Here is a 144,179-nt window from a genome sequence, read left to right as displayed (position 1 = left end):
TTTGCAACAGCGAACGTGGTGTGGGCGTGGGCCAAATAAGAGAGAGCGCTGCTCGGGTGGCGATTGTTTGGTAAGTTTTTTTTTTTTCAAATAAAAAATGGTGGGCTGCAATGCCGCTGCACAGAAGTACACCACATTTGGCATGTGATGTTTTTGAAGCACACCACATTTGGCATGCGCGCGCATACATGTTAACGGAATTGGCAAGAAGAAAGCAAAACATTTTTTTTTTTAAATCATTTTAATTATTTTGCCCTCACTTTAGATCTTCTAAACAATGCAGTGCCGCCGCACGGAAGTACACCACATTTGGCATGTTATGTTGTTTTTGAAGTACACCACATTTGGCATGTGTGTGCATACATGTTGATAAAGGAATTGGCAAGAAGAAAGCGGAACATTTTTTTTTAAAAAAAATCATCTTGAATTATTTTGCCCTCACTTTAGATCTTCTAAACAAAGTCTAGATTTTGAGAGAGAGAGAGAGAGAGAGAGAGAGAGAGAGAAATTAAAAAAGAAAAAACAAGACAAGCAGAATATGAAGAAGTAGAGTATTTTAACGTCGTAGGAAACTATCCAAGAGACCTTGAGGAGAGCTGAACTCAAGACCTCTTGTTCAAGAAGAAGAGGAAAATGGTAGAGAAATAGAATGAGAGAGAGATGAATAAAAATTCAAGATAACAACCTTTTTAAAAAAAGAGAGATAAACATGGCCCCGGATTGGAGAAAACATGGAAACTTGATTTAGGTAAGGAGTGGAGCCAGTTTCAACACCTTGTGTAATGCCACAGCCATTTGAGATGTAAGCATAGTCTTCGAAACCAAAGCATAGGTGATTGCATCTTTTTTCCCATGTAGGCATCTTGCGTAATGGCCCATCCCTTCAAGATGTAAGCATAGCCTTCAAGACCAAAGCATAGGTAATTTGATCTGCAGAGACACCCTCATTTCGCATCCCTTGAAAACAAAGCAGAGCTTTGTGGCCTTGCCCCGTTGTTGGGGTCAATGCATTGCACTCCTTCATTGTCTCTCTTGCTTGCTATTTCTCTTTGTCTCTCTTGCTTGCTATTTCTCTTACTGCTTTGCTCACTTGCATCACCATGTCTGTCAAGAGTCTTTGACTCATAATATCGACGTGAAGTATTTTGCCCATATAAGTGTTTTGCGTAGTGTCACATGCCTTTCAAATGCAAGCCTAGGTAATTGCATCTATAGAGAATTCCTTGCTTCACATGCTTTGAAAATAGCCCAGAGCTTACTGGCCCTACCACTGTTGGATATATCCCGCAGTTAAAACATTACAAGAGAGGGCATTTCGAACAGGCAGCTCCTCAAGAACTTTTTATGTTTTGTGAAGTAGGAAGATATTTGGCATACATGTTGACCAAATATGATCGTGAATTTCATGTCTTCAAAACAAAAGTGTAGGTAATTTCATCTACGTTAGTAACAATATCATTGCGAACTATTTTGTCCATATCGAAATCTTGAGTGATGCGACATGCCTTGAAGATGGAAGCGTAAGTGATTGCATTTTTAGAGATGCCATCACTTTGCATCCTCTAAAATCAGTCCAGGGCTTGCATATCCCGCAGTCATAACACTCTAAGAGAGGGCATCTTGGAGAGGTAGTTCCTCAAACACTTTTTGTGCTTCTTAGCCTTGCCCCTATTCAGCATATATATATGTATATATATATACATATATATATATATATATCTTATAATCAATGGAGTCCAAGAGACACCATGCTAAAAAGGCATCTCCTCAAGCATTTTTTGTGCTTTTTGAAGTACACCGCATTTGGCATACATGTCAACCAAGGCATTGGCAAGAACGACATCTTCTTTCAAGAGCCTTTGACTAATAATATTGAATTATTTTTCCCATATAAGTGTCTTGCATAGTGCCACATGCCTTTCAAATGCAAGGGTAGGTAATTGTATATGGAGAGAAGCTCATAGCTTCGTGGCCCTATCCTTATTGTCTTGCCTTGCACAAACACACCATTTCCAAGAAAATTTCTTGAGAGTCGTTAAACGAAGGTATGCCTTCTTCTTCCGCTGTCATCTAGAAAGCCATGTAATGTAACACCCATGTGTGATAATATGTCGAATCAATGTATAGGAGAGGGGTGTTATGTAGTTTTGATAGAATCTATAAGAAATTTAAAATGAATCCTTAATAAAAGAAAAACATCATGAATCTTTTTTTTTTCTTTTGTTTATCAAATTGCGAAGAAGAAACATTAAAACAAAAAGTTCTTTCAGTGATAGAAAATCCTTTCAATACATTAAGAACTTCAGCTGCTTTAGTCAATGAACCATATGATTCCAATGAGGTTATCTTATCAACCCCTCCAAGGCATGCTAAAGTAAGAGATGCAAAGCAACTTGCATGCTCAAGGAACCAAATCGAAGGTGCAAACTACTTCATAGATTGAGTTAGGGATATAAAGATGATATTTTTGACAATTTAAGAAGAATTTTTTTTTTCTGTTATAGACATTAATAGCCCTTTCAATTCTTCCCTAGGTATTGTTGTTGAAGGGCCACACAATTCCAATGAGGTCATCATCATGCCAATGCTTCCCAAGCATAATACTATCAGGAATGTAAAGCAACTTGCACGCTCTAAGAGTCAAGATCAAACTAAAGATTCTTCAAAATGTTTAAGGATGATTGAAGACGACTTTGTTTTCCACGTTGAAAACCAATTGCAATGCAAAGGTTATTTGGAGGATATTCAACAATAAGGCCAAGGATCTCATGTTAGCAATGATGAAAGTCTTTGAGAGGCTAGGAGATAATTTCATCTTTGAAGGACATGAAGAAAGATATTATTCGATTGGGAGAAAATCAACGTGACCTTTTTTCTTTGATGCAAGAATTTCAAAACAAGTCTATCGAACACTTCTCTATGTGTTCCATAGAGCATAATCAGGATGTTGTGGCATTAAAGGAGCAAGTTACTACTCTAGAGAGTGATCTTAGAGCTTTGAGGATGGCCGTTAATCGATTAAATGCCATAGAAAAGAGGCTAAGTCATTTGGCTATGCCAAAGCCTTTACCGAACTAGAGAAAAATAACCCTTCATGGTTTCTCTTTTATGGACAATCTATCCATATGGTCTAGGTGATTCTCATATGACAAATTTAAACTTTCTATGCTTTATTGCCACTAAATTAAAATAAATTTTTGTTTATACTCGCTTTGTCTATCAATTTAGTAATTAATGTGAAGTTGAACCTAGCTGGTTCTCAATCTCATCTCATGTTATTATGAGCTTCTTAATCGATCTCATCTCAACTTTGAGCTTTGAAGTGTTCCTACCACTAATTGGAGTCAATTTTCACATTGTCACATCTCTTGCTTATTCCTTAAAAAATTTGCATTTTCTCTTTGACTTGCATCTTCTCTTATTCATTTGCTTTTAGTTAATGTTGGGCTTTATGTATGAGTTGCACCTGCTCTTTCTCCTTTGCTTGCACTTAATATTGGATGCTCTCACTTTTACCTGCTCTTTAATGTATATTTCTAGGTTGTTGTGGTATCAAGATTGTCCCCTCTTAGGTTTCTTACATGGAAAATTTTGGATTCACCATTTTGTGGGTATATTATATTCATTAAATCAAAAGAATCACTACAAGAGGCTCTTCATATTAGCGACGCTCCAAAAAAAAATTCCCGGCGTTGCTATGAGCGTCGCAAATTTCTTTGTAAATTTGCGACGCTCATAGCGACGCCGCCTGGGGTAAAAAAATAACCGAGCGCGCCCAAAAACTCAGATCTCAGATCTGAGTTTTTCGGCGCCCTCAAGCAAAGAGCAGGTAACGCTCTCCCTCACTCTCTCTCTCTCTCTTTTTCTTCTCCACACACACACACACACACACGAGGAGAGGAAGGAGAGCCAGGTATGCTCCTTCCCTCTCCTCATTCTCATGTTCCCTTCCCCTCTTTCTCTCTCCCTCTCTCTTTCTCTCACACACACACATACACACACACACATAGTGTTTTTGAGAGAGAGAGAGAGAGAGAGAGAGAGAGAGAGAGTACAAACAAAAACAAAAACGCACACACACATACATAAAGAAAGAATTCACACACACATTGAGAGAGAAAAAGAGAGAGAGAGCATGCATAAATAAAAAACGCACGCATTGAGAGAGGAAAAGAGAGAGAGAACATGCATAAACAAAAAACGCACACATTGAGAGAGGAAAAGAGAGAGAAAACATGCATACGATCCAAAAAAACGCACACACATTGAAAGAGAAAGAGAGAGAAACTAATTTAACGTCGTAGGAAACTAATTAAAATTAAAAGACCTAAAGATCTAGCCGACGAGGAGTTGAACTCAAGACCTATTATTCAAGAGGGAAATGGCATAATCAATCTATCATACTTGGCATGGGTGATAGAAAGGTTATACCATTTATCTCTTTTTATTGGCACACACATCCACACACGCGCACACACACACAAGAAGAAGAGAGTTATAACGTCGTAGGAAACTATCTTAAAAGACGTTAAAGATTAGGTTATATGTAGACTTACATTAAATTAGATTTAGGTTTATTTTTAACTAGATTTACGTTTATTTAAGCTAGATTTAGATTTACGTTATATTAGATTAGATTTAGGTCTCCATAGACTGCGATGCCTGCATGAAGCGGGTGAAGAAAGCCCTCAATGGAATATAGGCTATTGCTGCCTTCACTCATGGTGGGCTCCGTCGATCCAAAAGTACTGGTGAAATGTCTTCAGAAGATAGGGAAGAAGGTGGATCTTCAGGGCGGCAAGAGTCACTACATCCCCGACACAATGACCATCTAGACAACCTCTAGTCATTAGACTTACGTTAAATTAGATTTAGCTTTATTTTTAGTTAGATTTACGTTTATTTAGATTTACGCTTATTTACGTTAGATCGAGTCCACGCAAGAATTACTTACGGTTTAGGGTTTAGAGTTAGACGAACAGTGAAAAGATCTACTGTGAAAAGATGTTAAGATGAAGTGAAGTGCTACAGCTAGAGAAGAGGCAAAGGGGTTTTGTCCACTACATGCAGTATCATGTAGACGTGGGTGTGTAGATTTCTTGTACCCACAAATATAGGTATTGACCAATAAAGACGAGATTATAACCCGGTGGTTCTGATCTCCGTGCACCTCTAGACCGAGGTGTGCTGGGATTGGACATGACTAGAGAATGTGAGGTAAAGAGAGAGAGAGAGAGAGAGAGAGAGAGAGAGAGAGAGAGAGATAAGACGAAGAATGCCAATAGAATATTAAATTTGTTGTCCAGGTTATAAGTTTTTTATCCTCATTATGAGTAGCGACGAGGATGTGGGACCGTCCAACCGAAACACCTATCTCTCAATGAGGGTCTTCTGTCCTTGTAATCAATGCAAGCATGCTGTGCGACGGACAAGACGTGTTTCTTTGCAGCACGTTCGCGAATTTGGGGAGTTCGATCCATCTATTATAGATCGAGTTGTTGCCAATTATAACTCGTCGGACTCTGACGCTGGCCAACAAGCAGCAATCTTGCAACCCAATAGACGTGTTCGCAGGCGCTTTGGTCAAGCAGCATATGTGAGGCCACAAGATGTAGCCTCTGACAGCTCGGGGGATGATCATGCAGAGAACATTCCCAACGAGGCAATGTTTGAGCCCGAGATTGATGAAATGATCGAGACGATCATGGATTCAGAAAGGCTTATCTATGATGATATGAAAAGTGAAGCCGATACGCCATTGTATAATGGAGCACGTATGTCTAGATTGAAAGCACTCCTGGTTCTTCTCACCATGCAGGCAAAGTTTGGATGGAGTGACACTAGCGTCACAGCGCTTTTCAGGTGATCTATTACAATTAGTTTACTTTAATAGAACTCTAAATGTATAATGATCTGATAGATTTTTACACGACTGTATCATATTTTTATGTTGTGTAGATTGCTGAAAGAGCACATACTACCAGCTGACAATGTGATGCCAGATTCCCGAGATGAAGCAAGAAAGATTTTGCGAAACTTGGGGATGGATTACAATTCTATCCACTCTTGTCCTAATGACTGCATTCTTTTCAGAGGGGAATACATAGACATGGAGAAGTGTCCGAAATGTGATTCCGAAAGATATCGAGTAGATCTCCACGGGACAAAAATTCCACAAAAGGTTTTGCGACATTTTCCTCTGCTTCCTCGCATCAAGCATTTCTTCGAATGTAAGTCCATGGCCGCCCTAGCATCATGGCATGAGGAGAATAAATCTTCGGATGGTGTGCTACGAATTCCTGCAGATTGCGTAGCGTGGAAACATATAGATGGAACATGGTCGGATTTTGCCAGGGAAGCTCGAAATTTGCGCTTAGGCCTGGCTATGGATGGCGTAAATCCATTTGGTCAAAGATCAACATCTTACAGTGTATGGCCCGTTGTCATCGTCAACTACAACATTCCCCCGTGGTTGACTACGAAGAAGGGGCACCTATGGCTAAGCTTGATTGTGCCAGGGCGATATAAAGTGGGGAATATGGATGTGTATCTTCGTCCACTATTGGAAGAGCTACAACAATTGTGGATTGGCATAGAGGTGGTGGATATGAGCCGACACACAGGACGACGGAATGCTTTGATCAGAGGCATTCTAATGTGGACCATGCATGACTATCCCGGGCTAACAGAATGCTCAGGTGATCTATTGACACTCCTCACTCAGACACTGTAAATCTTATTTTTTCCCATAGTTGATCTATTATCATGTGTATACATGCAGGGCTTCAAACAAGTGGATACAGAGCATGTGTCACATGTGGACCTAGACTGAATGCATGTAGGGCACCCTCACTGAAGAAGCAAATCTACGAAGGTCATCAAGCGTATCTTCCAGAGAATCATGTGTTACGCGACGGCTTTTTGGGAAGAGAGCCACCAAGGATGTCTACACAAGCATGGTTAGAGCAGAAGGAGATGTGCGATGACGGATTGCCTCCAGGGATGAAGAGACTATCTCTATGGTACGAGTTACCATACTGGCCCCGACTCATGATCAATCACTTGCTCGATCCAATGCACATATTCAAGAATGTGGGTAATCTACTATGGGACCATTTGACCGGCAAGAAAGATACTTTGGGAGCCAGAGTTGACCTTAGAAATGTGGATCGTATGGAGCAATATTGGCCGCAAACAGCGTCTGATGGATCGATAAAACTCCTGTGGTGGCGGAACTCACTTACTTCGGCACGCTGCAAGAGATTTTGAGGATCGATTACAGAGGATTTTTTGTCGACTTGTTCGACGTGCAATGGTTCAAGATAATCATGGAGGGTCGCAACGCTACTGTGCGTAGAGGAGATTCTGGTTTTCTTGAGATGGATTCTACTAAGAAATGGACTGACCTAAGAGACACTTTCGTACTACCCGAGCATTGTGAACAAGTAAGTATGTAAATAGTTAACATCCCCCTTTTACAAGTTATGTGCTTGAAAGCTCTCATGTAAGTTATGTGGTTCTGGCAGGTAATATTTCATCCTACAAAGTCTACATCAAACTGGTGGTACGTCATAGAGGTAGCCCCTCGTAGTGCAAGGACGTATGAAGGCTACCATGTGCCAATCACAACGACATCAATGGAGGAGATCAGAGAAGATGCTCAATCAGAAGCCGCTGCGGTGGTGCCAGACGAGCATCAAGATGCTACTACTCTATATGGGGTGCATGCAGAGGAGCTACAAAATGAAACAGAGGATATGTGTTTAAACGGAGAGCTCTATATAGATATAGGAAGTTATGCTGAGTTATGCGAGGATGAGAGAGAGATCTCTTAAAGTCACAAATATTGTATTTGAACAATTTTGCTCCGTGTTGTAAAAGCTCTGGCTCTCTAAGTACCTTCCATGGTGTATAACGCTCTTTTCTACTCGCGCTCACATCTTTTGATTAAAAATTCTGAGTTTTTGACTTGCCTCTTCTATCACTCGATTCATTGCGTCATTGTATTTATATGCGTCATTACGTCATTGTATTTAATGGTCTTTGCGTCATTGTCTACTCTATTCATTCAATATTAAGTTTAAATATTCGTGTGTTTAATGCAGGTATGGATGATGAGGAGTTTCTTTCTTCTTTGTCACCGCAGCAGAGACAGTGGTACGTGGAGCGTCATCGCTCTGGCGCATCATCGCGCGTTCCTACTCCATCCGCATCTCCCTCTCTTTCGGAGCATTCGGCGCGCTCTGAAGCTTCGGCGTCGACGAGACGAGCTTCACACTCGTCTAGACACCGGCGCTCTAGTGGTGGCGGTGGTGGTTGTTGTGGGGATTCCGCCACCGATGCCTCCACACCGCCTCGTGTTCGACGAGGCTCTTTACCCTCCCCTTCTTTGCCCGCCCCCACACCAGCCACAACATCGCCATCTACGCCAGGTTTTTCACGGCTGACTGTTCCTAAAAGCTACACACCTCTACCTACTCCGCCAAGAGCCACCCCACTCGACACTCCTCGCTTCGGGGCCCAGACGCCGGTGGAGACACCTGACGTCCGTACCCCCATCGACACGCCGCTAGAGACCCCTGCCGGGACACCCAGGTTCACGCGTCACCGGCCAGAGGGCTTGCCTTACTCCGTCGACATCAACGACGGCATCATCATGGATGATGACGGCAAGAAGGTGATTTCGCGCATGCGTGGTCTTTGCTCTCAGCTGTTTAGACACTACATACTAAACAAATGGAGTGAAGTACCAAGTGATTTAAAAAACAGAGTCATCAGCATACTTCATGATGAGTTTCCCGTTCCAACACGGGATCAGCGCTTCAATGAAGACCTGATGAAGATTCGAATGCGCGAATACTGCAAACACAAGCGTTCCGAAGTGCAAAAAGTAATCAAGAATGGGTGGAACAGGTCAGATTGGCTGGCCAAAGAAGATTGGAAGAATGCGAAGAAAGCAACGCGTGAGAATCCCGACAAGTGGAAGCAACAAAAGGATGCAGCCAGAGCGCGAGTAGAGGCAGGGAGCTCGCACCACTTGGGGAGCGGTGGATGGGCATCATTTGAGGCCGATTTTGTAAGTGTTTTCACATTGCTCTTTATGCATGTTCGATAGTTTAGGGTTTATGAGTTTTTTAGTTCTAACATAATGAAATCTTTGTATGTTTTGACAGTGGTCGATGACAGGACGTGATCCCACACCGTACGAGCGCGAGTACGCAGGCAGGAAGGGCTTAAACGCCCTGATGGACATTCTCAGTTCTCGCGGCGGTATGGTTAGTATTAGGGTTTACTCTTTTTTATTTTTTGTATTGTTTTATAAATGTCGTTATATGTTTATACTGACTGAAAGCTGTCTTATTGTCTTTTTTTGCAGAATCCGACAGATACGTCGCTTGGACGCGATGAGACGTCTGACTAGACGACGTCAGTTTAGCCGTAGCTAGATAGCATTAGTTTAGGGTTTCTCATAGCTTATGTATCATGAGACGGATTTTATACGTCTTTTTGAACCATGTATATTATTACATTTGTCACCGCAGTTCCTTTTGCCAATCAATTCTTTATGCCTATGATGTTGTACAATTGTCATTATTATATTTGCCAATCAATTCATTTTGCTTATGATGTGTACAATTGTCAATTTTGCAAACAATGCGTCTTGTGGGTGACTATTTTGGGTCTATTATCTACCTTTGCACTTTTTTAAAAAAGTGAATCAAGTACAATATGGTTGATGGGTGGCAGGGCATTCAATGCCTTGCCACCAAAAAAAAATTCTCTCGAACGTCGCTATAAGCGTCGTTATTTATGGCTCTGTAGCGTCGCTATGAGCGTCGCTATAGTCTTCTGTGTAAACGTCGCTATAGGCGTCGCTATATGCGTCGCTATATAGCGACGTTTATAGCGACGCATATAGCGACGCTCTCGTAGCGACGCTCGTAGCGACGGTTTTAGCGACGCCGGGGGTTATAAAAACCCAGTGTATTTCCGTCGCTAACAGCGTCACAAGAGCACACAACCTCTTGTAGTGAATTTTTATATATCACTCAACTCACTCCCAACCAAATCAATGCACAATGACATCAACAATCATTGCCATATCCTTTGATCAAGGTAGAGCTATTATAGGTCAAGGAAATATTACACAAAGATACGCAGATAGAAGGCATAGAGGATGTCCACCCCAAGTGGAGAAAGAGCTGGCTGAACAAGAACCTACGATATCTGATTCTGTTCACAAGAGCACCTACCACACTTCATAAAGACCCAACCTTTCCATGTCCCGTCCCAAGGGTAAGGACATGGCAAGCACATGAAGCACTAAATAATAAGCGGCCTACATGGCTGAACTATCCACGATTGCCAGCTCCAATAGGGGGAACACCGACAAAGAAATACATGGTGAAAATCCTAACGGGCGCCATGCCATTCTTCAAGAGACTTCATGACTTCTCATGTGCTTTTCTATACAAGATCTGTTGAATTTTGCTCACATGTATTGAAGCTTTTCACGAGCCAGAGCAAGCAGGATCACCATGGATGTCATTCCTTGAAGATAATAAGGTTCTCTACTACGACTTAAGTGGCCAACCTTCTGAAGAATCCCTTTATGGCTTCTGTGTCTGATGCATGTTTTTGCCATCTAGCAATATGTTGACATTTGAGGAAGCATTTTATACAGGTTTCTTCACTTGGCGAATGAAGATATTTGGGCTAGTCACTAAGCAACCTAACATCCAGATTTGTTGACTATTCAACCATTGAGCTTAAAAACAGAGTCACCATGCAATTCTTGCCGGTTCCTGACAAAGAGAGAAGACTCAGATATGAAAAAGCCTTACACGCACTTAAAGATCTCCTCGCCAGCCGTCAACCCAAAGACTACTTCAGCCCATGAAGTTGTGTCAAGGGACGACACAGTCAAGGTGGGGGGAATGTTAGCAGAAGCTAACTCGTATACCATTTTTCGGAGCTTTTATTATAAAAACACTTATTATTTTGATAAATCGAGAATATTGTAATTCCTACTTTCTAAATAAACATTGTAATTGATGAGCCAGGGCTACAAGCTTCTAGATTGTATCAACTTGTATTTAATTAGAGCTCCCAGATTATTAGTTTTGATCACCAAAAACCTTGGCTAAGGTATAAAAGCAAATTTTTGTAAGTTTTTTGACAAGTTTTGGAAAATAGAAACATAGCGTGAGCTAACGACGCTCACTTCTCTCCTTCTTCCGTTTCCTACTCTCTCCCCGGTTGTCACATTGCAGTCCTATTTGTTGCATTGCAATCGCAGGGAAGAGCTCTACGCATTGATGTAAGCATTTCATGGTAATCTGTAGCTTTTGGCGTTGCCAACCCGCGGCTTAATCTTATCAATAAGTAGGAACTTAAGCTTTAAAATAAAAAAATAAGTATAGGCGGGGTATTGGGGCATCATTGCTAAGCATTTAGATGCATTTTGGGCCGAAAACGATTAGGTAAAAAACTCACTCTGCTGTTAATAATCGTGATTTTGCACTTGACCAAAAGTGAGATTCGAGACCATAAGCGTGTGCTTAGGTCTTATAAACAATGTCTTAGAAGTATCGTAACGTTTGGATGTCGTTTGATGCTGCAATGGATATGATTTGTTTGCTGATGACCGAAAGTGAGATTTGAGACCATAAGCATGTGTGCTTAGGTCTTATAAACAATGTCTTAGAAGTATCGTAACGTTTGATGTCGTTTGATGCTGCAACGGATATAATTTGTTTGCCGATGAGCGATTAGCTTTAGTGATTTCTATCATTTGAGTGTAGCTTGAGTTAGATGCGAGTTGTTTGTTGTTTTCCAAGAGATTAACAACCTCTTGTAGTCTCTATGCACTAGTTGAGTCAGCTTTATCCCATGGATTGACAATTAAATTCGTGGTTCTCGCTACTCTACAATAAGATAGGAATGAGGTTAGACACCCGTCCCACATTAATGAAAAGTTTATTCTCCCTCGCAGCTTGAAAAAGTACCTAGAGGTGTTGCCTATGCTCCTCCACCAAAATATTTGGAGTAAATGATAATATCGTCAAAGAACACTCCAGTAAACTTGCACGGTAGGTCTAAAGATTTTTTCCAATAGGCGATTGAACATGGTTGGATCATTTTTCAAACCAAAGGCATGACAAGATATTCATAAAGACCGAACGTTTTGCGAAACATGGTTTTTATGATATCTTCATTCACTATCCTTATTTGATGCTAGCCAGTTTTAAGGTCAATCCTACTAAAGTAGGTAGGCCAAGCCTTGTGGCTTATCAAATAGATCTTCTACCCACGGTACAGGAAATCTATTTTTGATAGTGATACAATTTAGTGCTCTATAGTCCACACACATGCGGTATGTGCCATCTTTCTTTTGCACTAAAAGGACTGGTGAGAAAAAGAGAGAGGATCTAGTCTTCACCATCTCCTTATCTACCAGCTCATGCACTTGCCTCATAATCTCCTCTTATTGAGCTTGAGAAACTCTATAAGGAGGTTTATTAGGTGGTGAGCTCCCAGGTAGAAGCTCTATCCTATGGTCATCATCCCCTTATTTTGGAGGTAACTCCATAGGGATGTCATCGATAAATACATCTTGGAATCTATTTTAAAAATTAGACAATCTAATTCTTCTTGATTCCTACCACTTTGTTTTGTTAAAACATTAGCATCATTTAGAGACTCTTTGATAAAAATCATATACAAGAAAATCGAGCTTTTCATTGAATTATGAAAAGCAAGTGAATTTATAAGTGATATAGTTCTATTGGACTCATAAGCATCTATATGCATGCTCTTTTCCCTATAGGTGAAGTAGATTCTCCTTTCAGGGAAGTTCATGTTGGCAGCCATGCGGTTGAACCATGGTGCCCCTAGGATAATATCCTTATGTTGGAGAGGAGAGATGAAAAAGTCTTCTTTGTCGATGTAGCTTTGGACATGAAGCCTCAACTTCCAATCAAGGGAGTAATGGAGGCTTGTTGTTCCTTGAAATCCCTATCAATAGCTATAATATCTCCCATCTTGAAAGCTTGTATGCCCAGCTTTGTGGCCAACTCCATTGATATGAAGTTGTGAGTAGAGCTAGGATAAAATAGGATGAAGGCATCATGCTCCCTCACCTTCCCCCAAGCATATGAAAGGGATGATCCTTTGTAATGAGCATCCTCTTTTAGGGTTTTGCGGGCATTTCTTTTGGGGCAAGAACGATAGCCATGTCCTTGCTCCCCACTTAAATCATTTGTGATCTTTGCAAAAAGGCTCTAGCTAGAGTTTGTTTTTACCTTTGTAAACTCCTTTCTCCTTGGTCTTGTTGTTGTTGTTGGAATCTCCTTGGGAAAAACTTTGAGCATTTTTCTTTCCCTTTGCATCATTTCAATCTTTATTTTCCATGGGCTGTGCATTCCATTTAGCCCCTTGTTAAAAATTGATACGAGATACAACCATAGTGTGGTGGATGACTTCGGTGATAGAACTAGGCCATTGGGAGTTGACATACTTAGCCATTTCTTCAAGTAATCCCACACATAATTTTTTCTTTTCCTTGGTGGTCTATCTTCTAAAAGACTATAGCTTTGAAATGTAAATCTCAAAACTTGTCTACATATTTGTGGATAGACTCGTTGGGAGTAACTTCAAACTCCTCCATTTGGTGAGAAATTTATCTTTGGCGTCACTTGCAAGGAATCGTTTTATGATGGAAACTCATATAGTTTTTCATGTCTTTGTAGCTTTGCCATTGCCATGAAGACTAGACCACCGTTGACAAGGAGATTTTTGAAAGTGCATAGCTACATGATGTAGCTTGGAGAATTCAGTGAACCCCTCGTCTCCAAAGGTAGGATCAAATTGTTGGATGAAGGCCAATACTTTGGCAGTAGCACCAAAGGTGCCATCATAGGTGAGAAAAGAGATACTCTTTCCTCCCTCTTTGAACTTCTTAAGTTTGTGGGACCTTAGCAGGATAAGATTTGCAATGTTCTCTCCTCTTGTATTCTCTAGGAGAATAGCCATTTGCTTTTGTCAGAAGAGGAGGAAGGTGATGAAGCAGGAGAAGAGGGTGACCTCTTTCTTGCCTTTTTTATCCTTTGTTTCCTCTCTTCCCTTTTAGAGTGACAATGAGAAGGACTACACAATGATCTTTTCCTCTTGGGAGGATTTGGGGATCATCAAGACTGCCATCTCCATGGAGCCACATCTTCAGAGGAATTCAAAGATTCACTTATTTCTCGTTCATTGGATTCCGCCTCTTCTCTTATCAGAGAGAGTCTTCTTTTGGAAGGATCAACAAAAGGCTTCCTAAGATCTCTCTCTTCTTGGAGAGGTAGGAAAATCCCATATGCATGAAGTTGTTGGGTAAATTTTGCTTGCAAGGCAGGGTTGCCCATAGCTTGTTGCAACCTAGTAACAAGATAATTCACAAACATTGGGACACCATCAATAGCACCTTCATGTGCAAAATCAAAGTTGTCAATATTCATTCTACTCTCTTTATTATTGTCAACCATGCTAACTAAACTTATGTACATGCTACTTTGTGATTTGGTACGCTCAAAAACCTTAGTTGCTACTCTTCTTTACCTTTGAAAATTAGCTCTCAAGAAGCCACACCCGTGGTTTAGAGACTGTTGATTGCAAAGAGTAGTGGACAGGGTTTAGCATTGCTCGGTTGATTATGGTTTTTGTTGAGCTTGCTAATTGATCAATAATGGTTAGCCAAAGGCAATCCCCGAGAGACTCCATTTTTAAGTCTAGATCTCCCAACAGTGTACATCAAAATACGTTCTTTTCAACCAAGATAATAGATCCCTTCTCTCTTGGAATGAACATGACCAACCTTTCATGAAAAACTGAAAGACCTCTCTTCTTAAGCAAGAAAAGAGAAACCAAGTTCTCTGATACCACATAATTTTAATAAGCTATCTATGCATAGGTAAAATGGTGGGATAAATATCCATCGTCAATCTTTCTCATATGGGAACCCCACCTTTTGCTTTATTAGCTTGGCATGAACAATACTTTTCAAGAGAGAGAATTAGAAAACTTGACAACAGTTGAGGACTGACTTTATGTGGATCTGGTCCCCCCTCCAAAAGGATTTTGTATTATAGTTTCTCCCATAAAGAGAGACTTGGTACAATACAAGTTTTGTGTTCCTTGAGACCTTGATGGTGCAATGAAGATAGAGAGCTTCATGCACCACAGTTATGCCCATAACTTAATCTAATGGAAGCATTAACTTGTCCTTGGCCTCAATCCCAAGACCTCAAACACCTTCAAAGGTGCAGAGAGCTAGCAGGGAATGAGGGTGGGTGTTAGAAGCAAGCTAACTCGGATAACATTTTTAGGAGCTTTTATTGTAAAAACATCTTATTATTTTGATAAATTGAGAATATTGTAACTCCTAATTTCCAGATAAAAAGTGTAATTGATGAGCCAGGGCTACAAGCTTCCAGATTGTATCAACCTATCTTTAATTCGAGCTCCCAGATTATTAGTTTTGACCACAGAAACCTTGGCTAAGGTTTATAAGCCCCTCAACAGAAATAAAATCCTACTAGTCTCTAAAGTGGTCAAAAGTCAAGTAATGTTATGGTGCCTATCTGTGAGGCATAATTTTATTGAAAGTTCTAGCATTGGCCCATGAGTAGGAAAGTTGATATACAAAAAAAAAGGGAGCTTTTATCAAACTCTGATTCAAGGCAGATGGTTCTCACCGATAAATAAATTGTGGAAACTACACTGGCCTTAGGCAAAGTGGAAGGTAGTAATAGGTTGTAAGGTCCTTTTCTTAGCCCTTACTCTTGATGACATATCTAAGCCGTCAACTTTTCAAATACGATCGAGTAAAAATTGAACTATAGTCATGCACCCTAGTTACCCTCAAGACGCTTTTGGTTTTAACCATGGGAACGTGGATATAACCAATGCAAAGCTATCCACGAGACACTTTTGGTTTTCACCATGGGCACGTGGATATAACCAATGCATGGGATATTAGTTTTATTTCAAGAAAAAAAAATTGCATAAGAAAACAAAGAAAGAATAAGGGTAAGGTGAAAAATTAACTTGTTGAAAAGTAGCTTGTTAAAAAAGTCACTTGTTGAAAAATAGCTTGTTGAATAAGCCACTTGTTGAAAAAGACACTTATTGAAAAGTAGCTTGATAAAAAAGTAGCCACTTGTTGAAAATAAATAGCTTCTTGCATAAGTAGCTTGTTGAAGAAGCTTTGAAAAGGCAAAAAGGATATCACGATATGCAAAAGTAACTTATCACGATAAGTTAAGGGCCTTATCAAATTAAGCTTAAAAGGAGGCTATCCCTACTTAAACACTTTACTTCTCTACCGATTTTGAAAGTGCAAGCATGATAGTGAGCTATAAAAGCCAAATCTAATCCTCCTTCACACACACCTCTACACACCCCTCTCTCCTCAAGAGAAACCATAATCATAATCCAAATTACCACTACACTCTTCACCTTCTCTCTCTTACCCTACAAGCTTTCCATAGCTTGAATTTTCTTAACACCTCTCTATTCCCATAGCCAAATCGGTGGTTTTCAAGCAAAGTGAAACAGAAAAGAACCAGCTATGTCAATACACTTTGCCGTTACTCTTCCAAAGCAAGGAGAAGACCCTACTATATACACATTAAGGTGAAGTTATCTTGTTATTTCTCATTCTTGAAAGAGATTTACTTCCATGCTTACTTAAATTCCATAAAGTCATCCCCTCTTTTCCCTCTTACCAAATGGAAAGTTATGAAACCATAAGTCTCTTCTAGCAACATAATTGATCCTCTCCACGATAGTAAAGGTAATCCTAAATCCTTTCTTAAAGAAGAATTGTTAATCATTCATACACTATTACACGCATATTTTACGATACACCAACATGTCCACTCTTAGGAACTTCGTAATTTTTACACTACCATGCATAAAAGGGTTTCACTCTTGCATAAGCACTCAAAGGAAGTTTTTGATCAATTGCCTAAGTTTGCAAGTTGGTGAATTTCGAAGTTTTATGTGTACCACGCAAAGACACACCAAGAAAAACTCATTATAGAAATCATATGCATTGTTCATTTCAAGTTTGACTACTTTCAAGTTTGTTTTGCAAATTCGAAGGGGGAAGTAAGGGGATAGCTTCACGGATGTCGCGATTGTGTTGCTTGAACATAAAGCTCCCATCGCTTCCATGGAGATGCCCCATGGATGGCAATGATAAAAAGGGTACACTAAGAAAAACCCATTATAGAAATCATATGCATTGTTCATTTCAAGTTTGACTACTTTCAAGTTTGTTTTGCAAATTCCAAGGAGGAAGTAAGGGGATATCTTCACGGATGTCGCGTTCGTATTGCTTGAATATAAAACTCTCATCACTTCCATGGAGATTTCCCATGGATGGCAATGATAAAAAGGGACCAAAATGGGATTTATCAAAGTCGGGGTTAACTCGAAACTTATGTTGAGACAAAACCTTAAACTCCCAAGAGATTTGTTGTTTTTTTAAAGATCTTATTTTGAGTAGAAAATTAGAAAGAAGTAGGAATTAAGGGATTATAACTCAAGGAGCTTAATCTAAATTTAAACTAAGATTAAAAACTTTTCCAAGAAGATTGACATGGATAGCTCTAGCATAACATAGATATTTAAGTGTGAACTTGTCTTCGTGTTTGGAAAAAAAGGTCGGCACAGGTGTTTACCTGTGGGATATAACAATGGATGGTCCTTTTTTGGCCAAGACTGATAACCTTTGGTCTATGTTTTGAGCTCGCATTCATTCACTGCCCAAGAAATGGGATTGAATGGGAGTGTGTCCCGACCGGGTGATAGGAATCCACGGATGCGTCTGGAAATCGGTCTAGTCTAGGTAGACCTGATGCCGACGGGAAAAGAAGGAAGGAAAAAGGATCCATGTAGGGATCATGATAAGGGAGGAGGATGTGATTTAATCAAAGAACTCTTCAAATAGTTTGGTAAAAAAGGAACTTGGAAAGGCTAGGAATCTAAATGGGCTATTCCGCAATTATCCTCATTAGCCGGACCCTTGCTCTTCTTCTCGAGATTATTGATTTAAAAGAAATCTAAAGTAGATTATCTTTGAAGCCTTTCCCACTCAAGATAAAGAAAAATAAGAATCAGAATCTGTGTAAAGGCGCCACCTCCACACGTGGCAGAGGAGACAGGATACCCGAGTTCTGGGACGAGGATAAGGGTATGCCTGGAGGAGTATATGTGATTGCTCGAAAGATAACTAGATAATTTTACTAATATTAAAGGAAAAAGGAAGTTAAAATTTTCTATAAATGAAAAAGGTGGGAATGACCTGATAAATGCACATTTGCAAGGGTATGCAATAGTTTGCATGCTGCTTTCAAATGCTTTAAATATATTCTTGGTTCGATATGATTGGAATGTTGATTTCTAGTATCATAGTATTACCTTGGTAAGGTGCATTTATCAAACGGTTTGGTGGGTGGGTGGATTTTAGAGGGTTAATTGTTGGCCGAAAAGTTGAACCCAATTTCATGTTGTCCTAGAAATAAAGTCAAGAGCGGGGGAAAGGGATTCCGATCTATGGAGCGGAAAAAAAATTTGGGATCAAGGGATTTGCGTAGATTATAAATACACTCACCTTAGGGGAACTCATTGACGGTTGTGCTCGGTCATAATCAAGAAAAAAGCATCAGTGACCTTGAATCAAGGGTGAATTAGAGAACTCCCACTGGATGACTGAGTTTAAAGTTAGTATGATGACTTCGATTGGAAAATTGGACTAGTAAGAAAATGTGCTTAGGGGCTAAGGGATCCATATGAGAGAAAGTGAATGTTATCACCCCCTTGAGTTGGCATCGAAGAGCAGGAGGAATCATGTCTTGGTGTCGGTCTCAAGCGGGAGGGATGTTGGAGATCACGATGTATCCATTTGGAGATGGTACAGTCGGTGGTCCCCGGGCATGGCCCTCACAAGTGGTATCAGAGTGTGGTTTCTATCCTTGGATAGATAAAGGTCTTTATTGACTGTTGCAAAAAAGAGTGAGATAATAAAAAATAACTTCTCAAATTACATAAAATCTTTCAGATGACGTGGACCTCTCAAGAAGAGGAAGTACTCAAAATTGTCCAAAAGCAAATGGAAGAAGCAACTATGGAACAAAAGGAGGCCATGTTGGAACACTTTGTTCACCTCCTCTTTCCTGTAAAGGGACAATCGGAGCTCAACAAATGTGGAAGATCCAATGCAACATAATTGAAGTAACTCTTTGGGGCCATGAACACCTTCTAAATAATCTTTGCCTAGCCATGATGAGGGAGAAATTGGGACTAGGTCACAATTGCTATTTTATTATTTGTTCTCATGCCATAGAATATGAAAGAAATCTTCTTCTATTAATAACCAATCTCCCTCATGATAAGATGTTTATCTACCCACGACAAAGAACAACACTTACTGGACCATTTACACATAACCCTTGGAAACAAGTTGGTGAGGCTATATGTGCTTGCAAGTCACTGTCTTCTCGAGTACACAGACTTGTACTTTCTGTGACTTGTAACCTTAGGGCTTTAAAGTCCGTATTGTGACAAAGCAAGAGATGGAAGAACTTGATGTCTAGAAATTACTAAAGAAGTGCAAGCCTATATCAGTAAGTATTTCCCTGAGATGTAGAAAGTTTTTGGCATAATAGAAAAAAAGAAGTTCTGAAAGAGAGAAAAATAACAAAGAGTTTACCTTTTTGAAAGGTCTATCTTTAAAAAGAATTTAACTAGTCTTGTATATCTGAAAGGTTTTTCAACTCGATTGCTAAGAGAAAGAATATTTCTTGGTCACAACCATAAAAATATGCCACGTAGACTCACAAGAAGTCACGCTGCTCAGAATTTACCAATAGTTAGTGCTTCATATCATATACCATTCGATTCACAAATGCCACCAACACCCCAAGTTACCCCTATGCCACGTCCCAACCAAATGTCGCTTGCTGCAACCCTTGTAAAGGATTTTGGGCGTGACAAGGACCTCAAGGCCCTTCTCAAATCTGTGCAACCGCATCCATTTTTAGGCACGGGCAAGTGAAGCACCTCAAGCATGGAGCCAGTCAAGCAGCTCAAGCATCTTAATCAAGCACCTCAAGCATGTCAAGCACCTCAAGCACGACAAGCACCTCAAGCAGGACAAGCACCTCGAGCTTAGGCCGGGTTCCCACCTCAAGCTCAGCCCTAGCTTGCCTAAGGTCAAAGGACTTTTACACACATTATTGGAGGTCTTCAATGAATCTAACCCTAAGGTCTTATGCTCCATTGGTTAGCCTTGCTCTTTGATAGACCATCTCTCATTTGGGCCCCTTGACCATTGGCCCCGTGTTGAGATAGATCTATAAGCACATGTCTATATCTTAACCCTTGTTCCCATGTATTCTCCCACATTAAGTGATCAGTTTAATATGAGAAAATCATTTGGGTTGGATAGATATTAATTTTTATGACATTACCTCTCTCTTGAAATCATAGTCGTCCTTGACTATGAGGTAGAGATGGTAAAGTCTCACCCTTTAGTCCATTGGTCTTAGCGGGTAGAGGATCCATTTTTACCCTACGACATCATTCCAGAGTGGATGACTAATCCACTTGGTGCTTGAGAGACATTGTCTGCCGCAAGCATGTGTGATCTTTTTAGTCCATATCATACTTCCAAAGTAGAGTGACAAGGTCTACTTGGTGTTTGGGAGACGTAGTTACCACAAACATGATCCTAAGTATGCATACTTTAAAATTTGTGCACAAAACATAAAAAGAGAGTCTTATAAGACAAAAACATTGATCATTTAAAATGCATTTCTTTTACATTTTCTTACTCTTTTGTGTCATTGTAAGAATCATTAACAAGGTTCATATTATCCTTAAGCCATGTTCTTTGCATGCATTTAGCATCTTTGAAAGGATAATTAAATAAGATACTGTCCTTAATCTTACCATTTCTTAATACCTTATCTTCTTGTTGAAGGATGAACTTGGGTTGGAGCTCCTCTGCTTCATCCTCGATCTGTGGCGGGTCTTCATTTGTGTGTAATTTGCCTTAGATGAGCCTTGGGAAAGTTTAGTAAGACCCAACCTTTTTTTTTTTTAAAGGATAAGGCTCTTTTGTGCCTAACGACAAGAGCCTCTTTTGCCTAGCTAATAAATGGATATAGCCTGTTTAATCTTGTAAAAAGATTCTTTTTGATCTCGGCTATACTCTTGTGCAATGAAGATCTTCCCAGGTATCTTAAGCTACAAGGGACTTTCGGATCTTCCATCTTTAGCCTTGAAAGGTAGTTTCTCCTTAGAAGTATGTTCACGTTATTAGAGACATATTGTTGTTAAGATAAGTACTTCTCTCATTTTGAGCATTGATCTACTTCGAATCATAGACTTTTAGTAGATCAATGGTTATTAGTTTTGTATCTTTTGGCCATCCATTGGAATAGTAGGCCGACATAAGAGGGTTACTCTAGTTCTGATAGAGATTCTATCAAAAATTAATGGTCATGGTAGGATTTCTATCCAACACTATTAGATGTTGGCAAGCCATGGTCCTTTTTTCATACTTCATCTTTTGGTATACCATACATTTTGAAACATTCTCTTGTATGTTATTGTTTCTCGGTAAGCCAATACAAGTATGCTTCTACTTCTAGCAGAGCAAATTCGAATTCCTCTTTGCCCCGCATATGGAAGGAGCATGGGAAGCAAGGAAGATATAGCCTATTGAGGTATGGAAGATAACCATCCTTTTACGTGAGTGGTTCTTTTTCTTCCATTTGTAAGGCTATTATCATATCCCTAAAGCCTGGGTTAGAAGCATATTTAACTATCATAAAACATAGCTCATTGTAAGTTGCTATTGATATCCTATCTACCCTTGGCCATTGGGAAAGTGTATCGGCTACATGATTGTGCTTGCCAGCAATGTGAGCAAAGTAGAATTTAAGTTGCAAAAATAAATTTTCCTACCTCATTTGATTGTCCGAGAGCTTAGTTTGCATCATGAATGGAGTCTGCAAGAAGTACTTCTATGTGTCTAGAGCATTTAAAACAGCTCATAGGTCCTTTTGTATATGACCAACATTCGCTCATTGGAGTTGAGTCTTTGAATTTCGTATTCTATGGTATTCCCTTCTTGAAGCAAAGTTTTGCTCAAAGGCAATCATCCAGGCATTACATTGGACCTCAAATAGCTTTGAGAGATCCCATAAGTTGAGAAATAAGTTTCTCTTTAAACTTTTTAGAAGTATTTTTCTCTCTTTGCGGTCCATGTATACTTAACGTTCTTTTTTGTTAAGTCATGTATTGGACCTGCTATAAGCATGGATTTTTCCTATGAAGCATCTTTAGTATGCACTCATACCTTTAGAGCTTTGCAACTCATGTAGATTCCTTGGATTAGGCCATCTTTTATTACCTCTACTTTTGTGGATCCATAGAAATACCACCTTTAGAGATAATGTGACCTAATTATTGAATCTCTCTTGAAACTTACCAGTCCATGTTATTGCCTTTTTGAACTCCTCTTGTGGAGCTTGTAAAGCTCAATAAGGAGGCTTATTAGGCAATGAGCTTCATGGTAAAAGCTCCATTGTATGGCCATTGTCCCCTCATTAATTGTGGAGATAGCTCACGGGGGTATCATCATTAAAAACATTTTGGAATCCATTTAGGAATTTAGACAATTCTAATTCCTCTTGATTCCCGTTTTTTTTTTTAATTTATTTAATAATATTGTTATTGGTTGAAACATTAAATTCATTTATAGACTTTCTAACAGAAATCATATATATGAAAATATAAATTTTCATTAACTTGTGAAAGCATGCATATTTACAAGGGATAGGATACTACCCGACTCATAAACATGTATGTACATATCTTCTAGCATAGGAAAAACAAAAGCCTTTTTCTATAAGCATCCTCTTTTGGAGTTTCCAACATAGAAACTCAAGGTGGCTTGTTGCGTGCATTTCTTTGGGGACAAGCACGATAGACATGCCCTTGTTGTCCACACTTGTAGCATTTGTTATCCTTACGATAACACTCTAGCTCTATTGCAGAGAGTTTATTCTTACCTTTATAGACTCCTTTCTCCTTAACTTTGTTATCAGTGTTGCTAGAGTTGCCTTTGGAGGAAGTTTGAGCATTAGTCCTCCCTCTAGGCTCATTTTGATCCTTCACTTCCATGGGTTTAGAGTTTTTCTTAACCCCTTGTTGGGAATCGATTTTAGAGGCGACCATAGTATGGTGTATGACCGCTGATATGGTATTAGGCCTTTGTGAGTTAATATACTCGGCCTTCTCTTCAGAAATACCCGCACATAATTGTTGCTCTTGCTCTCCAAAGTCTATCTTTTTGTAGATAGTGGCTTTGAGAAATAAATCCCAAAACTTATCTACATACTTTTGGATAGACTCGTAGGGAGAGAGTTTCAAGTTTTGCCATTCTGTGAGGACATTTTCTTGAGCGTTGATAGCCAGAAACTGTTTTATGATGGAGGCTCTTAAAGCCTTCCATGTCTTTGGAGCTTTTCTTTGGGCTTGTAGGCTATCCCACCATTGTCGAGCGGAACTTTGGTAATGCATAGATACTTGACGCAGTTTAGAGGACTCTATGAAGCCCTCATCACCAAAGGCCTCATCAAGCTGTTGGATGAAGGCCAAGACCTTGTCCATAGCACCAAAGGTGCCAGCATAGGCAAGGAAAGTGGTGTTCTTCCCTCCCTCTTTGAACTTCTTTAGCTTCTTGGACCTTCTCCATACCGGATAGAACTTGCGATGGCCTTTCCTCTTGGGCTCTTTGAGAGAAGAGCCGCTACCTTCATTGGAATATGAGGAAGTTGATGAAGATGGAGAAGAGGGTGACCTCTTTCTCTCCTTTTCCTTTATTTGGTACCTCTCTTCCCTTTTGTGATAACAAGGAGGAGGACTTTGCAGTGATCTTTCCCTCTTGGGGAAAGTTGGAGATCGTTGAGGCTGCTGTCTTCTTGGAGCCATATCTTTGGAAGTATTGGAAGACTCACTTCCTTCTCCTCCTCTTGGTGAAGGCTCTAAAGTAGAGACTTTATCTTTCTTCTTGGATGGAGGTAAGCCCGCTAGTAAACATTTAAGCGCTTCGTATGGGTTCTCCTCTTCTCTCGCCATAGAGAGCCCTCTCTTGGAAATCTCATGAAGAGACTTCTCAGGTGCTCTCTCTTTTGGGGGAGTTTGGAGAATCCCATAACTATGAAGTTGTTGGAAAACTTCACCTTGTAGGAATGGGTTTTCCATAGCTTGTTGCAGCTTAGAAACAAGACATTTGATAAACATGGGAGCATCATCATTAGCACTTTCATGTGCAAAATCAAAGTTATCAATGTTCATTCTACTCTCTTGATTATTGTCAGCCATGTTAACAGAATTTATGTATGTACTTAGTGTATGCTTTGGCAATTCAAAACCTTAGTTGCCACTCCTCTTAGCCTTTGAAAATCGGCTCTTAAGTATCTACACCCACAGCTCAAAGTGGTTAATTATAGAGAGTAGAGGAGTAGGTCTAACATAGCAGAATTGCCAAGGGCTAGCTCCTTTTGGACTTCTTATGGCTCAATAATGGTAAAGCCGTAGGCAAGTCTAAAAAGACTCCATTATTAAGTCCAAAGCTCCCGAGGTGTGCAGCATCCCCCACATAGTGGGCTTAACAAAACCGATATTAGATCCCAGTTCCACTTACCCTATTATAATTAACAACATCAACCATTTATAGGCTACTTAAGGACCCCTCTTCTTAAGCAAGAAAAGAGAAACCAAATGCTCTGATACCAATGTAATGGGAATGGCCTATGAACTTAGAGAATAGCGGAATTTAGAGTGAGCAATTTTGAGAGCATAGAGGGTGAACTTAATTGGTAGTAGCAACTCTATCATAACACTTAATTAACTAAGCATGAACAATACTTTTACAAGAGAGAGAGTGTAGAGAATATGACAACAGTTAAGGACCGGATTTATGTGGAGCCGGTCCCCCCTCCAAAAGGCATTTGTATTATAGATTCTCTCATTAAGAGAGACTTGGTACAATACAATCTTTGTGTTCCTTGAGATCTCCTTGGCAATATGGAGATGGAAGGTTCACACACCAAGATTTTGCATAATTTCAACAATCAATCTTAGCTTGAAAACAATCAAGAACTTGTGAACATCATTAATCTTTGTGTTCCCTAAATCATTTGAGTGCATGAAGATGTATACTTTTATGCATCAACTTGTGCTTAAAGCAATAATTAATCTACCTTGCAATACAATTAATCTACTTGCATTAAGTAATTAATCTACTTGCAATAAACCATTATCGTTCTTGCAATAAGCATAACATGCACTTGTAGAAAGCATTAACTATCCCAAGCCTCAATCCCAAGACCTCAAACACCTTCAAAGGTGGAGAGAGCTAGCAGGGAATGAGGGTAGGGAAGAGGAAGAAGAAACATTTCATAGGAGAAAGAATTAGTTCCTCACTTATCATACTCTTGTTGCTAGCATACATAATAGCATAGTAATGGAGAAGAAGAAGATGGCAAGCTTAAGCATTGAAGCATAGCTCTTGGTTGGATTTGCATTCCATAGCCAAGAGAGTTGGTGTAGGCTCTCTACTTCTCAAGGAGCTTCGAGAAGGAGATGGAGCTCTTGCACTTTGCATAGCACCCCATGAGAGTGTTTGTGAGTGTGTGTGGGTGAGTATACCCCCTAAGCAACCCCCTAGCTTGCTTGGGTCGACCCCCCCTTGTAGCTCATGCTTGAAGCTCATTGGACCCCTCCAAGCCTAGCCAATCACAAGCAGGAGCCATTACAAGCAACAGGGGTAGCCTTGGGATAAGTGTCTCCCTTTCCCCTTTGAGAGAGAGGACTTGATAAATGCAAAATCAATTAATTAAATATCCTAAATTATCATTGGACCCCTTGGGTGGCCAACCAATAGGCTTAAGGCACACCATGAGGGCAACATGAGGAGGAACTTGACAAGTGTCCTTGCTGCCTCTTCAAGCTAGGGTTTCCCTTGTGTGTGTGTGTGTGTGTTCTCTCTCATCCCCCCCCCCCTTGTAGGCTCGCCCCCCTCCTTGTAGGGATCGTTTTGACTTTGGATGAGCAAGCCCCTTAGTCATCAAGCATGACAAAGCACTTGAACTAGGGGGTGTTCCCACAAGCATCTCAGGCAAGCATCTCAAGGCACCTCAAGCACCTTAATCATGTAGCAAGTGAAGCACCTCAAGCATGGAGCCAGTCAAGCAGCTCAAGCATCTTAATCAAGCACCTCAAGCATGTCAAGCACCTCAAGCACGACAAGCACCTCAAGCAGGACAAGCACCTCGAGCTTAGGCCGGGTTCCCACCTCAAGCTCAGCCCTAGCTTGCCTAAGGTCAAAGGACTTTTACACACATTATTGGAGGTCTTCAATGAAGCTAACCCTAAGGTCTTATGCTCCATTGGTTAGCCTTGCTCTTTGATAGACCATCTCTCATTTGGGCCCCTTGACCATTGGTCCCGTGTTGAGATAGATCTATAAGCACATGTCTATATCTTAACCCTTGTTCCCGTGTATTCTCCCACATTAAGTGATCAGTTTAATATGAGAAAATCATTTGGGTTGGATAGATATTAATTTTTATGACAAAAGGACTGTCAATTTATGTTATAAGACTCAATAAACCAAAGACTGAATCAGAAGAATCAGAGCCTGAATGGCTAAAATATCAAGATATTTTTCAAGAGGAGTTGACAAATCTTCCACCACCTAGGGAATTAGTGCACGAGATTGAGCTCATTCCTAGTGCCCAAACAATAGCAAGGTTTGGGCATTATGAGTTCATCGTCATGCCTTTTGGCCTAACTAATGCCCCTATCACATTTAATCGTCTCATGACTGACCTCTTCAGGATAGAGTTAGATGATCTTGTTCTAGTCTTCTTTGATGACATCCTTATATATTCAAAGACTAGAGAAGATCACAAACGACATGTACGCCATGTCTTAGAGATTCTCATAAAAGCCCAGCTCTACGCCAAGCGGAGCAAATGCTCTTTCTTTGTGGAGAAGATTTCCTATTTGGGATACATAGTTTCAAAGGATGGTCTTTCTCCCACTGACCCACCTAAGGTGGAACCTGTAGTTCAGTGGCCTATTCCAAAGAATGTTTCAAAAGTACGGGGATTCCTTGGCCTCACAAGATGGTGTAGAGTATTTATCAAAACTATGCACTCATCATAGGTCCTCTCACTGAACTCACATAGGTCCGACTAGAGAGATAGACTCTTCAACAAATTAAAGGAGATCTTGGCCAGTGAACCTATTCTCAAACTTCTAGATTTTTGAAAAACCTTTGAGGTGATATTGGATGTTGCATACAAGGTGTAGGTGGAATCCTACAGCAAGAAGGCCATCCCATAGCCTATGAATCACAACAACTCGGGATTCATGAGAAGAATTATCCCACCCATGACCTTGAACTACTAGCTGTGGTTCATGCTCTCAAAAAGTGGAGACACTATCTTCTAGGTCAGATGTTTGAGCTTGTTACTGACCACAAAAGTCTCAAGTGGATTTTCACCCAGCCATATCTCAATATGCGACAAAGGCAATGGGTTGAATTCCTAAAAGAGTTCACTTTTGAGATCAAATTTATACCAGGCAAGTAAAATCAAGCTGTAGATGCTCTGAGGTGATGAGTAGTCGCCCTTGCCATTACGCTAGTCCATTCAACTCTACCCGAGGAAGTACAAAACGCCCTCCAAACTGATGAGAAATTTTATCCATTGATCCAAGAAATCCAAGCTCAAGTTCAGAAAAGATATCTGGAAGACTACTCTATTCAAGATGGACTCTTATTCTTCAGGAATCGATTGTGCATACCTACATGCTTAAGGATGCAAATGCTAGAGGAAGCTCATGAAACTCTACTTGCAACTCACCCAGGTTATCACAAAATGTTTGCTTCTCTTAAACAAAATTTCTATTGGCTTAAGATGAAAAAAGATACCTTAGAGTATGTTAAGAAGTGTTTGGTATGCCAAAAGGTGAAGGCTGAAAGAGTTAAGATTCCTAGGAAGCTACAACCATTGGATAAACCTGCAATGAAGTGGGAGTGCATCCATATGGATTTTGTAACAGGGTTACCCAAGACTGTTGGAAATTTTGATTCAATTTTTGTGATGGTGGATAAAGTCACCAAAGTAGCTCACCTTGTCCCAGTCAAAACCACTACCTCTGCAGTAGATATTGCTCAAATTTTTGGCTTCTTTTGATTTTCTTTATGTCACACTTGTTTGTAAACCACTAGAATACTTTAAGCAAGCTATTAGTTTTTTGAGATCCTCCACCATTTGTAATGTTCTTGAAAAACTTAATTCTTGCTTTGTATTGGTACTTGTCCATACCTTGAGTAGAAAAGATTCCATATTTATTTATAAACTGAAGAGTGATTGTAGCTAAATGCTACAAAAAAGAGAATTCAGTTAACCTTCATGAACCTTCTCTCATGTAATAGGTTCCCAACAATAACATTTGCAATGACTATCACATAAATATTGTGATGCATCTTTCATATTTCCTTGTGAATAGTCTGACTAAATTAAGGACTTAAGGTAAACACAAACAAAGACTTTAGCACCCAAAGATACCAACTCACAAAACAAGTACACCAGCTTGAATAATAAAGTAATCTTAACTCACTTCTTTGATTCTTCTATTGTAGCCTCCACCTCCTCGCTTGAGACTCTTAATGTTCTTCAATTGCATTGGTCTCTTCTTAGTCCCAAGCTTTCTCTTCTTTCTCTTGACTTTATTCAATAATGATTATAGGTTCTTTATCTTCTCCTTGATTTCTTGAAGCTGATGGTTAAGACCATCCTTGAATAGTTTTAGCATAAGATTTTCTATCTTAAGAATGTCCCTCTCTACCTACAAGGTTTAATGTATAGTCGGATAGCTACTTTATGCCATCTCCTACAAACCTCAATAATGAAGAGTAGTTGAAGAATGGTGGGGTGCTTTTGGTGATGGGGTCTATGGGATACAATATGCCATCTTTTTGAAAGTCAATGTGCTTCTTTCTATCTAATCTCATTGCTTTGATGAAAAAAACAGAAGTTTTGGAAACCCTCTTTCTTTTTGAAAAGGGAATATTCATCTTCCAACTCAATATGGAGATGATAGATACTTCTTCCAGCAAGATTCATGGCTGCAACACCAAGATCAAAGTTTGGATATGGTGAAGAGGAAGGTGCTTGACATAACTAAGCAGGGAAAATTTGATGCTTTGGGAGGGAGATTTTTTGGGAAAGGGATACATTTCCAAGAGATTTGAAAGCGGCACATCTCGTGCAAATGATTAAAAGATAGAGGTATTTTTTCAATTTTTTGAATTTGAAATTTAAGTCTACATTTTCAAAAATGAAAAGTATTTTCTCTCTACCATTTCTTATGAGGAAAATAATGACCTGAAACTTCCTCTCATAAATTTACACCTCTTTTGCTATATTGAATTGTAGAGCAACAATTAATGACAAAAATTGACTAAAATGTAGCGTCAACATCAACTTATCAAAATGACAATTTCAGTTTTGTCATCTCGTTCTTCAATATCATGTCTATGTAGGAATTGGATCACAAGAAAGAACACAACTTTTGTTTTTTAATTTGGAGAGACAATATAACAAATTTTAATTTATCAGATAGATTGAAATCATGCTTCACACACAATTGAGTATTTCCATGTGGCCAAATAGTAACAAAACCCAAGAAGCATACAACATACGTCAAAGTTCACATAACAATGTTTCCCTTGGGTGTTGAGCTATGATAAGTGAGATAATAAAAGAGCACACTTAAGTAGTAAATAACTTTTCCAAATCAAGAGACAAAAATGTTTATAATCCAAGAGACAATATGCAAGATACCTCTCGTGGAACAAATGTATGCAAAACAAATGTATGCAAGACTGAGAGCATGCTATTCCAAGCAATCTTCAACAAGAATAAACTACAAGAGATAAAGGCTAACAAAAATTGAATATTGTCATCACTTTCATAGTCGCAAGAAACATGACTTTTGCTGTTGATATCTTCATCGGAAGAACATTTGGAATCCACAGTGGCCTCATTTTATGAATATATTTCTATGGAAGGTAATATGGGGGGCCTTGCCGATAGGCATCAAGATTCATGTATGAGGTATCCGATGCTCATGATATAGATTGGATAGCGAAGACCTCACCCACTTTTTCATGGAATTCATGGCAATTAGAGGTCTAGCAAGGAATGTTTGCAAATGGATACAAAGAACATGGAAGATAGGGTTCTTCAAGAAGGATCTATGCCTTGGTGGGAAATAGTTTCAAAGTTTTGCACTTCTAATATGTACTCAAATTGTCAGATATTGTTTCTTTCGTAACATCTAGAAGGCCAAGAACTACGTGTCTTTGATAGTGAACTCTCTGTGGCTAGCTTCTCAAAGAGTACACAAGAAAGTAAGGAGTATATTTATGTGGTAGGTAAAAGGAATGACTCGGATGATTGGCTTAGGGCGACCGTCACCATCTAGTAAAGACTTGCTAGATAAAGGATTGGACTTTGGGTAATAGTGCGCTTCTAGGTACTGTTAACTATGTTTTGATGCAACCTTTTGTCCCTCAAGGCTCGGATTGAGCTTGAGGCTGATTTGTATATTTCTTGTGACATTATAATATTATAATCACTCACAATTTTGAGTTTCACAAAACAAAAAGATGAAGCATAATAGGATAATTGGCCAACCCCTCGGCATTAGGAAAAATATGATTAATTAATGGCAAGCCAATAGGGAGAGCGGGGTGTTAACACTTGAAAAAAGGTAGAATTCCTTGCCCTACCGCCATGGCTAAGGATGGTATTGGTGCTATGCTTTTGCAAAAGGGAAACCTTTCCATTCACAATTTTTAAAAAAATAATCAAAAGAAACTTAAAAAGAAAACAAGGTGGGGAGGCACTAAGGCCTGCTAAGTTAAGGGGTGATAAATGAGAATAAATTTAAATAAGTGCCTACAATCATAATAAAACAATCTATTAAAATGAAATTTTTACGAAAGGACCCTTTATCAATATCTCATATCATGGGATCAAACTCCTATGAATATATTATTTATTCATTTATTCTTTTTAGACATGCCAGAAAGTAAATTAACTTTGGACCTTTGGAGAATAGCACTTAAAAGGCTATGATCTCTTGGTGAATAGAAGTTTGGAAACCTTCCTCACCTACAAGCCGAATGTCTAGTCATGGTGTGATTGTAGGTCTAGCAATGGAGAAATCTTGTGGTAGCAATGGTGACACTAAATAGATAGATAGATATCCCCTATGTTTGCCCCCTTGCTATTGGTTCGGCTCTCTACCCATCTGTGGGCAGCTTCGCTTGCTTTGTCCTTTTGTCTGTGTGTGGGTGAGTTCCCTCCCTCGTCAATGCCCACCTCCTCATCAACCTTTTGCTCGCCTCATCCCCTCCCCTCAGCGTGCGCGTATTGTCCCTAGTTGGTCAAACTCACTGTCTTCCACCATAAGCACACCAATTATAGCTATAATAAGCGTTTCTTGTCTACGCCTATTATCCTTATAATGTACACAAGTTAAGTTTTATCTTTGATGTAATTTTATCTTCAACGTATTTTATCTTTAGCGTGTACTCCTATCTTGAGTGCTCCTTTTTGCTTGTATCCCCTCTAATAGGGTTTGTTCTCCCGGGCTTCTTCGCCCCCCCTCCCCCCTTTAGTGCTTGGAGTTTTGTTCCAGCACAGTGTTAAAAATGGAATCTGAGGCCCTTCCTATGGAAGAGAGAATCATCATGTTTTGCAAATTTTCATAGCTAGAAAAATGTTAGCAACTGATGGAGCAACTCTGATGGATGAAGGGGAAGTGATGACTTCGTGTCCTTTAAACAACGGCACGATAAAGGATGAGTCTCCCACAAGGGGTTCGGGCCAATCAATTAATAATTCTCTCTTGGAGGACAAGGTGCTTTTGGTGAAAGAAAAAGGAAACGAGCAAGCCCAAACTTCTTAATAATTCAACTTCAAGGTGAAGACCCTCACGGAGGGTGTGCCCAAGGGGCCGATTTATACAAATGTGAACAAGGGATCCATGGTTTTTGCTCCTCTTAGACCAAGCGTCTCGTTTGCAAGCATTTTGAAGAGTCTGAATCACAAAGACTACACTAAAGTCACAGGTGTTGAGGCATCAAGGGAGGGAGGCTAGGAAAAACTGAAGAATGTTAAAGCTTGGCTCTTGAGGAAGAAGTAAACAATCAGTTAGAATGCATCCCAACTAGTAACAAAAGAACTTTCTCCCAAGTTGAATGCACTAGGCTTCTCAAAGAAGGGCTGGGAGATCGAGCCTATAGTGTTGTAAAGAAGTCTCTATCGCAACAAGTGGAGGTTGTAGAGTCTATCATTCTCGTGATTCCGCCAACACTCATTAAAAAGGAGCTATCCATGCAAGCTAAGCTTACGCTCATGTTTGGCTTCATCCTCATGCCACAATGACTCCACCCTAAATAAAATGTCTATTCCCCATGAACGTCTATTCCCCAAAGCCAATCTTGTTTCCTTCTAGGCTCTAGCAACTTGAAGCCTACATGTAACCCAATACTTGAGGTAGTAAATGAGTATAATTCTTAGGCGAGCAATTTTTGGTAAGTGCTTTTTTGGAATCTATCAAGCAGAGTCCCAAAAGATTCTTCCTCTCTCGCAACCTTCGATGTGAGATTTTAACAAGATCTATACTATTGTTGGTTTTTCATCCTCGTTCTCTCTCTCTTTGTGTGTGTGTGTGTGTGTGTGTGTGTGTGTGTGTGTGTGTGTGTGTAGCTATATTCAAAGAATCCTAAGTGACTTCACTTCCAAAACTATGCGCATCATGTCCTCTGTCTACTTTTCAACTAAAATAAAACATTCAAGATTACACATCTTTGGGTAACTTACATTCAAACCAATAACTATTTAGCAGCAATGGTAACTTACATTCAAACCAATAATTATTTAGCGTCATGGATGCACTTAACACTAATGACAAAACAAAGAGAGATCCCTTGCAAAATTATAGTATATCTAGAAGAACAAGTAAAAATTTTGAATGTTCCATTGCATAAAAAATAAATACATGTGACATAAACAATACATCATGGGTGAGGTGGTTGATAGAAGGATGGTGGAGGGCCATATGCTCTTGCGAGAAACAAGATTTTTTCTCGAGAAAAATAGGGGTCGTGCCAATGAGGGTTGTGAGAAGAAGCTATATCTATGGCTGAGAAATCTCTAGCATATGGAATAGGGGAAGCCCAAAAGTAGTAGGAGATACACCAAATGTAGGAGGAACTGCTCTATATGGCAGAGGGTATGAACGGACGTAATTTTTTGGCGACCATTTTTTGGTGAGCGCTTTTTTAGAATCCAACGAGCAGATTCTAAAAAGATTATTTCTCCCTTCTCAACTTTACTCTCTCTCTCTCTCTCTCTCTCTCTCTCTCTCTCTCTCTCTCTCTCTCTCTCTCTCTCTCTCAGGTATGTGTGTGCTTTGATGACGATTGTACCTGTGTTAAAAAAAAGTGGTAAATGGTTCTATCACTATACCACCCAAGCTTCTTCTTCTCCATCATCATTTACCTCTCTCTCTCTCTCTCTCTCTCTCTCTCTCTCTCTCTCTCATACATGTGACTTGTCTTCTCAAATGTTGTGCTATATGTTGGGCAACAAGAATTACCACCAACAAGATAAGTGTCCTTCTATTTTGTCACACTTGTGAGCACTCATATACATGCAGAAAATCAATTTCAATGGTTCACACTCCATAATAATGAAATTCCATTTTGAACAACATTTAAAGACTGCAATAATAACACCACATACTGTTATTAAAAGGGTTTAAAGTACACAACTAAAAACAACAACTATAATAAGATAGATATGGAGAAAAAACAATACAATATGCTAATATGCTATCAAGGTCTTATTTCTCCAACATTAGCGCGAGGAAAGGTGAGATCTAGTTGTTGTTATTGTCGTTGTTGGCTCCATTAACTATTCCTTGCACAACAATGTATGCCATCCACACTTATACCCAAGCCTCCACATGTCATTTGAAGGATGCACCGTACTCCTGTGGGGTGCGAAAACCATGCTCCCCCCAAATCATACTTGCATTGTTGGCTAGTGCGGCAACTTGATCTATATCTCCTTCGGTTGGATGTGCATTGAAACGAAGGCTTTGCTTGGCGTTGAATACAGAGCTTGTGGCCTCGTTGATTGCACAAAGAGAGTTCGTGTAGTTGTGTGAACTTTGTGCTATGCATACTGCATTCATAGCATATACACTATTGAGAATATAATTGGCGTGCACATTGTTGATGGGGTCAATTGCAACATGGGGAGGGGGTTGACCATGCTGATTGAATTTTCCACAATTTCCCCTAGGCATGGTAAATATGTGAATGAGAGAAAACACAAGGAATAACTTTAGAAAATAGATACTTAATTAGCGTGACTTGCGCATGAATGAATGAATGAAACTAGTGTTCTTCTGGCTATTTATAAAAAAACCGCAAGCATCTTTACTTTAAAGGTCATTCACACCGTGTCCTTCGCAATATTTTCACTTAAAATATTACGAACAAAAAAAAATCATTGTAAGATTAACCACCATCGATTGACTTGTCTTCAAAAGTTAAACATAGTCACAAGAAAAAAACATAGAGCAAACACATATCAGATTTAGCAAAATTAAAACATAGTATAACCAACCAGTAAGTTCAGGTGTGCCATTACATAGAAATAAGGTAATATGGAGTAATCAAAACAAGTTGGGATTTAGGTTCCCGATGGTTGTAAATCCTGTGGGGGTTGCACTAGTGGGACTGGGGTTGCGCTATTGGGACGTGTGCAGGTGAGGGTCCCATGGGCAGTGTGGGAAATAGTGGTCGATAGAGCAATTGACAATAGCTTGGCCAACTAGGAACCATAGCTGAAGGTCTTCTCAAAGGAGAAGCAGATGGAACAACCGACTCTTGGCAATGTCGTGAAGGAGACGGGGGTGGCTGTGATTGTGCTCTACATGATACCTCGCCCACATGATGAGTCGATCCTAGACCAATAGGAAGCCGTTGTTGTGGTTGAATACGTGCCAAAAGCAGTTTTTTGTCCCGATCAATGTTGATGTAATGTCATTGTAGATGATCCCACTCCATTGCCAAGCCACCACAACCTGCAAGACTATCTAAAATTGCATCCCCAACCTTTGTGAAGGTACCCAACAACCATCTATTTACAAAAGCACAGACATTAGCAGGCATTTCAATGGCACATTGGCGAACTAGTTCAATGGCAAAAAACGAGCATAAAAGTGCCCTCCTAGACTTATCGAGCAAAGAACTTACTCTTCTCCACTCCATGCCAAAATGGTGCTCTAAGGGTATCTAGCATCCATGGAAAATCCCATAGTGGCTCTCGAATCATGTCACAATCAAACTCAAACCCATCGTTGTCAGCTGCCACATCTCTTGCTTGGCGATCGTATAGTGGAATCACTCGAAGGCCTTCAATTTTACGTGTGAGCATGACCAGCAATAAGGTCGGGACCTGCAATATGGATACTGTTTAAACAAAAAACACACCAATATCTACCAGTCATGAAGTTTGTTGAGAAATGGTTGAGAACTTACTAGATCCGTGAAGTCATCTACCACAACGTATGTGTGAGACACCATATGAAGAAAAATAGTGCAAAGATGGAAAACATCGTGCAACCTGGCGTCCTCGATGATGAGTGCCAAGTGGTCTGTCCAGCATTCCATGACTATTGTGCCATCCGATAATAAAAATTTTGCAACCAAGGTGGCAACGAGCTCAACAAAGAATGCATTCCATTGGGATATGACAACAATGCCAAAATCAAATTTGCAATGTGTGGGAAGGTCTACCCAAGCTGCTAATCAGGCTCCATTTTTTTGAAGTGTGAGAGAGACACAATCAGATGTTGGATCACTCAAAGGCTCCTGTAATACATAAATGCCATGCAAAAGAAGATTGAGAGAGTGCTGCCCAAATTCAAAGTGGATACCAAAGTTTCATAAACTCACTCATAAGAAATCTTTGGGTCCATGATAGCCTTCTGTAGATGGCATACATCAACAAGTACTATGAGATGTATTGGGACTACTCGAACACTTGAAATTTTTGCCATTTGCACGTCAAAGTGAGCCGAAAGTGTGTCAAATGCAAAATTTAATGAAATGTTAGGTATCACAGTTTTGTTGTTGTCAAAACAGGCATTTTTTTGTGGTGGCATTTCTTACCTAGTGGAAATAAGTCAAGTGGTTCGGGTGACCAGAAATTGGGTGGATGCCCTTGATTTGTCCGATAGCAATGGATATGGCTCGCTTGGGACCCCAAGATCTTGAAGCTAGGGAAGGACTAGATCTCCATGACTCCAAGTGACGTTCAGAATCACCTTACTCATAATCTGACCCACCACCTTCATGCTTGCTCCTTTCACTTTGAAACTCCTTCGAGAACTCTAAAAAATCACTGATGACTGGTCATTCTCTATTCTTACCTTGTTTAGGTCTGTCCACTGCAATTTTTGGGCTTTGACGTCCCTTGGTTGTGCTAAGGAAAATGGTATCGGTGGGAGGCTGATTGATGGTGAAACTTTCGCTTTTGCCCTTACTCTTAACCTTCTTGTGCAATGCTACAATTCCAGAAAACAAGTGAGGACACTATAGCCAACTAATCACATTAATTGAACAAGAAAAAAATTACTTATCATTGTATGCTTCACCTTTGTCTTCGGGATATTCACCATCCGCATAGTCCAAAAACCATGGACAATCTCTCCAAGTTTCCTTACCATGGAGCTTCTCTATCCAATTGTCAGGATAGATACCACTCTCCTCTCTCTTAAACTCCATCCATGCATCACTAGGATGCTCAGGGTATGGCTTACGAAGACCTATTTTAAGGGCGCCCAACCACCATCTACAAAAAACAAGAGGAATAACTCCATCATTCATAACACACAATTTTAATATTGTATAATTCAATACCTGTATAGCATGCATCAGCCAATACAAGAAAAATGTGGCTCCCCCCTTGAATTGTGGGTAGCTCGTATGGTTTGCTTCCATCGCACAAAAGCCTTGCCAATGTGCTTTTGTTGAAAAGCCTACAATGCATCACTAAGAGACATGCCACAATCATGTGCAACACGTGCATGTAGCTATTTTAATGTGGAGTTCTTAGCTCCATCTTTTTTGCCACATTCAATACACCCCCGCACATTAAGTATTAGTAATATGGAAATACTAGATAAGACCTTAAACTCTAGTGTTAGTATGCTCACCTTTGAAGCTGCCACCAATATACGTGCATTCTTAACCATTGTGAGAAGGTCTTCTTCTGCATCAGAATAGATGCCTTCACTAATGACACGTCACCCTTGGTCAATATATCAATCAGGCAATATTTTTTGCAATTTATCATTGGATAACATTCTAAATAAATTATGGAGAACAAACAACACTCTCAAAAGCAGACAGTACTTACTTTGAACGACTAATCCGTGCCCGTGCAACCTTGTAGACTCTGAAGGAGATCATTTTGCAACCCTTCTCTCCCTAGACCACAAAAGAGATGCATTTTTGAAAAAAAAATTGTTCCATTTTTGGGATTGGCTATGATTACTGTCTCTAGTCCCTTTTGCACAAAAAAATTCTCGGTCTCTTTCACAGCCAACCTTGTAATCATTTTTGTGCATGTGGTACTCTCTAATCCCCTTCACTGGTAAATTTTGTGTTTTTAGCCGATACATTGCATCAAATTCTTCTTACAATAAAAATCACCAAATCAAACTCATTTCCAAAAAAAAAAACCATGTGCTTACCTAATGATGTGTATTATAAATTCACAATTACCTTCCTTAGTAGTTACGCTAGCAAAGACATAGGTAGTCTAAGACATTTAAATGGTTCATTGTCGTCCCACAAAGTGCCCTATAAGCTTTTGCCCTATCTTCTTCATTGAATTTGTCCAATAAGGACTATGGGTCCGCAAGTGCTAGTTTTTGCATCATAGATATGTCTTGAGCAATGGTGTGAGGCACATGGACTCGCGTCACCCTAATTTCAAATGAAACAATACATTATCAAGTGCACCAATTGAAGTGTGAAGAAACTTACTTGTTGATTATGCCGAACACCAAAAAAAAATTATGCCATCTCTGCAAGGTCTCACTTCACAATTGTGCACTCAACCTTTTGTGTAAAGAATTCATCCAACCACTCCCATAATGCCCAATCTTTCTACGCATGGAAACAGTGGTTTTGGTCCCATAAAATGAACATTTTATCCTCCATGTGAGAGAGCTCGGGAATGTCTCTAATTTGGTCATCAAATGTGGTCGACATCACTAACTTTCTCCCATAAGTTCCATGCCTATCATATGGTATAAGATCTTTTCCGAGAAAAGCTTCGGACACAATGAAGCGAACCATCATGGGGTGGTAACCTCTTTCGGCAATAGAAGTTAGTTCAACCACACAATCATCATTCATTCTAATGGCTGGGTTGGCCAAAATACAACAAAGGGGGATTGAGGCACAAGTGATTGTATGGCACAACATGTGCAATCAATCCAACCCGATGAGATGTGGCTATCAACCACGGATTCAAAGAAATCAGTAAGATGATCATTACCCGTGTTTTTTGCAAGGATGGTTGTTGAGGTGACTATACTCGTCAAAAAGGGCACTTGCATCATTGTCAAAATGGACGCTCCAACCACGGAACCGCTCTCTTGAGTGGTGTGCAGAGGATTTTCTTCTTTAGTGATTTGAATCATCATTTCTTCTTGGCGGTCCACGTCTTTGGACAGTTCTCTTGTTAAAATTGGCATCTTTTTGTTAACTAGGGTGCTTATGGCTTCCAAAGAAATGATGAAAGGTAAAAGTAATATGAGAGGTTTGAAGGTGTGGGAAGAAGGTTTAAGAGAAATGAATAAAAGGGAGTGGGAGGAGAAGGTTTGGAAAGGTATGAAGCAAAGATTTTCTTTTCAAAGAGATAGAGATCACTAACGCTTAAGGAAGAGTGGGGGAGGGGGGCAGAGGGGGGGGGGGGGAGGTTTGGTGCACAAGTGTTACCATATACGTGTGGTAGTGATGTGTGTGAACACACTTAGGAACAACGAGGAATGTTTTCCATCACTAGGAAGTTTTTTCCCCTCGTGCATTGTATATGTGCATCACCCTAGGGCTAACTTATCTTTCCATTGCACACAAACTAATATACTCTCTATTGTTAACCTTGAGCTTTCTTCATCTTCTCTAAGTCGTGTGTGTTTTCTTGCAACCCTAATTTCAACAATTGGTATCAAAGATGGTTGCATCCTCCCAGGCTTAGTCGCTAGGTGCTCTAGCACACACCTACTCACTTTCTCCAATTTTTGCAAGCTTTGGCAAGCGTTCATAGGTCCACAAAAATTTCAGGGAATCTCGAAGAGCTTGTTCTGCTCATAATTTTGATTTTGGCTCATTTCAGCCTCTGTTTCCACTACAGGTGGTATTGCGTAGGCTATTTTGTCATTTTGTGTAGAATTTTTGTTAGTATCGTTTTCTGCATAACATGTCCCTTACAGTCTTTTATGGTTTGTGCTATATAGCATGTGTTGATCCTCCTTTTTTTCTCCTCTTTCTGGGAAATTTTCACATCAAGTGTAGGAATTTGCCATGGATGACAACAACACAGATGTGTTCAAGATGTTTTCTATTGAGGACAGATTGGATGGGGACAATTACCCTATGTGGTCTCACATTATTCATGTAACATTTAATGGCCTAGTAACTTGTGTGTAGCAAAAAATAATATGAACATAGTGATCATTTCATTAGAATAGGTTCCTAATGAGCATAACAAGAGTGCTTGGGTGGAGAGAGCAACAAAAAGCATAACACCTAGTTAGATAGGTATGAACAATACTTCAAAAGAGAGAGAAATTAAGCTATTGACAACAATTGAGGACCGAATTTACATGGACCCAGTCCCCCCTCCAAAAGGCTTTGTATTATAGGTTTCCCCCATCAAGAGAGACATTTACAATACAATTCTTTGTGTTCCTTCAATGACTAGCTAGTACAATGAAGATAGAAGCTGCAAGCACTAAGAAAAACACAACATCAATTCCCTCATGGTCTCAGACCCAGGAGCTCACACACCTTCAAAGATGGTGAGAGCTAGCGGGGTATGAGAGTAGATTGAGAGGAAGGAGTAGTCTTACGAGAAAGATGTACATCTCCTCACATAATCACTCATATTAGCATAGCATAGCTTAGTAATTAGCATGGTAGAAGAGATGAGCATGCATTGAATCTTTGTTCTTGGTTGGATCTGCATCACAAAGTCAAGAGTTGTTGGTGTAGGCCTCCCTTCTCACAAGCTTGGAGTAGGTGATAAGCTTTCCATAAAAGCTTTAGAAGGAGAGAGAGAGAGAGAGAGAGAGAGAGAGAGAGAGAGAGAGAGAGAGAGAGAGAGAGAGAGAGTCTTCTTGCTTCACACATGAGCTAGTGTGAGTGTGTAAGTGATAATGCCTTGAGAAATTCAGGCCCCTCTCTCTCTTGGTCGACCCCTCATGCTATTTCCTCTTGCTGGCTTCCCATTGGACCCCTCCAAGCTTAGCCAAATAAAAATTAAGTAGCATAAGTGATAGCCTTCTGACATGTGTCCCCCTTTCCCCTTTTTTGAAAGCTTTAGGTAATTAATTAATGCAACTAAACTCTCATTGGACCCCTTTGTCTCCTGGCCAATAGGAATCAGGCAAGCCATTGGGCTGTTGAATGCTCTCGACCCCTTGGGAGACTATCCAATAGTCTTCTAGAGAGCTTAATTCTTATTGGTTCTTTTATTAAGTGTTTTTAAATGAATTAAACTAGATTTACTCTAGCCTAATTCTCATTGGTCCACCTCCATGGCCATCCAATAGGATTTGAGTGCACCCTGTGGGCATCCGGGCTAGGGAGCTGACATGTGTCCCTCATTCCCTTTGTGTAAAGGAATCTTGTGAGTGTGTGTGTGTGTGTGTGTGTTTTTCTCTCATCCCCTACTTGCAAGGCTTGCCCCCTCCTTTGTAGCATTTGTGAAGACTTTTTTAATACACACAAAAAGCATCCAATTTCCCTAGTGTTTGACCTTTGGACACAACCTTTGAATTTTTGGAATCTTAGCATTTTGGATGTGTTTATGGGCTCAACCTTAGGGTCTTTAAAGCCCATTGTTGCACATTGTTCTTTTGCAGATGGCCCACCCTTTGGATCCCTATTTTCCCTCATTTGTATCCCTTGTGGTTGGTCTGCCAGCTTAACCAATATTCTAGCTTTTTCTCCCTTGGCACTCCCCCATATTAAATGATCAGTTTAACATGAGAAAATCATTTAGGAGAATTATATATTAGTTATTATGACATTAACTCTCTCTTGAAATCATAGTCTTCCTCAACTATGGAGTAAAGAAGATAAAGCCTATTCATTAGTCCTTTTTCTAGCGGGTAGAGGATCCCTATCTTACCCTACGACATCGTTCCAGAAAGGATGACTAGTCCATTTGGTGCTTGAGATCCTAAGGCTGCCACAAGCATGTTTGTGCATAAGTCCTATCAATCTTACATAGTAGAATGACAAGCTCTACTTCGTGTTTGGAAGACGTCGTCTCCACAAACTTGATTCTAAGAATGCATACTACTTAACATTTGTGCACAATAAAGAAAAAAGAGAGTCTTATAAGACAAAAACTTTGTTCATTTTAAACATTTATACATTTTCTTACTCTAGGGAAGCATTGTAAGCATTGACAGGGTTTAGGTTATCCTTTAATTGTATGCCTTGCATCCATCTAGCATCTTCAAAAGGATAATTCTTAAACTTAATAAGATATCATCGGATAGTCTTACCGCCTTTTAATACCTTGTCTTCATGTCAGAGAATGGACTCGGGCTGCAACACCTCTTCTTGGCCCCTCGATCTCCGATGGGTCTTCAATAGTTGGTTCTCGAGGTGGCTCTCCTTTGTAAGGCTTTAGTAGGCTCACATGAAAAGCATTGTGAATGAGCCAATGGCGGGGCAACTTGAGTTGGTAGTCCATCTCATTGATTGGTCTAAGAATCTGGAAGGGCCATAGTACCTTTTTTCTAACTTAGCATAGCAGTTTTGGTGTCCCGTAGGATTCTTGCTCGTCATGTGTCTTAATCGATCCTTGGGAAATTTAAGTAAGACCCAATCATTTTCCTTAAAGGCTTGGGCTCTTCTGTGCTTATCAACAACAGCCTTTTGCCTTCACTATGAGATAGAGATAGCATCCTTAATCTTTTGAAAAGATTCTTGTAGGTCTCGGCTATACTCATCTGCTAGCGAAGATCTTCCCATGTCCTTTAAGTAGCAGGGGGCTTTTGGACCTTCCCTCAATTACCTCGAAAGGTGCTTTTCCCGTGGAAGTATGTACAGTGTTATTGTAGGCATACTCCACTAAGGGTAAGTACTTCTACCATTGGGACCTTTGATCTACTTTTGTTTTATAGGCTTTTAGTAGATCAAGAATTGCTAGGTTAGCTAGACTTGTGTTGAAGTGATCCATGGCCTAGCATGACTATGAAATCATTGTTTGACTTCAACTTCCAATTTTCGGATGGCCTGTCAACTTTGTGAATTAAGGGGTATAGAGTTGCTTGGAGTAAGCTTCAACTCTGACATTATCTATACAAAAAATATATAAAGAAGCATTTTTGCCTTCAATACAAATTAGTAATTAACCTTTGAAATTGATGCTAAAAAGAAAACATAAAATGTAGGAAAGAATGGAACTTATCATTTATTTGTGGGTAAGATGTTGGTCGGTAAATGGATCTCGAGTCACAAGTTATAATGTGACATTGCCACCTGTCAAGTTAAGATTGAATCAAACTTTTCCCTGTATTACAAAAGTCATCTAATATTTATGGTTAAAACTTGTGTACAACATCATGGATAGAAGCAGCATCCCATCAACAAGGGAGACAAGAGCAAATGGGGCTCCAAAATGTGCTCAAAAGTTAAGAAAAGTTTTGCAAGAAGTTTCAAGAAAACACAAGAAAATGTAATAAACTTAGTTTAATTTACATGGTTGTCAAGCCTAGTAGGTTTCCTTGCAAGCCCTTTTGGCGATTTCTATCCGTTTTAAGAGCTTTTATGTCACAAGTGAGAAAGGACGTTGTTGTGCATCGACTTGGGAGGCGAGCTTCAAAGGCCTTGGTAGGAATAGGGTCAACTTCTGACCTTTTTTCTCATTTTTTGTTTTCTTAACTATATTTATATGTATATTTATTTTTAGACGGCTATTTATGCAGATGTAGTTGATTGGTATGCAAAATAATGAGAAGAGAAAGAAAATAACAAAATAATTTTTACTTAGCTCAACGATCGGTGATGTTGTCCAGTCCAAATGTGGAGCACCAGGACAAGGTCGAAAGTGGCAATCGGTTGAACAAGTCCGATGCAAGTAGATTGAATTTTTGGCGGTAATTGGAATTTGGAAGAATCAACCAAGGCTCTCTGAAAATAAAATATGCATTGGCAATATAATTGATTACCGACTACATACCGCTAAGCGGGCAATGGGTACGGTGAATGGCCAAAGATTGTGAAGGTTGGACTAGGATTGGTGGATTGCTGGAACAAATAATTTGATTAGTATGGCCGATCGAGGGATCAAAAGGGAGGTGAATTGGCCCTTAAGTGGCTAGACATGTAGTAGGCGCCCAAAAAAAAAGTTAGAATGGAGTAGCCAAAAGAGTTTTTCTACTTGTGTTGGGTGGCCGACCAAAGAGGTGAAACCGATGTGTGTTTGGTTGCTTAATTAAATTTTGAAGGTAAATGGAAGGGGTGAATTGAGTTGGCTCGTGTGTAGGTGTTACGAGTTAATAATAGAAGGTGAATAAACCCCTTAAGATAAGGGTCTTGAGATCAATGGGTGGTCAAATTTGAAATCGAATAGAAGCCACACACTTTTGTTCAAAAGTGTGAAAAGGAGGGGTGAACATAAAAAGCGACAACGTGCAGAGCTGAGAACAACAGTGTGGAGAGAGAGAGAGAGAGAGAGAGAGAGAGAGAGAGAGAGAGAGAGAGAGAGAGAGAGAGAGAGAGAGAGAAGGGAGATGGCAGGCTCTACAGGCAATCTCGGCCTTCGAGGCAGTAGGAAAATTTGATCTCAATCCCCGAGGTGCTCTCTTTGATGCAGATCTTGCAAGATTTGGTGGTGGTTGACAGAGGGATCTCTTTGCATGCTAGGTGTGTTTCCCACCATCGGTCGCCATCGAGTTAGAAGAGGCAATACAAAGCAACTCCTTGCTTCCTCCGACTTCCTATTGGGATTCTTCACAAATTACCAATTCTCTTCTTCCAATTCCACTTCTTCTTCTTCTTGTAGTAGCCCTCGCTAATGTTCTTCTTGAATGACTTCAAAAAAAATGCAAAATTGGCCGAATTTAGGTTCCCATAACTCTTTTTGATTGGCCTCTTATCTCAGCCAAGTCAAATTTGTCTCTTCTAATCTCCTTCAATGGAATCGGATGCCGAGTCGAAATCACCAATTACTCAAAGTTCTTTAGAAATGCCTTCTTCTCGATTCCTCACCCGTATACCTTCATAGGTCCACAAATTTAACAATTGCTTGAATTAAGTGTTGCACATATCCGAGTTGTGATTGTCGATAGACAAAATTGTTGAATAATATTGTCGATTAATTCTCCCATTAAGCTTTACTTTGTCGTCAAGGAGATCCAATGTTGAATTCATAATTACCACTTTTCAATACTCGCTATTCCGTCTTCACAATCCACTTTATTTTAGCCATTAAATTGAATTTAAAGCTTGACATAGCGAATCTCGATGGTCGTTAAGTGGAAATAATTGGTTGATTTGCCAATTAATTGTCAGGTAAGCCTTGATTTTGCAAAGTCGCTGCAGTAAATTCACAATTTGCTCCTTAAAATTTGAATTTGATTGTTGCTGATTTTCTCAAACCAAAAGCTCTGATACCAATGTTGGGAGCAAGGGTGGGCTTCCACCCTTGGCCATGAAATTCAACCATTGACCTTGCCATGATGGAGAAGGGAAAAGAGAGAGATAGCATGTTGACATAGAAAGAAGGGATGGAGATGTTGACATATCTACACATAATAGTACACAGAGAAAAGAAGGGAACAAACTCTCACACACTCTTACTCAAAAAGATGACACTGGGAAGCTCCATAGCCCAAGACATAGATTAAGAGAGGGGAAAGGGAAAATTGAGAGCATCTACACAAGAACGGCCTAAAGATTGTAGCCCCAAACTCCATGGAACCTCTTGTGGAGTTTGGTTTTTAATATTTGATATTGCTTATTGGTGCCAAAAATTGAAGGCCCCTGTTTTACACTTAGTTCCACTTTAGTTTATAAGTGGAGCATATTACTTACTGCATGAGCCTCTTAGGGTGAATTCTCACTATCCTATTTACAAAGCAGCCATAGTGGCTTATTGAAAAAAGATTTAAAACACTATGCAAATGTAAAATGATCGAGGAATTTATTCATTGCCAACGCGTTCTCCTCAACTCCCAAAATTCCAATCTACAAGTCATTAGCTCACCATTAGTAAAAATAGAAAGAACACAATAATTAACCATTACGCTCTAGCTATCCCAATTGTAGTTAACCATGTACAATAGGAGGGTGCCCAATCTTGTAATGGCCTATGAACTTTAAAAATAGCGGAAATAAGAGAATTAAAGTGAGCATTTTTGTGAGATCACTTTGAGAACATAGAGGATGAACTTAATTGATGGTAGCAACATAAACAAAGTACTTAATTAACTTGGCATGAACAATATTTTTGCAAGAGAGAGAGTATTAGAGAACATGACAATAGTCAAGGACTAGATTTACCTAGAGCATGTCCCCCCTCCAAAAGGCGTTTGTATTATAGATTCTCCCATCAAGAGAGACTTGATACATTGGTGATGCTATGTGTAACATTTAATGGCCTAATAACTTATGTGTAGCGGAAATTAGCATGCACATAGTGGGCATTTCATTAGAGTAGATTCCTAATGAGAATTACAAGAGTGCTTGGGTGGAGAGAGCAACAAAAAGCATAACACCTAGTTAGATAGCATTGACAATACTTTCAAAAGAGAGAGCAATTAAGCTATTGACAACAGTTGAGGACCGGATTTTCATGGAGCCGGTCCCCCCTCCAAAAGGCTTTGTATTATGGTTTCTCCCATCAAGAGAGACATTGTACTATACAATTCTTTGTGTTCCTTCAAGACTAGCTAGTGCAATGAAGATGGAAACTTCATGCACTAAGCAAAACACTTAACAAACACAACTTGAATTATCCCTGTTCTCAGACCCAAGACCTCACACACCTTCGAAGATGGTGAGAGCTAGCAGGGTATGAGAGTAGATTGAGAGGAAGAAGGAGTATCTTACAAGAAAGATGTACATCTCCTCACATAATCACTCATATGTAGCATAGCTTAGCTTAGTAATTATCTTGGTAGAGGAGATGAGCATGCATTGAAGCTTGGCTCTTGGTTGGATTTGCATCCACATGCCAAGAGAGTGTTGATAAAGGCTTCTATCTCACAAGCTTGGAGTAGGTGATGAGTTCTCCCTTAAAGCTTGGGAAGAGATAGTCTTCTCCTTCTTCACACATGAGCTTGTGTGAGTGTGTGTGTGTGTGTGTGATAATGCCTTGCAAAAATCAGCCTCCTCTCTCTCTTGGGCGAGCCCTCTTGCTAAATGCTCTTCCTGAAGCCTCATTGGCCCTCCCCAAGTCAAGCCAATTACAATTAAGCAGCATAAGTGATAGCCTTCTGACATGTGTCCCCCTTTCCCCTTTTGTGATAGCTTTAGGTAATTAAATAATTAAACTAAACTCTCATTGGACCCCTTTTCCTCCTGGCCAATAGGAATCAGGCAAGCCATGGGGCTCCTGAATGCTCATTGGACCCCTTGGAAGATTGCCTAATAGTTTTCTAGGAGACTTAATTCTCATTGGTTTCTTTTATTAAATGTTTTTAAATTAATTAAACTAGATTTACTCTAGCTTAATTTTCATTGGTCCACTTCAAGGGTCATCCAATAGAAATTGGGCACACCTTGTGGGCATCTGGCCTAGGGAGCTGACATGTGTCCCTCATTCCCTTTGTGTAAAGGGAGCCTCTGTGTGTGTGTGTGTGTGGCTTTCTCTCTCATCCCCTACCTTTAGGGCTCGCCCCCTCCCATGTAGGGATGTGCAAAGAATTTTAGGGCACACACAAAGCATCAAATTTTCCCTAGGGTTGACCTTTGGACACAACCTTTGAATTTTGGAACCTTAGCATTTTGGAAGTCTTAATGGGCTGAACCTTACGGTCTTTTTAGCCCATTGTTGCACATGGCTCTTTTGCAGATGGCCCCCCCTTTGGATCCCTATTTTCCCTCCTTTGGATCCCTACTGTGGCCGGTCTGCTAGCTTAACCAATATTCTAGCTTTTTCTCCCCTGGCCTTCCCCACATTAAATGATCAGTTTAATATGAGAAAATCATTTAGGAGAATTAGATATTGATTATTATGACATTACCTCTCTCTTGAAATCATAGTCGTCCTCGACTATGGTGTAGAGAAGATAAAGCATGTTCATGAGTCCTTTTCTTAGCGGGTAGAGGATCCCTATGTTACCCTACAACATCATTCCACAATGGATGACTAGTCCATTTGGCGCTTGAGAGACTGAGGCTGCCGCAAGCATGTCTGCACATTAGTCCTATCAATCTTCCATAGTAGAGTGACAAGCTCTACTTGGTGTTTGGGAGACGTCGTCTCCGCAAACTTGATATAAGCATGCATACTACTTCATTTTTGTGCACAAATAAAGAAAAAGAGAGTCTTATAAGACAAAAATTTTGTTCATTTTTAACATTTTGTACATTTGCTTACTCTTGGGAGGCATTGTAAGAATTGACAAGGTTTAGGTTATCCTTTAATTGTATGCCTTGCATCCATCTAGCATCTTCAAAAGGATAATTCTTCAACTTAATAAGATATCGTTGAATAGTCTTACCGCCTCTTAGTACCTTGTCTTCATGTCGGAGAATGGACTCGGGCTGCAGCACCTCTTCTTGGTCCTCGATCTCCGGTGGGTCTTCAATAGTTGGTTCTTGAGGTGGCTCTCCTTTCTAAGGCTTTAATAGGCTCACATAAAAAGCATTGTGTATGAGCCAATGATTGGGCAACTTGAGTTGATAGGCCATCTCATTGATTGGCCTAAGAATCTGAAAGGTACCATAGTACCTTTTTGCTAGTTTAACATAGTACTTTTGGTGACCCGTAGGATTCTTGCCCGTTGTGTGGCTCTTGGTTGGATTTGCATCCACATGCCAAGAGAGTGTTGATGTAGGCTTCTATCTCACAAGCTTGGAGTAGGTGATGAGTTCTCCATTAAAGCTTGGGAAGAGATAGTCTTCTCCTTCTTCACACATGAGCTTGTGTGAGTGTGTGTGTGTGATAATGCCTTGCAAAAATCAGCCCCCTCTCTCTCTTGGGCGAGCCCTCTTGCTAAATGCTCTTCTTGAAGCCTCATTGGCCCTCCCCAAGTCAAGCCAATTACAATTAAGCAACATAAGTGATAGCCTTCTGACATGTGTCCCCCTTTCCCCTTTTGTGAGAGCTTTAAGTAATTAAATAATTAAACTAAACTCTCATTGGACCCCTTTTCCTCCTGGCCGATAGGAATCAGGCAAGCCATGGGGCTCTTGAATGCTCATTGGACCCCTTGGAAGACTGCCCAATAGTTTTCTAGGAGACTTAATTCTCATTGGTTTCTTTTATTAAATGTTTTTAAATTAATTAAACTAGATTTACTCTAGCTTAATTTTCATTGGTCCACTTCAAGGGTCATCCAATAGAAATTGGGCACACCTTGTGGGCATCTGGCCTAGGGAGCTGACATGTGTCCCTCATTCCCTTTGTGTAAAGGGAGCCTCTGTGTGTGTGTGGCTTTCTCTCTCATCCCCTACCTTTAGGGCTCGCCCCCTCCCATGTAGGGATGTGCAAAGACTTTTAGGGCACACACAAAGCATCCAATTTTCCCTAGGGTTGACCTTTGGACACAACCTTTGAATTTTGGAACCTTAGCATTTTGGAAGTCTTAATGGGCTGAACCTTAGGGTCTTTTTAGCCCATTGTTGCACATGGCTCTTTTGCAGATGGCCCCCCCTTTGGATCCCTATTTTCCCTCCTTTGGATCCCTACTGTGGCCGGTCTGCTAGCTTAACCAATATTCTAGCTTTTTCTCCCCTGGCCTTCCCCACATTAAATGATCAGTTTAATATGAGAAAATCATTTAGGAGAATTAGATATTGATTATTATGACACTATGAAGATGGAAAGCTTCATGCATCATGAACATAATTTAAACTTTGAAAAAAGCATCAACTATCCCAAGCCTCAGTCCCAAGGCCTCAAACACCTTCGAAGGTGGAGAGAGCTAGCGAGGAATGAGTGTAGGGAAGAGGAAGAAGAATCATCCATAGGAGAAAGAAATAGTTCCTCACTTATCATCACTCTTCTTGCTTAGCATTAGAAGATGGCAAGCTTAAGCATTGAAGCATGGCTCTTGGTTGGATTTGCATTCCATAGCCAAGAGTGTTGGTGTAGGCTCTCCACTTCTCCACAAGCTTGGAGAAGGAGATGGAGCTCTTGAACTTTGCACTTCACACAACGAGAGAATGTGTGTGTGTGTGTGTGGGAGAGTATACCCCCCCTCTCATGGTTGGTCTCTCTCTCTCTCTCTCTCTCTCTCTCTCTCTCTCTCTCTCTCTCTCTCGTATTATTTAATTATATCATTTGGGCATGTGTCCTCTTTTTCCTCTTTGAGAGAAAAAACTTAATTATTTATTTTTTATGCATCTAAATTCTCATTGGAACCCTTTAAAACCTATCCAATAGGATTCAAGCACATCATCAAGGGCACATGTGGAGGATCATTTGAACATGTGTCTTTTATGCTTCTTAACTCATTTGGTTTGAATTGAATACTTCAAGCACTTAGTCAATCAAGCATGAAAACCGTTGATGCCTCTTGAGAGTTTATCTTTGAATTGAACACTTCAAGAACCTTAGCCATTTTAAGCATAAAAATCACCTCAATCTTTGGGCAAGGTTCCCACAAACACTTTAAGCACTTTAGTTAGCAAGCCGAAAAGCACCTCATGCATGGGTAGGGTTCCCACCTCAAGGTCAGCCCTAGCTTGCCTAAGGTCAAATGACTTTTCAACAATAACTTTTGGAGGTCTTTAATGAAGTTAACCCTAAGGTCTTTTAAGCTTCATTAGATGCACATTGCTCTTTGATAGACTACCTCCTTTTGGACCCCTATTGAGATGTAACCATCTCTCCTCTTGGTCCCTTGCTGAGGTAAATTTAGAAACACTTATTGCATATTTCTCTTTGGTAGACCATCTCCTTCTGGACCCCTATTGAGATGCAACCATTTCTCCTTTTGGTCCCCTGTTGAGATAGGTCTAGAAGCACATATCCATATCTTAACCCTTGTTCCCCTTTTAACTTCCCATATTAAATGATCAATTTAATATGAGAAAATCATTTGGTAAAGTTAGATATTATATTTTATGACATTACCTCTCTCTTGAAATCACAGTCATCCTAAACTATGAGATAGAGAAGATAAAGCCTAGTCATTACTCCATGTTTCTTAGCGGGTAGGGATCCCTTTTTACCCTACGACATCATTATAGAATGGATGACTAATCCATTTGGTGCTCGAGAGACTTAGCTGTTGCAAGCATGTCTGCTCTTTAGTCCATATCATACTTCCAAAGTAAAGTGACAAGTTCTACTTGGTGTTTGGGAGACATCATCACCACAAACATGATCCTAAGCATGCATACTTCTTAAATTTTGTGCACAATAAAAGAAAGAGAATGAGTCTTATAAGACAAAAGCATTGTTCATTTAAAATGCATTTTCATCCGCTTACTCTAGTGTAGCATTGTAAGCATTGACAAGGTTCACATTATCTTTAAGCTAGGTTTCTTGCATCCCTCTAGCATTTTTAAAAGTATAATCTTTAAACTTAATAAGATATTTTGTATCATTTAATGGCCTAGTAACTTGTGTGTAGCGGAAAATAGCATAAACATAGTGAGCATTTAATTAGAATAGATTCCTAATAAGTATAGCAAGAGTGCTTGGATAGAGAAAGCAACAAAAATCGTAACACCTAGTTAGATAGGCATGAACAATACTTCAAAAGAGAGAGAGAATTTGCTTTTGACAACAGTTGAGGACCGGATTTACATGGAGCCGGTCCCCCCTCCAAAAGGCTTTGTATTATAGGTTTCCCCCATCAAGGGAGACATTTTAGAATACAATACTTTGTGTTCCTTCAATAACTTGTTGGTGCAATGAAGATGGAAGCTTCAAGAACCATGCAAACACTTATAAAACACATCATCGATTCCCTCACGGTCTCAGACCCAAGACCTCACACACCTTCGAAGATGGTGATAGCTAGCGGGGTATGAGAGTAGATTAAGAGGAAGAAAGAATATTCTTACAAGAAAGAAGTATATCTCCTCACATAATCACTCATAAAAGCTTAGCATAGCTTAGTAATTAGCATGGTAGAGGAGATGAGCATGCATTGGAGCTTGGCTCTTGGTTGGATTTGCATCACAAAGCCAAGAGTTGTTGGTGTAGGCCTCCCTTCTCACAAGCTTGGAGTAGATGATGATGAGCTTTCCATTGAAGCTTGAGAAGGAGAGAGATTCTTCTTTGCTTCACACATGAGATTTTGTGAGTGTGTGTGTGATAATTCCTTGCCAAAATCAGCCCCCTCTCTCTCTTGGTCGACCCCTCTTGCATTTTACTCATGCTGGCACCCCATTGGACCCTGCAAAGCTTAGCCAATGATAATTGAGAAGCATAAGTGATAGCCTTGTGACATGTGTACCCCTTTCTTTTTTTGTGAGAGCTTTAGGTAATTAAATAATGCAATTAAACTCTCATTAGATCCCGTTGTCTTTTGGCCAATAGGAATCAGGTAAGCCATTGGACTGCTGAATGCTCATTAGACCCCTTGGGAGACTGTCCAATAGTCTTCTAGAGAGCTTAATTTCTATTTGTTCTTTTATCAAGTGTTTTAAAATGAATTAAACTAAATGTACTCTAGCCTAATTCTCATTGGTCCACCTCTATGGCCATCCAATAGGATTTGTATGCACCTTGGGGGCAACTGGGCTAGGGAGCTGACATGTGTCCCCTATTCCCTTTGTGTAAAGGGAGCCTGTGAGTGTGTGTGTGTGTGTGTGTGTGTGTGTGTGTGTGTGTGTGTGTGTGATTCTCTCTCATTCCCTGCTAAAAGGGCTCGCCCCTCCTCTTTAGGAGTCTTTGAAGACTTTGTGTACACTACCAAGCATCCAATTTTCCTAAGCAATGACCATTGGATTTAACCTTTGAATTTTGGAACCTTAGCATTTTGGAAGTCTTAATGGGCTGAACCTTAGGTCTTTGAAGCCCATTGCTTGCACATTGCTCTTGTGCAGATGGTCCCCCTTTGGATCCCTATTTTCCCTCCTTTGGTGGATCCCTAGTGTGACCAGTCTGCTAGCCTTACCAATAATCTAGCTTTTTCTCTCCTGATACTTCTCCATATTAAATGATCAGTTTAACATAAGAAAATCATTTAGGAGAATTAGATATTAGTTATTATGAAATTACCTCTCTCTTGAAATCATAGTCGTCCTCAACTATGGGGTAGAGAAGATAAAGCCTATTCATTAGTCCTTTTTCTAGCGGGTAGAGGATCCCTATCTTACCCTACGACATTGTTCCAGAATGGATGACTAATCCATTTGGCGCTTGATAGCCTAAGCTGCAGCAAGCATGCCTGCGCATTAGTCCTATCAATCTTCCATAGTAGAGTGACAAGCTCTACTTGGTGTTTGGAAGACGTCGTCTCCGCAAACTTGATCCTAAGCATGCATACTACTTAACATGTGTGCACAATAAAGAAAAAGAGAGTCTTATAAGACAAAAACTTTGTTCATTTTAAACAGTTGTACATTTGCTTACTCTAGGGAAGCATTGTAAGCATTGACAAGGTTTAGGTTATCTTTTAATTGCATGCCTTGCATCCAAGGATAGTTCTTAAACTTAATAAGATATCATCTCTTACCGGCTCTCAATACCTTGTCTTCATGTTGGAGGATGGACTCAGGCTGCAACACCTCTTCTTGGTCCTCGATCTCCAGTGGGCCTTCAATAGTTGGTTCTTGATGTGGCTCTCCTTTGTAAGGCTTTAGTAGGATCACATGAAAAGCATTGTGTATGAGCCAATGACTAGGCAGCTTGAGTTGATAGGCCATTCATTGATTGGTCTAAGAATCTAGAAGGGACCATAGTACCTTTTTGCTAACTTAGCATAGTACTTTTGGTATCCCGTAGGATTCTTGCCCGTCATGTGCTTTAATCGAGCCTTGGGAAATTTAAGCAAGACCCAATTATTTTCTTTAAAGGCTTGGGCTCTTTTGTGCTTATCGGCAGCAGCCTTTTGTCTTTGTTGTGAGATAGAGATAGCATCCTTAATCTTTTGGAACGATTCTTGTAGGTCTTGGCTATACTCATCTACAACGAAGATCTTCCCGTGTACCTTAAGTAGCAGGGGACTTTTGGATCTTCCTTCAATTACCTCAAAAGGTGCTTTTCTCATGGAGATATGTACATTATTATTGTAGGCATACTCCACTAAGGGTAAGTACTTCTCCCATTGGGACCTTTGATCTACTTCCGTTACGTAGGCTTTTAGTAGATCAAGAATAGCTATTTCACTTTGGCCATTCGTTTGCGGGTGATAGGGCGAAGAGAAGTTTAGAATTGTCCCTAAATTCTAGAAGAGACCCTTCCACAAATTACTGGTCATTCTAGGATCTCTATCCGACATTATAGACATTGGCAAGCCATGGTACTTGAAAATTTATGATATGAACAGGGTTGCCATTTGATGGGCTTTGATAGTCTTTTTGACAGGTATAAAATGAGCTTGTTTGCTGAACATGTCTACCATCGTCCATATTCCCGTATTCCCATGGATAGACTTAGGCAATCCAAAGATAAAATCCATGGATATGCTCTCCCATGGTGAATTAGGGATTGGAAAAGGTTGAAGCAATCCAGGTTGCTTCCCTCTATCAAACTTCGTCTTTTGGCATCCCACACATATAGAAACATACTCTTGTATGTTTGCTTTCATGGTAGGCCAATAGAAATATGTTTCAATCCCTTTTAGGGTAGGATGTATCCTCTATTCCCCGCATAAGGAGGAGCATGAGATTCATACATTACTTTCTCACGTAGTGAGTTAGTAACGCATAGTCTATTGCCATAGAGAAGATAACCATCTTGTAAAGTAAATGGTACCTCTTTCTTCCCTAATGCAAGGACTAAAATCACATCAGATCAATAGCGTACTCATCTATCATCGAAGATAGATCATTGTGAGTTGCTATGGAAACAATATTCACTCTCGACCGTCTTGAGAGTGCATCGACTTCTTGATTATGCTTGCCAGCAATGTGAGCAATATAAAAATGAAATTGCAAAAGGAAATTTTCCCACCTCATTTGTTTGTTGGAGAGCTTTGTCTACGTCATGAAGTACTTAAGGCTTTGGTGATCCGTCCACATAATGAAAGGAGTCACCAATAAATAGTGCTTTCACAAGTCTAAGGCATGTAGCACTATGAGGAGTTCCTTTTCATATATTCCTAGAGCTTTGTCAACAGGGTCGAGCTTCGACTTTTGTAGGCTATGGTTTTGAGAGATCTGACAGTGTAAGCACACGCTGAGATATAAGCTGTTCTTTAAGCTTTTTGAAAGCATTGTTCTCCTTGGCAGACCATGTATACCTAACATTTTTCTTTGTTAGGTCATGTAATGGTCCCGCGATTTGTGAGAAATTTTCTATGAAGCATCTATAGTATGCACACATACCTATAAATCTTCTTAGTTTATGAAGATTCCTTGGATTAGGCCATTCTTTTATTACCTCTAGCTTTGATGGATCCGTTTGGATGCCATCTTCAGAGATAATGTGACCTAAATACCGAATCTCTTGTAAGACTTTTCTTTCGATTAATATAAATTTTATTCTCTCGTAAGACTTGAAATATTACCTGGAGGTGTTGCTTGTGTTCGTCTAGTGAATTAGAGTAGATGATAATATCATCAAAGAATACTCCAGTAAAGGTTCGGTGAGGCCTGAATAGCTTCTCCATCAAGAGGTTAAATGTGGCTGGTGCATTGGTCAAGACAAAAGGCATGACAATGTATTCGTAAAGACCAAACATGGTGCAAAATGCGATCTTTACAATGTCTTGATCAACTATCCGTATTTGATGGTAGCCACTTTTTAGGTCAATCCTATTGAAGTAGGTGGAACCTTGCAGCTTATCAAATAGGTCTTCTACCCGTGGAATGAGAAACCTATTTTTGATAGTGACCCTATTTAGTGCTCTATAGTCGACACACATACAATATGTGCCATCTTTATTTTGCACTAATAGCACGGGTGAAAAAAATGGAGATGAGCTAGGCCTAACCATGCCCTTATCAACTAACTCATGCACTTGCCGCATAATCTCCTCTTGTTGAGCTTGAGAAACTCTATAAGGAGGTTTATTAGGCGGTGAACTTCCTGGAAGAAGTTCAATTGCATGGTCAGCATTGCCTCATTTAGGAGGTAGTTTACAAGGGATGTCGTCAATAAAAACATCTTGAAATCCCTTGAGAAAATTGGATAACTCTAATTCCTTGTGATTGTTTATATTTTCTTTTACTAAAGCATTAGGTTCATTTTGAGAATCTTTAACAAAAATCATGTACACGGAAATAGAGCTCTTTATTGACTTATTAAAAGCTTACGTATGTACAATCGGTATGGTGTTACCCAACTCCTTAGCATCTATGTACATATCTTTTTCCCTAAACCTAAAGTAGATTTTCCTTTCAGGGAATTTAACATTGGCAGCCATGTGATCAAACCATGGTGCCCTTAGGATTACATCCTCATGTATGAGAGGAGAGATAAAGAAGTCCTCTTTCTCCACATAGCTTTGGACATGGAGCCTCAATTTCCCAATTAAGGGAGTGACTGAAGCTTCTTACCCCTTGTAAGCACCATCGATCGGTAGGACATCTCCTATCTCATAGGCTTGGATGCCTAGCTTGGTGGCCAACTCTGTGGATATAAAATTGTGAGTAGAACCAGGGTCAAAGAGAATAAAAGCGTCATGTTCTCTTACCTTTCCCCAAGCATGGCATAGAGGAGATCCTTTGTGTTGAGCATCCTCTTCTTGGATTTTGACCAAGGTAGCTCTAGGAGGATCATTTCGTGTATTCTTGTGGGGGCAAGCACGATAAGCATGCCCTTGCTCCCCGCACTCGAAACAACAGTTATCTTTACGATAATGCTCAAGATCTTCAGGAGAGAGTTTATTTTTGCATTTATAAACTCTCTTCTGCTTAGCTTTGTTGTTGTTGGTCTTGCCTTTAGGAGACTTTTGGACATTGTACTTCCCCTTAGGTTCATTGTTACGGTCCTTGTTCTCTGTGGGCTTAAGATTTCTCTTAGCCCCTGTTTGGAAATTGATTCGTGAAGCCACCATGGTATGGTGCATGACCGCAGATATGGTGCGTGGCCTATGGGAGTTGACATACTCCGCCATATCTTCAGTTAAGCCCGCACAAAATTGTTGTTTCTGCTCTCCAAAATCCATCTTTTTGAAGACAGTGGCTTTGAGATGTAAGTCCCAAAACTTGTCTACATATTTGTGAATAGATTCGTGAGGAAAGAGCTTCAAGATTCGCCATTCAGTGAGTACTTTGTCTTTGGCATCAGTAGCCAAAAACTGCTTCATGATGGAAGCTCTTAAAGCTTTCCATGTTTGTGGGGCTTCACCGTTTTCCCGTAGGCTAGACCACCATTGCCTGGCAAACTTTTGAAAATGCATAACTACATGGCGTAGCTCAGAGGACTTAATGAAGCCCTCATCTCCAAACGCCGCATCGTATTGTTGAATGAAGGCCAAGACTTTGTCCGTAGCATCAAAGGTGCCATCGTAGGTGAGGAAAGAGATGTTCTTTCCTCCCTCTTTGAACTTATTAAGCTTGGACGACCTCTTCCATGTGGCATAGGATTTCCTATGGCCTCTTCTTTTTGGTGGTTTGAATGTTGCACCATCACTTTCTTCAGAAGAGGAAGAATTTGAGGAGATGGAGAAGAGGGTGACCTCTTTCTCGCCTTTTTCTTCCCTTGGTCTTCCTTGTCTGCACCATCACATTCTTCATAAGAGGAAGAGGATGAAGAAGATTGAGAAGAGGGTGACCTCTTTCTCGCCTTTTTCTTCTCTTGTTTTCTATCATCCCTCTTTGAATTATGGTGTGGAGAAGTGTGCGATGGTCTTCTCCGTTTAGGGGGTGTTGGAGAGTGTTTTGCTCGCCGTCTTTGTGGAGCCATCTCCACCGAGGTGGCAGGAGACTCACTTCTTTCTCGTTCTTTGGTGGCTCTTGAGTTCTCCTTTGGGAAGGAGATGTGTCTTCAAGTCGTAGATTTTTGAGCCCTTCGTACGGATTCTCTTCTTCTTCCCGAATCGGAGAGAGGCCTCTTTTGGAAGTCTCAAAAGGAGGCTTCCTAGGTACTCTCTCTTCTTGGTGGGGAGTTTGGAGAATCCCATGAGCACAAAGCTGTCGTTGCACTTCACTTTGGAGGGATGGATTGCCCATGGCTTGTTGAAGCCTAGAAACAAGATAGTTAACAAGCATAGGGGCATCATTAGTAGCCTGCTCATTAGCAAAATCAAAGCTATCAACATTAATTTCACTCTCTTTACTATTGTCAGCCATTCTAACAACTTTTAGGTGTAAACTTTTTTAGGTGTACTTTGGCACTTCAAGACCTAGTTGCTACTCCTCTTTACCCCTTTAGAAAAGCACTCAAGCTCCTGTACCCGTGGCTCGAATATCATTAATTGCAAGGAATAGAAGAGAGGGTCTTTCAACACCAAAACAGTACCGGCTCCTGTCAAGCTTCTAATAGCTCAATAGTGGTTAAGCCGTAGGCAAGCCCGTAGGACTCCACTATTAAGACCATAGCTCTCGACGGTGATACCCCGTTATCTGTACAAAGCAGGCCAAAAAATCCCTATTCTACTTACTCAATTGCAATTAATAATACCAACCAATTATAGTTAGCTTGAGGACCTCCCTTCTTGAGCAAGAAAAGAGAAACCTTGTGCTCTAATACCAATGTAACATTTAATGGCCTAGTAACTTGTGTGTAGCAGAAAATAGCATAAACATAGTGAGCATTTCATTAGAATAGATTCCTAATGAACATAGCAAGAGTGCTTGGATGGAGAGAGCAACAAAAATCATAACACCTAGTTAGATAGGCATGAACAATACTTCAAAAGAGAGAGAAATTAAGCGATTGACAATAGTTGAGGACCAGATTTACATGGAGGCGGTCCCCCCTCCAAAAGGCTTTGTCTTATAGGTTTTCCCCATCAAGAGAGACATTTTAGAATACAATACTTTGTGTTCCTTCAATAACTTGTTGGTGCAATGAAGATGGAAGCTTCAAGCACCATGCACACACTTATAAAACACAACATCAATTTCCTCACGGTCTCAGACCCAAGACCTCACACACCTTTGAAGATGGTGAGAGCTAGCGGGATATGGAGTAGATTGAAAGGAAGAACTAGTATTCTTACGAGAAAGAAGTATATCTCCTCACATAATCACTCATAAAATCTTAGCATAGCTTAGTAATTAGCATGGTAGAGGAGATGAGCATGCATTGGAGCTTGGCTCTTGGTTGGATTTGCATCACAAAGCCAAGAGTTGTTGGTGTAGGCCTCCCTTCTCACAAGCTTGGAGTAGATGATGATGAGCTTTCCATTGAAGCTTGAGAAGGAGAGAGAGTCTTCTTTGCTTCACAATGAGATTGTGTGAGTGTGTGTGTGATAATGCCTTGCCAAAATCAGCCCCCTCTCTCTCTTGGTCGACCTCTCTTGCATTTTACTCATGATGGCACCCCATTGGACCCTACAAAGCTTAGCCAATGATAATTGAGAAGCATAAGTGATAGCCTTGTGACATGTGTCCCCCTTTCCTTTTTTGTGGGAGCTTTAGGTAATTAAATAATGCAATTAAACTCTCATTGGACCCCTTTTTCTTCTGGCCAATAGGAATCAGGCAAGCCATTGGGATGTTGAATGCCCATTGGACCCCTTGGGAGACTGTCCAATAGTCTTCTAGAGATCTTAATTTCTATTGGTTCTTTTAGTGTTTTAAAATGAATTAAACTAAATGTACTCTAGCCTAATTCTCATTGGTCCACCTCTATGGCCATCCAATAGGATTTGAATGCACCTTGGGGGCAACTGGGCTTGGGGGCAACTGGGCTAGGGAGCTGACATGTGTCCCCTATTCCCTTTGTGTAAAGGGATCCTGTGAGTGTGTGTGTGTGTGTGTGTGTGTGTGATTCTCTCTCATCCCCTACTAAAAGGGGTCGCCCCCTCCTCTTTAGGAGTCTTTGAAGACTTTGTGTACACTACCATCCAATTTTCCTAAGCAATGACCATTGGACTTAACCTTTGAATTTTGGAACCTTAGCATTTTGGAAGGCTTAATGGGCTGAACCTTAGGTCTTTGAAGCCCATTGCTTGCACATTGCTCTTGTGCAGATGGTCCCCCTTTGGATCCCTATTTTTCCCTCTTTTGGATCCCTACTATGACCAGTCTGCTAGCCTTACCAATAATCTAGCTTTTTCTCTCCTGGTACTTCCCCATATTAAATGATCAGCTTATCATGAGAAAATCATTTAGGAGAAATAGATATTAGTTATTATGACATATCGTCGAATAATCTTACCATTTCTTAGTACCTTGTCTTCGTGTCAAAGAATCAATTCAGGTTGCAACTATAAGACAAGGGAAGCTAGAGCCTGAGAGTCCACCACCCAACCACCCACTATATAGCATTGGCCCCTGGCCCTTTGCCCTAGTTGGACTCCCTTTTCACACTGCCTAGCCCGGCCCTGCCCTTGTCTAGTCCGGCCTTGCCAGTGTCCTGACATTACTCCCCCCTTAAAGAAGAGTTTTTGTCCTCGAAAACAAAAGTGGGGAACTTCTTCTTAAGAACACTAATGTTTTCCCAAGTGGCATCCCTCATGGATCCAGCTATTTGGTTGCCCGGAACATGGTTCCGCCGGAGGTTTAATGAAACCAAGAGTAGCATCTTGATTTTCCACATTGTTGTCCATTTGCAACCATCTAGTGTGTAGACTCCATTTAGAACGTACATGAGCATGATAAACGAGTTATCACGACAAAGATGTACCTTAAAGAGTACCTCTTTTCACTTTCGGTGAAAGTAACTTGCTGACCTAACTCATCAGCCAAGTGTAAGTCCTTGACTTGTTCTCAATTTTCATCAGTAAACAACCCCACCCTAACTAGTGTCAAGGTTGAGAACCTGACTTATACATGAAGAGACTACCTAGTTGCAACATGCATTAACTGATAGTAAGTAAACTCCAAGAAGAGCAATAAATGCTTATTAATTGGATTGCTTGGTGCTAATGTACGCACTTTGCATATCCTTTAGCCCAAGATTACACTTTGTAATCTGCCTATCCCCTTGGATACTGACAGTACTGATGTATGTTTCCCCCACGGTTTACAGACAGTCTTCCCAGACGACTGGTAAATGGGGATTTGCAATATCGTATAACATTGTCAAGGAATCAACAATGTACGGAATAACCACCATGGTGAACTTGAAAATCCCACAAACACCCAAACCGAGCCATGACCTCTATCGATGATTAGTTGACCCCAAAAGTAATCTCATAGAGATACTGCACATAGAGTGCAGAATGCTTCATAAGCAATAACTTGAGGAATATGCATGCCGTTCCAAATCAGCCTTTGCTAAACACTAGGACCCATAACACCTAGTGTGCATGCATTTAGCTGAAAATAGATCGGAACCTGGATATCCATGATCCTCCTTGCCAGTACTTATGGCAAATGTGATGTGCGTAGCACACAGTAAAGAGGAACGTAAATAGTTCCGAAAAGAAACTAAATATTCGGTAATGTTGTTTAGCAATACTTGTAGCTGAACAAGTCATTTTAAGTATCCAACAATTTCTGGCCACTGAAATTTCTCCTGATACATCGTGTTGAAAATGGTCTAGAAAACAAATTTGACCAGCACCTCGGGACTTTGTCGTGACACATAATTGAAATAATGGCACCAGTGTCAGTCGAGAGACTCATATTCTCCACATGTGGAATATGTCTTATGTAAGGATGTGTAAAAAGAACATCCTTCAAGTACAAGATGTACTTGTGTGTGAAGGTAACTCTAAACACTCTGCGAGCGACAAGAGTGAGAGGGACCCTCATTCTTTGCTCCACACTGGCTAAACCGAACTCCTTGAGTTCCTAGACCATGTTGTATCCCATGTGACGACATGTGCCAAATTGAATCCTACAAGTGGATTCATAACAGCATAATGTACTTTGGACACTACGGCCCAAAATGCTTTTTTCGACATGCCCTTGGCATGGCCCTCGGGATTGAACTGAAAGTTCAGTTACCCATATTCAAATGCACAGGAGTACACCTCCCACCTGTGAAAAAACTAAGCAACATTGCACTCGAAACCCTGGGTGTTGCCTTCGCAATCCAAACCCGTTGGGTAGAATCTACGTAGGCAAACCCCTTGGTAAGACCTTTTGTAGAAACTGCTCAACTAACAGGTAACGGTAACCAACATAGTTAATAGTGTACAGAATGATGAGAATCAACTTGAAAAGTTGAATTTTTCTACTACCGTGTGGTAGATTGCGGAATTCTTTCCTTGAAAGTATAACGGGAATAGATCAAAGTGTGATTTTCAATGCCTATGGGGTGATTTAGTAAGCACCCGCGGATCTCACCCCAAAACAATGCGTCCATAGATACTTGTAGTGCTATAGAGAGGGAGAACAAGAAATCCACATAAGTGAGATGCCTTGCTCGTATCAACAGGCTTGCGGTCTCAACTGCTTGCTGCCTCTATACCCATGGTATAGATCAGCTGAAGAGTATCAAAAACTCTACTGGAGCGTCGCACTAAAAACATATAGTGCAAAAATGACACCCTAATCTTCCAAAATGACAAGATTCTTGCTCGTCCATTAATGTCGATGTATTCGATGTGTACTCCAGTGGGCAGATGATTGACCATAAGAACAATCCCCCAAGGAATGCCAACCATTGGGTCATACCCGAGATCTGACAATGACTCCTAGTCAGCATGTGTGGTGCATAGCCCTTATGGCAATTAGTGTTCACTCAAGGAAACGATGAAGAGTTGTAGAGGGCGTCTTGCCCAATTTCTAGCTGAGAGTTAGAGAGCACCTTGGCTCATGCTGACTCCGAAGCAAAACATGTCTCAAAAATTGCGTAGAAAGTTTTCATTATTCATGGAGAGAAATAAGAAAGAGAGAGAGAAAGTGATGGGCTGAGGAACTTTCCTTAAGTGACGAGTTTGTATCTGTTGTGCCCCATCTATGTGCTCTGATGCATCTTATGCCTGACTTGCAGCTTATCCTATAAGCATGCAACAATCTTCCTGTATAACACTCTCATCGATAGAGGGAATAGAAAACACAAGCCACAGCTTGACCCTCTTACCATGTATGGATCGTGACTTTACAAAAATGACTTGATATGGCACTTTTCCAGTGAAATAGGTCCTAGATTTAGGTTCCATTTAGTGGTATTGTGCGTTGATAGCAACCATCAATTGAGACCATGCAGAACTTAGGTTGTCCGTTGACAGAGTGTCTGGTGTGATAGCGAAAGCGTAATCTTTGAAGCGGTGGAATTTATGCCACTTGGTTAGCATGTCTTGCATATAGATTTGGAAGCCCTTGGCGAGAGTGATGGCCTCAAACGTGAGAACCAAAACCATAAGTGCCTTGCACAGTTTAGACTGGTAGGGATTCTGTGAGTTGATATTTCCAGTTGGCTAGTTTCCTAAACTCGTGTGCCACTACCCGTGATGCCAAGTGATTGGGTAGTACCTTGGCACAAGGGAGAAGCCTTGCTTCAAATAAAATTTCCAAAGCACTTTGCTTTGCACAATGACAGTAATTGCCAAGTAAAGTGTAAACAGAGAAAACAAGAAGAACTTAAACTTGGCTAACATGGTCGTTGTTGCTGCAACCAGTTGGCATGAAATTTGGAAGGAAAAACTCATTCCAAAACGGCTCATAGCCATATCTACATAGATGCCCTCGTATGTCCTATACACCTATCCGGTACATAATGAATAACCTGTAATAGGAAATAACCTGCAAACATATCGCCAATTTCCGTGCCAATTTTGTATGCACATTGCATAGGCCGATCATGGAGGTCTTTGTCTTTGCATGATACTTTTCAGTAGACCCACTTTGGATGCTACCATGACTCGGAGCTACAGATACTCTTGCTCATTGACAAATGTCCTGCTTGTCTTGATTACAGAGACGAATCCTTGTGCCAGGGAAAACAAGCCCAAACAATTTTCTTGATAGCTTCTTGAAATGGTCATTAATGGTAGATCATGTTGAGCACCTGTTGCCTTCTTCATCAAGATTAGCAACAGACCGTGTCGATCTCCTTGAGATTCTCTAGCACTACTCTGCCCTAACCTTTGCGAGGCATGGACAGAAGCCTTGTTGTGAAACGAGATCATGTCGTACGCAAGCCTTGCTTGATTTTGGTCGTCGAACTAGTCATTGGTCTTTGGACAACCAAAGTTTGCTAACCACAACCCTTAGCATGATCCAACCATGCAAGGTTTTAATGCCCTCCTATTCAGGAGCAATTTGTCATATTGGCCACAGTGCCTACGTTTTTGAGCATCCGTGAACCTCGAACCATGTGTATTCTTGAGTCAAAGCTTTGCATAAAATGTCACAAGCCATGCTTGTGTTTGGAGTGTTGAAGGTGCAATCATGCATAAGAATCGTCCAAGACATGCCGTGCATGCTTGCTTGTGTCACAAAAAGCTAGCGCGACAAAAGCACCTTGTGCTTGCCGTCTCAGTAATCCTGCGAATCGACATGCTATGTTGCCAATATCTTGCATATGGCATGACCATGCATGCCCAACGTTTTGCAGCTCTAGCAATTTCTTGCACTTGTGTCCAACTCGAAGTCTAAATAGGATTGACAAAAAAGTGTGTGTATCGTTCCTCAACCGTGTCGAGGAGAATTATTTTCGACAAACTAGTGTAAGTTTAGGAATAAAGAATACATGTACTCTCTACAATTCTCCTTGGAAGCGCTTGGATGCAGCATGCCGATATGGACCTAAATGAAACAACTAGTCGGCCGTGCCGAGCATCTTTGCTCTACATGTCATAGGCCTTGCCTGTATTTTCATGCACCCGACCTTGCCTGACCTGAAGGTCCAACAACGGGAATTGCATATTGTTGTAGTTCATATTACAAAGCCTTGCTTCACATTTAATCCGTGTGCATCTTGCACGATTGCCCACAATTTCCATATGCTTGGATTACTCCACGACGGTGAATGCATACTAGCTCCTTGCCGGTGAATGCATAATCCTTGTGGAAATGTTGCAAACAAAAATCCCCGTTGGTAACCGTCTCGATGACAACTATTGGTGACAAGGTGGTCCATGTATGTGGCTCTTTGCTTGGTCTAATGAGTCCATAATCACATGCAACTCAAACCGCCGAATAGAATCATATTGAATCAAAATTTCAGTAATTTTGAAAATATCACATAAATATTATGCCATAGCTGATGATTGATGTTACCTTGTATGCCTGGCTTCGATGGCCCAAGGCAAGCGGAAGAAGAAAAGGAGAAGTGATTTTCTTCAATGGGCACCTCCCCTTAGCACCTTCAATTGCCCTAAGGCCGTTGGCCTTGGGCGTTCGAATGAGAAACGAGCTGTTCAACAGCAGCAGACCGCAATGGCGGCAGCGTGGAAGACAACCCAGGTCGCTACAGGCCGCAAGGGAGAGAGATGAAGAAATGAAAAACATACCTGTGCCCAGTGCGAGATCATCGAGCCCAAGATCTCCTGATTCCGCGCTGGTCGATTTGCACCCTCCCCGGCTAAGTGGGCCTGCACACGGCTTGGCTCATCGACTTGTTTGCTCTTTCAAGCAGCCGCTCCCATGCCTGACATAGTCGACTTTCGAGTTTGTTCTTCCTCGTCACATGCCATGATGGCTTTTACCTGAGAGAGAGAGAGAGAGAGAGAGAGAGAGAGAGAGAGAGAGAGAGAGAGAGAGAGAGAGAGAGAGAGAGAGAGAGAGCACATGCAAAGCAAGTTTACTCTCCTCCATAGCTCTCCCTTATCCTCCCTGGCTCTGATACCAATGTAAAACAAGGGAAGCTAGAGCCTGAGAGTCCACCACCCAACCACCCACTATATAGCATTGACCCCTGGCCCTTTGCCCTAGTTGGACTTCCTTTCCACACTGCCTAGCCCGCGGCCCTGTCCTTGTCTAGTCCGGCCTTGCCGGTGTCCTGACAGCAACACCTCTTCTTGATCTTCGATCTCTGGCGGGTCCTCCATTATTGGTTCTTTTTGTGGCTCTCCTTTGTAAGGCTTGAGTAGACTCACATGGTTAGTATTGTGAATGAGCCAATGGTTGGGTAACTTAACTAATAAGCCATCTCATTAATTGGCTTAATAATTTTAAAAGAAAGGACCATAGTATCTTTTTTCTAGTTTAGCATAATACTCTTGGTGGCTCGCAGGATTCTTGTCCGTAGTATGCATTAGACGAGCCTTGAGAAACGTTAGAAAGACCCAATCATTTCCCTTAAAGGCTAAGGCTCTTCTATGCTTATTAGCAGCAGCCCTTTTTGCCTTTGCTTTGAGATGGATACAACCTCTTTAATCTTTGAAAAAGATTCTTGTGAGTCTCGGCTATATGCATCAGCAGCAGTGAAGATCTTCCCATATACTGTAAGTAGTAAAAGAGACTTTTGGATCTTCCCTTTTTAACCTCGAAAGGTGCTTTCCCCATAGAAGTATGTACAATATCATTATACGCATACTCTATAAGAGGTAGGTACTTCTCTCATTGAGAATGTTGTTCTACTTCCATGACATAGGCTTTTAGAAGATTCAAGAATCGTTAGATTAGTTATTTCACTTTGGTCATCCGTTTGTGGATGATAGGCCAAAAGAGAAATTTAATCTAATTCCTAGATTCTCAAAGGGACACTTCTAGAAATTACTGGTCATTCTAGGATCTTTGTTTGACACTATGGATGTTGGCAAGCCATGATACGTGAAAATTTGAGATCTAAAGAGGGTTGCCGTTTGATGTGCCTTAATAGTCTTTTTGACAAGCATACAGTGTGTTTTCTTGCTAAGCCTGTCGACTAAAACAATCCAAGTTGCTTCCCTCTATCAAATTTTTTTTTTTGGTATACCACGCATTTTGAAACATACTCTTGTATGTTTACTTTTCATGATAAACAGAAATACACTTCTACTCCTCGAAGAGTAGATTATGGAATCCCTCTTCGCCCCACATAAGGAGAAGCATGGGATTCATACATTAATTTCTTATCGTATGGGTGAGTAACACATAGCCTATTGCCGTTTGGAAGATAACCATCCTTCAAGGTGAATGGTTCTTTTTTCTTCTCTAATGCAAAGGCTGCAATTACGTACTTAGAAGTCTCGGTCAGTAGCATAAACATCTATCATAAAAGATAGATCATTGTGAGTTGCTATAGACACCACATTTACCCTTGGCCATTGTGAAAAAGCATTGACCACTTGATTGTGCTTGCCAGCAATGTGAGCAATATGAAATTTAAATTACGAAAGAAAATTTGCCCACCTCATTTGTTTGTTGCAGAGCTTGGTTTGCATCATGAAGTTTTTTGAGGCTTTGTGATCCATTCGTAGGATGAATGGAGCCCCCAAGAGATAGTGCTTCCATGTTTCTAGGGCATGTAGAATAGCTAAAAAGCTCTTTTTCGTATATGCCCAAGACCTGTTCATCGGCATTGAGCCTTCGGCTCTCATATGCTATGGCATGCCCTTCTTAAAGCAAAACTGTTCCAAGGCAATGACCACAAGCATCACATTGGACCTCAATGGCTTTGAGAGACCCGGAAGCATGAGGACTGCTTGAGAGGTAAGCTTCTCTTTGAGCTTGTCAAAAGCATTTTGTTCTTTAGCAGTCCATGATACTTAACATTCTTCTTTGTTAAGTCATTCAATGGTCCTACTATTTAAGAGAATTTTGCTATGAAGTGTCTATAATATGCAGACCTACCAATAAAGCTTCTTAGCTCATGTAGATTCCTTGGATTAGGCCATGCTTTTATTACCAACTTTGATGGATCCATTCGAATACCATCTTGAGAGATAATGTGACTTAAATATTGAATCTCTTGAATGAAAAATTCACTTTTCTTTTGATTAATGAAAAGATTATTCTCTCTCACAACTTGAAAGATTACATGGAGGTGTCACATGCATTCCTCAAGAGAATTTGAGTTGCCTGAAGATTTTTGTCCGTCGTGAATTTGAATGCGGCTGGAGCATTTGCCAGGCCAAAACTTGTAACTTATCAAATAGATCTTCTACCCTCGGCACAAGAAATATTTCTTTTTATAGTGATCCTATTTAGTGCTCTATAGTCGACACACGTGTGATACGTGCCATCTTTCTTTTGCACTAAAAGTACTGGTGAACAGAATGGAGAGGATCTAGGCCTCAACATCCATTTTTCCACCCAGTCATGCACTTGTCTCATGATCTCCTCTTGTTCAGCTTGTGAAACTCAATAAAGAGGTTTATTAGGCGGTGAGCTTCCTAGTAGAAGCTCTATTGCATTGTCATCATCCCCTCGTTTTAGAGGTAGCTCACTAGGGATGTCATCAATAGCAACATTAGAATCATTTATAGATTCTCTTAAAAAATCATATACGCAAAAATAGAGATTTTCATTGACTTATCAAAAGAAAGCATCTATGTACATGCCCTTTTCCCTAGGTGAAATAGATTCTCCTTTCAGGGAACTTCATGTTGGCAGCCATGCGGTTGAACCATGGTGTCCCTAGGATAGTAGTATCCTCATGTTGGAGAGGAGAGATAAAAAAGTATTCTTTGTCGACGTAGCTTTGGACATGAAGCCTCAATTTCCCAACCAAGGGAGTAACGGAGGCTTGCGGTCCTTTGAAAGCTGTGTCAGCAATTACAGTATCTCCCATCTCAAAAGTTTGAATGCCCAACTAGGTGGCCAACTCTATTGATGTGAAGTTGTGAGTAGAGCCACGGTCAAACAAGATGAAGGCATAATGTTCCCTTACCTTTCCCCAAGCATAGGAGAGGAATGAGCCTTTCCAATGAGTATCCTCGTTTTGGAGCTTCAACCATGGAAGCTCTAGGAGTGTCATTGCGTATATTTCTTTTGGGGCAAGAACGATAACCATGTCCTTGCTCCCCACAATTAAAGCATTTATGGTCTTTATGAGAGGCCTCTAATTCTTTGGGAGAGAGCTTATTTTTACCTTTGTAAGCTCCTTTCTCCTTGGCCTTGTTGTTGTTGGTGTTGGTGTTGCCTTGGGAAGAGTTTTGAGCATTGCTCTTTCCTTTAGCTTCATTTCAATCCTTGTTTTCCATGTGCTTGAAATTTCTTCTCGCCCCTTGTTGGAAATTGATCCTTGAAGCAACCATAGTGTGATGGATGACTTCGGTGATAGTGCTAGGCCATTGTGACTTGACATACTCGGCCATTTCTTCATCAGGGAATACCGCACAAAATTGTTTCTTTTGTTCGGTTAAGTCTATCCTTTGAAATATTGTAGCTTTGAGATGTAAATCCCAAAATTTGTCTACATATTTGTGGATAGACTCGTTGCAAAGTAGCTTCAAACTTTGCCATTCGGTGAGCACTTTGTCATTGGCATTGCTTGCAAAAAATTGCTTCATTATGGAAACTTGTAGAGTTTTCCATGTCTTTGGGGCTTTGCCGTTGCCATGAAGTCTAGCCCACCATTGACGAGCAGATTTATAAAAGTGCATAGCTACATGGTGTAGCTTAGAGGACTCCCTGAAGCCCTCGTCTCCAAAGGCCACCTTAAACTGCTAGATGAAGGCCAATACTTTGTTGGTGACACCAAAGGTGTCATAATAGGTGAGAAAAGATATACTCTTTCTCCCTCTTTGAATCTCTTGAGCTTTTGTGATCTTCGCCATGCAAGGTATGATTTGCGATGTCCTCCCCTCTTGTATTCTCTAGGAGAATAGCCATAGCTTTTGTCGGAAGAGGAGGAAGGTGAAGAAGAAGGAGAAGAGGGTGACCTCTTTCTTGACCTTTTCTTCCTTTGTTTCCTCTCTTCACTTTCGGAATGACGAGGAGAAGGGTTGTGTGTTAACCATTTCCACATGGAAGGAGTTGGCGATCGTCTAGACTACCGTCTTTGTGGAGCCACATCTTCAGAGGAACTTAGGGATTCATTACTTTCTTGTTCTTTGGATTCCTCCTCTCGTATGGGAGAGAGTCTTCTTTCAGGAGTCTCATCAAGAGACCTCATAAGCTCTCTCTCTCTCTCTCTCTCTCTCTCTCTCTCTCTCTCTCTCTCCTCGGCTCAAATTGGTTAATTATAGAGAGTAGTAGGGTGGGTCTAACATAGCAGAAGTTCCAAGGGATAGCTCCTTTTGGACTTCTTATGGCTCAATAATGGTAAAACCTTAGGCAAGTCTAAAAATACCCCATTATTAAGACCAAAGCTCCTGAGGTGTGCACCATATCCTACATAGTGGGCTCAACAAAAACAATAATAGATCCCAATCTCACTTACCCTAATATAATTAACAAATCAACCATTAATAGGCTACTTAAGGACCTCTCTTCTTAAGCAAGAAAAGAGAAACCAAATGCTCTGATACCAATGTAATGGAAATGGCCTATGAACTTTGAGAATAGCGGAATTAAGAGAATTAAAGTGAGCATTTTTGTGAGATCACTTTGAGAACATAGAGGGTGAACTTAATTGATGGTAGCAACATAAACATAGTACTTAATTAACTTGGCATGAACAATACTTTTGCAAGAGAGAGAGTATTAGAGAACATGACAATAGTTGAGGACCGGATTTACTTGGAGCCGGTCCCCCCTCCAAAGGCGTTTGTATTATAGATTCTCCCATCAAGAGAGACTTGATACAATACAATCTTTGTGTTCCTTGTGACCTTGGTGATGCTGTGAAGATGGAAAGCTTCATGCATCACGAACATAATATAAACTTTGCAAAAAACATTAACTATCCCAAGCCTCAGTCCCAAGGCCTCAACAAACACCTTCGAAGGTGGAGAGAGATAGCAGGGAACGAGGGTAGGAAAGAGGAAGAAGAATCATCCATAGGAGAAAGAAATAGTTCCTCACTTATCATCACTCTTCTTCCTTAGCATAGCATAATAGCATAGTAATGAAGATGAAGAAGATGGCAAGCTTAAGCATTGAAGCATGGCTCTTGGTTGGATTTGCATTCGATAGCCAAGAGTGTTGGTGTAGACTCTCCACTTGTCCACAAGCTTGGAGAAGGATATGGAGCTCTTGCACTTTGCACTTCACACAATGAGAGAATGTGTGTGTGTGTGTGTGTGTGTGTGGGAGAGTATACCCCCCCTCTCATGCTTGGTCCACCTCTCTCTCTCTCTCTCTCTCTCTCTCTCTCTCTCTCTCTCTTATATTATTTAATTATTCATTTGGACATGTGTCCTCTTTTTCCTCCTTGAGAGAAAGAACTTAATTATTTATTTTTTATGCATCTAAATTCCCATTGGACCCCTTTAAAACCTATCCAATAGGATTCAAGCACATCATCAGGGGCACATGTGGAGGATCATTTGAACATGTGTCTTTTATGCTTCTTTACTCATTTGGTTTGAATTGAATACTTCAAGCACTTAGTCAATCAAGCATGAAAACCGTTGATGACTCTTGAGAGTTTATCTTTGAATTGAACACTTCAAGAACCTTAGTCATTTTAAGCATAAAATTTTACCTCAAGCTTTGGGCAAGGTTTCCGCAAACATTTTCAGCACTTTAGCTAGCAAGCCGACAAGCACCTCATGCTTGGGTAGGGTTCCCACCTCAAGGTCAGCTCTAGCATGCTTAGGTCAAAGGACTTTTTAACAATAACTTTTGGAGGTCTTTAATAAAGCTAACCCTAAGGTCTTTTAATCTCCATTAGACGCACGTTGCTCTTTGGTAGACTACCACCTTTTGGACCCCTATTGAGATGTACCCATCTCTCCTCTTGGTCCCTTGCTATGTAAATCTAGAAGCACTTACTGCACATTGCTCTTTGGTAGACCGTCTCCTTTTGGACCCCTATTGAGATGCAACCACTTCTCCTTTTGATCCCCTGTTGAGATAGGTCTGAAAGCACATATCTATATCCTAACTCTTGTTCCCCTTTTATCTTTCCATATTAAATGATCAATTTAATATGAGAAAATCAATTGGTAAAGTTAGATATTATATTTTATGACAATCTCGTAACACACTAAGCTCACCTTCTAACGTGAAATGAATAGGGGCCAGCACGTCCTCTCACTAGAGCAACCATTTACGAAAAGAGAGCACGATAGACAATTGATTAGACTGAAGCAACACACAAATTGGAAAACTTAAGGGCACTTGTAGTGGTTCTACTGGTCCTCCCACCCAGGCAATGTTTTTTAATAAAGGATTGCAAATAATCCAATTTTTCTTACAATATACATGTTTTTTTTTGGGTTTTTTTCCTACTTCCAAGTATGTGTGCACGATTTTAGAAAAGTGCTTGAAAAGGCCAATGCGTAGAAGATGCTCCTAAAAAATCTAAAGGAGACTCCAATGGTATTCGCAGCTGGCTGGTAGGTGGTGCTGAGGTAAGAAGAGAGAGGTTGGCACATGGTTCTCTCTCTCTCTCTCTCTCTCTCTCTCTCTCTCTCTCTCTCTCTCTCTCTCTCTCTCTCTCTCTCTCTCTCTCTCTCTCTCTCTCTCTCTCTCTCTCTCCCTCCCCCTTAGATCGGACGTAACGAGAACAAGCGCACCGAGGTAAGAAGAGAGAGGATGGCACACGGTTCTCTCTCTCTCTCTCTCTCTCTCTCTCTCTCTCTCTCTCTCTCTCTCTCTCTCTCTCTCTCTCTCTCTCTCTCTCTCTCTCTCTCCCTCGGTAGGTCGGACATAACGAGAACAAGCGCACTGAGGTAAGAAGAGAGAGGCTGGCACGCGGTTCTCTCTCTCTCTCTCTCTCTCTCTCTCTCTCTCTCTCTCTCTCTCTCTCTCTCTCTCTCTCTCTCTCTCTCAAACTCTGCGAGGTCAGTGGGCAACTTCTTGCTGACTTCTTGCTCTTATATATATGGTCACTTCGGATCAAGTTGCTATGCGAACACACGAGAGAGGGAAAAGGTGGTGTAGGCAAGGTGGGCAGGGGTGTTGGCAAGGGAGACCATGTGGTGCTCAAATTGGGAGTAAGGGGGCGAGCGCTGTGGGAGAGTGATCGACTATAGCTATGTGCATCGCGCTCAAGAGCATGCTAGACATGTGCATATCCGGCTGCAGGCAGAATAGAACGGGCATGCCCAAGGGCTCTCTCTCTCTCTCTCTCTCTCTCTCTCTCTCTCTCTCTCTCTCTCTCTCTCTCTCTCTCTCTCTCTCTCCCTTAGATCGGACGTAATGAGAACAAGCGCGTCGAGGTAAGAAGAGAGAGGCTGGCACGCGGTTCTCTCTCTCTCTCTCTCTCTCTCTCTCTCTCTCTCTCTCTCTCTCTCTCTCTCTCTCTCTCTCCCTCCCTCCCTCTCCGTAGGATGAGACCAAGCGAAAGATTATCCTTGATAATAGTTGGATCTATTTGAGGGATACAAAATGTTTTGTATGTGAAGATCGCACTATGAAGCAACAAAATATGCGTCGCAAGGCATATGAGGAAAAGAATAATAAAAACAAGGAGATTTCTCATGAAGAAAATGTGCCCAAGGAGGAGGCAAGTCTCTCAAGAAAATAGGGATGCGTGACCTATGAGACCGAGTTACAATTGAAAATATGCTTTTGGAATTGTAATGGATACCCATGGAATGCGGGGGTTGGCATTGATGAACTAACAAGCAAAGCCGATGTTGTACTTCTTGTTGAAACTTGGGAGCATGTAATGGAATTTGCCTATTCAATTTGAGAATAGCGGAATTTAATGAGAGTACTTTCAAGAAATGATTTTGTGAGCATAGCGGGTAGACATAATTGAAGATAGCAACATAATCATAGCAATTAGTTAACTTGGCATAGACAATACTTTTGCAAGAGAGAGAGTTTAGAGAACATGACAACAATTGAGGACCGGATTTATGTGGAGCCGGTCCCCCCTCCAATAGGCATTTGTATTATGATTTCTCCCATAAAGAGAGACTTGTTACAATACAGTCTTTGTGTTCCTTGTGACCTAGGTGATGCCATGAAGATGGAAGGCTTCATGCACCACAAACATAACATAAACTTGAAGAAAGCTTTAACTATCCCAAGCCTCAGTCCCAAGACCTCAAACACCTTCGAAGGTGGAGAGAGCTAGCAGGGAATGAGGGTAGGGAAGAGGAAGAAGAAACATTTCGTAGGAGAAAGAATTAGTTCCTCACTTATCATACTCTTGTTGCTAGCATACATAATAGCATAGTAATGAAGAAGAAGGAGATGGCAAGCTTAAGCATTGAAGCATGGCTCTTGGTTGGATTTGCACTCCATAGCCAAGAGTGTTGGTGTAGGCTCTCAACCTCTACTTGCTTGGAGAGGGAGCTCTTGCACTTTGCATATCACACAATGAGAGTGCTTGTGAGTGTGTGTGGGTGAGTATACCCCCTAGGCACCCCCCTAGCTTGCTTGGGTCGACCCCCCCTTGTAGCTCATGCCTGAAGCTCATTGGACCCCTCCAGGCCTAGCCAATCACAAGCAGGAGCCATTACAAGCAACATGGGTAGCCTTGGGACAAGTGTCCCCCTTTCCCCTTTGAGAGAGAGGACTTGATAAATGCTAAAACAATTAGATAATTCATGTAATTTATCATTGGACCCCTTTGAAGCCTAGCCAATAGGCTTCAAGCAACACATGAAGGTAACATGGGTAGGGGCCTGACATGTGTCCTTGCTGCCTCTTCAAGATGGGCTTCCCTTGTATGTGTGAGTGGGTGTTCTCTCTCTAGGCCCTAGGAAAAGGGCTCGCCCCCCCTCTTGTAGGAATGCTTTTGACTTTTAGGTGATCAAGCACCTTACTCACCAAGCATGACAAAGCACTTGAACTAGGGGGGGTTCCCACAAGCATCTCAGGCAAGCTTCTCAAGGCACCTCAAGTACTTTAATCATGCAGCAAGTCAAGCACCTCAAGCATGGAGCCAGTCAAGCACCTCAAGCATCTTAATCAAGCACCTCAAGCATGAAAAACACCTCAAGCATGACAAGCACCTCAAGCAGGACAAGCACCTCGAGCTTGGGCCGGGTTCCCACCTCAAGCTCAGCCCTAGCTTACTTAAGGTCAAAAGGACTTCTACACACATTTATTGGAGGTCTTCAATGAAGCTAACCCTAAGGTCTTATGCTCCATTGGTTAGCCTTGCTCTTTGATAGACCATCTCCCTTTTGGGCCCCTTTACATTGGCCCCGTGTTGAGATAGATCTAAAAGCACATACCTATATCTTAACACTTGTTCCCGTTTATTCTCCCACATTAAGTGATCAATTTAATATGAGAAAATCATTTGGGTTAGTTAGATATTAGATTTTATGACAGAGCATGATACACAAAGGATTAACGGCTTGGAGGATTACAATGTACATTCATTGATGTGGTCAAAGAATCTCAAGCAACGAAGAGGACAAGGAGGGTTAGCATGTATGGTTAAGAAAGGATTGGAAGATTTTGTATCAATTGTGAAAGATGACAAGTACAAACGTTATGTATGGCTGAAAATTATGACACCAAAAAGAGCACCCATTTTTGTAGCCGGTTGCTACATTCCTCATCATGATTCTCCCTTTTATGCTTACATGGATAGAGATCAACCATTTTCTGATTTGGAAGAGGACATTGCTTATTTCAAAGGTGAAGGTGATGTTATTGTATTTGGGGATATGAATGCTCGCACAAAAACATTGCAACATGATACTCAACAATTTGATATGCCATACATTTCAAGGGAGTTGGAGGAAGTTCACTTGTATGATCGTACTTCAGTGGATGAGAAAGAGCCGGATCACTATGGAAAGTTACTTTTACACATGTGTAATAGCACGGGTATGCTCATTGCCAATGGTGTATCTTTGTGGAGTGGAACCAATGGATTTACATGTAGGAGACATAATGGGGATAGTGTGATTGACTATATGCTACTCTCTGAAGCCATCATGTATCGCATAAAGAGTTTTATGTTTGGTCAATGGACCCCGGAATCCGACCATCGCACCTTATGTATTGACCTTTCATGTGGAGAAGCAACTAAGCATGATAATCTCAGCCAAAGGAAAGAGAAGTTATCACTATGTATGGATTTCAAACGGGCACCAATGTACATTGAAATGGTTGAGAAAAAATTATGGATGACAAAGCTTCAATGTGATGCACCATTGGAAACTAAATGGGAAGCTTTCAAGAAAGCTATTTGTTCTTGTGCGGAAGAATGCTTTGCCATAAAGCATCTCCATGGTATCAACAAAGATAGATCACGCAAAAGGTGGTTTGATAAAGAATGTCAAGATGCTCGAAAGTCCTTGATAAAGCTTGATGCAACTATGGACAAAGACAACTATCAAAGTCATTTGCATACATACAAGGCATTGATTCAAAGGAAGAGAAGAAGATGGGAAGTAAAGCAACAAGAATTTCAAGTCCAAGAAAAGGCACATGCATGTGGAAGATTTTGGAGAAACTTGAGAGGCAAGCGGGTTGAGAATTTTGGTAACTTGAGTCTAGTGGATATGTACACACATTGTAGGCAATTATATGAGCAAGCAAATACTGAAAAAATGCCATTTTATGGTTCACTCCCATGTATGCCGTCTTTTTTTACTATTGAGGATGTATGCGGTGGGCTTGAAAAGTTGGCCACTCGCAAAGCGGGAGATCTTCAAGGTATCAAGCCGGAGATGATCAAATGGACGGGAGATTTTACCCATGAGTGGATGTGTGATATGTTCAACCTTGCACTTCAATATGGTATGCCTTATGATTGGAGTACTAATTGGGTTAAGCCTTTGCATAAAGGAGGGGATGTAAAGAATGTAAGCAACTACCAGACTATAATGATTGGGTCTCTTATGGCAAAGTTGTTTGGGTGCATAATGGAGATGAAATTGAGTGATTGGGTTGAAGAGAATGACAAGCGTACAAAGGGACAAGCGGGTTTTCGTCGATGCCATAGAACCATTGATCATCTTGTCACTCTTCGTGTTCTCATGGAGGAAAGTCGGTTGAAAGGCAAGCGATTGTATTGTTGTTTTGTGGACTTTAAGAAAGCCTTTGATATGATTCCACGTAACAATTTGTGGAGAAGGATGGAAGAACTCCAAGTGCCAAGTGAGTTTATGCTTGCGGTTTCTCGAATCTATGAGAAGGTGATTTGTCAATTGCGCATGGGAAGAGAAATTTCAGAAATTTTTGTAAGCACTATTGGGGTTAAACAAGGATGTCCATTGTCACCAACTCTCTTTGGTCTATGCATCAATCAATTGGAACAAATGGTACTTGACTTTATGCAAGAAGAAGGCATTGAAGAGGTCACTATTTGCAATGCGGTAATCATGCTTTTGTTGTATGCGGATGATGTAGTGCTTCTAGCACACACTTTAGAAGATGCACAAAAGCTTATGGTTGTCCTTGAGAACTTTTGCTTGCATAGTGGGCTGATTGTAAATGAATCCAAAACAAAGGTTATGCTTGTGAAAACCAACCATAAGGAGAAGCCATGCATTGTGTACAACAACGAGACACTTGAAGTTGTTGAGAGCTTTAAGTACCTTGGCCTTGAGGTTCCATCCAATCACAAGTGGCATGAATGTGCTATGCGTCGTTTGGAAGCGGGAAAGAGAGCATATTATGCATTTGAGAACATGTGTAATGCGGGAAACATCAAGTGTTGGGTTCTCAAGAAGTATCTTTTTGATGCATTGGTGACACCGGTTCTTCTTTATGGAGTTGAAGTGTGGGGCGGGAGCATCTCAAAGTCTACTTGGAAAGAGTTTGAGAATGTCCAAAAGCGTTTTCTTACAAACTTTCTCCAAGTTAAGACACAAACACCATATATGCTCCTACTTCTTGAGTCGGGATCTCTTCCAATTGAGGTTATGGGCATGGAAAGGGTTGTGGAGTACATGATAAAGATGCGTCAAAACCCCTCACATCGACTTCCTACAATTGCATAGGAAGCAAGCAAAAAAGTTCAAAAGACGCATAAAAGCAAGATCTTGAGCACGGGATGGATGCAAGACATAAAGAAGTGGTTTGGGAGATGGGATGCATTACACTTGCTACATGATGCTTCAATTGACTCTCAAGTGAATGAAGCTTTTCTACAACGCCAATGTATTACGGCTTGGGAGAAATCCGGTGGGTCACGCTTCATACATTACACCACCTATATTGCCCCCAACTACAAAACCATGTTCTTCGCTGAGAGAGGAAACCGTACTCACACTTACATGCTTGAGCCTATTCCCTTGTTCGCGAGCCTATTCCCTTGTTCGCGATACGCACTATCGCAGCAATTCGGCTTAGCTCCCATTTCCTTCGATGTGAGATAGGGCGTTGGGGCAATGGAGAAGAGTCAAATCGATTGTGCACATTATGCTCACTGCAAGTTTGAGAGTCTGAGTACCACACACTACTAGAGTGCTCAGCTTTTGATCACATCCGAACTTGCTTCTCTCACATTTTCAGCCATAACTTAGACCTACACACTTTCCTCTCCCAGCCAAAGTGTGGGCTCTCCATTGCGACTCTCATCACTACAAATTTGGAGCATCGAGAGTCACTCATCAGCCATACACATACTACATCACATGTAACTTTGGTCCCATAGGTCATATTTGACCTTTGAGGACGATAATAAAATCTATCTATCTCTCTCTCTCTCTCTCTCTCTCTCTCTCTCTCTCTCTCTCTCTCTCTCTCAAAACTCTGCGAGGTCAGTGGGCAACTGCTTGCTGACTTCTTGCTCTTATATATATGGTCGCTTCGGATCAAGTTGCTATGCGAACATGCGAGAGAGGGAAAAGGTGGTGTAGGCAGGGTGGGTAGGGTGTTGGCCAGGGAGACCATGTGGTGCTCAAATTGGGAGTAAGGGGGCGAGCACTGTGGGAGAGTGATCGACTATAGCTATGTGCATCGAGCTCAAGAGCATGCTAGACATGTGCATCTCGGGCTGCAGGCAGAATAGAACGGGCATGCCTAAGGGCTCTCTCTCTCTCTCTCTCTCTCTCTCTCTCTCTCTCTCTCTCTCTCTCTCTCTCTCTCTCTCTCTCTCTCTCTCTCTCTCTCTCTCTCGCAGGAGAAGCCCTAGCCTTGACACCGCTGGCCTCCGTGGGGCGAGAGGCAGCCCTGCGGGAGGTCACACACAACTAGTTCTGCCCCTTCTACCCTTCGCCAAACCAACGTTGCCTCAGGTCAAGCTGCCTCATGCACGCTGCAGATTCTGTCTCCGCGTGACCTCAAGTTGCACTGCCTCTGCCTCCGTCTAGCCCACTAGTCGCCGCCGCCGCCCCTTCCTCGTGCTCATCCAGCCCAACCATCTCCCCCCTGCGCGCTCATCCAGTCTAGCCCACAGCCGCCGTCCACGGTCCCTGCAAAAAACGCTGTTTCATATTACCCGATTCTCATTACCCTAACCTAATCTAAGCGACTCTTCCCACAAAGAAAAAAAAATCAGTGCTTTGGTCACAAAGGGGAAAGACAACCTGTGTACGATGCAACGAGGAGTCTCTCTCTCTCTTCAATCAAGCCGACACGGCTCTTCGTGCCCACCCCACGGGTGGATACGATGGACCGCCTCCACTCTCAAATTCGAGAGCTCAAGGACGAGAACGCAGAGCTCAAGGCGCGTCTTGCAGCCCTTGAGGCACGTTTCTCCTCCTTGGAGTCTCAAAAGCAAGATGATAGCGAGCACCGTCTCGCCGAAGCAAAGGAAGGCGAAAACACCTTCACCGCAAGCATGGCCAAACTTGCCACCCAAGTCCAAGAAGTAACCATTGCGGTCTCCTCCAAAGTAGAAGAGTGCATGCAAGAATGTCGCCGATGGGAAGGACTAGCACTATCTGTTTGTATCGGCAGCTTGCCCTCTACTTGGTGGGGGGAGAACGATGATTACACTTCAACCCTAGTGAACCTCAACCAAGCCATCCACCCAACCGAGTTTGACCCCAAAACAATTGAGAAGGTTCACCATGACAACCGCACCAACCAAGGCATTTTGGTCTTCAAAACTAAAGAGGCGTGCATAACACTTCTACAATAAGCACGGCTCCTCAAGGGCACCACAATATGGATAAGCGAAGCCTTGACACCTGCTCAACTTAAAGTCAAAAAACGAGAACTCCAAAAGGTTCAAGAGGCACGAGCAGCCGGCAAATGGGCTGTCTTCGAGGCGGCAAAGCCATTATCAAGAATTCTGGGCTCCAAAAACCCCCAAGCCATCTTCCCCTTCTCCCTCCCTTAAGTGACATATGTCACAAATTTTGTTGTGTCCACATTAGCCATGATTCTCCATGTACTCCTCTAGTAAGAGGTCCAACGATGTATGTTTTCTTGGTCCCATAGGTCATATATGACCTCCGAGGACGATAATGAATCTCTGTGTGTGTGTGTGTGTGTGTGTGTGTGTGTGTGTGTGTGTGTGTGTGTGTGTGTGTGTGTGTGTGCAGGTCCGACGTAACGAGAACAAGTAGGAAGTGACGTAGAGTAACGAGAATAAGCAGGTCATAATGTGGAAAGTGGATATGTGGGGGAATCTTGGGGATTGATTGAATTTATATTTAGTTAACTTAGAAGTAGGGGGTACCAGCTGGGGGAAAATCATAAAATGGCGGATTCTTGGAAGGTGGAAAAAGCAAGGGTGAGAGATCGAGGGGAAAATGGAAGGGTGGGAGAAGGATTGTTGCTCTCACATGCGTGGCTTGGCATGCCCTCTCTCTCTCTCTCTCTCTCTCTCTCTCTCTCTCTCTCTCTCTCTCTCTCTCTCTCTCTCTCTGGAGCCTTGCGAGGTAGCTCGAAAGAGACCTGTCTCTCTCCCTAGCCCTGTGCTACATGCCCCCCCCCCCCCCCCCCTCTCTCTCTCTATCCCCCCCTGTCTCTCGGCTGCGAGTTAACTCCACAGAGCTCTCTCCCCCTCACAGGCCAGTCGGGCTCTCTTCCTCTCCCTCGTGAAGCGCCATCACAGGTGTTGCATGCTTGCTTTTCTTTCTTTTTTATAAGAGAAGGGAAAAGGGGGACCGGGGGTAGAGATCCTTGTTAAATACATCATTTTATTTTAATGCGAGCCATTAGGAAAATAGCCCCTTTATTACTTCGTTAGCGTAGTGGTCATTTCAAAAACCTTGGCTTGTCATTAGCCCACGTGGCTCTAGCGCCAACGCTTAAAACCTCTTAAAAAAACTACGTCGTCAAAAGCCCAGTGCTGAAACGCTCAACTACGTCGTCAAAAACTACCACGTGAATAAAATAAATAAAGTAGCATTCTACGTTTCTCCTGAGAGCAATTCGATCTTCTCCACAAGCAGTTCGCAGGTTCCAGAAGTAAGCAGCTTTGAGCTTTGTCTATAGGTTTGTCTCTGGTCACTGTTTGAGTGAGAGTGAGAGAGAGAGAGAGAGAGAGAGAGAGAGAGAGAGAGAGAGAGAGAGAGAGAGAGAGAGAGAGAGAGAGAGAGAGAGAGAGAGAGAGAAGGCTATGAAGCTAGTAGCATCGCAGCACGTTAAAATTTCCGCACACACATACTAGATCCTCAATCACTACCACCCGATTAGCTTCCCTTTCAAAAATCTGATACGCTGTGCGAGCACGCCTCTCCCAATTTTGGAGAGCCTCTAACTGGGTAACACTCCAGGCTCCTACACAAAACTCTTCGAAGTCCATATTCTTGAATTGCAATGCATCTATCTGTTGAATTAAGCATATATCCATATAAGAATACAACTCCTATGTGTATCATGACTAACTACACACGTACAAAGGTAGAGAACATACCACCACAATCATATCAAACATTCGGGACTCCTTCATTGCCTCTGTGGCATGTTTTGTCAATGCGTGGGTACACATGGCAAGCAAAAAGCTAGTCACCAAACTTGCAAATCGTAGCTGAATTGAAATAACAATAACGCTCTGTCAAAAGTCTGAGGAATACTGATTTGAAATTTTCCAGCGATAATCGACCATTCTTTGAGGGCTCCAAAAGAAGAAACTGGGCCCGAAGATAAAATAAATCATCCTCTGACAAGGTTTTTGCAAGTGTTTGCAACAAATATGAAATATCAAAACACTTGAACCCCCAACTGAGTATTTAATAACCAGAAAAATGGTTTGAGGAATTAAAATACATGCATTAGCTTTACATCTGACTCTCACACAAAAGTATCCTAGAAAGTAAGAAACATTATAAGTATTTTGATATGTTATATTGCATATTCTAACGAGGCTTTGATGTTAAGCATCAACATTCACCCTTAACTTGCCCTATAAGGCAACGCATCACAAAAATTCCACAAGATTTCCATTGACCCTCACAAAGAAGAGGTGCTTATTAGAGAACAAAGCCCCTGTAGTAACAAAATAGTCATTCATAAATATCTTGAATCGTGGTCAGACAAAGAATATAGATTTCCTCGCCTTAGGGAGGATGATCTGAGGTACAACTTGACCTGTCGGTAGACAAGAATATCCAGAGGAATACTTTGCTCACAATATGTCCAGCTTCGACTACCTTACTCAGCTCGTTTCTGCAGAGGCGCAGCTAGTTATGGCCTAACTCTACCGTGTTTCACTGCAAACAGATCAAGAGAAACTTGGACACATCTCCTCTACATTTGCAACGGCGACATATTCCAGCGTGCGGTGAGTAAGAAGTGCCACATTCTAGTCTTGAACGCTGAGGACACAGAAAAAAGAACACATTGAAAATTGCATGCTGCTGTGGGAATGGCATGTTCCCTCGTATTATAAAAAATGGGGAGGACTGTGCAAACTCCCCCGTGCAAGGACACCAGCACGTTTTCTTTTTTTTTTTTCTATAACATAAGAAGTAAAGAACACATACAAATAATGAGATTACTCTCAGAAGCTTCAACATTGTGCTATTACTTTTCTAACGCTTCGTACTTATTCTTTGCAAGGGACATTCGAGAAATCAGCTATGGATTGCCTCTTCCCAGCTCGAAAGCCCACAACATCACATTGTTTCAAACGCTTGAATTGTTCGTTGCTTAGACGTGACTAGTAAGTAAATATCACAAGGTTCTCATCACATTGAATCATTTAGATTGAGGCTGCCGACTTAAGACTTGAATGGACCATCACCAAAAGCGTCACGATACACCTCAGCAGATCAAAAGCGAGATATCGCACTTCAATCAAGAAGAAGGCTAGATTTCTACCGTGCTCACAATCATGGATTGATATCGTCAATATAGTATACCGATGGAGTCTAGACGTTGCATCGATATTTAGACCTTTAAGCATATGCTTTGTTTGTGGTGTAGTTTTCATCCAAAGAAGTGCCTCTTTTGATTGTACTTGAGCTCCAGATGAGACATCGATTGCAATGTTTGCTGGTGCAATTCTCCACTTGTGAGAACTCAAGTGCACATCGCATATTGTGTGCCCTTACTTCCAGACTACACAAGAAGAATATTGAACGGAAAATCAGCTTCACATACAACTACTAAGCATCCATTCAAACTATGACAGACATGAAAAATTATCAACTGCTTCGATTTAAATGCTTTTTATTTTTCTGTTTAGAATGGGTAGGCCAACTCCAGCTGATCTGATTGAGCAGCGATAGAATTTGAGACTGCAATGTATAAGTTGCAATACTGTCTTTACCCAAATTTGCAAGAGCGGGTGCTCAGACACTATATGCATGAATGGAGTGAGTTCATTGCATGGCCAATTCAACCACCTACCCCATGGCATCCACATTACATCACTTGGAATACACTCGGTCGACAAATCACAATCGACATGGCCGTACTGGCTAGTTGGTCCACAAAACACCATTGTATGCTATTTGTGCAGATTGCGGACGTGCTCGGCCTACTCAAGACTATAGAATTAAATTACTCTAATGTGGTTCCCAACCACCTTCAGTCAGCTAAACAATTCATTTCACGCTACTTTCCTGACAACCAGTTAGCCACACGCGCAACTTTGAACAACATCTTACCGATATAGCCCTTTCTTCCTGCATCAAAAACTCCCACTGATATGTGTTGTTACCTAGTCCTCCTCCTCTTCTCCACAAAAGTTTTGTCCATTGCATAGTAACACAGTCATTGCATGCTACATTCAAGGTATTCCCAACTCTCGCTTGCTTAGTTCCGTTTTTAATACATCAACCCTTTTTTTAACATACTCTTTACATCAAATCGTTTCAGTGACTTATACTCACTTAGAGTAACAAAATTTGTGCAAACAAATAATAAGCTCTCTCTCTCTCTCTCTCTCTCTCTCTCTCTCTCTCTCACCTTTCATTTCTACATTCTTCTTTAGGGATGTATACTCTTGTTCAATGGTTCCATGAGAACAAAACAGTATATACAATCTTGTATGTGTGAGTAACTTCTACTCACTTAGGGTAACAAGATTTATCAAAAACAAATAATAAGCGCACACACGCTCTCTCTCTCTCTCTCTCAGCTTTCACTTCTATGTTCTTCTTTACTAATGTATACTCTTGTTCAATGCTTTGATGAGAACAAAATAGTAATTACAATAGTGCCCTTGCTCTCCATTCATTTCCATACACATGCAGCTACCAAAGGGAAGCTCTCTCTCTAATTGCAATCGCCTTGAAGGCTTGTACTGTTACACTAGTTTGTTATCCACTTTCGGTCATGCAGGCTAACGAAGCACTCTAGTTTTAAATTTAATGCCTTATAGGGTAGAGGAGCCAGTAGGGGGACGGGTAACTTGTGGAGCTTGAATCTCTCTCCTCCAAGCTTGAATCTCTCTCTACCATAGCTCATTTTAATCGCCTTTTCACAAGCTTTCAGGAGAAATAATTTGGGATTGGTCGGGTCTGAGAACCGGTAGTCGCGGCGCGATTTTCGGGATCCAGTGTATCAAAAATTGGCATGAATAAGAACACCAACCAGGGCCAAAAGAGGTAAAATGCACCCATAGAGGTTTGAGCCCATGCACTCGCCAATAGAATGACGTTATTCCAAATCAACTAGCCGTTTGGGCTTCTCTTTTTCATGGCATTTTTGGTCATCAAGCGTAATATAAAAGGGCCTTATTTGTCCTGTATCGGGGCCGTACCACAACTGGCGCCTCTACCCTATTAAGCGCCAAATTTGGGTGGGCCTTTACCCTAGAGCTGGTGCATTCGGCCAACTTTCAACTGCTCGCAAACGGGGTTTTTGGGAGGGTTTAGGTTCGTTGAGGCTTGAGGAGAACTGATGTAAGTCATGATTTGGGCCCTCCAGAGGATCTGCAAGCGAGCGGCTCCTACTCCCCTTCTTTACACTACATCCACAGCTTCTGCCTCACGCAAGCGCACGCGTTCTGCTGACACTCAGACAGGTAAGCAGCTCCTCCACAATTTGAAGAAAATGAGAGAGAGAGAGAGAGAGAGAGAGAGAGAGAGAGAGTATTGCTTTTAGGAAAGGGACATGGGATGGTTACAAACTAAGGCTAAATGTAAGATGTGCCATGATGTGTGGGGCCAGGGAGTGATTTCATGTCAAGACCAGATTTAGGACTGTGATACACACACACACACACACACAGAGAGAGAGAGAGAGAGAGAGAGAGAGAGAGAGAGAGAGAGAGAGAGAGAGGGAGAGAGAGAGAGAGAGAGAGCCTCACCGTGGGTTCTTGTATCGTGTTGCTGCTGTGCTGTGCTCACTATCCGGCGGCCTCCCTGCTCATCCATGTGGCTTTGGTTGCCCCCGCGTTGCAAGCCTGGAGATTTGAGAAGTTGCAAAAAGGGAGGGGGTGCTTGCAGCGGTGAGGGACAACTCAAGTGGTTGCAAGATGGGTAACAATGGGCCTGCAAACTGGTGGGGTTTTCTTCTAGAGCATGCTCTAGTCTAGAGAGCCTTGTTCTCAAGAAGTCCCAATCTTCTCCTTCAATCATCCATTGTTTGTCCTTCAACTTTGTCGTAAACCAATGAACGTGTGGTCTTTGACTTGCTACACGTCGAGCCATTGCCGTGTTGGAGTTTGTTCACACCGATCTTTGTGGACCTTTGCAAACTCTTTCCCTCGGCAAGGCTCTCTATTTCATGTTGTTGGTGGATGATTTCAGCCGCTTTACTTGGGTATACTTTCTACAACACAAGTACGAGGCATTTGGCCTCCTCAAGAATTGGTGTTCTCTTGTAGAGAAGGAGAGCAATAAAGTGTTGAAAACTATTCGATCGGACAAAGACGTGGAGTTTACCTCCAATGCTTTCATTCAGTTTTGTGCGGACAATGGCATCAAGCATGAGCTTGCGAATACTGGGTCACCTTCAGAGCATGGAGTTGTGGAGTGAAAGAATAGGATAGTGCTTGAAATGACACGGACCATGCTTGAGCATCAAGGCTTGCCAAAGTCTCTATGGGCCGAGGCAGTTGTGATGGCAATTCATACCATAAACCGATCTCCAACCTCTTCAATTCCTAGGACGACTCCGTTCGCATCCGATTTTGGTAAGAAGCTCGACGTCTCTCACTTTCGGATTTTTGGCAGTGATGCATATGTCCATGTCTAGAAGGAGCAAAGAGGGAAGTTTGACCCCAAGTCTAGGAGAATGTTTTTGGTCGGCTACAACTCTCTTTCCGAGGGATATTGACTTACGGTCTAGAGAAGAAGTCAGTTTCCCTAGGTGGACATGCCACGTCATCATTTTGTGACATACCTCCTCTTTGAAGGAAGTGTAATTGTCCTTGATTACGCCTGCAAAATCAAACATAAGCAAACATAAGCCAAGAACTAGTTCAGTAGAGACAGTGACTCTAAGCATTAACGCACTAGAAAAACATATATCCAGCACTTATTCAAAGACGACATTCAATGAACATTCAAATCAAATCACACAAAGTCCATCGAGATATCGGATCATGATCTATCGGCAACGTGTTTAGCAATCAAATCTAGATCTACCCAGATCTCACAGATGTCTCGATTGACTAATTCTTATTGCTATCGTGTCCATCTCACAAGACCGAAATGCTGCAGTCATTTCGTCTTTCAAACATGCACTCAGACACTACTCACATAGGAGAGTACATGTAAATCAGATTCATTTTGGGAATTCCCAGTTCGAAGTACTCTTTCGTAAAGTTATACAATAGAATAATATCAGCTCATTATTACCCATGAAATCCAAAGGAAAATCAACGATCTTATTCCATCTGGGTAACCTGTGACAAAGGAGTGGAGTGACTCCTCTCTTGTGCAGTCCCGTCTGCACCATATTCAACCTGGCTGATCTCCGGAATCTCTCGGAGTAGTCGAAGCTAGAGCGAAAGCCTCAAGGTAAAGTTCCAGTATGTGAAGTATTTGCCAAGTCCTCCTCCTCCATCCACTTTGCATCCAATGCCGAATAGTTCTTGAATTTAACTAAGAACCGCCGAATCACTTTACCATTGACTTTCCTTTCCTTGTGAACCGGTATCTGCTCTGGAACGAGAATCTCGGCGCCGCTCGATCTCTTCTACTTTAGGTTGCTCCTCAGGCTCCCTGTCGACTGACACCTCACCTTTGAAAGGTTTCAAGAGACTCACATGAAACGCATTGTGAATCTTCCAAGTATGTTGCAACTTTAGTATGAAGGATACATCATTAATCTTCTCTTTAATTTGGAAAGGGCCTTAGTATTGCATACTGTCACGAGACTTTGACAACCACTATATATATTTGTTGGTTTCTTTCCCTTGATTTTTATTTAATTTTTGGGACTCTCTTGTAAAAATCACAAATGCTTTGACATTGCGTGGCGAGTGTGAAACGGCCGTTGGCCGAGAGTTTCACCCGTAAGAGTCAAGGCCAGGCAGCCACGAGATGGTTGGGTCGATCTACACTGGAATCCGACTAGTAAAGAAGTGGCTAGGCTCAATTAAAGTCCTTTAGGAATAGTCACATGGGACGCCCTTTTTCGGGCTTCCCGTCCCCACTTTTCCGTCCCCACTTGCCGTCTCGCCCTCTTTTTTCACACTAAAAATCTATTTGAGCCCCGTCCCCCGTTGCCTGTCCCGGAATGCGTCCCTTGTGACTATGCATTTAGGCCACTCGGTAGGACTTTATAAGTTGGTGGGTACTAGGAATTAAACCAAAAGGAGCAAACTGGACACATGGCAGCAGGAGAGTAACCTGTAGGTCAAAACTCACTCCAGAAGGTCTCATCCAAGAGGGGGCGCCCAATTTGAGGAAGGGGCTGATTTTTGAATGTCCTAGTGTGTGTGAGAAGTGGGTGTAGGTGATCACAACTTTAATGGAAAGCTTGTCTTCTTCTTTGTCTCATGTAGCGCGATGATTTGCTCTCGCGCATCTCTCTCTCCCCTTTGCACATATGGTAATGCCCCTCTAGTTGGGCTTCGAGGATGACCATGTACAATTCGAGTGGTTTTATGCGCGTTTGCCTAGGCAAGAGTCTTTTGTACGGGAACCGGATTAGTTAATTGCTAATCCCCTACAGCTACACATAGTTCCATCGCGAAGGAATGCGAAAACGGAGAGTTTTCTTGCGTGAAAACTCTTCCAATTTATAAGGGAACAGTCCCATTGCGTGCGGGATCTTCTGAGACGCGTAGATGTGTTCGCTTCGCATCAAAACAATGCGAAATAGAGAATTATAGCATGCTATGTTTTTCTGTAGGTTTAGGGTTTCGCACCTAAAGTGCAAGGTAGCGCCAGGGGAGCCTCGGGAAAGCCTTGGGTGCTTATACAAGACAATTTAGAGAGATTTCCCGCGAGGAATCTCGTCTAATTCAAAGGGCAAGTGATTCTATAGGTGCGAGAGCTTGAGGGCTACCCACAAGAGTGATCGATGCGCAAATCGGAGCGCAAAACAGTTACATCTTGCTGTAATTTTTTGTAGGTTTAGGGTTTTGGCCATTTTTGATGCCTACAGGTCCCATGAGCTTCGGGAAGCTAGGAAATCACGAACATGTGTTTTGGTGCAAATTGGAGGCCAAAAACAGAGATTTCAGCTTGCTGTAATTTCTCGCCAAGTTTTGTAAAGTGCTCTAAAGTGCGTGGAAAGTCATTGTTTACTCGGGATTTTGTCCGTGGAGACTTCTATTGTGGTTATGTTGCCGAAATCGGGTTAGAGGAGGGGAATTTCAACTGTAATAAGAATAAAGAAATACTGAAAGGGAAGCCAATTTTTGGGGCCAGTAGGGTGTCGTTGTCTACTTGGAAGCGTTCTAGCTACCAAGCCGTGTTTTGTTTTGAAGTGTTAAATTCCAGTCACATGCTTATTCGTGAAGTTCCTTTGTGTCATAGAGTTCAAGTAAAGTTAAACAATGTAAAGATCGGGTGAAAGCTAAAGTCGTACATTTGAATCTTGTGTGTTCTCACCCAACCCGGAGTTGACAGGTGGATTCGTTTGATTCTTGCAGGACTATTCACCTGAATCCATGTGTGTCGCGGTAGAAGGGATTGGATTTCCCCGTAGAAGGAAATTTGACTGAGCTCTGATACCACTATAACAAACTTGGGCACCCCTAGTTCAAAATTTGGCACAACACACGAGAAAATATTTAAAATTGCTTAATAGAACTTATCATAGTTAGAGATAGGGACGACACGGCCCGATGTACTTCCGTGCCAGAGATAACGTTGGGCTGGTCTCTGCAAAAATGCTGGGCTGATCCGTGGCGCTAGCTCTGAATGTCCCAAAACACTGGTTGAGCTACACCCTTAATAGGGCAAAACATTGCTTATGAACTTTCTAAGACTTAGATAGGGCAAATTTGGAAGACGAAGTTTAAAAAGAAATCATTTGGATTTCACCCTTTATAGGGCAAAACATTGCTTATGAACTTTCTAACACTTAGGTAGGGCAAATTTGGAAGACGAAGTTTAAAAAGAAATCATTTGAAATAATTTATTAATAAACTTGTCCAAACAAAGTTTCCGAGTGAAACCATCGCACATCTGCCAACCTGGGAATCCGATCGACGGAGGGAATGGCTTCTTGGATTCCTCTAACCTAAAACTACATGCACGTCATGTGAGATGCTCATCGTAGTGTAACAATATCCTTGTACAATCCATTTATGCAAGAGGGTTCCAAAACCTGGAAAACCTAATCTAATGGACTCGTTCAGACATGCAAGTCCTGTGATAAATAGACTCATAAAATTGCCGGTACTAATCCTCCCAGGATTCTAGACACTCCTATGTAGAGATATGTACAGAATTGACTATGGAAGTCGATGAAGCATGTCCACATTGTCACGTGCACATCTAATCCTATGGGTACATGGACAAGCTACTTCATGAGACCGTGCATGTCCAGACACTTAAGAGTACATACATATCCTCTGGTTGCACACAACATGATCATTAGATTGCAGTCAGAACCCATCAGGAGCATTTTTACAATGCATAGACCTATTTTCCCTATTTTAGCCATTTTTCACTTATTATTTTTAAGTGACTTTTGTTGGGACTGGGTAGGGCAAATTGGCTATGAATATATAAAAAAAAGCTAGCGCTAGCATTCTTTGGCAGAAGAGGCAACTGGGATCTGACATCCAACAAAGCACCTTCTAGGCAAGACCCCCCCCGGCATGATAATTTAGCGTTTTCAGCCAAAGACCAAAGAACAAGCCCAACCTTTTTCTTCAAGTGCAAATTCAGCCCAGCGTTTTGCAGTTGCAGCAGCCTGGCGACACAATAGACACACCACATCCCCTAGCGTCTTGCATCAAACACAGATTCAGCCCTAGCTAGCGTTTTGGGAGCAGCAGAACCCTTAGCGTTTTTGTAGATTCCCGGTGGTAGAACACCCCTTGCATCATCGTTTTGCATTTGTAGCAGTCAGACTCCGCACCGCAAGTCCCAAACCTCGCAAATCTCACCTTCCCGCAGCAGATCCTCGCCACACTGTCAGATCCACCGAAGTTTGCAGGTTCAGCCCGGAAAACGCAGATTTCAGCAGCTGCGTTTTCAGCGCGTCGTCGTCGCATCGTCACCGACATAGAGTCAGAATTCAACAGATAAAGATTTGCAGATTTCAGCCATAGCGTTTTCAGATTTCAGCCCGTCTCGTCGTCGTCCTCATCGTCGTCGACATCGTCGGCAAGTCCATTGCATTGTAGAGATTTGTGCAATCAATAGTAGACCGCTCTCGCCATAGAGAGTGGGGCCTTCGGTGGAGGGTTTGACAACATTCTAGTGTCGTATTCTTCTCTCTCTATCTCTCAGTCTCAGCATCTACATTCACAGTGTCTACCACTTTGCTTTGTGATCATTTACACTCTCTTACTAAAGGAACGGAAGGCTCTCCCTTCCGTAAGTAAAAGGAACCTTGAGCACAGTTCAGAGCACTCATCTTGAGCAAAGTTCATCATTCACATCCGCTGCACCTTACATTGGTATCAGAGCTTTGGGAGTGTTTTGTATCACTCAAGGAAAGAACCACAATATTTTTTTTGCTTGTTGCGGTCGCACGTAACCCAAGTCCACTTGGGTGTGTCGATTCCTAATCGTGTTTTTGAAGAGTGACTGGAAACCCAAGAGAGAAGGGCTTGTCCAACCTCCCCTTATTTCTCTTTTCACTCATTGAGAGCGGACCGTGCACTTAGCTGCCGGCCAATCGACGTGAGGCGGGAAAAAGAAACCTTGGTGTGAGCACAAGGCCGCCAAGGGGTGTGCCCGCGGGAAAGAGAGAAGCTCAAGTAAGAGAAGATCCTTCTCTAACACAGATTGCAAGCGAAAGAAGAACCTCAAGAACCCAAAACCTCAAGAGCCTCACGACTCAAGAACCCAAGAACCCAAAAGAACCCAAGTTCCTCGTGAACTTAAGAACCCAAGACTTCAGTGTATGGTCATTACCCGAAGCGGAATGAATACTTCGCATGGAGGTGATGAGCATGGCAGTGGTGAAGAAGAATTTTCCCCACCTGGAGGTTTTTCTGACCCTCTCCCTTTCCTATCTACGCCAAGGATTGCACCAAATTCTATGGAGGCTTTGGTCAAGTCGATGATGGACATGATGTTACACCAAGAAGCGCAACACGTTACCTTGGATCGCGAAGCGCGCTTGGCGGCCGAGGAACGAAAAGAAAGAAAAGTAGAAAGAAAGGTAGCTATGGAGCGTGAGCGTGAGTAAGCGCGCTTGGTGGCCGAAGAAAGACAGGCAGCTATTGAGCGTGAGTGTGAGCAAGCGCGCTTGGCGGCCGAAGCACGACACACATGATTTGTATGATCAAGATGTGATTATTCACGAGCATGATGAATTGCATGATAATGATAAGCATGATGATGCGCAGAATAAAGATGTGATTGTTCACAAGGATGATGGTTTAGTTGATACTTTGTCTAGTGAAGCTAACCTTATTGCAGATTCAATAGATCACGAAGAACCGATCTTGGCTCTCGAGTCGAGGTCCAAAGAACCCCCACAGAAAGTATTCTGTGTTCGAATGATTAGTCAGCACGCATTGTTCGAGTGTTTCATACGTGATGTTTTCCTATATTTTAGTCACCGTCCTTATGTGATCCCTTTTCATAGGCATGCCATATTGCACGATGAACACGATTCACTCATGAATGAGCACGGATGTATGTGGATTACTCATGAAAAGAAGAACAACATTCAAGGAATTCACATTCCATGTCTCTTCCTTGGCATGACACAGTATCCGAAAGAGCACAAGAAGGATTGAGCATCAAGCATGGGCATTTCCATTGTGATTTGCCACAGTTGATTGATTTAGATCAAAAAGTCAAGATTCGATCCCATTGTTTGCGTGTGTTTGATGAACGGTTTGACACTTCGTCTCTATGTTCATCTGCATTGCATGCACAGTCTTTTAGGAAGACTAGAATTTTTCCAATCACTTTACATAGAATGGGTATGTTCATGTTTTTGTGTTGAAAGTGGTTTCGGGAATTTTCATCCTCGGAGATTCTTGAAGAAGGTAGACTCATGACTCTAGACGAAGTTGAAGCATTGAAGGAGCCATAGATGACTTTGTGTCGCTCTCGGCGTGGCCCAAAGAAGCAAGCGTTGTAGTCCTTTATAAAGTTCAAGTATCGCATGACCCACGCATTAGAGTGGGCCAGCGAAGAGTCTTTTCCAGGATTCCAGATGCTGTTGGCGATCTCCCTCCACGCCATACAGTTTGGTACCGGTACTTCACTTTGAAAAGGAGGGGATGTCAGGTGCACATCTAACGCTATGTGTACATGGACAAGCTACTTCATAACAAGGGTTCAGTCAGCCTAGCCTAGGAAGTGTTCTTGCACTTTTGTGAGTCTATTTGCAGACCGTGCATGTCCAGACACTTAAGAGTAGATGCATATCCTCTAGTTGCACACAACATGATCATCAGATCACAGTCAGAACCCATCAGGAGCATCAGAACCCATCAGGAGCATCAGAACCCATCAGGAGCGTGGCCCAAAGAAGCAAGCGTTGTAGTCCTTTATAAAGTTCAAGTATCGCATGACCCACGCATTAGAGTGGGCCGGCGAAGAGTCTTTTCCAGGATTCCAGACGCTGTTGGCGATCTCCCTCCACGCCGTACAGTTTGGTACCAGTACTTCACTTTGAAAAGGAGAGGATGTCAGGTGCACATCTAACGCTATGTGTACATGGACAAGCTACTTCATGACAAGGGTTCAGTCAGCCTAGCCTAGGAAGTGTTCTTGCACTTTTGTGAGTCTATTTGCAGACCGTGCATGTCCAGACACTTAAGAGTAGATGCATATCCTCTAGTTGCACACAACATGATCATCAGATTACAGTCAGAACCCATCAGGAGCATTTTTACAATGCATAGACCTATTTTCCCTATTTTAGCCATTTTTCACTTATTATTTTTAAGTGACTTTTGTTGGGAATTGGGTAGGGCAAATTGGCTATGAATATATATAAGAAAAGCTAGCGCTAGCATTCTCTGGCAGAAGAGGCAACAAGGACTTGACATCCAACAGAGCACCTTCTCGGCAAGACCCCTCGGGCACGATAACGTAGCGTTTTCAGCCAAAGACCAAAGAACAAGCCCATCGTTTTTCTTAAAGTGCAAATTCAGCCCAACGTTTTGCAGTTGCAAGCAGCCTGGCGACAACAGACACAACAAATCCCCCACCGTTTTGCATCAAACACAGATTCAGCCCTAGCGTTTTTGGGAGCAGCAGAACCCTTAGCGTTTTTGCAAATTCCCCACAGTAGAACACCCCTTGCATCAGCGTTTTGCATTTGCAGCAATCAGACTCCGCACCGCAAGTCCTAGGTGCGGAGTCCCAAACGTCGTAGATCTCACCTTCCCACAGCAGATCCTCGCCGCACGGTCAGATCCACCGAAGTTTGCAGATTCAGCCCGGAAAGCGCAGATTTCAATATCTGCGTTTTCAGCGCGTCGTCGTCGCATCGTCGTCATCGCCATCGTCACCGACATAGAGTCAGAATTCAACAGATAAAGATTTGCAGATTTGAGCCATTAGCGATTCAGATTTCAGCCCGTCTCGTCGTCGTCGACATCGTCGGCAAGTCCACTGTAAGGTGCAGCAGAATGAATGTTTGCTCTTTGCCCAAATTCCTTTTGTTCTTATGGAAGGTAGAGCCTTTCGTTCTTAATGAGAGAGTGCCATGATCACAAACAAAGTGAATGGACACTGCGTGCAAGTGTATGAGATTGAGAGATAGAGAGAGAAGAGAGATACGACACCAGAGACGTAAAACCCTCCTCCGAAGGCCCCACTCTCGTCGGCGAGAGTGGTCTACTTATGATTGCACAAAGTGGTACAATGATGATCCATGGAAACTGATGCAACTTGGGACTATGCCGGTGACGACGACGACGACTTAAGGGCTGAAATCTGCGGTCTTCTATCTGCTGTCCATAAAAACGCTATGGCTGAAAATCTGGGGCTGATTCGGGGCTGCTGAAAATGCTGTTTTGGCTGCGTTTTTGAAGGCTGAAAGTGGGGTTCTTCTGCAAGCGTCTACGGCTTAATTGGCTGTCGTCTTTAATGCTGAAAACGTTGGGACATCTGCTTCACTGAAGGCTGAAAATGAAAAACGCTGGCAGCCTTTGTAGTGTTAGTGAAAACGCTAGGGATTTGGGGAGGTTGGCGATGAAGATATGCTGAAAAACGCAAGCTTGGGGGAGGTGATGGCGATGACCAAAAACGCTAGGCTAATGGGAGGGGCTCACCAAGGGAAGCTTGGAGAGGTCTTGCTGAGAGAGGGGAGTACCTGTTGCCTGGGGCCTGTTGTGCTCCTTGCTCATCTGCCAAAGAGTGCTAGCTTTGGTTTGCTTATATATTTTCTTACCCAAATTGCCCTATCTACTTTTGTTGGAAAGTCACTTAAATTAATAAGTGAAAAATGTCAAAAATAGGGAAAATAGGCTAAATGCACTGGGAAAAATCCCCTAACTGATTCTAATGGATTGTGATGGAAATACTGATGATCATGCTGTGTGCAACCAGAGGATATACATCTATGCTAAGTGATTGGGCATGCACGGTCTACGAATAGACTCACAAAAGTGCTAGATCACTTCTAATCTAGACTGACTTGACTGAACTGAATCCTGGTCATGCTGTAGCTTGTCCACGGACACATAGGGTTGGATGTGTCATGTGACATCCCCTCCTTTTCAAAGTGAGGTATTGGTACCGAACTGTATGGCGTCGAGGGAGATCGCCAATAGCATCCGGAATCCTGGAAGGGACTCTTCGCCGGCCCACTCTGATGTGTGGGTCGTGCGGTATATGAACTTCATAAAGGTCTGCAACGCTTGCTTCTCTGGGCCGCGCCGAAAGCGACACAAAGTCTTTTGTGGCTCCTTCGATGCTTCAACTTTGTCGAGTATCATGCTTCTTTCTTCTTCAAGAATCTCCATGGCTGAAAATTTCTGAAACCATTTCCAACACAAAACCATGAACATACCCATTCCATGTAAAGTGAATGGAAAAAATCTTGTCTTCCCTAAAGACTGTGCATGCAATGTAAATGAACCACTAGACGGAATGCCAAACTGTTCACCACATACACACAAACAATGAGATCGAATCTTTTTCTTACGATCTAGAGCAATCAACTGTGGCAATTCACAACGGAAATGCCCATGCTTGGTGCTCATACTGTCATGTGCTCGTTCGGAAACTGTGTCATGCAAAGGAAGAGACATGGAATGTGACTTCCTTACATACATACTTTTCAGCTTTTCATGAAAATTCCGCATACATTCGTGCTCATCCATGAGAGAAATGTGCTCAACATACAATATGTCATGCCTAGGAAAAGGGATCACATAAAGATGTTGACTAAAATACAGGAAACGGTCACGAATGAGACACTTGAACAATGCGTGTGTACTAATCATGCGAACACATAGTACTTCGTGTGAGGGTTCTTTGGACCTAGGCTTGAGAGCCAAGATTGGTTCTTTGTGATTGAACGAATCTGCAACGAGGTTAGCTTCGCTAGAAAAAGCATCAACTAACACATCATCCTTGTGAACAATCACATCTTCTTTATGCAACTCATCATGCTTGTGAGAATTCACATCTTGATCATGCAAATCATCATGCTTGTCTTTATCATCCAAATCATCATGCTGATTATTGTCAATCAAATCATCATGTTGCTCACAATCATGCAAATCCTGTGTGTCATGCTTTGGAGAAAAAGAGACTGAGAGAGTCTCCTTCTCCTGAATCCTTTCAATCTTGTCCTGCATATCAGCAATGAGAGATGGAGAATGAACAATGTCCTCTCCATGAGTGACAATGGGAGAATCACTTTTGGCATTGAGAGTGAAAGTATTAGCCTCCCAATCAATGAGAGGGTTAGCATCACGAAACCATCGAATGCCCAAAATCATATCACATACTGAGAGAGGAGAAACAACAAATCTTCTAGTGAAGGCAGCTTTTTGAATTGCAAACAACACATCAAGGCACTCCTCCGTGATGAGAGCGTCCATACAGGGAAGAAAGCCAGAGATCTCGATAGGAGATCTTGGACTAACTTCGAGGCGGGCTCTCTCAACCAGAGAGGGATTGATCACATCATGCATACTACCTAGGTCAAACAATATGACAAAACGTTGCCCTGACATACGACCATAACATTTAATGAGAGAATCATCAATGGGAGGGTCATGAGAAACTTGGGGCACATGCGTGTTATCATTAATTGCATTGACAGAGGAAGTGGATTCTGTGGATCCTTTAGATATATTCGATTCAAGCTTAGGACATGTTCTTTGTATGTGACCCTTAATGTGACAATGAAAACAACGACCTTCCTTAGAATAAGTGCTTTGCTCTTCCGACGTGATGTATCCTCCTACAATTCCTTGTGCTACCTTTTCATCTGGAGTAAGCTTAGGTTTAGCAATTGTGTTAGCCTTACCCTGAGATTCATTGGAAGAATTCTTTTCTGAGAGACTGTTGGAAGATTGGTTAGAAGAGTTACCATTCTTACCGTTCTTACCGTTCTGAGGGTTTTGAGAAGTCTGCGAGGTACTTGTGGAAGTCTTGTTCTCCTAAGGCTTTCCCTTGTTGTGCTTCATCTCCTGTGCGAGAGCAATCGCTACCGCCTTGTTGAGATTGATTGGATTGAGCACCTCCACATCGTACTTGATATACTCGTCTAATCCAAAAAGGAATGTCTCTTTGCGTTCATCATCCGACTTGCGTAATTGGGTACCTAGCTGCAAAACACGATTAGAAAAAGACATAACCGGCATACCATTTCGCTTGAGAGCGCGCCAATCGTCCTTCAATCGTGCAAGGTACTGAGGCGGCATAAACTGCGCCTTGAGCTTGTCTTGGAAATCAGCCAAACTAAAAGACAAGGGCGTGAGTTCGTCGGCTTTCTCTAGGTGCGCGGCTAGCTGTGCCTCTTGCCATGCGTGGTACCAATTGATGGCATCATTGACAAGGTACATAGCTGTCGTCCAAACTTTGCTATTTTTTGTCTTTTTAGTTGTCGCAAAATAAGCATAAAGTTGATGCAACCAAGAATGAATAACCGTAGCATCCATCTTATCATCATACTTCCTGAAAGTCAACTTCTCTGTGACTGGGTTGTTGGAATCCGCATCGTGGCTTGCGTCACTTGAGGAACTCCCACGATCTTTGGTTGGTTCGGATTTCGGGGCAAGTACTTGTCGAACCAACTCTTGAGTTCGTAGTTCTCTTTGAGCCTCTCGCTCGATCTCCAAGGCCGCGCTTCGTGCTGCCGCTTCCTCCTTTCTTAGCTCTTTTCATTCTTTTCGTGCGTCGCAGCAATGCGATTTGCTTCTTGTTGTGCTGTAATTCTTTCGTTTCTTTCGTCGCGCTCGCAATCCTTAGCTTCCTGTTGTTCTGCTTTGCTTGCTAGTTGTGCCAACGCAACTCGATTCGTTTCTTGCTGTTGTGCCATCATGTCAAACATCGACTTGACCATTGCCTCCTTAGACGTGGGTCCAACTCGTGGCGTAGATGGCGAAGGGGGAGGGTTGGAAAAATCTCCTGGTGGGGAGAATCCTTCGTCGCCTCTCTCATGCTCATCACCTGCATGCGAAGTATCCATTCCGCTTCGGGTGACGACCATGCACTATGATCTTTGGTTCTTAAGTTCACGAGGAACTTGGGTTCTTGAGGGTGTTGAGGTTCTTGAGGTTTTCTTTTGCTTGCAAATCGCGTTTGAGAAGGATCTTTTCTTCACCCGCGTTCTACTCTTTTCCACGGGCGCACCCCTTGGCGGCCTTGTGCTCACACCAAGGTTGCTTTTTCCCACCTCACGTCGATTGGCCGGCCGCTAAGTGCACGGTCCGCTCTCAATGAGTGAAAAGAGACACAAGGGGAGGCTGGACAAGCCCTTCTTTCTTGGAATTCCTGTCACTCTTCAAAAAACACGATCAGGAATCGACACGCCCAAGCGAACTTGGGTTCGTGCGACCGCAACAAGCAAAAAAAATTCTTGTGATTCTTGTGGTTCTTTCCTTGAGTGATACAGAACACTGCTAAAGCTGTGATACCAATGTAAGGTGCAGCGGAATGAATGTTTGCGCTTCGCTCAAGACGAGTGATCCGAACTGTGCTCAAGGTTCCTTTTGTTCTTATGGAAGGTAGAGCCTTCCGTTCTTAATGAGAGAGTGCTATGATCACAAACAAAGTGAATGGACACTGTGCGTGCAAGTGTATGAGACTGAGAGATAGAGAGAGAAAAGAGATACGACACTAGAGACGTTGTAAAACCCTCCTCCGAAGGCCCCACTCTTGTCGGCGAGAGTGGTCTACTTATGATTGCACAAAGTGGTACAATGATGATGCATGGAAACTGATGCAACTTGGGACTATGCCGGTGACGACGACGACGACTTAAGGGCTGAAATCTGCGGTCTTCTATCTGCTGTCCATAAAAACACTATGGCTGAAATTCGGGGCTGATTCGGGGCTGCTGAAAATACTGTTTTGGCTGCGTTTTTGAAGGCTGAAAATGGGGTTCTTTTGCAAGTGTCTAGGGCTGAATTGGCTGCCGTCTTTAATGCTGAAAACGCTGGGACATCTGCTTCACTGAAGGCTGAAAATGAAAAACGCTGGCAGCCTTTGTAGCGTTAGTGAAAACACTAGGGATTTGGGGAGGTTGGCGATGAGAAAAACGCTAGGCTGATGGGAGAGGGGCTCTCCAAGGGAAGCTTGGAGAGGTCTTGCTTAGAGAGGGGAGTACCTGTTGCCTGGGGCCTGTTGTGCTCTTTGCTCATCTGCCAAAGAGTGCTAGCTTTGGTTTGCTTATATATTTTCTCACCCAAATTGCCCACCTACTTTTGTTGGAAAGTCACTTAAATTAATAAGTGAAAAATGTCAAAAATAGAGAAAATAGGTTAAATGCACTGGAAAAATCCCCTAACTGATTCTAATGGATTGTGATGGGAATACTGATGATCATGCTGTGTGCAACCAGAGGATATGCATCTATGCTAAGTGATTGGGCATGCACGGTCTACGAATAGACTCACAAAAGTGCCAGATCACTTCTAATCTAGACTGACTTGACTGAACTGAACCCTGGTCATGCTGTAGCTTGTCCACGGACATAGGGTTGGATGTGTCACGTGACATCCCCTGCATTGTAGAGATTTGTGCAATCAATAGTAGACCGCTCTTACCATAGAGAGTGGGGTCTTGGGAGGAGGGTTTGACAACATTCTGGTGTCGTATTCTTCTCTCTCTGTCTCTCAGTCTCAACACCTACATTCACAGTGTTTACCACTTTGTTTTGTGATCATTTGCACTCTCTCACTAAAGGAACGAAAGGCTCTCCCTTCCGTAAGTAAAAGGAACCTTGAGCACAGTTCGGAGGACGCATCTTGAGCAAAGTTCATCATTCACATCACTGCACCTTACACTCATAGCACACGGGGCCATGTGTACGTGACATCCCCTCCTGCTTAAGGTGAGGTACGGGTACCAAACTCCATGCAAGCCATAAGATGATCTTGAATGAATGGCCTTCTAAATGATGTCCTCCATGGCTACTTATGAGAGAGGCTCCCCAAAAATGACCAATAGATAGGGATCGTGATGATACATCTACTTGCAGACACTGGACTGCCTTCTGGATCAACGATTCCCTTGTTGGTTACTGGCCAACCTTTGTTGTCCCAACTCGGATGGAGTGAACCAAACTGCAAACTGGATAGATGCTCGTAGAATGAATGGTTGGATACGAAACGTTGATGTCCAGGAAGGTTATCGGCCAGCCTATGTTGCCCCTACGTAGGAAGATTGACGAGAATGCTAAATGGAAGATGAAGGTGGATATGTCCTTTGAACGCCCACAAACCATGGCAAATCCTCTGTATGATGTCTCACGAAACCGCCAAATAACTCCTCAAAGATAGAGGCTCCTCTTGGGGCTTCGATTAGATTGCCATATGATGGAAGCTCTACATGAATCCTTGTCTATGCAGCGGGTGTGGTTGTGAATGTAGGCTCACGATGCTTGTGAACTCTCGCAATGGTTGCCTCGAATTGGAACCCTTTGGCTTCTGATTGATGGCCACCGATTGCTAAGAAGATGTAGATGGTGTGAATCCGATGTGCTGCCAAAGATGTGTACAGATCAATGACGATGCAATGCCTCTTTTGGAATGATGGAATTCTCCAAGTAGATGGGAGAGAGAGAGTTGTGCAAACAATGCTCCAAAGCTAATAGACTGACCTGGATGGCACCTTCCTTTGTCGTCATATGTCGCTAACAAATCCTGATGCTCGCAATCAACATCTTCATGTTTTCAATGCATGTCTTTAATGATGCGATTTGTCATGTCGACGAATTTAGGATTGCAAATATCCATGCTAGGATTTCTTGATATCGAAGTGGTCGAGCGTGCACACCAAGTCAACTACCCTCTCACAAGGGCACCACAATCGTAACGGCCGGTATACAGCGTTTGCATTTCCTACACGCACAGTCGCGGGAGTGAGACTAGCGTCCTTGGGCGAAACACAACACATTCTCAAACACTAGAGAAAAAAATTCCAAAGATTAGCGGATTAGTGAAAATCACAAAGCTCTGTTACCAATATCAGGTGTAAAGGAATTGAAATGGTGAAGATCTAGACGTTACACTTCCACATATCTTTACTTCTTTCCGTGCTTGAATGTGTGCTACTTAGCATGATTGATGGTTCCTTTGAGAGAGAGAGAGAGAGAGAGAGAGAGAGAGAGAGAGAGAGAGAGAGAGAGAGAGAGAGAGAGAGGTGTAGAGGGGGGGAGAGAGAGAAGGAGAATGACAGCCAATGGGGTCCCAACCAACCCCTCTCAAGGGGCCCCCACATGGTTGCTTGTGGTAAATTTCTTTTGATTGTGTAAATAGAATATACACAGGCAATACCTCAATGCAGACTCTATGGGGAATGTTGTTGTTATAACTCTTCAAGATGAAGCACCTTCGGGGCTGATTTGATGCAGCTTTGGATCCGTCTCGATGAGGGGTTGCTAATCGCCACCAAGGGGTAGATCTGGGGCTGATTTGTGCTCCCGATGTGAGAAGAATGAAGTGCTGAATGTTGGCTGTTAAAACGCAGATCTGGCTCGCCAAACACGACAGATCTTGTAACAGGCTTGGACACTCCAAGCGAGAAATCAATAGCAACACGCGAAAGAAACTTCATAATCACTGAACTTTAATATATATATATATATATATATATATATATATATATATATATATATATATGTATCTATATATATGTATATATATATATATGTATATATATATATATATATATATATGTATATATATATATATATATATATGTATATATATATATATATATATATATATATATATACATATATATATATATATAGAGAGAGAGAGAGAGAGAGAGAGAGAGAGAGAGAGAGAGAGAGAGAGAGAGTCGACACGACCTGACGGAGTTCCGTGCCTAGAGGTATCGGTGAAACTGGCACCTAGGGCGGTATACGTAGTCTTTCACCCAAAACTTTACTTTAGACTTTAGGTTGCAGAGAAACTTTGCAAATAAAAACCTGTAACGGGAATTGATACTTCACACACACACAGCTTGGAAGCTAGAGGGCTACCAAGCAGACGCCGACACGTGTTGGCCCCAAACACTGGCGCCCCTTTCGGTATTTCTTTATTGTACTCAAAGAGGGAATAAACCCTGTGATTTCCAACAAGCTGCCCCCATAGTTACCCGGAACGGGAAATCGGAATAGGGAACGGGGAATGGCAACCGATAGGAAATGCCATTCCCTGTTTCAAACACTCACGTCTGAAACACGGAATGGGGGTTTGGAACGGGAAGCTAGATTGGGAACGGGGAACGACGACCTGAAAATGACCATTCCTTGTAACTATGGAGCCTGCCCCGCATAATCCAGATTGAAAATGACCTGTTCTGGCCCGATTTCGGCATTATAACTGTACTTGCAAAAAGTGACTTTTTCGACGCATACGAACACTTAGCAAAACCTGGCGAGAATCTGCAGCACGCTGAATTCTCTGCTTTCTGCCCTGAAAATACGCCAGATCACTCGCACAGCGGTCCCCTTGCGTCCTCGGACCTCCTGGAGGTATTAGAGACTGTTTCGGGCCGAAACCCTAAACCTGCAAAATACACAGCAGGCTGTATTTCCCTGTTTTGGGCTCTGTTTTGCAAGTGGTCGCATCCGTAGCAAGTCCTCGAGCTTCCGCACCTGTAGGGCTACTTGCCCTTTGAATCGGGAGAGATTTCTCGCGTGAAATCTCTCCGAATTCACCTGTACCTGCGGGGGTTTAGTTACCAACTTATCGGGTACCTGTGCAAGAGGCTCTTACCTCGGCAATCGCGCATGAACCCACACAATTGTACATAGGTCAAATGAAGAGCCCTCTTGTGGGGCATCACATAACTGCACGGAGGGGAGAGAGAGAGCAGTGAATGCTGTGCAAGGCTTCACTTCTTGCACTTCACTGTACATAGAGGGTAGGTAAGCACACAATAGCTTTGGTACGTGCAACAATCCACCGTACGGCTAAAAATGCAGCCCCACGTTTAATTTCAACACCTCTCTCTCTCTCAAGCTGGAAAGTGCCCAAAAATGTGCCAAATGGCACTCATGCATGGTTTTCCCGTTTTGCACCTTCTGGTCTAAAAATATCTTAACCGGTTGCTCAGTTGACTTAGCGGCAAAGTAATAAAATGTTCCTCTTGTCATTCTGGAGCTAATGACGCGAACAGATTTCATGGCCCACAATAGCAGTTTCCTAAATTTTAGGAGATGCTTTTATGGCACTTCCATTGGTCATCTAACCATCTATCACCACTTGGACCACATCCAAAAATGCAATGTAGCCCAGTTATCGGGTGATCTTCTCTTCAAACTTTGAGTAGAGCGTAGACATACTTTTACTGCTCAGATTCCAGTGCCGGTCGGTCCGACCAACTCGTGGCGACAAGGCCTTCCCATCTGCGGGTGAAACTCTCGACCGTCGGTCGTTTCACACTAGCCATACAGTGTGTCACGATTGTGACTATGTTAACAACATTACATCTACTCCTAGTTGCAGATACGCGAAGTGCCATGCCAAGGAGGACCCCTGCGCTTGGATGGTCACAACCCTTCGCCCAAGAGACGTGCCTCTTCGTCAAAAGCCACACTCCTTGGACGACTGGTCACACCCCTTCGCTCTACGGTTGCGACTATTCGCCCAATGGTTGCAGCTCTTCGCCGAAAGGATGTGTCTTGACGTCTAAAGTCATGTCTCTTCACCAAGAGACATGTCTTTTCATTTGTGTCTCTTCGTCTCCTATATAAGGAGCCTATTGTACTCAGTTTCAAGCAGTCATCAATCAAACACAGAGTCTTCTGAGTCTTGTTTCTGAGTTCCGTTCAAGTTTCTTAAGTCTTAATCATGAGTTTAAGTACTTAATTAAGGATTAGCACCTAGAATCCTTACAGTGGTATTAGAGCAAAATTTTCTCCCGAGACCCGAAGGTTGTGAGCCTCTCACCCTCGCCGCTACCCTCCCCCCCCTTCCCGGAGTTGCATGGAAGCAGAAGAAAGGTGGTGCACATGCGCATACGCGTATAAGGTAATATGAATCCTTCTGTTTCAATCACGTAAATAACGAACAGACTACAGATGTGAGTGTGTGACGTACCCGGAGAAGCCCTGCACCCTTTCGTGCTTCAGTGCTCGCACCCTTTTTTATGAAAGGACATACCCCTGGCAGCCAAGTACCTCCTCGCATTCACACCCCTTCATGTGAAAAGATGTGCCTCTTGATGCTGGACTGCTGAATCAGTAGGCTGCATATGCTAAAAACGCTGGGTTGAACATGCTGTCAACGTTGGGCAGATGTGGTTGGGCTGAAATGGCACTGCAAATCTGAAACGCTGGCTGGGCTGCACCTCTTCATATACACTCCCTATGCACACCTCTTTGGTTGCCAGAACATTGCAATTCAGCCACGCTGCCCCTTCAATTCGTTTTGACGCAAGCTGCCTTTTCACGCCATGCTTGCCTTTTTGCTGGAGTATCTCTTTGTGTAAACAAGCAGCAGTGCTGAACAACATATTATTAAACTCACTTTTAATACATTAAGGTGACTGGCCAGCCCAATGTGAAAACTCCTTATAGGTGTACCTCTTCAAAATTAAACTTACGTAATCCAACAACATGGCACGTTGCTCTACCCCATCACTCAGCGCTGGCCTTGTGTGTGCATATCTTGCGCGCGGTACATTTTCTAGCCATGACCGACGAACCTCTTCTGTACATCTCGTACATTGATGAACTCTCAGAAGAGGTTCTCTCGGAAACCAGCCCGCACTTTGTTCCTGAGGTGCCTCCCCCGGCATCGGAACTAGAACCAAAGCCTCTCGCTGAACAAGTACCCGAACTTGTTCTCGCATTGGCACCCGCAAGAAAGAGCCCTCTTCAAGAACCGGTTCCACAATAGCCCATTACGCGCTCCAAAGGCCAACCCCATCTAGCAAGAGTATTGTGGGTATGTAACATATCGTCACGCCACACAGTTTCAGTTACTCCCGTTGAGCAATCACATGGCCGGATCACAAGATGGTAACGACCATAATATGCCGGAGGACATGATAGCAATTCTCAAAGCACAGATGGCAACAATTTCATCAAGCCTCACATCCATTCACACTTGCTTGGATCAGATGCAAATGCAAACCCCTTCTCGGAGTCAACCAACAACTTCTCGGACAATACATGCATCTTCTTCCGACGCTTCAGTGGTCGACTAGAAAGAACCATTGAAACATAAGCCTTCGGAACCGAAATTTTCTCACCCAAAGCATTGTTTCTCAGAGACAACTAGACGCAAAGTACCTTCGTGCGAGCAACAAAAGTCTCAGCATGAATATTCTTGGAAATGCTACAGTTCTAAGCAACCAACTTCTTATCAGAATCATCAGAAACAGAAGCAACAATATGAAGCTTCTAATTGATTATCAGCGATATCAAGATGGGCTTACTTAGTGGCACATATACCCGACCCTAGTCGAGTACTCGATCGTGACGGCCGCGACGCTGGACAAGTTTCCCCTCGCGAGCCATGCCCTACATTTAAGTCTTTCTTATCTGATGGTGGTCAAATCGAAGATTTATTGATCCTTTCCTTGTGCAAGAGGATTCTGCAGCATAGCTACATGGGACGGCGGTTCGGGGTCGGGAACGGGGACGGGACGGGGTTCGGAACGGCAAAAAAAAAAGAGTTTTTTTGGCATTTTTTGACCTACACACATGCCACACACATAGAGCATCACTTTGACCATAAATTTACACTAAATAGACCAAAGAACACGAGTCATATAAGCGGAAATGTGCTAATAAAACATCGATGATCGATGGATACAAAATGAGAAGTGCATGCCACAAGGGCTCAAGAGTCAAAAAGCCTAAAGGACTTAGGACAAGCCTGAGGCCTCAAGGATAACAAAAAGTATAAAGGGCTATGTAGTAGGTAGAGTCGTACACTCAAGAGTCTAGACTCGAGAGTCGAGTGATCAATGATCATCAAACTCAAGAAGTGCTCGCCTGTTGAATCTCCATATCGTCGTCGTAGTCGAGGTCGTCAGCGACGTATGAGGGCTCGGGAGGCTCGCATTGAGGCTTGAAGTCCTCCTCCAGCTCCTCCAAAAGAGTATCGGCCATAGATGGATTCTCTTGTGCCATCTCCCACTCAGTGAAAGGATCTGCCTTGTGTGTGACGCTCTTGGCAAGCATGCGTAAGTTAGCGCTCACAAACACCAAATCATTGGCCCTCTGAACCCTAAGGCGATTCCTCTTCTTAGAGGCAATGTGGCTGTACACACTCCATAGTTGCTCCAAGCAACTAGTGGTACATGCTTGGCTAAGGACACGAACAGCCAAGCACTGCAAATGTGGGCCATCTCCTCCATAGTCCTCCCACCACAAAACCGAGCCAATCTTGTTGCGATCAAGCTGTGCATCTACACATCTATAAGAGCCCTTCTTTTGCCTGTAGTTGAGTAGCTCGTCTCTAATCTTGCGCCTAAATGTCACTGCGAGGCTCAAGGCGCTCCAATGCAAGCCGCCATCCTTTGCTCACCTCCTTGTCGGTCTCTTGACGCCTTCCCTGAAACTCAGGGTCAAGCACATAAGCTGTCGCATGAAGTGGAGAGTAGTATCCATTCCACCTTGACTCACACAAGCCATGAATCTCCGCATACTGAACAGGGTCAGGCACAAGCTTCTCAAGTGCCTCTATCATCCGATCCATGGCTTCGTAGACTTTGCCAATGCATGGCTGTAAGCCATTCACCACTCGAAGTAGGTGTAGAATAGGCTTGACCATGGCGTCAAGAGTCTTCACCTCCTCCCACCAAGCGGCGTCGTCGGCCCATTCTCGGCATTTCAATCCTGTTTGCTGATGTAGACTCCGGTATGGCCTGGAACTCATCACTGAGAAAGAGGCCCCTTAAGGCTCCGCCACATGTAGACAAGCGGCCTAGCATAAGCCAATTGAATGCAAATCTTGTCTCTGATTATTTGAGCAAGGACAAGTGGCTCCTCTTTGAGAATTCATGGCGCACTTTTTGATGGTTGAGCACAAAGGAGACAATTCGAGAGGCGTCACCAATGGTGGGTGAAATCCATGACAAGTTCCCTATGTCCTTGAGGAGGTTGTTGAGGCAATGCGCCATGCAAAATGTGACATGGATGCTGGGATACATGCCCTCAATGATAGCCTCGGCTGCCCTATTTGACGCCTCTCCATCTGCAACCATACAAAGGACATTCTCCGGGCCGGTGATCTCTATGGTGCTTGTCCACTCCGCAGCAAGCATCTCGGCGGCCTTGCCACTATCGGATGCATCATGTGACTCCACAAAGTACATCTCCCTCCGAGAGTAGGCCACCACCCCGTGCATGGACCGCTTGCGGGTGTCGCTCCATCCATCTACAAGGAGAGAGACGCCATTGGTCTCCCACAAATCCTTTGTTGCTTGGGCCGCTTGGTCCACGGCAAGCTTCTCTTTGTCAAGGAGGGTGGTGCGAAGCCTCTCCGATGAAGGTAGCACGTAAGAGGAGCCATATTCTCGCATTTTCGTAACCATGGTTCGAAAGTATGGAGACCTATCCACACAAAATAGAGCATGTTGTGTTAGTATGGAGAGTCGAGAGTCGAGAAGTTATAACCCATTATGAATACAAAATGGAAGATTGCAATGTGCATATGCCAAAAGAAACTCACCGCGAAGCATGGAAGGCAATGTGGTCGTGGAAGAAGAATCGGGCAACCTACCTATCCACCTCTTCCTTCAATTTAGGATTCCAATTTTCGTTGAGAGTGCTTTAGCGATGCGGAACGGAAGAGGACGGTGTAGATGCATGGCTCTTGAAGCTTCGAGAGATGTCGTCAAGGTTGGCTTCCCTTTACTCTCGCGGTGTCGCCGTGGCAGAGGGATCAACGGCAACAAAACGGCCCCTCTTGGCCGCTTCCGCAACCTCATACACCGTGAGCTTCTCAAGAAGATCCAACCTCTTCTCGGGAGCTACATGAGGGCAAAACTTCACCTCGTGACCGGGTTCATGAAGAATATGGGCTCGCACTTTGTTTGAACCACCCGTTCTCTTGTATGGGCATAGCTTGCATGTCCATGGTCTTGCACCGCCACCTTTGCCACGCGCTAAAGTCGACTTCATCCCACCACGACCACGTTTGCTTGGCGGGCCTCCTTCGAGAAGAACCGGCTTGAGAAGTGGAGTTGGCTTGAGATGACATGATGGTGGAGAGACTCGAGAGAGTAGAGCTTAGAAGTTAGAGGAGTTAGAGGAGAGCTTCTGTGGAGAGAGAGTAGAGGAGAGCTTCAAAGTGGGTAGAAGAGGGAGAGAGTGGAGACTCAACTTTCAAGGGTAGAGTGTAGAGCGTACGGGCCACGGCGCGTAGTCATGCTTGAGCCTTGAGCAATGAGGCTATGAGTAGAGAGGAGAGCTTGAGCCTTGAGGGAAATTGGAATAAGTATTAAGAGTCCCAAGGGGGCTTTTATAGCCTCCCAAGGGCCAAGTGTAACAGACTTGGACACTCCAAGTCAAGAATCAACCGCGACAGCACCAAATAACCACTTCAAAACAATTCACAGATCACAATAGATTTGCACTGGCCCGGCGGAGTTCCGTGCCTAGAGATATTGGCCCCAAAGACTGGCGCCCCTTTCGGTATTTCTTTTTGTATTAATCAATCATCAAAGTACAAGAGAGCGGTTAGGGTTTCACTCTCAGACTCTGCGTCCAGATGCTCTCTGAGAAGTGAGACCCTCACCACTAATTTAAAGGTTACAAGGGATGCCCAAAAGCAGAGCCCCAAAAGCTTTTAAAATCAAAAGCATCAGTTCTCTCTCTCTCTTAGAGAGTCATTTTTTGACTCTCTAAGAGAGAGAGAGAACTGATGCTTTTGATTTTAAAAGCTTTTGGGGCTCTGCTTTTGGGCATCCCTTGTAACCTTTAAATTAGTGGTGAGGGTCTCACTTCTCAGAGAGCATCTGGACGCAGAGTCTGAGAGTGAAACCCTAACCGCTCTCTTGTACTTTGATGATTGATTAATACAAAAAGAAATACCGAAAGGGGCGCCAGTCTTTGGGGCCAATATCTCTAGGCACGGAACTCCGCCGGGCCAGTGCAAATCTATTGTGATCTGTGAATTGTTTTGAAGTGGTTATTTGGTGCTGTCGCGGTTGATTCTTGACTTGGAGTGTCCAAGTCTGTTACAGTGGTATCAGAGCACGGCCGATTTCTCTTCTACGGGAAATCCGATCCCCGAATTTTTTTCCGCGGCACCTATGGCTTCAGGCAATGACCAGTCGACTCCCTCTGCATTTGGAGATGCGGGCTGGGATCACAACGAAGATTCAGGCAGAGAGTATGGCCCGCCTTGGCCTACTTAGGCGGAGCGGCAAGAGATAGAGCGTCGCCAGTTGATCAGCGATGCAACAATCATGATGCTCAATTTTGCCAAGGACCCGAAGATGGCAAAATATATGAACCAGACCTCTTTGAAAGAGGTACAGATGGAGTGGCAGAGAACCACAACACCACTCCCGAAACCCGCTCTCAAGAAACCTTCTGCCTCCAAGAAATATACGGAGAAGGAACTGGAGAACGTGGTTGATGCACGGATTGCTCAGCTTTTTGACACGCAAAAGAAAGCCAAAAAGCACGGCAAAAAGCAGAAGAAAGGCACTGACTTCCCGGGATATTTGGGTCGTCGGTTGACATTTGACAAGGCAAAGAAACAGAAGAAGCGTGTTCGATTTGAAGGAGTACCCTGTTCTTCTTCTTCTTCTTCTGACAGTTCTTCTAGCTCCTCGGATTCGAGCGAAAAAGACAGAAAAGGTAAAAAGCGAAGCAAGAAGCAACGCTTTGGAAAGGGCAAGGCAAAGTAGGCTAAATCTCGCCCAGAGACTGACAGTTCTACTGAGGACTCGTCTACAGACAGCTCAGATTCCGATGACGGAAAGTTCTATGCGAACAAGAAGAATTTTTACAAAGCCAACCAGTATGACTTTCTCGAAGATAAAAGCAAGAAAGTCCGAGAGTTTAAGGAAGGTGGCCACTCGATCAAGTTTGATACTTTTCAGGAGACTCAGATGCTTCGAAGGCTGTGTCTTTGACATCGCTTTCGCGGGAGGACGCTATTCAGAGCACTCCAAGATTCGGAGAGCTGCCTCTTACTTTAAGGGGAATGCTCGTACTTGGTGGTCCACGCTTCTATTAAGCAAGACTGTGCCAGTTACATGGCTGAAATTCAAGAGGCTTTTTATTTCTTCTTGGTTGACTCAAGAGTTTGAGCGAGATATACGAGCTGCTTGGAACCATCTCTGGATGACCAAGAGCGATACAGTGAATTCTTATTGTGAAAGATTCTGGAGCTCTTTTCTACCCGCCTCTTCATTCAAGAAGATCTCGTTCAGAGAACAGATTGAGCGGTTTACCTTGGGTCTACCTACAGAGATCCGAGATCACTGCTTGGAACAGAAGTCAGCTTCTATTCAGGAGTTGATGAGTCATGCGAAGCGGGGCTTTGCCATTCACTCTGGCAGTTTGACCTACCCCACAGATGAGGCCATGACACAACGAGCCGAACAGACTTCTGGGAATGAAAGTAGAATGAAAAAGAGCAACCGAGAGAAAAAAAAGGATGCACGACCCAAGCTTACTCCTGAGGAGAGAGCTCGCTTCATCAGAGAGGGGAAGTGCTTTGGATGCGGGGAACATGGACATATTTCCGCGAAGTGCCCTGATACGGCACAGAAAGAACAGCATGATAAAAACGACGACAGGTCTGAGAGTTCGAGAGCAGCTGAGGAATGTGGCAGAAAAGGCAGATAGAAAAGCAGAACTGGTACCACATGGAGTGGGACTTGCACTGAATCTAATGAATGAAAGTACAAACTTTGCCGCTTTCGGGGAAAAGCGAAGGATCAGGAAGCTCTTTTGAAGGAGCCAAGGCCAACTTCTTTTCACTTGGAATTGGCGGCTCGATTTGGAACTACGCCCGACAGACTGACGCCACAGGCGGAGGTAGTTCGACTGGCACCCGGATGGGATGTTGCCATTACACCGAGCATTGGCAAACTTCGTTTGCAATGACAGGGGTGTTCAGGGCACGTGAGTGACGTTCTACTCGGGATCCCTTGGTACCACAAGAACTACGCCGTGGTTGACTATCGGGCCGAGAAAGCGACTTTGATAAATGAAGGGCTTAGAGATTGTACTTGATGAACTTCAATTTTCTTACTCATTCTTTTGGGAGAACTGAACGATGGATAAAGGTTGAATATGTTTTGACTTGAAGAAAAGAACGCCAAGATTTTTTTTTTCTCCACGCTCATGCCGATTGCTTTTGAGATGGCCTGAAGATCATACCATTGATCCGATATCTGGAAGCACGCCACCGAATCGGCCACCTTATCGTGTGAGCCGAGTACAGAATGAAAAGATTATGAACTCAGTGAAAGACCTCTTGGAAAAGGGTCTTGTCCAGCCTAGTACTTCACCGTATTGCTCTCCAGTGTTGTTGGTTTTGAAGAAAGACGGATCTTGGAGAATGTGCATCGATTATAGCACTCTCAACGAAATCACCATCAAGAACAGATTTCCGATTCCTAGGATCGATGATATACTCGACAGGTTACAGGGATCCTCGTGCTTTAGTAGGATTGACTTGAAGAGTGGATATCATCAGATCAAGATAGCACCAGGAGATGTCTACAAGACAGCTTTTCGGACGACTTTTGGGTTATTTGAGTTTTTGGTGATGCCTTTTGGCTTAACCAATGCTCGTGCGACATTTAACCGGATGATGGACAGGATTTTTTCGAGAGTACAGGCTATTTGTTGGCACTTTCTTTGACGACATCATTGTTTTCTCCAAGAATGAGGCAGAACACAGAGATCATCTGCTTCAAGTCTTTCAGGCATTACGAGATCACACGTTAGTGATTAATGCAAAGAAAAGTGAATTTTTCCTACTAGAGATACACTTTTTGGGACACATTGTGTCAGCAGCAGGAGTGCGAATGGACCCGGCCAAGATAGAGACTATCCGTGATTGGCCCAATTTGAGGAATGTCCATGAAGTTAGAAGCTTCTTGGGACTGTGTTCGTACTACAGGCGGTTCATACGAAAGTTTGCAGAGGTTGCTTCCCCTTTGCATATCTTGACACAGAAAGGAGTACCTTTTTCGTGGGGACCCCCAGAGGTGACTGCCTTTCAGACGTTGAAAGAGAAATTGACTACGGGACCTATTTTGACTTTGCCGGACTTGCAGAAGTCATTTGAAGTATATTGTGATGCTTGTGGTCGTAGTCTGGGTGCGGTCTTGATGCAAGAAGGCCATGTCATAGCTTACGAGAGCCGTTTGTTCTCTAGGCCGCAGATGACAACATAGATCTATGGGAAAGAGCTTTTGGCGGTTATCCACGCTCTTACTCAGTGGCGGCATTACCTACTCGGAGCGGATTTTACTGTCTTTACAGACCATCAGAGTTTGCGCTACTTCTTGTCACAGAAGCAGCTTTCGGAAAAGCAGATGCGGTGGGTGAACATCTTGTCACAGTTCCACTTCCAGATTGTCCATGTGCAGGGACAGAAGAATGTGGTGGCAGATGCTTTGTCTCGGAAACCGTTGGTTCTGGCTATTTCCGCGATACATCATAGGAGCTTCGAGGATATGGTCGATCAATGTGCCACAGATACAGATTTTGCAGATATTTTCACACGGATACGAGATGGGGAGACAGTAGCTGGATACTCCCTTCGGGAAGGCTACTTGATGAAAAAGACTATGTTGTGCGTTACACAGCCGTTGAGGGAAAATGTTATGATTGATTGCCACTGTCCACCTTTTACGGGTCACCGTGGCATTGCTACCACCGTGAAAGGGGTAGAGAGAGATTTCTTTTGGCGGAGACCGAAGAAGGATGTGGAAGAGTTTGTGCGCAGTTGCTTGGTATGCCAGAAGGTCAAGTTTGACAGGCATAAGGCACAGGGATTGTTACAGCCTTTACCCATACCCACCCGCCCCTGGGAAAATATTGAAATGGATTTCATTTTTTTTGATCTCTCGAGAATACAGAATGATCACAATGATTTTCCGATTACATGGCATGCCTGAGACGATTGTCTCCGACAGAGACCCCAGATTTATGAGTTTGTTTTGGAAGGCAATTTGGGAGAACATTGGCACGCGGTTGCAGTTCTCGTCATCGTTCCACTTGCAGACTGACGGGCAATCTGAGATTGCCAATTCAGTGATTTTAGATTTATTGAAGTCATGTATCTCGCATCAGAAGACTCAATGGGAAAAGAACTTACCTTTGGTGGAATTTGCCTACAATAACACGATACACTCTTCGACGGGGAAGACGCCATGAGAGATTGTTGAAACTGCTGCGAAGGTTCCATCCTTCCTGAGCACGAAAGATTAGAAATTTGAAGCGGATGAATATTCGCGAGATTTGGATACGGCTTTTGCCAAGGTTCGCGAGACTTTACAGAAGTCTCAAGAACGACAGAAAAAGGCAGCGGATCGCCATCGTCGCGACTGGAAACTGAAGGAGGATGATTGGGTGCTCTTACTTTTGAGAAGGCACGCCTAAGAAAGAAAAAGGGAAAGGAGAGGCTTGTTCCAAAGCTTAGTATGTGATACTACGGACCTTTCCAGATTACTGACAAGATAAATCATGTCTCCTTCCGATTGGAACTGCCAGATACTTGGAGGATTCATAATGCATTGCATGTGAGTCTCTTGAACCCTGTTAAGGGTGATGTGCCTGATGATGGGGAGCCTGATGAGCAACCCGAAGTGGAAGAAAACGAGGAGATCCTTGTTCCTGAACAGATTTTAGCACATAATGATACGAAGAAAGGTAAAGTCTGAAGGCGGTTCTTGGTTAAGTTCAAGAACTTTCTTGCATTTGATGCGAAGTGGATGGAGGAGGAGGACCTAGCAGATACTCCTCGGATTGTGAAACTTTACCTCGATGTTTTGGTTTAGCATAGTCTACTCCAAACGGAACCCAGAAACTCAGCTTGGCCGAAGATCTGGTGCAGTGGGATGCACAAGAGGGGAGTTACTCCGCTCCTTTGTCAACAGATGCCTCGATTTTGATACTAAAGTCACTGATGTCTCTTTGAGCTTCAGGGATACTGAGAGCTGACAGTATTCTGCCGGATGACTTTATGAAATGGAATTCCTGATTATGATACTGATTTGTTCTTGACTTCTTGTGAGTGCAGGAACTGATAGCCGAAATGACTGCAGCATTTTGGTCTGATTGATCTCGAATAGACATGGTTGCAATAGGGGTTAGTCAATCGGACATCGATGAGGTCCCGATTGGACCTAGATGTGATTGCTAGCTATATTGCCGATAAATCATGGTCTAAGATCCGAATGAATGTTGAATGTCATGTGATGTCCTGTGATGTCGTGTGATGTGACTGTCGATTTTGTACATGTGCTAGATGTGTGTTCCTAGTACGTAGGTACTAACAGTCAGTGTTTGCTAAGACGGTTTATGGCTTTTGTCGGTTTTGCAGGCGTAATCGCGGTCGATTACAATGCTTTCAAGAGGGGGGTATGTCACAAAGTGATGACGTGGCGGACAGCAGAAACCCTAAAATTCCTGCAAACCCTAATTTTTGCCAAAAACCCTAAATTCCGAAAATCGCGGAGGCGGATTATTATTATTATTATTATTTTTTTTTGAAAACTCATGAGCGACGCGAATTTTGCTTTTGCTTTTTTTTATAAAAAAAGAGAAAAGACTCTCTAAGAGAGAGAGAGAACTGATGCTTTTGATTTTAAAAGCTTTTGGGGCTCTGCTTTGGGCATCCCTTGTAACCTTTAAATTAGTGGTGAGGGTCTCACTTCTCAGAGAGCATCTGGACGCAGAGTCTGAGAGTGAAACCCTAACCGCTCTCTTGTACTTTGATGATTAATTAATACAAAAAGAAATACCGAAAGGGGCTCCAGTCTTTGGGGCCAATATCTCTAGGCACGGAACTCCGCCGGGCCAATGCGAATCTATTGTGATCTGTGAATTGTTTTGAAGTGGTTATTTGGTGCTGTCGCGGTTGATTCTTGACTTTGAGTGTCCAAGTCTGTTACACCAAGCCCCCCCAAAATATGGCAGTTGGGTTGCAAAGAGCTATTTAAAACGGTCATAAACGGCTATTTAACCCCGCTTGAAAACTGCCGTTCCCGGCCGTCCCCGTCCGACCCGGTCCATCCCCCTGTGACCCGCCCGTTCGGCCAAAAATCCGACTGTCCCAAGGCCTCCCCTTCCGTCCCCGGCCCGGTTGCGGCCGTCCCCCGGCCCTAGGGCCCGTCCCCCCCATCCCCTGTAACTATGTTCTGCAGAGGTCTAAGAGAACATAACTCCCTCAACCTCCCCCTTCTCAACTAAAAGCCTTAATACTTGCTGAGAAAGCTGAAGATTCAGACGATTCTGGTTCATGTGTGACAACGGACAAGCACAGGACTCCTATGGCCGTGATCCAGGCAGAGAAAGTCGCCTCATCACCACCCTTGCAAAATAAAGTCTTTGTCTCTCTACAGATACCAAATGCAGTGGTGAATGATAATTCTTCAAAGTTGAAGACTCCAGTCCTTACCTTCAATGATATAAAGGATAAAGAAGCTGCAGACTGTTGCAGCATGACTTCAGTCGCTGCAAATGAATCTTTGGACACAACTTGTTCCACGGAAAAACCTTTACAGATGGAAATACCTCTAAATACTACTTTGTTTCAGTCTATGACATCCTTTCAGGAGGATCTTACTGTTCCAGACAAACCAATGGAATACCTTACAGATTTCCAACCAGTGGTCATCACTAAAGAGAAAACTCAAGTCAATCTACCAATAGTCTCACTTGAAGTAGATAAAGATTCAATCTTTTCTTGGACAAAGCTCGAAGTTACAAATGACTTTGACAAAGGCACTTATCAAGTTGCAGATATGATCAGTTTTCAATTTGGCAAAATAGTCATGGTCAATAACAGTGCCATGACGTGGGACTTAACAGAAAGAGCTTTGGATGCAGAAGCACTACAACAATACATTTCCTTCTTCCCACAGTTTCTACAACTACCCTGGGTTTTATTTAATGAGGGAGGGAATGTCACGATTGTGACTATGTTAACAGCATTACATCTACTCCTAGTTGCAGATACGCGAAGTGCCATGCCAAGGAGGACCCCTGCGCTTGGATGGTCACAACCCTTTGCCCAAGAGACGTGCCTCTTCGTCAAAAGCCACACTCCTTTGATGATTGGTCACACCCCTTCGCTCTACGGTTGCGACTCTTCGCCCAATGGTTGCAGCTCTTCGCCGAAAGGATGTGTCTTTACGTCTAAAGTCATGTCTCTTCACCAAGAGACATGTCTTTTCATTTGTGTCTCTTCGTCTCCTATATAAGGAGCCTATTGTACTCAGTTTCAAGCAGTCATCAATCAAACACAGAGTCTTCTGAGTCTTGTTTCTGAGTTCAGTTTAAGTTTCTTAAGTCTTAATCATGAGTTTAAGTACTTAATTAAGGATTAGCACGTAGAATCCTTACACAATGTTCGGCCATTTGCAACTTCAAAAAGAAGATCCCAAAAATTAAACAAAAATCAAGGGAAAGAAACCAACGACTAAGGTTAGTCGTGACAATTGGCCCCAAAGTCTGGCGCCCCTTTCGGTATTTCTTTAACATTAATCATTGCAAAGTACAACTCTCGAGGGACCTCTCCTCTCAGACTCTGCGTCCAGATGCTCTGGAGAGGGAGGCACCATGGGCTCTTATAAAGTTTACAAGGGATGCCAAAAGCAGAGCCCCAAAAGCTTCAAACTCAAAAGCATTTGGTCTAAAATCTGCCCCAAAAAGAAGGCAGCGCAATTTACGGAGATCCATATTGCCCTGCCACGTCAGCAACTAGCATGAAACGCAGAAATGCGTATAATCTGCTACATCAGCTTGCCAACGCGTTTTACGAGATTTCGTACTACTACCACGTGGCATGTTCGTACATCATGTCAGGGCATTTTACGGTGTGTGTGTGTGTACGCGCCACGTCATCATTTTATGATGGTTCTGGCGCGTCAAATGTTGCAGAGCTGCTACAGGAATCAACACTCTATGCAGCGAGGGAATGGTCGGCTCGATTTGTTGCCAAAAGCTCAATGGCTATAGATGGGCTAGCCTTAGTGTTAAGAGGTCAGACATCTCTCTGGATTCGTCAAGTCTGTCCTAATTTCTCCTAGGGACAGGAGTTAGGGAGTGAGGGTTGTTTTGTGGTTGTGCCCGGCCAGTGTTAGGTAGGTTTCTCATGTCGGGTTGTGTCTAGCCATGCTTAGCCTTGGGTTTTGGCTGGGTTCAATAGCCTAATATTAGGCTCTTGCAGGTTGGGGGTATTTTTCCTAGCCTTGGCAGTATTTCCCCAATTGCCCTTACTGTGCATTTTCTTGTGCCCATCCCCCATTATTCCCAGTCGTGGTTGGTGAACAGCTAGCCGGTCGACCTGGACATTATGTGGCTATATATGGAGTGGGTAGGGCACTTGTGTGCAGAGTCCTTGTGGTGTAGGGCGCCTCCATTGTGCAGCGTTAGCAGTATGGCAGGCGGGGGGCATCCCTAGCTTTTTTGCTAGTTGCTCGCATCCCTAGTGTTTTCTCCACCATGGGGAGGGCGGCACCATCAGGTAGATGATGGGTAGCAGGAGCATTCCCCTAGTGTTTTTCTTCTCAGGGTATCTATACGGAGACCATGTGATCATCAGGATGCAGAACACCACATCAGGGTGCAAGCACCAGAGAGGAGGTTCCATGCTAATTGAGCCTAGCCACTTCTTTACTAGTCAGATTCCAATGCCGATCGGCCCAATTATCTAGTGGTTGCCTGGCCTTGACTCTTGCAGGTGAAACTCTTGGGCAACTACTGTTTCACATTGGCCATGCAATGTCCGGGCGCATTTGTGATTTCAAAAAGAGGGTCCCAAAACTTACATAAAAATCAAGGGAAGGAAACCAATAGATAAGGTTAGTGTTTGTCACAATCTCGTGACTTTGAGACTCATGACCCTATGGTGTATGTGTAGAGTAGAAAAAGTAGAACGTGGAATTGTTGAGTTATGGTTCTTCCTTAGTTTCCGCTATGCGAGATAAGATCGACCCTTCACTTGTGGTTTATGCCTAAAGCTACAAGTGTAGCAAGGGCAATGTCCACTAGTTCTTTTAGTCTATGGAAATAGGGTTGGAGAACCCTGTATGTCATATTGGTGGGGGACCTCACAAGACATAAGTATGTAGGGACTGTGCCATTTAGACCTCAAGTATCCACCAAACATGGCTCAAATGTAGAAACCAGCAAATGAGATAGTGCAAGGTTATTGTTTCCATATTTTGGGGTGGTGGGTGATCTATGGTAGTCTAGTACCCTCATTTTTAGGGGGATAGACTCTCCCTTGAGAGCATCGGATCGGTTTCTAGAAGCTTGATCCTTCATTTTGCTCTCTCCTTGTTTTGCATTTGTCCAATCTAGAGTCCACTACCCATGCTCTGTACTCATGTTTTATGAAGCATGTAATAGCCTACAGGACTAAGTATTGAATATAGTAATTTTCTATGGGTATCATGGCTTATATTGAATGGCCTTCCTTGATCTAGGCTGTTGTATGACATGGAGTTTGTGGGGGATCTGAATCATACTATTTCCATACTTTCTTAGTAAGTTCCAAGGTTGCATCCGTACGTACGTACGGATCCGTACAGTACGGTACAGCCGTACGGTACGGATAGGTAGCGTACGGATTTTTTTTTTGTTTTTTTTGTTTTTTTAGGGACATCTTGCCATTAGTATCTAGATTTTAGTCGTATTCAATCGAATACAGAATGGAGAGGTAGTAGCAGGATATTCCATTCAGGATGGCTACATGATGAAGAAAACGTTGTTGTGCGTTACACAGCCGTTGAGATTGTTTTTAGGAACCAGATTGAAGCAGTATTTGATGGATGTTTGAAGTAGTATCTATGTCTAGACTCTATGTAGTTCCTAGTATGTATAGGCTGAAAAAGGCTAAAGTCACTATTCTTTTTGTTGTTACAAATGTTACGTACTGGTCACGTACCTTAAAGGCCGATCCGTACAGAAGTACGTACCTTACGTACTGATTACGTACCGTACTCTCCCTACCTTTCCACCTTGTTTCTTACACACATTTTACACGGAAAAATATGAGACCATGACTAGCTACTGATGAGGGGAGTTGTAAGGTGCAACGGAAGCAAAGTTCAAGATGAGTACTCCGAACTGTGCTCAAGGGTTCCTTTTACTTATGGAAGGGAGTGCCTTCCGTTCCTTTAGTGAGAGAATGCAATGGATACAAACAAAGTGAATGGACACTGTGAATGAAAGTGCATGAGACTAAGAGGTAGAGAGAGAAGAGAATACGACATCAAAGACGTTGTAAACCCTCCTCCAAGGGCCCCACTCTCGATGGCGAGAATGATCTACTATTGATTGCACAAATCTCTACAATGCTTGGACTTGCCGACGATGTCGACGACGACGAGACGGACTGAAATCTGAAAACGCTAAGGGCTGAAATCTGCAAATCTTTATTTGCTGAATTCTGACTCTATGTCACTGGCGATGTCGATTACGACGATGCGACGACGACGCGCTGAAAACGCAGATGCTGAAATCTGCGTTTTTCGGGCTGAAACTGTAAACTTCTATGGATCCCACTGTGCGGCGAGGAACTGCTGCGGGAAGGTGAGATTTGCGAGGTTCAGGACTTGTTCTGCTGTGTCTAAAGGCTGAAAACTGAAAACGCTGAGTCTAGGGCTGATTCCATTGCGAAGATTTGCAAAAACACTGAGGGGTCAGGGCTGATTTATCTTGATCTGCAAAAACGCTGTTGATCTACTGGTGCAAACTGCTAACGCTAGGGCTGATCTGTCTTCTGCTGTCGCCAGGCTGCTGCAGATGCAAAAACACTGGCTGATCTGGGTGCAAAACGCTAGACCTTCTTGCAGATGCAAAAACGCTAGGCCTGCTGGGTCCTGCTGAGAAGGTGCCTGTTGAACTGAGTTCCTGTTGCCTCTTCTGCCAGAAAGTGCTAGCTCTGGTTTGCTTTTATATTATCTTAGCAAAATTTCCCTACTTACTTTCCAACAAAAGTCACTTAAAAATAATAAGTGAAAAATGTCAAAAATAGGGGAAATAGGTTAAATGCACTGGAAAATTCTCCTGATGGATTCTGATGGATTTTGATGGGAATGTTGATGATCATGCTGTGTGCAACCGGAGGATATGCATCTAATCCAAGTGTCTGGACATGCACGGTCTGCGAACAGACTCACAAAAGTGCCAGATCACTTCCTATTCTAGACCGACTTGATTGAACTGGACCCTAGTCATGGTGTAGCTTGTCCACGGACACATAGGGTTGGATGTGTCACGTGACATCCCCTCCTTTTCAAAGTGAGGTACTGATACCGAACTGTATGGCGTCGAGGGAGATGGCCAACAGCGTCCGGAATCCTCGAAAGGACTCTTCGCAGGTCGACTCTGAGGTATGGGTTGTGCGATACTTGAACTACATAAAGGTTTGCAATGCCTTCTTCTTTGGGCCGCGCCGAAAGCGACACAAAGTCTTCTGTGGCTCCTTCAATGCTTCAACTTCGTCTAGAGTCATGCTTCTTCCTTCTTCAAGAATCTCCATGGCTGAAAATTCCTGAAACCACTTCCAACACAAAAACATGAACATACCCATTCCATGTAAAGCGACTGGAAAAAATCTCGGCTTCCTAAAAGACTATGCATGCAATGTAGATGAACAAATAGACGGAGTGCCAAACCGTTCACCACACACACGCAAACAATGAGATCGAATCTCTCTTCTGATCTAAATCAATCAACTGTGGCAATTCACAACGGAAATGCCCATGCTTGGTGCTCATACTTTCTTGTGCTTTGTCTACAACTGGCGACAAGAAGTTAGAACGAAAAGCAGAAATAAAGCGTGAACACGAAAAAGAATGGCAGTCATAGAGTGTAAATACACAGAAAGAATGGCAGCCATAGATCGCGAGAACAAAGCAAGAAAAGAAAAAAGCGACCAACATATGAAAGAGTTCTTGCGACTCTTTTCTGTTGTGCAGGCGCAGTTTGAACAGAATCCGGAAAAGGAGACTCTCTCAGTCTCTTCTTCTCCAAAGCATGACACACAAGAATTGCATGATAATGATGAGCATGATGATTTGAATGATGATGACAAGCATGATGATTTGCATGATCAAGATGTGATTCCTCACGAGCATGATGATTTGTATGACCACGATGTGATTGTTCACAAGAATGATGTGTTAGTTGATACCGTTTCTAGTGAAGCTAACCTCATTGCAGATTCGATCAATCGCGAAGAACCGATCTTGGCTCCGAGTCTAGGTCCAAAGAACCCCCTCAGGAAGAACCGATCTTGGCTCTTAAGCCTAGGTCCAAAGAACCCTCACAGGAAGTACTATGTGTTCGAATGATTAGTCGGCACACATTGTAGGAGTGTTTCATTCGTTATCGTTTCCTGTATTTGTCACGATTGTGACTATGTTAACAGCAATACATCTACTCCTAGTTGCAGATACGCGAAGTGCCATGCCAAGGAGGACCCCTGTGCTTGGATGGTCACACCCCTTCGCCCAAAGGACGTGTCTCTTCGCCAAAAGCCACACTCCTTCGACGACTGGTCACACCCCTTCGCTCTACGGGTGCGACTCTTCGCCCAATGGTTGCAGCTCTTCGCCAAAAGGATGTGTCTTTACGTCTAAAGTCGTGTCTCTTCACCAAGAGACGTGTCTTTTCATTTATGTCTCTTCGTCTCCTATATAAGGAGCCCTTGTATCACACATTCAATCAATCAAACACAGAGTCTTCTAAGTCTTGTCTCGAGTACAGTTCAAGTTTCTTAAGTCTTAATCATGAGTTTAAGTACTTAATTAAGGATTAGCATCTAGAATCCTCACAGTGGTATCAGAGCAATTTTTTTTCCGGGACCCGATGGTTTTGAGCCTCTCACCCTCGTCGCTACACTCTACCCCTACCCGGAGTTGTATGGAAGCAGAAGAAAGATGGAATTCAATCTCTTCCTCGATGGTATCAGGTAACATGGTATTTGTTATCCTAATACTAACTACATAAGTACCAATTTTGTGTGAAGTTGTATTGGAGTCTCTCCTCGGGTGTGAAGGCTTCAGAGTCACCAAGTGCACCCCTTTGCGAATTTTGCTGTGAATCTCAACCGGTCCAACACAAACAGCAAGCAAACAAAATCGTGGGTGACTTGCCTCTTCGGTGATACCCTTCGCCATGACTCTTTGTACGCGGAAGTCCCTTCGCGAACAGCCGCACTCTCTCAGCCTTGCCCCTTCCTGCATAGGCTTGCCTCTTCACCATGCCTCTTCATGATTCAATGTTGCCGCTTGCCAATCGGGACTGTCCGTACACAATTGGGCTGAAAGTTCACACGTTGGCTGCTGGTTTGCCCCTTCACTAGCGCACCCTTTCCCCACATAGTGTCAGGCTGAAATCTGAAACTCTGCCTTCTAATTTGCAAACGCTGGGCTGAAACGCTGCCTTCTAAACCTCTTCGTTGGCTGATTATTGCGCTGTTGAAAGGCATCGCTGGCTGGGCCTTTCTGTTTTTACGTTGGGCAGTTTATTCAATTTTCAGATTATTCAAGTGACCTTAAGTCCCTTGATTTAAGTTGGCCGCCCAAAGACCCAATTTTTTAAAAAAACCAATGTGAACTCACTCACTTGATTAAAAAAACAAGAGAAAACCCACCCGCGTTGGCCTTGTGCACACTCTACGCGCAGTACCTTTCGCCGATGAGAGCAGTTGGATAACCTGTGAGACAAAATTCCCCGATGGAATCTTGCCCGAGAATTCCACTACACATGAAGTGTTCGTGATTCCGGATTCTTCTGCTCAGAGCCGGAAGTGATAATTATTCCCGATCCCCCGACTCCAGAGCGCGAACTTATTCCAGAGAGATTTTCCACTCACGGAGCACCCATCCCAGAACCTGTTTCCGAACCAGAATCTACATCTGTTCAAGAGTTCCTTTTGAGGCGTAACCATGCCAAATTCTCAGGACGGAGGTGGTCAATCTGACGATGCCCTTACGCTTATCAAGGAGCAGATGGCCACACTATCCATAAGCCTCGCATCACTTCACACTCGCTTTGATGAGATGCACACGGAAAACACTTCTCGAAGTCGACCTGTTGTTTCTCGAACTACAGATGCTGATTCGACACCTTCATCCGAAGCTTCAGTGGACGAACCAAACGAACCAAATCCAACTGATGAGGTAGACAATCGCGAACTTCAATTACTTTATAAAATTTTTAATGCTGCACAAAAGAAGAAGCTTGATGTTAAACTGCCGGAACCATACACTGGTCGTCGCGACAAGCGCGTGTTGGACCAATGGCTGTTCAAAATAGATATATACTTATCGAACACGGACTTGGTCGAGAGTGAAAAAGTTGCACTTGCTAGTTCTCTACTCAAGGACATAGCATTTCTTTGGTGGCAACGACGGGTTGCTGATGGTAAACACACACCTTCTTGGGATAAATTTCGGCGTGCTATTCGCAAGGCGTTCGAACCTGCCAATGCGGATTTTCATGCCCGGTCCTCTCTTCGCCGCCTGAGTTAGAGAGGTTCCTTGGCCGCTTACATCAGAGACTTTCAACGGCTAACTCTGGAGATAGAGACTCTTAGTCCCTCTGATAAACTTCACAGCTTTATCGACAGACTCGAACCCAACCTGAAGGATGATGTGCACAAATACAACCCTACCACTTTGGATGCTGCAATTGCCTATGTGGAGCGTCTTGGCGATAATCGACGCCCTACACGGAATTTTCTCCTTGGTGACAGATCTTCAAATAGCGCTCGCTTTTCACAGCGCGATTGCAGAGACAACTATAGCCAAAGTCCGCAACATTAGTCTCAGTTCAGACAGCAAGCAACGCAACCTTATTCAACTTCAAGGTTCTATTCTCAAGATCGACAATCTGAAAGCAGATCTTCTTCACATGTTCCTCCACTTGATCTTGGTAAAGGACGTGATTCTCAAGATCGGCATTCCAATACTCAGCAAGGCTCTTCGTCAAATGGATCTTCGACTTCAAAGAAGGAAGGATTATGTACAATTTGCAATGGTGACCATAGATGGTATCAATGTCCAAAGAGACCAAATCCGTTTAATTTGAAAAGAAATTCCAACGCGGAAACATCATCAAATTTTGAATAACCAGATTCTGCTAAGGATAAGTGGTCAATACGATTCGAGTCTCCGAGGATACAACTATTCTTATGAAGCATACTCAATGCAATTCTTCAGTTTTGGAGCCTCTCTCAAAGCAAGTTTTGAGCTTACTTGGAGCTATCAATGGTCGCTCCATCAATATTTTGGTAGATACCGGATGCTCGAATAATTTCGTCAGCACTCAGATAGTTCAACAGCTTGGCTTACCAACTCAGAAGACATCTCACTTATATGATGTGGAATTAGCAGATGGATCGATTTTAACTTGTGATCAAACAGTTCGACAATTGCAGTTTGAGATTCAAACTTATGCAGATCAATTGGATTTCGAAGTCATGCCTTTATCTTATTATGACATGATTCTTTGTCAACATTGGTTATTCCAATATGATCCAGCAATTAGCTTTCGAGGACATACTATCAATTTGTTCAAAGATGGACGTGAATTGACTTTACACGGGCTTTCTCATGCGGAAAGAGTGATTCAAACCTCATGTGTACTAGTCAAACAGAATGATAAAGTGGATTATGAAACGAATATGATCCCCGATGCAGATGCAGATATTATTATTAATGAATTTTTGAATTCATTAATTTCTCCTTAATCAATTGATGAAGACAAAGATAAAGATATAGTTGCAGATTCCGAGTCTGAAGACGACCATGCTTTCTTTGATTCTTTACTGGATGATGATATGCCAGTTACAAGTCATGAAGTTACAGTTCCAGAAGATGATTTTGAAGAATTTTGGGATTCATTATTGGAAGATGATTACAGTCTCAAGCCAAAATCCTCTCCAGAGATTACTAAAGTTGAAGTTACCCCATCTGAAGAGTACCTTTAGAAGATTTCCTCTTCCCAAAATATTTCGCAGTTACTGGAAGATTTTGAACCAGAAATCTTACATCACACGAAGAATTTTGAAGATCAACCTCTTGTTGCAGTCAACCTGATTATGCCAGATTCCTCTAAAAAGTCTTTGAATAGTGCAATGACATGGGATTTAGCAATCAAAGCAAAAAGGTTTCGCAAGAGGCAAAGGTTAAAGACAAAGGTTTCAGATAACTCAAAGATTGAAGATTTTCGAAGATTCAATGCTTTTCCAGAGTTCTATCAACATCAGAAGTCATTTCTTTGACACCGGCTCTTATTTTAAATGGGAGGGAATGTCACGATTGTGACTATGTTAACAGCAATACATCTACTCCTAGTTGCAGATACGCGAAGTGTCATGCCAAGGAGAATCCCTGCGCTTGGATGGTCACACCCCTTCGCCCAAAGGACGTGTCTCTTCGCCAAAAGCCACACTCCTTCGACGATTGGTCACACCCCTTCGCTCTACGAGTGCGACTCTTCGCCCAATGGTTGCAGCTCTTCGCCGAAAGGATGTGTCTTTACGTCTAAAGTCGTGTCTCTTCACCAAGAGACGTGTCTTTTCATTTATGTCTCTTCGTTTCCTATATAAGGAGCCCTTGTATCACACATTCAATCAATCAAACATAGAGTCTTCTAAGTCTTGTCTCGAGTACAGTTCAAGTTTCTTAAGTCTTAATCATGAGTTTAAGTACTTAATTAAAGATTAGCATCTAGAATCCTCACAGTGTTTTAGTCAGCGTCTTTATGTGAGCCCTTTTCATAGGCATGACATATTGTACGTTGAGCACGTTTCACTCATGAATGAGCACGGATGCATGCGGATTATTCATGAAAAGCTGAAAAGTATTCATTCAAGGAAGTCACATTCCATGTCTCTTCCTTGGCTTTACACATTTTCCGAAGGAGCACAAGAAAGTTTGAGCATCAAGCATGGGCATTTCCATTGTGAATTGCCACAGCTGATTGATTTAGATCAGAAAGACAAGATTCGATCTCATTGTTTACGTGTGTGTGGTGAACGGTTTGGCACTCCGTCTATTTGTTCATCTCCATTGAATGCACAATCTTTGAAGAAGACGAGATTTTTTCCAATCACTTTACATGGAATAGGTATGTTCATGTTTTTATGTTGGAAGTGGTTTCAAGAATTTTCAGCCTTGGAGATTCTTGAAGAAGATGGACCTACGTCCATAGACAAAGTTGAAGCATTGAAGGAGCTACAAATGATTTTGTGTCGCTCTCGGCGCGGCCCAAAGAAGCAAGCATTGCAGATCTTTATGAAGTTGAAGTATCGCACGACCCACACCTCAGAGTGGGCCGGCAAAGAGTCCTTTCGAGGATGTTATTGGCGATCTCCCTCGACGCCATACAGTTCGGTACTAGTATGTCACTTTGAAAAGGAAGGGATGTCACGTGACACATCCAACTTTATGTGTTCGTGGACAAGCTACAGCACGACCAGTGTTCAGTTGAGTCAAGTCAGTCTAGAATAGGAAGTGATCTGGCACTTTTGTGAGTCTGTTCGCAAACCATGCATGACCAATCACTTAGATTAGATGCATATCCTCGGGTTGCACACAGCATGATCATCAGCATTCCCATCAGAATCCATCAGGAGAATTTTCCAGTGCATTAAACCTATTTTTCCTATTTTTGACATTTTTCACTTATTTATTAAGTGACTTTTGTTGGGAACTAGCTAGGGCAATTCTGCTAAGATAATATTTAAGCAAACCAGAGCTAATACTTTCTGGCAAAAGAGGCAGCAGAAGCATCTTGCTCAACCGGCAACATAGTTGTTTCCGTACGTACGTCCGGCTGCCTTCCGTACCGTACGGTACTTCCGTACGAAATCCGTACGTACCGTACGATTCTGTACGTGCATGGCTTTAAAAAAAAAAATTCGACCGTCGGTTGCTTATCCGCCTGGTCGGACTCTTTGGGCGAGCCTTTTTATAAGCCAACCTATCTTATTACCACATTACAGAGTAGCAGAAGTTAGAACTCAGTCTCAAGAGTCTGCACAGTGTCTGCACAGAGACAAAGGAAGTGTGGAACGCCGCCGATAAGGTTCTCCCTCCCTCCCTCCCTTTGTGTTTGGAGTCTGCAAGCCTGAAGGAGGCACTCTAGAGTCGTGACCTCGCGAAAGATTGTAAGTTTTGTATTCAACTTTGAAGTTTGCGTTAATTGTGTTGCAGAGTTATCATGCCTCGTCGACCTAATCCTCTTTGGGCCGAGCACACCAATGTCCTGAGAGTTGTCAACACAGGAGGCCAAGCAGGTTTAGGGACTCGCACTTGGGTGTGCAAGTACTGCGGAGAGCAGATGACCAGTACAATTACCAGGGTTTTGAAGCACCTCACTGGTATTGGCACCACTGGACATTGTGGGGGTTGCGAGACTATCCCGCAAGCATTGAGGGATGCCTTGATTTTGGAGCATTTTCCTCCAGGATCTATTGCATCGTCACAGTCAGGGGGAGCACGTGCAGCAGCAACAGCAGCAGAGGATGCCTTGCAAGATGCATTACTTGGAGATATTGGCGGCTCTGCGTCTGCAGCGCCATCATTTGCAGGCACTAGTAGAAAGAGAGCTCGTGTTTCACAGGCTGAGGATGAGGGTGCTAGTGCTTCAACAGCAAGTGCAGGTGGGGTTGAGGGTGTACGTGGCCCAAGGCAAACCACATTGCCATCACGTGTACACAGTGATTCATGGGTAAAAGAGTGACAGAAAGTTGCAGAGATGGAGATTGCGCGGACTCTCATAGAGTGCAACATTGCATTCAATGTGTTGAAGACTGATCAATGGAAGAGGATGGTGAGAGCTATTTCACAGGTTGGTGCTACAGATTCCTGGAATGGTCTTGACTACCAAAAGATGCGCACTACCATGCTTGACGACCAAAAAGAGATCATAGACCGAGCATTGACTCCAGTGAAGGTTGGGTGGCAACAATTTGGATGCACTATTCTTTCTGATGGGTGGAGTGACACGCGGAGGCGCCACATTATCAATATCCTTGTTTCCTCCTGCTTGGGCACATACTTCTTACGAGCCGTGGATGCAGGGAAAGCTGGAGAACGCATTTCTGCGGAGTTCATCTTCAAACATATTCGCCAGGCCATCAAGGAGGTTGGGGAGAAGAACGTCGTGCAGGTAGATACTGATTCCTGACTATGTGGCATGCACATTTGAATTTTGCATACATTGTCCAACGTAATAATGTCCACACTTCATTTAATATCTTGTCATGACTCATTGTAGGTGGTCACTGATAATGTCTCCAATTGCAAGGCCATGGGGGATATGGTGGAGATTGAGTTCAAGCACATTGTGTGGACACCATGCGCTGCACATTGCCTAGACCTTCTCATGGAGGACATAGGCAAACTTCCCTTGGTGCAGCCTACAGTGTCTGATGCGTCTAAGCTTACCACTTTTTTCCGCAAAAAACACCAGGCCTTGGCAATCTTCAGGAGCCACAGCATAGTAGACATGGTGCGTTCCTCGAAGACCAGATTTGCATACATGCATCTGGTGCTTCAGAGGCTGTTCAGATTGAGAGATCCACTGTTGTAGACAGTTGTGGATCCAAAGTGGAGATTGATGCACCACGCTCAGTCAGAGGCGACCAAGTACATTCAAAGAAAGGTTCTTGATGAGACCTTCTGGACACAGGTGCAGTCCTTGGCAGTGGCTCTACAGCCATTGTATGTATTACTACGGGTCACAGACATGGAGGGCTCTACACTTGGGTTGGTGTATCATCTGTTTATGCAGATGAAGACACACATTTCTGGATGTACCTCATTGACATAGGATCGGTAAGTACAAACTACAAAGTGCTCTAATGTCCTCATGTGACATGTCTATTTATAATTTTTCAAAACACATACTTACTGTGACTATTTTGTTTGCAGTCGTGATGATATTTTGGCTATTGTAGAGACTCGATGGCAGTTCATGCGTCGTCCCATCCATGGGATGACTGCAGTTCTCCATCCTCTCTACAAGAGCCAAGAATTGTTTGAGGAGGCTTCATTGCTCACACTACGCTCTGAATATCTAAACATTATATACGATGAGGATGAGCAATTGATTCTGGATTCAGAGATGAGTAGCTACATGAACAGTTTAGGACCCACCTTTGTGCGGTCCGTAGCATTGAGAAAGGAAGCTACCAAGCTTCCTTTAACATGGTGGCAGAACTATGGACGCCAGGGCCTTCCCAAGTTGTGCCACCTTGCATTGCGCATCCTTTCTCAGGTGAATACTGAAGTCTAAATTATAATTTATATTTATGGCATGATGAATCTATATTGTCACACGTGACACTTGTGACCCATGAGTGTTCGCTATTTGAATTGCTGTAGGATTGCTCAGCTGGGGCATGCGAGCGCAACTGGAGTGCATACTCTCTTATTCACACGAAGATCCGCAATCGTCTTAGCACCAAGCAGTTAGAGAGATTGGTTTATTGCCGTGCTAACATGCGGCTTGTGCGCAACTTTCATGCCTTGGGGACACCCAAGCAGGTGAGATTTACATGCACATTTATGAAAACAAGTCAATGATCAAAAGACAGTGTTGAATCATGGACTATGTTTTGTCTTGTCATTGTAGGTGGATCCCACAGAGTTGAAGATGGTGGCAGATCCTACTGCGGAGGAGGTCGATGCACGGATTAGAGATGAGCAGGAGGAGATCCTTCGAGAGTTGCACAGGGAGCTAGAGAGCGTGGATCGTCGGGTCACTAGATCTCGCTCTCGAGCTTACAGTATTCCTCTTCGCATTGCTGCTGCAGATCCAGAGGTTGCACACAGAGAGAGCATTCGCAGAGGAAAGTTACCCGTTCGGCCTGCTCGTAAACGAGCCAATGAGGCTGTTCGACTCATCCACACCCAGAGTTCAGAGGCTGATGATCCAGATGAGCGTGATGCACCCCTAGCATCTGTGCCAGAGGAGAGAGAGCCCGATTATGATGATGAGGGCAATGTCTTGACAGATGGAGACATGCTCTCTGAGTCTTCATCAACCTCTGATGATGATTTTGAGTAGTAGTGATTGCCCAGTGCTTTGGGTCTTGGGACTTGGACATTTGTCATGACTCATTTATGCTTTTTATTTTGTTGCTTGAGCCACCCAGACTCTTCATTGAGTGACTATGTTATTTTTGTATCAGGATTCAGCATTCAGTTATGTACTTTTGACTTACACTATGCCATGTGGTCTGGACTCGATTCTAGCGGTTACTTAACTTGTGGGGTGATTTTAAGTGTTTTTGGAAAGTTGTGACTATGTTTAAGTATTGTGCAGTGTTTTTAAACTAGATAGGTTGTATATAAATTTGAAATTCTTTGTATTTTTAGCTTTTAAAAAATATACCACGAATTTTACGTACCTTATGGCCCAATCCATACGGTACAACGTACAGTACATACCGAACACGTACCGAATACTACGTACCTTACAACCTTGACCGGCAACTTCTCAGCGAAACCCCATCAAAAGGCCTAGCGTTTTGCAGATTGCAAGACCTAGCGTTTTTGGATGTAGTAGAACAACAGCACAAAGCCTTGGTGTTTTTGCATTGCAGAGCAGCTTCGGCATTAGCAGACACAGCAGAACTCCTTCACGACAACAGATCAGCCCTAGCGTTAGTGGATTCCCCCGAACAACAGAATTCAGCCCCTAGCGTTTTTGGATCAGGTTGGACCTCAGCGTTTTTGCAGTTCCGTCGCGACAAGGCCGCAAGAAGACCAACTTTTTCAGTTTTTAGCAGCTAGCACCCGCAGTACAAGTCTTGAACCTCACAGATCTCACCTTCCCGCAGCAGATTCTAGCCGCACGATCAGATCCGGCGTAGTTCACAGATTCAGCCCGGAAAACGGAGATTTCAGCATCTGCGTTTTCAGCGCGTCGTCACCATCGACATCATCATCAACATAGAGTCAAAATTCAGCAAATACAAGATTTGCAGATTTCAGCCTTAGCGTTTTAGCGTTTTCAGATTTCAGCCCGTCTCGCCATCGTCCTCATCATCGTCGACATCGTCGGCAAGTCCAAGCATTGTAGAGATTTGTGCAATCATAAGTAGACCGCCATAGAGATTGGGGTCTTCGGAGGAGGGTTTGACAACATTCTGGTGTCGTATTCTTCTCTCTCTATCTCTCAGTCTCATGCACTTCTATTCACAGTGTCCGTTCACTTTGTTTGTGTCCATTGCACTCTCTCACTGAAGGAACGGAAGGCTCTCCCTTCCAAGGAACCCTTGAGCACAGTTCGGAGCACTCATCTTGAGCAAAGTTCAACATTCACTTCCGCGGTTTACGTCGTCTCTGGTGTCGTATTCTTCTCTCTCTATCTCAGTCTCATGCACCTTCATTCACAGTGTTTATCGCTTTGTTTGTTTCCATTGCACTCTCTCACTAAAGGACCGGAAGGCTCTCCCTTCCGTAAGTAAAAGGAACCCTTGAGCACAGTTCGGAGCACTTGTCTTGAGCAAAGTTCAACATTCATTCTGCTGCACCTTACATTGGTATTAGAGCTTCGGCAGTGTTCTGTATCACTCAAGGAAAGAACCACAATATTTTTTTTGCTTGTTGCGGTCGCACGTAACCCAAGTCCACTTGGGTGTGTCGATTCCTAATCGTGTTTTTGAAGAGTGACAGGAAACCCAAGAAAGAAGGGCTTGTCCAGCCTCCCCTTGTGCCTCTTTTCACTCATTGAGAGCGGACCGTGCACTTAGCGGCCGGCCAATCAACGTGAGGTGGGAAAAAGCAACCTTGGTGTGAGCGCAAGGCCGCCAAGGGGTGCACCCGCGGAAAAGAGAAGAACTTGGGTGAAGAGAAGATCCTTCTCTAACACAGATTGCAAGCGAAAGAAGAACCTCAAGACCCTCAAGAACCCAAGAACCCAAGACCCACAAGAACCCAAGTTCCTCGTGAACTTAAGAACCAAAGCGCATAGTGGATGGTCATCACTCGAAGGGGAATGGATACTTCGCTTGGAGGTGATGAGCATGAGAGAGGCGAAGAAGAATTCTCCTTACCAGGAGGTTTTTCCGACCCTCCCCTTTCCCCATCTACGCCAAGGATTGCACTAACTCCTATGGAGGCTTTGGACTTGATGTTTATGGAAAGGAAGTTAGAACGCGAAGTAAGACAAGCAGAAAGAATGGTAGAATTTGATCGTGAATGCAAAGAAATAAAAGCAGAAATGAATCGTAGACACGCAGAAAGAAAGGCAGCCATAGAGCATGAGCATGAGCAAGCGCGACACATGTAAGAGTTGTCGCGACTCTTTTCTCAAATGCCAAAGCTCTGATACCAATGTAAGGTGCAACGGAATGGATGTTGAATTTTGCTCAAGATGAGTACTCCAAACTGTGCTCAAGGGTTCCTTTTACTTATGGAAGGGAGAGCCTTCCGTTCCTTTAGTAAGAGAATGCAATGGATACAAACAAAGTGAATGGACACTGTGAATGAAAGTGCATGAGACTGAGAGGTAGAGAGAGAAGAGATTACGACACCAGAGACATTGTAAACCCTCTTCCAAGGGCCCCACTCTCGATGGCGAGAATGGTCTACTATTGATTGCACAAATCTCTACAATGCTTGGACTTGCCGACGATGTCGACGACGATGAGGACGACGACGAGATGGGCTGAAATCTGAAAATGCTAAGGGCTGAAATTTCCAAATCTTTATCTGCTGAATTTTGACTCTATGTCACTGACGACGATGTGACGACGACGCGCTGAAAACGCAGATGCTGAAATCTGCATTTTTTGGGCTGAAACTGTAAACTTCAATGGATCCCACCGTGCGGTGAGGAACTGCTGTCGGAAGGTGAGATCTGCGAGGTTAGGGACTTGTTCTGCTGTGTCTAAAGGCTGAAAACTGAAAACGCTGAGTCTAGGGCTGATTCTGTCGCGAACATCTGCAGAAACGCTGATGGGTCAGGCTGATGCAAAAACGCTAGGGCTGATTTGTCTTGATCTGCAAAAACGTTGTTGATGAGCTGGTGTAAACTGCTAACGCTAGGGTTGATCTGTCTTCTGTTGTCGCCAGGTTGCTGCAGTTGCAAAAACGTTGGCTGATCTGGGTGCAAAACGCTAGACCTTCTTGCAGATGCAAAAACACTAGGCCTGTAGGGGTCTTGTTGAGAAGGTGCCTGTTGAACTGAGTTCCTGCTGCCTCTTTTGCCAGAAAGTGCTAGCTTTGGTTTGCTTATATATTATCTTAGCAAAATTGCCCTACCTACTTTCCAACAAAAGTCACTTGAAAATAATAAGTGAAAAATGTCAAAAATAGGGAAAATAGGTTAAATGCACTGGAAAAGTCCCCTGATGGATTCTGATGGGAATGCTGATGATCATGCTGTGTGCAACCGGAGGATATGCATCTAATCTAAGTGTCTGGACATGCACGAATTGCGAACAGACTCACCAAAGTGCCAAATCACTTCCTATTCTAGACCGACTTGACTGAACTGGACCTTGGTCATGTTGTAGCTTGTCCACGGACACATAGGGTTGGATGTGTCACGTGACAGGAGTTACAAGAGAGCCATGCATTTTGCCGCATGAGGTATAGACACCCCCAAGGACTTCACCTGAATGGTCTTTCTGTGATTTGTAGATTAGAGCCATTGGACACTTGCCGAGATTATATAATCCTTCTTTTTTGTATAATTTATACATATATGGGTGAGAGAGAGTGTTTTATTGTGTGTTGTGTGCATATTTGTGTATGCATGCATGTACGTATGTGTATGCATGTGTATATACATGCACACACACACACACACACACACACACACACACTCACACACGTGTGTGTGTGTGTGTGTGTGTGTGTGTGTGTGTGTGACGTGACTCTAGATTCCATACAGAGAGGTTTCAATTTTCAAGGAGGATGTGCATTTTGTAGGTTTCGCCTCAACGTTTCCAGGTTTCATACCCTGGTAATGGGTTTTTGTGTCACACTGCTCGTGAGATGCTTGGTCGTGGCAAAAGAAAGGATTTGAGAAACTCTTTCTGACAAGAGCCAACAACATCTCGTGTGATGGTTTGTAAAAATGCAGGAGATGTTTTATGAGTGTCTCCTGTGACCTCAAGTCATGTGAGGGGATGTGATTTTATGTAGTACAAACTATGCATGCTGAGCTTGCAGTCATGTATCTTGGAGATATTTACTTCAAATTTGCTAAGTTGCAGTTTTTGAAGGTGAATATTGGCTTGGTAATACAAAAATAGAGATGAGATGTTTCAACAGCTGCCAATGTGTTAAGAGGAGTGAGATGTTTTATTTGTTTGTTTGCACAAGGGACCTGTGTTGACATTCATACCTTCATATTTTTCAGGTTTAGCCAGGCATAGATAAATCCTCGTTTTCCTTTGCTATTTAAATGTAACTCGCTTTGCTGCCTCCAGAAGCAATCTATCGAAATGAAATAGCTCACTAGCTTTTTGTTTGTTCGTTGCAGTTGAACCTGCCGTTGCTGCGGTTGATGCTGCCGCTGTTGCTCCAGGAGGGGACTCGGAGCAGGAAATACCGCTCGTTCTAAAGCAGAGAACAGAACAATGGCAAGAGTTGAGGCAAGACAGATTAACAGCAAGCACATTTGCATCAGTATTAGGCTTTTTTGGGAACTTTAGACGGACGGAGGTTTGGGCCCAAAAGCTAGGCCTGCTGAAGCCTTTTCCTGGGAACACAGCGACAGATTGGGGTATTAAAAGGGAAGCTGAAGCGATACAGATGTACGAAGAGTTCACCGGCATGACAGTGAAGTACTTAGCATTCAAGATCTATCAGGAAGGAGATAAGAGAAAGGAATGGATCGGAGGATCTCCGGATGGTTTAGTAGAACCTGGTCTGCCCGAAGCTAGTAGCGGTATACTAGAGGTGAAATGTCCATACAATTCAGGAAAACCAGAATTTTGTGTACCATGGAGTGAGGTCCCTTTTCACCATATGCCTCAGATCCAAGGTTTGATGGAGATACTGGATAGAGATTGGCTAGATGTGTTTGTCTGGACCATGAATGGTTGTGCGTTGTTTAGAGTTGAGCGCGATCCAGACTATTGGGAGCTTATTTTTGATGTGCTGAAAGATTTTTGGTGGGGAAGTGTGGTTCCTGGTAAGAGGGCTCTTGAATCACAGAAGAAGATTGATGTCAATGTATTTAAGCCCATATTACGCCACAAGATGACACCGACTGCTGTCAGGGAAAGCAAGCGACTTTCTAAGAAGGCTTTATTAATTACAAAGTTTTTAGTTTGATATCCGATCTTGAGTGTATGTGCTTCAGGCTCTCATGCTCTGATCAAGAGGCAGCTCAAGCTACTCAATTCCAAGAAGAACGAGCATCCGAGTGTGCGCATTCGTATGATGTTTCTCAATGCAGATGTTTGAGCGGCTCGGGAGGTTTTCAGCATAAGCTTGAGCAGGCAGATGATTCATACCCATGCTCATGCTGCAAGCTCACGGGAAGGTTTGGGTGTGACAACATTCATTGTAATTCTCCTGCACCGAAAGAGAGGGATGCCGGCTTATTTTGATTATCTGACTCAAAGAAATGTGTATTGACAGGCTGTCCTGGATTTTTTGATGTATAAGAGAGATTGGGTATGCAGTCTTCAGATGAGAGAGAGAAGGAGAGAGAGAGAGACCAAGTTATTAAGTTAGTATGGGTGCTAGTCTTTATGAGGTTTTATACAACACGCTGTTTTTTTTTTCTTTTGATGATGTATGAACTCTTGAATTGTATTCCTAAGAGGCGAGTCACGCTATGCACTAAGGAAATTAGTGACATTATGGAAATTTTATTATATATGGGTCTCACTAGTCCAAGTTTCGTTTTAGCACGATCAAGGGAACATGTTCCAAAGTTTTCGTGATGCTCCTAATACTCAATTTTTTGTGAGTATTAACTCTCCTTTTGCATGACGCTCTTCCTCTTCCGAGCTCGAAGGAATATTAAATTCAGAGCGCTCTTCCTCTTCCTAGTTCGAGGGAGTGAAATGAGAACAAAGCACTTATTAAAGAAAGAGAACGTGGTCCAAACTAGATATTTTTCAAAATCCAAAACGAAGGGGGACACCTATTAATTCTTAAATTCACTAATACCACAAAACATCGCGAGACCCGGCTCCAACCCATCCTCATGTAGAGGCGTCTTTGATATTGGACATGTGGCCTTTTTGTTTGTTGCCATTGTTATCCGATGGAGTGAGTGGAGCTCTCTCTCTCTCTCTCTCTCTCTCTCTCTCTCTCTCGTGCGCGCGCACACACACACACACACACACACACACACACACACACACACACACTCGCTGGGAAGCAAAGAGAGACTTTCACAATGAAAAATTAAGAGACGCACAAATGTCGAGCTGTGTGCACACATGTATATAGAGTTACGACCAATTAAGCATTAGTTTTGTCCACCTAAGGCTTCTTTTAGTGCTACGCTTCATTATGGATGAGTTTGCGTTGCAACTCTAGAGTAATGATAGAAACGAATCACATACATCGTTGTATTGATGCATGCTAGTGTGTGCGCCGGAGTTGGGGGTGTGGGAGGCATATATTAGTACCTAGCTCTAATGTTACCATATATATGTGGTAGTGATGTGTGTGAACACGCTTAGGATTATCGGGGCATTTTTTTCCCTCAATAGCAGCTTTTTTCCCTCGTGCATTGTATATACGCCCATCAGCACTCGAAGCTATCTTATCTTTCCATTGCACACTAAGTAATACACTCTCTATTGTGTGGCTTGAGCTTCCTTCATCTTCTCCAAGCTGTGTGTGTTTTTCCTTGTAACCTTGTTTTTAACAATTGGTAGCAGAGCAAGTTGCGTCCTCTCGAGCAAATCACCAACATTGCTTTCACACGCTTGCTCACTTTCTCAGATTTCGGTGAGCTTTGGTGAGCGTCAACAAGTCGACAACAAATACTTGGAGACAACTTGTAGAGCTTGGTGTGCTTAGATTTTCCATTCGAGCTCATTTTGGCCTTTGTTTCCACTACATGTAGAGTTGTGTAGACAATTTCATTCTTTTGTGCAGAGTTTCTGTCAGTATCGTTTTTTGCATAACAGGTCCCTTACAATCTAATTCGGGTTGTGCTATATAGCACATGTTCGTTCCGCTTTATTTCTTCTCTTTTTAGGCAGTTTTCATATCAAGTACATGCATTCGCCATGTATGTCTCGGTTCTGAGGATACAGGGGATGTTAAGGATGTTGCAGGTTTTGGTGGCTGAATTGTTGTTGCTACTGAGCAGGCTCGTTGGGATGTAAAAGATGCACAAACTCATGCATTTATTGCATTATCTGTGAAGCGCACTATTACTCCTCACATTCGGTCAGCTAAATCTGCAAATCTGGATAGTCTTTATGCAAGTCGCAATGAAACTAAAACTGCATTGTTGCGTAAAGATCTGGAGTCGAAGATTATGCATGAGGAAGATGAAATGGACACTTTCCTTGTTGGTATCAAGGATATTAATGAGCAACTTATCTTTGTACAAGAAAACTGTCATTTCTGATAGTTTCCTTGTGCAGAACGTTCTTGATGATTTGCCAGATTCTTATCAGACTTTTTCTAGTACTTGGAGACTTATGACCTAAGGAAATCCTTAAGTTTTCAAGTTCATCCCTTCAGTGGGCAATCTGAGTGCCTCTGCCACTATTTCCTTTGTAATTACAACCTCTACCTTATTTCCTTGCATTATGCACATTGCTATTGCAAGAGTTACTTTCCAAAAAAAATAGGGCTAAACAACATGCAATTGAAAAGGCCTTTATTTGTGCTCAAAGGAAAAAAACAGTAATGTAGACACTCCTCATGGTTCTTCTGCGAGTGGAAAGGCACCTGTTCCTAATGCTTCTGCTGGCATCACTTTTTCTAAAATTCTAGTGAAAAGGGCAAAAAGAAGATGTGTTGCCATAAATGTAAGGCCAATGATCACTTGATCAAGCAGTGTCCGAAATTGAAGGCAAAAGAGGCTAAGAAGAAAGAGGTTGGTTCCACGACAAGTGGAACAATTGAAGAATTTTCAGTGAAAGGAGATTTTGATGTTGATGTAGATGCAGAATAGGCTTTTAGTGCAGAGTGAACTTATGATCCTTTTGTCCATGACACATGCAGGCCAGCTGTTGCAGATGCTCATGTGTGGTACTTTGACAGTGGTGCTACAAAGCACATTACTTCTCATCGTGACTTGTTTATCTCTATCAAGGATGTCCCTCATGGGAATACAATCACTTGTGCTGATAATGCCTCTTATCCAGTGAAGGGAGTTGGAAAGATTGTGCTAACTGCTGCGTATGGAAAATATGTCACACTTGTTGATGCACTATATGTACCTGGGATCAAAAAGTACCTTTTGTCTGTATGTGCACTTGCCAAACTTGGTCTTGTTGTCAAATTTGTGGATGACAGATGTGCAGTTCATGATCTCAGTTTTGGTGAGATGAAATTGTTGCATTTGGCATTTTATACCGTGGGTTGTATAACCTCACTTTGTATGACAAGTGTGGGTAGAATTTTGTAAATGCAGTCGTGGATTCAAACGTTGTGTCAAATGCAAAACATTGGCATGCTCGTTTTGGGCATTTGAATTTTGTCAGTTTGCTGCGTTTGAAAAAATCTGATATGGTTGCTTATTTGTTGCCTCTTGAAGCACTTGTGAAGCATGTTTGTGAACATTGTATTTTGGGTAAGATGCAGTGTTTGAAGTTTCCAAAGGATGGTTCAATTAGGGCTACATGCATGTTTGAGCTTGTGGATAGTGATGCTTGTGGGCATATGCAAACTCCGTTCTTGGGCAATTACCTTTACTTCGTGACTTTCATTGATGATTACCCAAGCATGCATATGAAGCATGGCATGATAGAAAGCCATTTATTGATCACATGCGCATCTTGGCTGTTTGGCTTATGCTTTAGTTCCACAAATGCAGCGCAGAAAATTGGATGATAAGACTATCAAATGCATTTTTGTTGGTTACAATATTGAAAGAAAAGGTTACAGGTTGTGGCATCCACAAACAAAACCTGTCTTGGTTTCACGGGATGTTGTGTTTACGGAAGATTTTGTTCAACCCTTGCTGTAATGTACTAGAGAGAGTAATGTTAGTTCGTAGGACATTTATGACACTTTGTTGCCTCTTTTCAATGGTGGAAATTTGAATGAGGCAAATGTACAACCTACGGGGTTTTTTGAAAATGTTACAGATAAGCCTATTACTGATGCAAATGTACATGATATACTTGGTGTGACAAAGACTGAGAATGAGCAGGCTAGAGCTATGCCAAAATGACTGGTGCATACTTCGCGTGACAATAAATTGGATGCACCTTTGTCTTGTCATACTCGTTCATGTTCTTCCACATGCATCTTATGCATCAGATTGTTATGCATACGATTGTTGAATTTAAGGCACATATTGTTGAATTTAAGGATGATTTAAATGCTACTTTCAAGATGAAAGATTTGGGGATGTTGCATCATTACTTGGGCATACAATTTAAGCAGTGTGATGGTGGTATTGCCTTGTGATAGACAAGTTACATAGAGACATTGCTATGTAAGTTTGTACTTGAGGATCGCAAACCTATTGTCACTCCCATGGAAACATGTTTGAAATTGAGTCTTGATGATGCTGGTGATCCTGCCGATGTGACTCTTTACCAAACCATTGTTGAATGCCTTATTTATGTATGCAACACAAGACCATATATGAGTTTGCAATCTCACACGTCAGAAAATTTATGCATAGCCTAGGGCACTGGCACGCTGTCAAGAGGATCTTTCGCTACTTGAGTGGAAATTTACATCTTGGGTTGTTTTATCCCAAGGGGGATCATTGCCACCAAATTTACATGCCTTTTGGGACTTAGATTGGGCTGGTTGTTTTGACACGCAAGTTGTCCACAAGTGGTTTTTGTTTCATGCTTGACAGTTCATGTATATCATGGTTGAGCAAGAAGAAATCTACCGGGGCCACTTCCAGTTGTGAGGCTCAGTACGGGAAAGTCTTCACATCTACGATTGAGTGTGTATGGCTCAGACGCGTTTGGCTGATTTGGGTGTTGGACAAGACACTGCCAACATCATCTACACTGAAAGTCAAAGCGCATAGGCAATTGCAAGGAACCTCGTTTTTCATGCTCGCACAAAGCACATTGCGGTGTATTATCACTATTCAGGGAGAGACTCTTAGAAGGAGAGATCATCTTGGCTTATGTGCCAACACAAGACAACCTCGCAGTTCTTTTCACAAAGGCATTGTCTCATGAGAAGTTCGAAGCTTTTCCCAAAGCTTTGGGCTTACTTCTCTTTGTGGACTGATCATGTCCTCAGGACATGTCACTTTCCTATACTCTATGTAACAGCTCTCACTCACCGCATCACTCCCAGAGGGGATTTGTTACCATATACATGTGGTAGTGATGTGTGTGGACTGATCATGTCCTCTAGACATGGCACTTTCCTATACTCTATGTAACAGCTCTCATTCACCGCATCACTCCCAAAGGGGATTTGTTACCATATACATGTGGTAGTGATGTGTGTGAGCACGCTTAGGACCATCGTAACATTTTTTCCCTCACTAGCAGGTTTTTTTCCCCGTGCACTGTAAATACGCCCAGCACTCTAGGGCTATCTTATCTTTCCATTGCACACTAAGTAATACACTCCTTGTTGTGTGCTTTGAGCTTGCTTCGTCTTCTCCAAGCTGTGTGTGTGTGTGTTTTCTTACAACCCTATTTCCAACATCTACACCCACTATTGGGATCTGACAAAGTAGTGGGGATATCGTAGTATTTATTCAATCTTATGCATGATGAAGCCAATGGTTAAATTGTCTTGTGGGTGACTACCAAGAGTTTGTACCTTGCACCTGTCTTTAACACGAGGTTGTTGTGTCTTTTCAAGGTTTGAGAAAAAAATGCAATACCATAGGATATCTCCTTGTTTTAGAAAATACTTTCTTGAGCTTATAATTCAAGGACTACTACATATGAGAAAAACGAGAAACCTGTAAAATATATCATGTTTTGACCACGGCAAGCCTCCAAAGTTGATGTACTATTGCATTTTGCACAAAACAATCATTTGTTGCGGTCTATTGCATATTGAGAAGACTAGGAATTTTTCTCTTCCAAGAGAGAAAATTTTCTCTCAAGCTTCTATTGGTTGGTGACCAAAGCTTATCATTCTTTTAAGCTCACCTTTATTTTTCAGACATAGAATTAAGTTTAAAAAATCACGTTTTTCCCATTCCGTTGATCTATTATCAAAGTTTATACTGCCATGCTCAATATTGTCAATGTATACATTTTCTTTTCAGTTCCTTTGGATATTTACATTCATGAGGAGGAGATATGGAGTATGTCAATAGCACATAAAATTTCTCACTAAGAAAGATCTTGATCATGATGATCAAGTACTAAAAACAACAAACAAGAAAAAATTGGGGTTTTCATTATGACCTCTCAACTCCCATATAAAGTTCTCCATATAGATGCAAATTTGAAGGTTATGATTTTATATTGTTATCAGCTACAAAGTTTATATAATTGGTTTAGGATTAGCTATCTTAATAAAACTATACTAGCTACACTAGAATGACTCAGATTTGAGGGTGAATTGAAAAAATCAACCATTCTTGTATAGTAAGCTATAAGGAGTATTAGATGCCCAAAAAATCAAGGAAGAATCCTGTTATGCTATGGAATTCAAATTGCTTTTGGATATTATTATAGCCACCACAACATTTTATAAAAGTATAAAATTTGGTCAAAAAACAAGATTGGTAAATTTTCTAAATTAAGTTACAGTTTTTGATTTGAACATTTGATTCTCTTTAGAAGCATGAAAACATGTTGGGAACTACTAAGGCTAATCCTCTACAGTGCTAGACCTCACAAATATAAGTTTTATGGTGGAGAAGTTTAGCAAACTTTGAAAAAGGACGAAAAACAGGACACATTTTTCACACTATTTAGGTTGAGAAATGATGTGCAAGAGTAAGATTAATGGTAAAATTGATAGATAAAAGAAAATTTGTTTCATCTCATAATTTAACTTTGTGGATATATATCACTAGAAAACGTATTTTAAAACTCCTCAAATAATTCAAGCAAAATGATCATTTAACAACATGACATAAAAGTTTTTCTCAAAACATAGAAGTTTCTCATTCCCAACCTAGTGTTAAACGTGAACTAGGCCCCCTGGCTCTCTAAAGTTGTAGTTCCACCCCACAAAGTCCCTATTAGATAGAAACAGTCAGAAAATTGAATAATAAGGAATTGAATCGACTTAGGCACTTCTGGGATGGTGACAGTAAGAGATGGAAAACCATTGACCTTCTGGTAACCCAGTTCCAACTTAATGGCTTGGAGATATTGCTGGTCAACAAAGTGATAAAAGAGCTTGACAATGTAGTGATGTCAATCTGTGAATTGGGGTTTGAATGGAATGCCTGGAGATGGCCCGGAAGCAGTCTCTTATGGAAACCCCATTCTAAATGCATATATCATGCAAATATATATGCAATGATGCACAAGAAGAATTGGTCCAGCCCGCTTAACAAGATATGAAAAAAACAATGGTCGGAGGAATGGTGGAGCAAGTAACGGAGAACATATGGAAGTCAAACTTGCCGCAGTACATGAAGATATTTCTATGGAAGGTAATGTGGGGGACTCTTTCGACGGGGGTGAAGATACAGGAGAGAGTGATTGGGCCAGATTGATGCTTGGGGTGCAGGTTCGCTAGTGAGGATCTGGCCCATGTATTCATGGAATGCCCGACTATGAGAGGCATCGCAAGGAAAATATGCAAGTGGGTACGAAGGACATGGAAAATTGGTTTTTTCAAGATTGATTTATTCCTTGGAGGTAAGAAGTTTGGAAGTCCTACCCTTCTCATCAGCCCTCAAAGTGTAAGGTACTTCTTCTTCTATAATGTATGGTAGACAAGGAACCACAGGGTGCTTGAAGGAGATCTTGAGGTGGAAAGCTTCGCAAAGGTTATACAAGAAAGCAAAGTGCTAATATGGACGTTCGGGTGCAAGCAAAATTTGGAAGATTGGTCTAGGAATACTCATGCCTTGTTGTCAACAAACGGTAAGTAAAGCTTAGAAATTTTGTTTAAATTCGGTGGTGAAAGATCTTAGTACGAGGCGACAAACATCCATCTTGTAAACTTTTGCACCTTAAGGCTCGATAGGAGCTTGAGGTTGGTTTTGTAATATTATGAAGTGTAATACAATACACTCACGAATTGTGAGTTTTACTTTTAAAAAAAAAAGGTGAATCTAGACTTATCTTGGATTCATTTAAGTATATAGAACATTCTCTATTATTGGAAAACCTTTTGTGTACAAGCACAAACATCAAAGATAAGTCAAAGTTTTTTCCCTCAACCTAAGGAGTCTTACCAAAGGGCAAGAAAACATTTTCGAGCGAGAAAAAAATTGAGCGAGGACCTTGAAGATGATCTTGGAAACCAAGGACAATATGAATCTACAAAATTTAAAGGATACTAACATATCATTCATTTTCATTTTAAAGGAATATTCAACCATATTCTCATACTTCACAACTAAGTAAATAGAAACTTGTAAGCCAATTTTTGAGCTGCCATGCACATCTCAACCTTCTTCAATGCCCACTAAATGGAGGATATGGTTACTAGCTTAACCATAAATATTTCAAAAAATAGAGAATATTGGTTGCGAGCTAAATACAGGACAT

At 42.4% G+C, this 144,179-nt stretch overlaps 3 protein-coding genes across 3 annotated transcripts; 2 read left to right on the top strand and 1 right to left on the bottom strand.

The window, feature by feature from the left end:
• Window positions 1-35,459: 35,459 nt before the first annotated feature.
• Window positions 35,460-83,430, bottom strand: LOC147446151 (CDPK-related protein kinase-like). Its single transcript, XM_086524673.1, has 6 exons — window positions 83,426-83,430; window positions 82,111-82,193; window positions 81,653-81,752; window positions 81,489-81,555; window positions 81,240-81,401; window positions 35,460-35,681 (listed from the first exon to the last, which is right to left on the bottom strand). Exons 1-6 carry the CDS (start codon window positions 83,428-83,430, stop codon window positions 35,460-35,462), a joined length of 639 nt encoding a protein of 212 aa, XP_086380799.1.
• Window positions 83,431-84,803: 1,373 nt separating this feature from the next.
• On the top strand, window positions 84,804-136,035 carry LOC147446149 (uncharacterized). The gene is made up of 2 exons (XM_086526180.1): window positions 84,804-85,046; window positions 134,891-136,035. Exons 1-2 carry the CDS (start codon window positions 84,932-84,934, stop codon window positions 135,685-135,687), a joined length of 912 nt encoding a protein of 303 aa, XP_086382306.1. The 5' UTR covers window positions 84,804-84,931; the 3' UTR covers window positions 135,688-136,035.
• On the top strand, window positions 129,328-130,641 carry LOC147446150 (uncharacterized). The gene is made up of 3 exons (XM_086526179.1): window positions 129,328-129,667; window positions 129,775-129,936; window positions 130,025-130,641. The coding sequence occupies exons 1-3, from the start codon at window positions 129,365-129,367 to the stop codon at window positions 130,457-130,459; spliced, it is 900 nt and encodes a 299-aa protein (XP_086382305.1). The 5' UTR covers window positions 129,328-129,364; the 3' UTR covers window positions 130,460-130,641.
• Window positions 136,036-144,179: the final 8,144 nt, after the last annotated feature.

The sequence above is a fragment of the Adiantum capillus-veneris genome, chromosome 12 (assembly GCF_014529385.1).
Source record: "Adiantum capillus-veneris isolate H3 chromosome 12, ASM1452938v2, whole genome shotgun sequence".
NCBI lineage: Eukaryota > Viridiplantae > Streptophyta > Polypodiopsida > Polypodiales > Pteridaceae > Adiantum > Adiantum capillus-veneris.
This window is presented reverse-complemented; position numbering and strand designations above follow the sequence as displayed.

Excerpts from the sequence above, each read along its gene's own strand:
- LOC147446150 (XM_086526179.1), top strand. The coding sequence starts at position 129,365 with ATGCGTCGTCCCATCCATGGGATGACTGCAGTTCTCCATCCTCTCTAC. Across the intron at positions 129,668-129,774 it reads CATTGCGCATCCTTTCTCAG|GATTGCTCAGCTGGGGCATG; the intron begins GTGAATACTGAA and ends GAATTGCTGTAG. Across the intron at positions 129,937-130,024 it reads CCTTGGGGACACCCAAGCAG|GTGGATCCCACAGAGTTGAA; the intron begins GTGAGATTTACA and ends TTGTCATTGTAG.
- LOC147446149 (XM_086526180.1), top strand. The coding sequence starts at position 84,932 with ATGATTTGGGCCCTCCAGAGGATCTGCAAGCGAGCGGCTCCTACTCCC. Across the intron at positions 85,047-134,890 it reads TTCTGCTGACACTCAGACAG|TTGAACCTGCCGTTGCTGCG; the intron begins GTAAGCAGCTCC and ends TGTTCGTTGCAG.
- LOC147446151 (XM_086524673.1), bottom strand. Across the intron at positions 81,556-81,652 it reads TTATCGCTGGAAAATTTCAA|CCACGCATTGACAAAACATG; the intron begins ATCAGTATTCCT and ends TGCCATGTGTAC. Across the intron at positions 35,682-81,239 it reads TGGTAGTGATTGAGGATCTA|GTCCCGACCTTATTGCTGGT; the intron begins GTATGTGTGTGC and ends TCCATATTGCAG.